This window comes from Cydia strobilella, chromosome 1 (assembly GCF_947568885.1).
Source record: "Cydia strobilella chromosome 1, ilCydStro3.1, whole genome shotgun sequence".
NCBI classification, from domain to species: domain Eukaryota; kingdom Metazoa; phylum Arthropoda; class Insecta; order Lepidoptera; family Tortricidae; genus Cydia; species Cydia strobilella.
The window spans coordinates 7,925,723-8,042,278 of NC_086041.1; the positions used below are offsets into that span (position 1 = coordinate 7,925,723).

Genomic DNA, 116,556 nt, shown 5'->3' on the forward strand with positions numbered 1-116,556 from the left:
TTATGTTCAACGTGGTCAAACGCCTTCGTCATATCCATATAAATTGCACAAATACGTTTTCGCTTGTCCATAGATTCGATTACAGGCTTTACTAAATCAAAGATGGCCATGTTAATTGTTTTTTGCTTTCGGAATCCTTTTTGTTCTTTAACCAGTAAATTATATTTTTCAAAGTATGAGCAAAAGTGCTTTAGATATTACATTTTCAAAGACCTTCGAAAAAATTGAAACAAGAGCAATTGGCCTGTAATTTTTGGCGTCATCTCTGTCTCCTTGCTTATAGACTGGTTTTACAATTACTAGTTTAAGTTGGGCAGGATAAATTCCAGTTGAAATACTGACATTAATTATATGGCTAAGGGGATGAGCAATAGTGTAAGAAACATGTTTGATCACTTTGGTACATATATTATCATATCCAACACTGTTTTTATTTTGAAGTGATTTTATTATATTAATTACATCTAGGGCGACGGTCGGTGGCATAAATATAGAATGTGGACAATTTACTTTTGTATCAAATGTTTGCGTAGATTTTTGGTTGTTTCTTTGTATTTGGTCTATAAAATGGTCATTAAATGCATTCGCTATATCGCTTGGGTCGTTTATCATTTGTTTATTTAATTTAAGTTTTCTTATTGGTTCCTTAGGGAAGTTTTGTTTAACACTGTTGATTATTTCCCAAGTCGCTTTGGATTTATTGGCTGAAGATTTAATATGATGATTATTTTGTGATCGTCGGGTAAGCGTAATGATTTTTTTATATCTAGCATTATAATTCAGATAGATGTTTTTATTATTGATATTAGGGTTTAACCTATACTCCCAAAGAAGTTGTCTCCTCGTTTTGCTACAAAGTTTTATGCCTCGAGATATCCACTTAGCTTTTTTGTTAGTTTTTAATTTAATGGTATTCATGGGGAAACACAAGTCATAAAAGCATTTAAAGATAAACTATCGAGGCACTTTTTAAAGCGACTTAGATTTTCAGTGCTGTAGTCTCGGCGTTTTATTTTCCATGATTTTAGTGCGCAAGTTTTTTTCACCGGACACTGTAATAATTGAGCCGTGTGATCCGATAGTGCTAAATCAATAACGGTGCCCTTACAGCCTTTGATATTATGGGCAAAATTATCAATTATCAATGTACGTATTACTTACTATTCTGGTCAGTTCCTTAATCTCTAGAAGTAGGTTATGACTGCAATAGGTGTTCGAATTCTAGTGAGTTGTTATTTCTATTTAATAAATTGATATTAAAATCTCCGCATAAGATGATTTTCTTTTGTGAGTGGTTACAAACTTTACATAACTAATTTAGATTATTAGATGACTAATTTAGCGAAAAATATTTTAAGATTAGATTGCGGAGTTCTGTAAATACAAATTATAATTATATGATGCTGTAGCAGTTCAATAGCGCAGCATTCAATAGAGCATTTAATAGAAAATTGCTTAGGTACTCAAGTCAAGCAAACCTCAAACGATATGGTACTAATGACAGTGTTAATGCATGATCATTATTACAGATTGTACAGTCACCTACTTGTAGCAACAGTTATCATCAGATGATCGGGGCGTGTGCCGCGACCAGACATGACTAGTGAAAGTGTCCCTAACCAACCAGCAACGGTACTTTAGGTACCGGAGAAACGGAGGCCATGATTTAAGAATATTCGAGACTGGAACAGCATCGACAGTGTACTCGAACAAAAGCTACACGTGAAAAAGGATGTGTATCGTTAGTGAGACAATGGGAAGTGTACCGATTTCAAGTGTCGAATGTAGATGTGACTTGAATAGTGTGTCGCGTCGATGAATGTATAATTCATGGTCACCGCGAGCTTTCCTCTTGTCAACTCGTCACACCACTCGAGCTACTAGCGGTGTGGTGTGGGCAAACAGCTTTCCACAACGTAGGTACTAAGGCCCTTCCTCGCAACTCCACAACACTTTCAATCGGATGAAAAGCAAATTGCGTGCATACAAACGATTAGTTTTACATCCGAGTTTGAATCGTAAAAGGAGCCGGTTATACAGTTTACTATGGAGACAATTCAGTGAACGAATAATTTAACCTAATGTAAAATAACAATAACACGTAGGGTGTGTTACACAATGGAATATCCAAAAAATATTAATTTACCAAATAAATACCAAAGAACTGTAGTACCCGACTACCCGTACCACGACTACCACGAGTCACTGACAGTGTCAATACTACTGACATATATACGCTAACGTCTACGTAATTTGTAAAGTTAACTTATTGTGCATCCTATTCTGGTTTAATTTAAGTTAATGTAGTTAGTAATTCCCATGGACCGCAATGAGAACAAATGAGTCCATTCTGAGAGAACTAAAAATCACCAAACGACTCTCAACAATCTGCCAGGAGAGGACTCTCAGATTCTTTGGGCACGTAATGCGATCGCCGCACCACAGCCTCGAACGTGACATCTTACTGGGGCAAGTTGAAGGCAAGCGCGCTAGAGGAAGAGCCCCGGCAAGATGGTCGGATTCCATTAGACAAGCATGTGGTTCCATGCAGAGGGCAGCCCACATAGCCCTTGATCGCGTTAAATGGAGGGATATAGTTCTTGGTCACGATCCTCAGTCATGAGGGAACGACGAAGAAGAAGAAGAAGAAGTTAGTAATTAATTAATTTAAGGTAGTCTTATGTAATACAAATTTAATGTATTATAAGGACCCATTTGCATGCTGCCAAAAACAGCTAAAAAGGCTAGACCATGTAACTTTTATAATATCTATGTAAAACCCTTTTTATGTGCAAACAAATGATTATGATTATTTACTTTCTTTACATCGCGCTCGCACTAATATGCCAATTGCCAGTACGAGCGAAATGCACAGAAAGTAAGTAACGTTTACGCTATAACGCGAAAGTAAGTAACGTTTATGTCAGTTCAGTGCCAAACTGCATGGTCGTACCTACATATGTGTAATGTTTTCGCCGGATTAAAATATAGGTATATGATTAATTGACCGAAGCGTTAGCGAAGGTCTCCGTTTTGACTCGGGCAAACTGCTTTCGTATGTCCGGATGCTCTCCTCTACAGGTCCTGTTCAAAATACTATCTATGTATGCAGAATGCAGATTTGTCCCCTTCCCCCTCCCCCGCCAAACACCCCGCCCGCGCGGCCCTCTAATTAGTTGACACGACCTATGACAGACGTAAAATAGACATGCACCTGGCCGCCGGTGTGGTGCTCCTTGTGAACCTCGTGAATTCGGATACCTACCTGAAGAATTGTGCCCTGCCCGAGTCCTGTCTGCGGATCCCATCTCCCGGAAAGGTTAGTGGTGCTGTCTTGACGATCTGACAAATATTTTCCAAAATTACCTACTTGCCCCTTTCTTAAACAGGTCCCAATTCTCGACCGATTCTCGTGAAATTTTGTGAGCAAATTCAGTAATTAAATAGCCACGAAAAGTGCTACTTTTCGTGGCTGTTTAGCGTGCGGAAAGTTGGTTTTCTTGAACTAGTGCTTTTTACTAGACTTATATTGACCGGGATATAGACCGTGATTACCTTTTGTATTATTTGTGAGCTCCCGATATTTCGACGCAGTTACATGCATCATGTTCACGGGTGACTGAAGATAGCGGGTGGGTGTCAAAGTTGTGTAGACAGCGCTCTGTCTACCCTCATTCTTGCGCGTCGGCTGCGTTCACTTTCAACGTTACCAACGGTCGCATTCACACCTGTTGGTCCGGTCGCGTTCACACTCGTTGGTCTGTCCAAACACACTACACTCACGGTGTCACTACGCGTGTTTGATTCGGATCCACCCACCACCAACCAACCCACCCTCTAGTGCTTTTTACTTTTCCAATTTTTTTAAATGTTTACTTGTTCCAATTCATGACTACTTTTTGATGAGTGTTAATATTAGTTTCCTTTAAACGTCGTAATCAACATCAAAACCTACTGTTAATGTAAGAATACGAAAAATATGCATATTTAATATTTTATTACTTACCTCTTCATCATTATAAGTCACGTTTATTTTTTAATGTTGAAAAACCGTTCTTAATAAGTTGTCTGAATGGAACGGAACGCCTATCAAAGAAGAGGCGTATTTTCTTACTGCAAGAATGTTTTAAGTTTTCAAAGGCAACATTCGATATTGTTTATATAAATATACGATACACAAATAATCGTAAATAACGATATTTAGGTAATAATAGTACAATGTTTTAATATTTACAATTGTTTCTGTCTTATAGAACATGCATTTGAAAAAAAACTTTAATTGAAGTGGGTTCAATAATAATAACAAAATCTATTCTAGTCGAATAAAAGCTAGAAAAACACCTCTTCATAATGTCAATGTCAATGATGTCACAGAATGAATAATATAAAAGTTTCGAGTTCCATTCCTTGCTTGCTTTTGTTGCTTTTCTTTTTTTTTCGCAACTGTATTAAAAAACGTCGTTCGATACACGTGCGGATATGTCATTCTTTACTCGTCCCGAGTCTTGCCACTCGCCTACGGTGCCTACGGCTCGTGGCAAGATATCTCGGTACTCGTGAAGTAATGACATACTTTCCGCACTAGCATCGAAATGTACTATTTTCTGTCGTTTCGTTTTCGGGAAAATGTTTAAAATGATACAAATTGGCATAAAGGACTTAAGTGCCATTAGGGTGATAGGGTCTAATGGCACAGACCATTATTAGTACGCTGTGATAATAACGAAATTAGTATTTTTTTGTTTTTACATTTTTAAGCTTAAATATTAAAGTTATTTTATCGCGAGGTCTACAGCTCACAGAGCTACTGGTAGTTATTTGTTTCACAAACTTGTTGTCTAACTCCACGTGCTAATATTGACACCCGAGCAAGCGAAAGATTACAAAATTTAACCACGAGCGTAGCGAGTACTTACCAAGGCGAGGAAAATACTAACTGTAAACATTACAAATTAAATCCAAATAGACTGTAGTAAATAATTATCATTCAATCATAATCACTTAAAAGTCAATTCCAACACCCAACCCAGAATCCTGGGAACCACTTAATATTTTCGTCAAATTTACCTTGCCACTCTTGTGGATAAATGCAACAATCTCATCATTTTTTAAAGTAGAGAGACAGTAGGTACAAATAGTAATTAGACGTGTACCTACCGTAAAATGGTCCTACTTTGCTCCTTGGTGGGTAACTGTAAAAAAGGACAACGTCTAATATATTCAAATATAATATTTCTGTATTATTTTTTATATACTCAGATAAATAAATATCAGGGGATATCTTACACAGATCAACCTAGCCCCAAACTAAGCAAAGCTTACACTATGACTGCTAGGCGACTATATACATACTTATATGGATAAATACATAGTTATATACCTACATAGAAAACACCCACGACTCTGGAACAAATATTTGTGTTCATGATACAAATAAATGCCCTTACCGGGATTCGAACCCAAGACCATCGGCTTCACAGGCAGGGTCACTACCCACTAGGCCAGACCGGTCGTCCCATAAACGAAATTGTATACCTATATATTTTGAATTGCTACGTTAGTCATAGAATTAATCTCTTTTGGCGTGGCCTATTTTTTTGGCGCACAGTGGGGTAACTTTGCACCCCTAAGTAAACTATAGGTAGGAGCAAAAATATCCCAATTAGTGGTTGTCTTGTGTTCCTCATTCATAGCTTCGTTTTATATAAAACAACATTTCATAAAGTTGATTTACCGATAAAATATGTTACTTAGACATAAGAGGTTCTTCTTAATATTCAATCCGTCTGAACAGTTTAAAAAATTATTCAACTCCCTTAAAGTGGAGCAAATATGGGAGCAAAGTAGGACAATATTACGGTAATAATAAGTAGTATAGTAAACATATTTCAAGTGCTCCACACACAAGAAGGCCGAAGGGGATGAATTTGATAAGACTGTTACGCGGTCCCATTACGTACATATCTTATCCCTGTCAGCGGTAATCCAGACTGCGAGGGGATTCGCCGAGTCGCAGCACTCGCAGCGCGGTCAATGCCCGGAAGGGCAATTTGGCATTCTGGAGACTATTATTTCGTTACATGTAAATTGGCTTACTTTTGCCATTTCCCTTTATTCCAATTATTCATTCACCTGTTACACCCTGTTACTAGAACTAAGTATTTCTAACTTGCTTATTTAATGTCTCTTTATTCAATATCTCACTTGTAATACATATATTACGTCAATGAGGTACTTTCGTGAAATTACGTTAAATAGCAGGAATAGTGGGCAGAGTTGGCTAGATCCAACATGAACTAAAATTGAAGTGTCTTTGTGAGTCTTGCCTTTTTTTTTTACCGACTTCAAGATTTCAAAGGAGGTTCTCAATTCGGTTGTTTTTTTTTTATTATGTTTGTTACTCCATAACTCCGTCATTTCTGGACCGATTTTGAAAATTATTTTTTTGATTGTAAGTATATACATACAGATTGGTCCCGTTTTTGTCAAAAAGCAGTTCTGATGATGGGGTCCATGAGGAATCGAGGGAACTCCTCAAATGTTAAAGGCATGTGATTTTAGTATTTTCATCAACAAATCAAGCGCTTACATTTAAAAAAGTGCCATTTGATGAAGTGGAACTGCTAATGATGATCAGAACGGAACTCTTTAATGACACATAGTTCACGTTTGGCGATTTATCCTCATCGTTATGTTTGTTAAGCAAGTTAGGTTTTCAAGAAACATTTTTGTCAAGCTCGAGTTCTGATGATGGGATCCATGAGGAATCGAGGGAACTCCTCAAATGTGAAAGGCATACATATAGTGATTTTTGTATTTTTATAAACAAATCCAGCACTTCCATTTTAAAAAGTGACATTTGATGAAGTGGTACTGCTGATGATGATCAGAACGGAACTCTTCAATGACGCATAGTTCACGTTTGGCGATTTGTCCTCTTCGTTATGTTTGTTAAGCAAGTTAGGTTTTCAAGAAACATTTTTGTCAAGCTCGAATTCTGATGATGGGATCCATGAGGAATCGACGGAACTCCTCAAATTTAAAAGGCATACATATAGTGATTTTAGTATTTTCATCAACAAATCAAGCGCTTACATTTAAAAAAGTGACATTTGATGAAGTGGAACTGCTGATGATGATCAGAACGGAACTCTTCAATGACGCATAGTTCACGTTTGGCGATTTGTCCTCTTCGTTATGTTTGTTAAGCAAGTTAGGTTTTCAAGAAACATTTTTGTCAAGCTCGAGTTCTGATGATGGGATGATGGGATCCATGAGGAATCGAGGGAACTCCTCAAATGTGAAAGGCATACATATAGTGATTTTTGTATTTTTATAAACAAATCCAGCACTTCCATTTTAAAAAGTGACATTTAATGAAGTGGTACTGCTGATGATGATCAGAACGGAACTCTTCAATGACGCATAGTTCACGTTTGGCGATTTGTCCTCTTCGTTATGTTTGTTAAGCAAGTTAGGTTTTCAAGAAACATTTTTGTCAAGCTCGAGGTCTGATGATGGGATCTATGAGGAATCGACGGAACTCCTCAAATGTGAAAGGCATACATATAGTGATTTTTGTATTTTTATAAACAAATCCAGCACTTCCATTTTGAAAAGTGACATTTGATGAAGTGGAACTGCTGATGATGATCAGAACGGAACTCTTCAATGACGCATAGTTCACGTTTGGCGATTTGTCCTCTTCGTTATGTTTGTTAAGCAAGTTAGGTTTTCAAGAAACATTTTTGTCAAGCTCGAGTTCTGATGATGGGATCCATGAGGAATCGAGGAACCTCAGATATGAAAGGCATACATATAGTGATTTTTGTATTTTTATAAACAAATCCAGCACTTCCATTTTAAAAAGTGACATTTGATGAAGTGGAACTGCTGATGATGATCAGAATAGAACTCTTCAATGACACATAGTTCACGTTTGGTGATTTGTTCTCTTCCTTATGGACCCAGACCTAAACTTGGACCCGGACTCGGACCCGGACCCGGGTCTGAACATGGACCCCAACTCGGACCCGGACCGAACTCTGACCGATCCTTGGACCCGGACAGCCGGACACGGACCCAGACTCTGATCCGGACCCAGACTCGGACCCGGAAATGCTACTAGAAAAGTGGGTTAGGTGGGTGGTTGGGTTTTGAACTGCGATTCTCACAGAACAGAACTCCTATCAGAAAAGTAGGTTAGGTTAGAGCTGTGACCCTTACAGAAACGAAATGCTATCAGAAAAGTAGGTTAGGTTAGGTTAGAACTGCGACCCTTACAGAAACGAAATGCTACTAGAAAAGTGGGTGGTTTTACCTCCTTTTCTACATGATTAGGCAAAAGATGCTGTCTTTTTCATTTCATTGTCTGGAATCTAAGAGTGCACCATCAACAATAAGGGAACTTTCAGCGGCATCCCCCATTGAAGTCGTTTTTTTTTCTTAAAAATTATAACATATGACATTGCATTTTAACTTTCTTAGCAACGCCGTTACTATTTATACTCGTATAGTTGGGAACGCAATTCACACATGATTTGCTTGGGTAGTTATGTTGAAAAGGGTTCTCGTCACATTTTTAAGCAGTCTCAATTTACACTGGCAAAACATTCCCAGATTCAGTATTCGGAGCTTTACTCGGAACCGGTATGTATACAAGTAACAAACGCTTTAAATACCTACTAAAGAAGCCAACAATATAATTCGGGTATCATTTATACATCACGTAAGCACTGAATAAAATATTGACCCAGTTCCTGATACTTTCACGCTAAATAAAAACCCCAGGAAGTTAAATATTAATCAACAGCCTATTAACGTTCGTTCCTTAATACAACGTCCATGGCCCCGAGGCGTCAGACTCGTGTTAGCACGAATCAATGAACATTCAAAAGCGCAGAAATTGCATAATGAACCGTAGCAATAACTAGGTCATCTAACAACGTGACAATAATTATTACACTTACCAGTCACTCCGGGAACGAATTTGCGTCGCACTTTGTTTATCTCCGAACAAACCCCGTTCTCAATAAATTCACGGAATTTCTTTTAGACATAAACTAACTAAAGATATAAATGTTGGTTTGTTTAGTAAATTAACAGTTTTCCGGGGTTGAAATGTTTTTCCAGCTTGGAAATGTATCGATTGAGCGGCGCGCGGCCGCGCGTCTAGCGAGCGAGTGTGAGCGGCAGGGGGCGACGCCATGCCTCGCTGCCTCACCCTCTACACTACTACCCTTGCGCGCGTTTTCCACGTTTTCCCGCCACCGGTATCGCACCGCGGGTAGTTCACAGTACACTGGGCAGCCCACCTCCACCGCTGGTAGCCCGCTAGACAGTAGACCGCCCGGTTGTCTCGTTTGTTGCTAGCTAAACACTGCTTGTTGCGTTTGTTAAGGCCGGTTATTGTGTGTGCACAAAGGTGCCGTACAATGCACAGCGACACGATATGCTCTGGCAATTGTATGTAATCAACAGAGGAGTCAATAATAAAAAAATATAGTAGGTGCCCAAGTGCTGTTTACGTTGAAGGTAATATGTATGTAGGTACAAAAGATCAATGCACTTTCCGTACCTAATTAGATACGTAAAGTATTTTTTTAAATTAAAGCTAACAATAATACCTACCACCTACCAAGTGGTTCTGTGAGCCATAGACCTCGCGAACCGTTATGGCTCCGCCATTGTGAAAACTTTCCAAAAACTTGATCGAAATAAGTACCTACATATAAATAAATTATTTCACAACATGCACGAAACTTAGACAGCAATTACTTTTTGACACCATTTCTATTTACCTATATACCTAAGTAATAAACCCAACACATCACTTTATCAGTTTCCATATAAATTCCGTAGTGGCATATCGTTTTGACAGTTCGAAAAAAGGAACTGAGTAAACTAGTAGGAAAATATCCTATTATCGAACATGGTTACACAATTTCTCGAGAATCATTTTAATTAGTTGAGAAATGCGGCCTGCAGGGGAAAATAGCCGGACAGACATACAAAAGCACATTCGCACAAATTGAAACTTGGCATACAGATTACAGATAGTATTTACCCTGGAAAAGGAGTTGGGAGACAGTTATATTATGCCGAAAATATTACCTAATAAATAATAAGACTTTACCTACTTTCCTAGTTATCTTCACTAATTTCTCAGATTGATTCATCGGGTAGGTATAGGTATTATTAGGTACCCAGTTGATGTAAGTGAATAATCTAATATTATTAATAAAATCTATTTAAAACAATAAACTAAAAGCGCACAAGAAAGTCAGTCCTGAAAGTTACGTCGACAGATACTAGACTTACTAGAGTAGGTATCACTAAAACACAAGAGTATCACAGAACCGAGAGCCGCCTACAACATCCGATCCTCGCTACAAATTAAAACCACAGCCGCATATATATATATTACAGCTATAAACTGCATAGCTATCGGCTAGATAATAAACAGGGGTTGAGGCGCTGAGGGTTGGGGTGGGTTCGGGACACAAACACTTCACAGGGAGTAGTCTAGTGCTTTCACAATCATTACGTACTTGCATCCCTACCGCAAATTGTCTTTCCTTTTTATATAATTACTTACTCGGAAAATTGCATGCCTATTATAGTATGAATCTTCTCAAATGAGACCCTAATCTGTTAAACAAAAGCCATTGTTTATTTTGTGTGAGCGGTCGGCCATTGTTGCCATTGTATCTAAGCGCGTACGACGGCGCGTGCCATTGTGGCTCACAATGGCCGACCGATCACACAAAAGAAACAATGGCTTTTGTTTAACAGATTAGGGCCTTAGACGTAAAAATAAATTGAGAAGATTCATAATACACTACCTGAAGTGATGATGAATTCATGATCTTCCTAGCGTGGACCCAGCTTTTCGCCGCGGCTCATGGGACTCAGCAACTAATGCTAAGATTTGGCGTAGGGTCAAATTTTTACGAAACTATCTGCCATCTGACGTCCCAACCCACAGGGCAAACTAGGCGTTGGTTTGGCACCGCCTTCAAAAACATTAGTCATTACCCGGATGGTTATTAATTTGCTTATTATTAGGTATTAAATACTTTTTGGCAGAAATTTGCTTTACGACGGGATAGGGACTGGACAAGCATAGCGGGTGGGGTATATAAAAAATATTTTGTGCTTTTCAGTGGGTTGGTTTTTTTAAGGCGGTTCCCTTTTTAAAAAAAGAATTTAAATTAAATTATTACACCTTTTACTTATTTTTTGGTTTTTATTTTGTTTTTTCTTTTAATATTTTTTTTTTTTAATTTTTTTAATTATTTTTATTTATTAAATTTAATTTTTTACTTTTTAGTGATACTTAGAAGTTTTTTGTTTCAATTTTTTATCATTTTTTATTATTTATTCATTTTATTTTACTTTTTAGCGATTTATTTTAGATTTTTAGATTTTGGGCTAAAATATTAGTTTGTTTAAAGTTAGGTTCCCCGTTTAGTTTTGGGCTAGTTGGTACTCTAGTGTAGGCGATTTCACGTTTCGGTGCTAAACGATTTGTAAATGTACTTGTAGTTAGGTATAGGTATTATGTTTCGTCCTATTGTAAGTAAGATTTAGTTTACCGAGACACTCCCACTCCCACATATACACAAACATACGGGTCAAACTGAGAACCTCCTTTTTCAAGGCCGTTAAAAAAAGTTGATCGATCCATCTGCAACACGACGACGAGTCGGTTAACCAAAACAGTAGATGCCTATGTTTCCCCAAACCTGAGTTCCACACAGGTACAGTCAGGGTCAGCTCTCCCAAGTGCTCATCAAGACGTGTCGGAAGACCAAAACAGCATGTGCCTATGTTGCACGAAACCTGAGTTCCACTAGGTACAGCCAGGGTTCAGCATCAGCTTTATCTTGGGTACTGCTCTCCTAATTGCTCATCAAGACGTATCGGAAGACCAAAACAGCGTGTGCCTATGTTGCACCAAACCTGCGCTCCACTAGGTACAGCCAGGGTTCATCATCAGCTCCATCTTGGGTACTGCTCTGTACCAACCAATCCCCGCAGCTATTTCCCATATTGATCTGCGCTGTTATCCCACTGCTGCTTGTTAGCATGTTATGAATATATAGTTTAGTAAGTGAATTTATTTCAATCTGAACTATTCTACAAAGTTTCTTTTACATAGATCTAGTATATTTTCTATAGATGCGGCCTACCGCGTGCGCCCGTAAGGGATAGACATAGATGACGTCATAACCGTTGGGATACCATATTAGTAAAAATTACCCCAATATTTGATATCACGTTGGGGCGATTACCCTGGAGGCAAAGTTAGCTTGTTTGACGGTATAAAAATTGTTGAATAAAATGTCAATGGGCCGTTCTTATTAGGCGTATGAACAATGAAATACCTCCTATAATTCGCGCAGGTGGTACAAAACTAAACAAGTTTAGTAAATAAAACGTAAAATAAAATGTATTATGAGTTATTACATTATTCACACCAATATTTGATATCACGTTGGGGCGATTACCCTGGAGGCAAAGTTAGCTTGTTTGACGGTACACCACATTTAATCTTCACAACATTTGTTTTTTTTTTTGGAATTAGAAGTACGAAAAAACTTCGAGGTCAAAATTACCCATAAAATTATGATCTGGGGGCACGGCCGTGCCCCCGCCAAGACGAAACAAATGGCAAAAGGCAGTGCATATCTTTTCTCGGCACGTTTCGCCGTATTTTCGAACTCTCGTAGCTTCGTCTTGGACAATGCTAGAGAGCTGTAATTTTTTGTATACCATGTACTCAGTAGACTTATCAAAAACACCAAGTCTGATAGCTTTTGAGTGTAAAAGCTTTATGCGCCTAGTCTTGGCAACACTTTACATGAAATGTTTTTGGTGGGATATTTTCATCTGGTATCCTTACTATCCCTAACATGATTGTTATGCAGCTAAATTAAGAAGAAGTTTAAAAATGGCTGACCTCAGACTCGTCCGAGTAGCTGACAGACCACAAACAACCTACGTAATTTGGGCGGATAATTTTACAAATAATGTTTTGTTAATTTGCGTAAATAATTGTGATATTTTTATTGAAATCGTTTGATTCTACATTGCTTTGAGTGTAAAGTAATTTTATGATGATTCTCACATATTGCGTTAAGAGGAAGGTGTAAAATACCGTACTTACGTGTGAAAGGTGATGTTCTCATATTTTTGCTCAGAGCGGCTATTACAGCCGATTACAGAACAATTCACCATTATTTTATCAAAGTTCAAGCATTCAAAACGCTAACCATCACTATATTTATTTATAAATGAAATGAAATGAAATATTTCATAAGAGAAAGCACAATTTCATACAAAACAACAATAATTAAACAAGCAACGAACAAGCATGATATGTCACGTACTTATTTGTTTGCCACAACCTCGATTGTGGCAGCGGTGGAAAAGTGAAACTATGACAAAGACAAAAAGTAATATATTGCTCTCTGTCACTACTACTGAAAGATACATAAGACTATCCCGTTCGGTCATTTCCCCCCACTCCTCATTACCGATCCATGTTATACTCTCACTAGATTCATGTTCTTTTATATCTGAACTTTACCCAAGTAAATAAACCAAAACCCGATTATGTGACATTGAAATCTGACGAAACGTCAACGTCAATCTAAAACTACTAATAAGCCCGAAGGTCCCTCCAGACTATGTGCGTGAATCACGGCGCGACTTCGCGGAGAGAACATGTAGCGACGTTGACGTATGACTCCACACTCGCAAACTTCACGGCGATTTCGCAGTTTGGTTCTCGCCAAAATGGCAGAAAAGCATCAGCTGATCGAGTGTCGCGAACCGAGTCGCGATAACAGTAATTAAGTAGATAAGACGGCAATACTAATTACGTTTCATAATGTTAGCCGAGTTCTGAACGCATCCTTACTGACAGTGACTGCGCCATAGAGATAGAACAGCGCAGCTGTCATCGGCGCGAATTGTCAAGCGCGTTTTGCCCGCCAAGAATATCGTCAGTTAGAAACCAGTAAACTTTGTTGTTATAAATAAGTGGGTAGAAACATACTTTAGTACGTCCGGCGCGAGCAAGGGCTCTGTCATTTTGCCATCAGCAGCCTTAGTGATCAGTAGTGTTAACAAGTATGTTTCGTGAACGGCCACGTGTTATAGGAAGCGAAGACAAGTACGACGGGAGCTCGTATCTTGCAAGTTAAGTAACTTTAGTCTTGATATGTATTCTTTGTAATTGTGTATTCTCCTATGATGTGCTTTGTTCTATATCATGCCCATGTAATCCGAACTCGTAACGTAACTGATCCATCTTGCCACTTGTTTCATGACCTGATGCTAGATACCCTCTGTACGAAACGCATATCGGAACTGGTTTACCCAATGTCCCGGTAGATGGCGCTGTCACCTCCGTCAAACTAGCGAACGCTAGTTCAACGTAGTTGCCTAAGGTGTCAACCTGTTTTGTACTTTTTTGAAGATTGTGTGGAGATATTTGGCTAGAATAAACATACGTCAGTTTCTTTAAAGAACTCGGTGTTTAATTCTTGCTCCTTTTCGAGACCCTAGAGTACAAAGTTGTACATGGTCCTTCGAACCGGATAGCCTTTTTGAAGCCAAATTGGAGTGGCGTTTTTGGGAGACGGTGCGGACTACACTTCGCGTCCCGTGCTTAGCAGTGGTTCGCTGCTTCAAAGGCCGGGAAAGGGTTGCAGCTAACTGAGGTTGCCAACGCCATCTAGCGTTGGATAGCTGGCGGTTTCCTGTTTGGAGCATTGAAAGGCGCAAGTGGCGCCATCTAGCGACGAGTAGCTGGAATCATCCAAAGGAGCAGATACAGGAAACGAGCAAGTAGCGCCATCAGGGATTTGCAGAGTTCAACGAAGTGTGACGTCACGTATCAATGGAGTGAGTGAGAAGTGCAAAATCGTGAGTACTTTTAAATTTATATTTCACGCGAGTTTCAACTTTATAAACAACGAACAAATTAGTGAATGTATTGCGGAATTTGAACTTTATTTGCAAGAGCACGTTTACTTTGAAGAATCGGTTTGTGTAAATGGACTTAGAAAATTTCAGCATCGATTTATATGGACTTTCAACTTAGAATAATTGCCCTAAGAGATTGTATAGGATATTAACATAGAATAATTTGTAGCTAGTATTAACTTAGATTTTTAAGCGAAATCCTGTTGGAACGGGGAACCTATGCCCGATTTGGCCTAAGTGTGACAAAGTTTCAAACACTTGTAAAATTTTAGGAGTTTGTATTATAATTTATTCTAAGTGCATTCGGTGTTACCACAGATTATCTTAAATTGCAAGTAGCTATTTTGTGTACATAATGGACGCTTTACTGAACTATCAGGACGACTTATGCAGTCGTATCTGTAAGGCAAGAGTTAATTTTAAAAAATCGCCTAAGGAGCGCATAACCAAAAATTATTTGGAGAGTCGATTAGAGGGGTTAGAACAGCTTTGGTCTGAGTTTAGAGCGGGTCACAAGGATTTATTGCGAACATGCGATCATGCCGTTTTGAAGGCTAAGTCGTATATTACGGGTGATACTTATGACAAAACCGAAGAAGAGTATACCAATTATAGATGTGAATTAAAAGATGGTTTAGATAAGTATACTATTGCTTCGGGTAATCAGTCAAGGAGCAATGATGAGGCTAACTCTTCATTTAGATCAAATGTAGTTAAACTTCCAAAGTTATGTATTCCTAGTTTCTCGGGGAAGTATCAGGAGTGGACGACGTTCAGAGATTTATTTGTTTCCATGATACATAACAATGACTCGCTAGACAGTGTTCAGAAGTTGCAGTATTTAAAAAGTTACCTAACCGGGGAAGCTGAGCAGTTGCTTCGCAACATACCCGTTTCAGACACAAATTACGCTAGGTGCTGGAATCAATTAGAGCAACGATACAATAATAAAAAATATTTATCGCATTGTATACTTAAACAATTATTAAGTCAAAAGAGTGCAACGACTGAGTCCCCAGGTTTTCTTAAGGATCTAATGGATACGTCGACCGATTGTTTAAGTGCACTGTCAAACCTAGGTATTGACGTGTCTACGTGGGATATCATTGTTATTTATCTTCTGTCGTTAAAGTTAGACCCCGAATCGCGCAGGCACTGGGAACTTAACGTGGCGACTAACTCGGCTTCAGACGCCTTACCTACGTTTAGCCAATTTAAAGAGTTTTTAACAAGTCGATACAGAGCACTAGAATTTCTTGAACCGAGAAGCGCCAATAAGACCCCAAGTGCTTACGGGAAGTCGTCCAATAGTAGTAATAGTAGTCACAACAAACCAAATGTACTCCATGTCGCAACCGCAGCATCACTCGCGTGTGAATTTTGTACCGAGCCTCACAAGCTTTGTTTCTGCAAAAAGTTTGCGGGTGAGGATTATGCCAAAAGACATGACTTTGTCACCAAAAATAACATCTGTTATAATTGTCTAGGTGGTAACCACAATGTAAGATTTTGCCAAAAAGCCACTAGTTGTAGAATTTGTAAGAGAAGGCATCACTCCTTGCTTCACCCTAAGGATGTATCCACTTCAACTGCCAATCCGGAGAGCGTAGTTCAGGCAGCTGAAACTGGGTCTGGGGAAGCCACACATATCGCGACAGAGAACACACAAAATGAGTCCACACCGATAGTCAACTGTTTTGCGACAGGGATAGTGCAAGATGAAGTGTTATTAGCCACAGCCCTCGTAAAGGCTGAGTCCAAAACAGGCGAGTATCAGGTGATTCGTGCATTCATAGATCCAGGCGCACAGTCTTCATTTGTCACTGAAGCTGTGGTACAAGCCTTGGGGTTAAAGAAAGTTCCCATCAAAAGTTCAATTACGGGGTTAGGAGGCGAGCCGACTTCTGCTGTGCCTAAATACGCAGTAGACTTAAAGATTCAATCGCTCGCAGATCCAACATTTAATATTGTAGTTAAGACATACGTATTAAACAAAGTCACCAATTACCTTCCTGGTAAACAAGTGACATTTCCAGAATGGCTGAAACAGAAACAGCTTACGTTAGCTGATCCGACTTATAATACACCCAATAAAATCGATGTACTACTCGGAGGCGAAGTCTACTGCAAGATAATTACAGATGGAGTACTCAAAGGTCCAATGGGGTTTCCTCTATTACAGTGCACCACTCTCGGGTGGATTTTGTCTGGCACAGACGGTTCAACGAGTGTACATGACACTGTGACGGTGCTACATACGCAGGTGAATGAAGATGATCAGTTAAAAAGATTCTGGGAAATAGAAGCAGAACCAAACGTTCACTCGAAACTATTCACCAAAGAAGAACAAAGGTGCGAAGATCTATTCGCATCTACAACAGTGAGAACACAAGAGGGCAGATATGTCGTAAAATTGCCGTTTCGCGACGATCATACCTGCAAGGGAAATTCAAGGGAGATTGCAGTTAAAAGATTACGTAGTTTGGAGAGGAAATTGGAAAAAGATAAAACTCTCAAGGCTAGATATACAGAAGTAATACAAGAGTATGAGCAACTAGGCCATATGATACTTGTGACAGAACCTGATCATAAAAAGAGAGAAGCAATCTACTTACCTCACCATGCCGTGATCCGCGAGGATAAAAGCACCACGAAGGTCAGAGTCGTGTTTGACGCTTCCTGTAAATATGATGAGGGGATATCACTGAATGATCAGCTTATGACAGGACCTACCTTGCAGCCAGAACTTCGTCACCTCATTATGCGTTGGAGGCGGTACCCCGTTTGTCTAGTGGCGGATATAGTAAAAATGTACAGAATGGTAAGAGTAGCCAACGAGGACACCGACTTTCAGCGCATAGTGTGGCGCGAAAATGCTGAAGATGAAATCAAGGATTACAAGTTGCTGACCGTCACTTTCGGAACTGCTTCAGCGCCCTACTTGGCAGTAAAGGCACTCAATCAGGTAGCCTGCGACCACAGAGAGCAGTATCCTATAGCTGCACCACGAGTCCATCAAGAGTTCTACATGGACGATTTGATGACCGGATGCCAGACAGAAGAAGAAGGTCTACAACTGTACCGTGAAATGAAAGGCTTATTGAATGAGGGAGGGTTCGTGCTACAGAAATGGGCTAGCAACAAAAAAGAGTTGTCAAAGCAGATCAATAAAAGAGAAGGAGAGAACCTAGGAAACGAAGAAGAAAAAAGCAATCTGGAAATAAAGACAGATAATATAACTAAAATACTCGGACTTACCTGGAACCGGGATGACGATGAATTTCAGTACTCGGTGAAACTGCCGCCGCTATCGCCACCTGCAACAAAAAGAAAAATAATTTCTGATGTTTCACGTTTGTTCGACCCATTGGGATGGTTAGCACCGTGTGTCATTGCAGCAAAAATGTTTATCCAGCGTCTATGGTTGGCAGGGATCGGATGGGATGAGGAGCCACCATCTGACATATTACAGGACTGGTTAACTTACCGTAAACAGCTAGCTCACCTTATAGACTTCAGGATTCCAAGATGGCTTCACACGCACGCGGATGATACACTGCATGAATTACACGGTTTTTGCGACGCATCCAACGCCGCTTACGCTGCTGTCGTTTATCTTCGAGTAGTTGACTCAACTGGGAACATACATGTAGCTTTAGTGACAGCCAAAACGAGAGTATCACCGGTCAAACAAGTCAGCATTCCCAGATTAGAGCTTTGTGGGGCTGTACTTGTGACTAAGTTGCTGGCCGAAGTTGCAGAAGTCATGGAAATCCCCAAACCAAACATAAAAGCGTGGACGGATTCCACAGTAGTTCTTGCGTGGCTCAACAAGCACCCAAGCAGCTGGAAAACATTTTTGCTGCAATGACACACGGTGCTAACCATCCCAATGGGTCGAACAAACGTGAAACATCAGAAATTATTTTTCTTTTTGTTGCAGGTGGCGATAGCGGCGGCAGTTTCACCGAGTACTGAAATTCATCGTCATCCCGGTTCCAGGTAAGTCCGAGTATTTTAGTTATATTATCTGTCTTTATTTCCAGATTGCTTTTTTCTTCTTCGTTTCCTAGGTTCTCTCCTTCTCTTTTATTGATCTGCTTTGACAACTCTTTTTTGTTGCTAGCCCATTTCTGTAGCACGAACCCTCCCTCATTCAATAAGCCTTTCATTTCACGGTACAGTTGTAGACCTTCTTCTTCTGTCTGGCATCCGGTCATCAAATCGTCCATGTAGAACTCTTGATGGACTCGTGGTGCAGCTATAGGATACTGCTCTCTGTGGTCGCAGGCTACCTGATTGAGTGCCTTTACTGCCAAGTAGGGCGCTGAAGCAGTTCCGAAAGTGACGGTCAGCAACTTGTAATCCTTGATTTCATCTTCAGCATTTTCGCGCCACACTATGCGCTGAAAGTCGGTGTCCTCGTTGGCTACTCTTACCATTCTGTACATTTTTACTATCAAAGCGCTGAGCGCTGAGTTCAAGAACGAAATTGAGGAAATCAACAAAAGCGGGTTTATTAGTTCAAAAACGTCCAAGATTCGTTCTTTAACGCCGTTTCTTGAAAACGGTATTTTGCGAGTGGGCGGCCGATTGGAGAACGCTTCGGACTTAGAAATAGCAAAACATCCTATTATCTTGCCCTACGACTCGCATCTGACCAAACTGATTGTGGCAGATGCCCATGAACGTACTCTTCATGGCGACCAGCGAGCTATGCTGAACTATTTAAAGTCAGCTTACTGGATAGTACGAGCGAAGGACTTAGTGAAACAGCACATTCACAAATGTGTGCGCTGCATTCGTCACAAAGCCAAGATCCAAACGCAATTGATGGGAGCCTTACCGCCTGCTAGAGTTACTCCAGGTAGAGCGTTTATCCGCAGCGGAGTTGATTATGCCGGACCCATCAATTTAAGAACTTCAAAAGGCCGAGGACATCACTCATACAAGGGGTATGTGTGCTTGTTTATCTGTATGGTTACCAAAGCCATACACCTAGAGGTAGTGAGTGAACTTACCTCTCGTGGATTTCTTGAGGCTTTCAAGAGATTCACATCCAGACGCGGCCGCTGCTTAGAAATCTACAGCGACAACGGCACAAACTTCGTTGGAGCTGCTAAAGAATTAAAGGACCTTTTTAATGCACAGAAGTCAGCTATAATCCAAGAAGTAGCGGAAAGTCTGGCTTTAAATGGTACCACGTGGCACTTCATTCCTCCTAGGAGCCCGAACTTCGGTGGATTATGGGAAGCAGGGATTAAGTCTACCAAATACCACATCAAAAGGGTTATTGGAGAGTCGACACTTACGTTTGAGGAAATGGCGACTCTACTCAGCCAGATCGAGGCCTGCTTGAATTCACGGCCTATCTCAGTTGTACCCAACGACCCAAATGAGCCAAACCCTTTAACTCCGGGTCACTTTCTGATAGGAGAACCTCTAGTTACGGTTCCAGAAAGGAACTATGAATGCTCGAATATTAGCACCCTTAAGCGATGGCAACTGACCCAGCGTATGCTACAAAACTTTTGGCGTCGTTGGTCTAACGAATACTTAACCCATTATTTACAGCGGTACAAGTGGGCACATCAAGTTCCCGAACCTAACGTTGGGGACGTTGTTTTGGTGAAGGAGGATGATCTCCCTCCGTCTAAGTGGCTTTTCGGCAGAATCATGCAGAAACACCCTGGCTCAGATCAACTGACCAGAGTGGTAACTATCAAGTGTAAGAATACTTTGATAAAGCGACCAACGTCTAAACTTTGTGTCCTGCCGGTAGCTAATTAGTTTTTAATTTTAGTGTATTTTTTTTAAGATCATTATGTCATTAGTATAAGAAATCATCCCCCACCAGTTTCTTTTTCAGTTTTTCAAAGGTAGCTTTGTATACATTCAAACTAATAATTCAGACACTTCACGGTGGGCGGTCATGATGAAGGACATGTTGTCCTTGGTGGGCGGCATGTACGAAACGCATATCGGAACTGGTTTACCCAATGTCCCGGTAGATGGCGCTGTCACCTCCGTCAAACTAGCGAACGCTAGTTCAACGTAGTTGCCTAAGGTGTCAACCTGTTTTGTACTTTTTTGAAGATTGTGTGGAGATATTTGGCTAGAATAAACATACGTCAGTTTCTTTAAAGAACTCGGTGTTTAATTCTTGCTCCTTTTCGAGACCCTAGAGTACAAAGTTGTACACCCTCCATGGTAAAGATAATGATTGTCCCTATGATCAAGCAGTACAGGTATCTCCCCCAGAGGTTAGGTGGAGATGAGACAAGTGTTGAAGGCCCGTGCGGCTTTGGCCCTAAGGGGGTCCAGTGTATCGGCAGCCCGTGCGGCGTTAATGCCTCGATGACTCGACATACTGAAGGGATCTCTGTGAGGAGGGAGGGATGATCTCTGTGACCTCACTCACTTACCGACCATGTGACTAAGCAGTCCCCAAGACGTTGATGACGTTACAGACAGACCTTAACTAATGACCATATGTATCTACCCATATCGGGCCTAAATGTACTTAATGACTGTGTAGTCATTAATCTATTTCACCCCCAGATGACGGACGGTGGTGCCGTGGTAACGGCGACACATTAATTAGCGAAGCAGAGAGAGTGACAGCGATCACCATCATCGATACGGTAAGGAGTTGAGTATCATATCGAACCTTGGCTAGGTGCTTGTGTAATATCGCGTAACCCCTTAGTTGCAAGCACGTTATCAGTCCTATTAAGGATATATAAAGTAGCATGTGTCCACAGACACACAAGGGGGGGTTCGCGACATCGAGCTTAACTGCTAGTTATCTATGGCATCATACGTGATTTAGCTATTTTTCCATTTTGTTTTGTTGTAGAACCGTAAAATATAGCCGCTTTATATAATATAATTATTATTTATCTTGCCACATATGAGTCAAAAGTGTGTTATGTGGAGTCTTGCCAGTTCGCGCTTCGCGCTTCCTTAAGACTCCAGACTACGCGGCGCGAAGCCGCGAACGTGAATGTGTAGTCGATTTCGCTGATTAGCGAACTAGACTCCACATTCGCGTTCGCGGCTTCGCGCCGCGATTCGCGCACGAGTGTGGAGGGCCCTTTTGACGCGGGCTAATAAACCGACAAAAAACGGGGAACTAGGCGCGAAGGCGTGAATAATCTGAGAAATCGACGCCACACTTACGTTCGCGGCTTCGCGCCGTGATTCGCGCATGAGTGTGGAGGGCCCTCGACGCGAAGCCGCGAACGCGGGAGACGATCTCACTGATTAGCGAACTATAGTTGGTCAAGCAAATCTTGTCAGTAAATAAGAACAAAAAACTACACTCATCCCCTTCTTCTGGGCGCCAGCACCAGTGCAAGACAAAGACAGTATGATAACTCTCCGTCTACGCCCGAAATGAGACAGTCCCTTGACAAACTATAGACTCCACACTCGCGTTCGCGATTCGCGCACGAGTGTGGAGGGCCCTATAGACGTACGCACCAAACAATAATATTGGTCGCATAGATTGCGGGCATCTTTCTCACTCACTCTAAACCCTTGCCCTAGCCGCACACGTACGGAATTTTCATTTGGTTTCCGTACGGAATGACGTGTGCAAGCGTGACAGCGCTATGCATTTGTAGAGCGACGTCCCTTCTCACTTGTCATTCCGTACGGAAACCAAATGAAAATTCCGTACGTGTGCGGCTTTTTAATTAGTTTACGCTACCCCAAGGTTCTGCTACCACAATCTCATAGCGTCCACACGTACACAATTTAATCACCAATTTTCTGTTGAGGCCTGTTCAGACGGGAATATTTTTTCTCTAATCTGATTAAATTATTCGATCAAATCAGGTGGTGCGGACGCAAACGCCAATTTGGCCACTTTCACCAATTTTAAATTAATCTGATACTTGAGCGCTCTAATTTAAAAAAAATGCCCTCTTAAGGGCCCTCCATACTCTTGCGCGAATCACGGCGCGAAGCCGCGAACACAAGTGTGGAGTCTAGTTCGCTAATCAGCGAAATCGACTCCACACTCGCGTTCGCGCCTTCGTGCCGCGTAGTCTGGAGCTAAAGGACTGTCTGATTTCAAACATAGACAGAGAGAATCATACTATCTTTGTCTTGCACTAGTACTAGCACCCAAAAGAAAAGGATGAGTATTGTTTTTTATGTTCTTATTTACTGACAATTTGGTTTGACCAACTATACATTTTAAACTCGCTTCAGACTACGCGACGCGAAGCCGCGAACGCGGGAGACGATTTCACTGATTAGCGAACTAAACTGATTTATAATTAAATCTAACCTTACTTTTTCTCTTTTCCGTATGTTTTAAGAAACTAAACAAAGCTAGAAAAGGATACATCTATATTTATTTTAAATGCTAGAGTATGCAAAAGGGAAATTTGAGTTTACTTCTTTACATATTTTCCATTATTACGAAAGAAAAAGGATTTGAGTGAGGTTAATTTTTTGGAATTTAATTACAAATCATCGCGTTCGCGGCTTCGCGCCGCGATTCGCGCACGAGTGTGGAGGACCCTTAAAACGGAGGCAATTAAAAAGTTTAGGCCTCATTTTCACGAGCGTTTATACAACGCGCGTTAAAAAAGCGTTTGAATGACACAAATGGAAACATGTGTAATTATTCACACGATGGTAGCGCTTTTTATCAAGCGTTGTTGGATTCCGCCATGGTCTTTAAATCGAGTTTAGCGTGCGGGCAGATTTAAGCGCTTTTTTAACGCGCGTTGAAGAAGCGCTCATGATGATGAGGCCTTAGGGGACATTAATGTTGCTTGTAGTGTGAAACAAGGAAAAATATGGGTAAAATTACATAACCCTGGCCACATTTAATCCATAGACAAAACCTCGCTGTCATGTCAAATGTCAAACATTTCAAATTTAAACTGTGATTGAGAGTAACGGCGTCAGCGCAAACAAAAATAGAGGGATAAGAAGGAAGTAATTATAATAGTTTTTTTTAATTTTCGAAAATAAAATGGCAGTGGAAGCCGTAAAAACTGAATTGCTTGATCTGGAAAATAAGATAACTAACCATCTTGCCTATGGAACTTCGTAAGTACAATTATGTGAATAAATATCACGCCAAATAGGCGCAATATTATAACGTCGAGTTGCGAGAATCTATAACCTATATGTGAATAAATATAATCCTGCCTTTTAATTAATTTTCAGATACACTTGGTCGCCCAGAGATTTTGAATTGGGTTCAGCCCTTGGCCGTGGAAAGTTTGGACATGTACACATAGCCAGAGAGAAGAAAACAGGCTTCCTTGTTGCTATTAAAACTATGTTCAAGTCTCAAATAATGAAATCGCATTGTGAGAAACAAATACTACGTGAAATTGAGATTCAATCTCATTTGAAGTAAGTACTTAGTTTTGCTACCTATCTTCTTTCTGGCCATTTCAAGCACTGGATACAAATGTGTTGAGTTTGATTAACCTCTCAACTTCCAGGGGTCTATATTTTGCTATAATTAACAACTTTGCTGACCTGATATCGTATTAGGTATTTGGAAGCAAGAAGTTAAGCTATAATTCTCATATTTTTCAATGTTTATAGACATCCAAACATTCTCCGTTTGCTGACATGGTTCCATGATGAGAGGCGCATTTACCTGGTGGTGGAGTTTGCAGCAGGCGGTGAGCTATACAAATACCTCACTGATGCACCTAAGAAGCGTTTTCCAGAAGCCAAAGCTGCCAAGTATATTTATCAGGTAATATAACTTTCTTCATTAATACTTAAATGTGTACATTCTTTAAATTTTTATTAATTCAGTGCTGTTATAGTTATTGAACAACTACCTACGTTTTTGCCTAGGCAAAGACATGACTGTATATATCGTAGCATTACCCAAATTACGGGTCGCGACCCCGTGGTGCTTGGTCCCGAGAGAAATTGTTCAGTTGGGCTGCAGCCCAGTAAACTTTGGGAACCCCTGGTATATCCTGAGTCCCAATAAAAAACAAGACCGAAGTGATCCCATAAGTGTTCCGTTTGTCAAAACAAAGTTTTGCACGGAACACTAAAAATATGTTGGCATAAAAGCATATTTATAAATAAATAAGCAAGTTGATTTTATACTCTATGGAGAATATTTAAAGCTTGTTTTTAATTAAAACTTATTAATTAATTTATTTTAAACTTTATTGCACAATTAAAAAACAAGTACAAATGGCAGACTTAATGCCTCAAGGCATTCTCTACCAGTCAACCATAATAGGGCAAAACAGAAATTCTCGAATGTGGGTGCAGTGTGAAAAATAATAATTAAATAATTATAGTTAAAAATAATCTTTTATAAAGGATTCTGAGTATGAGTATTCAACACAATTAGAAAAAAGAATATTAGGTAAAACATATTAATACTTGGTTATAGGTGGCAGATGCTGTGGAGTACTGTCACCGGAACCATGTGATACACAGAGACATCAAGCCTGAAAACATTCTAGTTTCCTTCAGTGGGGACCTCAAGCTAGCAGACTTTGGCTGGTCAGTGCATGCACCATCTCAAAGGTAAGCTTTTTTGTTTTTTATTTCCTTACAGATTAATCTCAGGGTGCAATGTCTATCAGTTAAGAAACAAAAGAGAAACATTATTTAATCAAGCAACAATTAGGGTCTGTTTCACAATGTCCAAGTAAAGTCCTGAATAAGCTACTTGCCACTTATCTGACAAATAAAGTCATCATTGGCGTTTTGCAATATTTAAATAAGCCTAACCTTTACAACTGAAGGTAGTTTTATCTGGCAGTTAATTTATTTGTTAATTAGCTATCCAATACTTTACTAGTATTATCTTGTCATTTGGAAAAAGGTACCTTCATATACAAGGGATCTTTGACAATGATGCCCTAACACTAATACAATGCCTTGCATCATGACATCTACTGCAACGCCCCTTCTCTCTGATAGTGACATTATGTTAGTACTCACTAGATACTAGCATTAGTACTATTAGTAGTACTAATAGCTGTCAGTTCTTGAACAATATTAGACTGATCTTTTGAGTGTGATTTGTGGGCTAATAATATTAGTCTTAATACCATTTGAAAAGTCCTTTCTGAAAAATAATATGATGTTATCTCTACAGGCGTAAAACAATGTGTGGTACTCTTGACTACCTTCCACCAGAAATGATCAAGCGGGAAGTGTATGATGTGTCGGTTGACCACTGGTGCATTGGAGTGCTGCTGTATGAGTTTCTAGTGGGCAAGCCTCCATTCGAAAGCCAGACTCAGGATCAGACTTATGCGAGAATCCTGTCTCTGGACATTAAATATCCAGATCATGTGCCTGAAGGAGCTAAAGATCTTATATCAAAGGTAAGCATTTTACTTGCATTATAATAAAATTTGACTAATCAACCAGTGGTGTAGCTAGATGTAGCATGGATGAAGTGGGCCCTCGCCCACGGCCTGACACTCAAGGGAATTAAAAAATCCCTTTTTTAGGGGGTGTTTTAATTGTTGATTTGATAACAATGATAAGCTATTTTAGAATGTACCTATATAAACATTTTTTATGATCATATTGAATGATGGTTATGAGGAACAAAGTAATCTACTTATATTTTATTATACCTAGTTTTATAATCCTAAATGAAGTGTTTGTGTAGAAAATTAAAAATTTTATATTTTAAAATAAATTCTTAAGTTGAAATAAAACAAGTCTAGTTTTCACAATCAATATGTTATTGTTTCAGCTGCTACGGCATTCAAACAAGGACAGATTGTCTCTAAATGCAGTGAAAAAACACCCTTGGGTGCAGAAGTTCAGGACCGAGGCATCATCAACATCATAGTATTTGCCTGTTAGTACCTATTCTTTATTTGTGTTGATTCTCGTTTTAAAATAATGATAGCTAAACATAATGAAATGATAACAACTTTTTCCAACATTTTCTTCCATGATTTACAAGTGTGTAAGTAATTATTAAAAACAAACAAATATTTTATATGATATAATTGAAATAATTTTTAACACTAAATCACAGAGTGTAGCCAAAGTTCTGTATCCACTTGAGACCAGCCTTGCTGCCGGCAGCAGGCTTGTACTCCAAGCCAATCCAGTCATTATACCCACATTGCTCCAAATGTTGTAAGACATATGGATAGTTCACCTCTCCAGCAGTATCTGGTTCGTTACGATTCGGTACTTGTGCTATCTGTGTAGAGAAAACATTTTAGGTTTAGAATATGATAATAAGGTGTGTAGTTATTTGACATTTAGTTAGTCAACATTATCATTTAATTTGTAGTAAGAGCTATTTAAATGTTATGACTATACCATTGAAGTTGTATTGAAGGCGTAAAATAAGTTTTTAATAACTTTGAGAACAAATCAATTTATTTATATAAATATTTTGAATTGTGTTTTTAAGTAGTCGCACTACTATATATAACTATTATATGTGTTAATCTTTTTCTTTAATATATGACATTTTTTATTGACTATTTCAGTTTATAATTTATAGTCTGTATCTTTAGGTAGTTAAATAAATGTAAACAATGTGTTTTTACATTTTCGAGTACTTGAAACATTTATCAGTTAACCAACCAAATAGAAACGTGCCTGGATCTGTTCCTCGTTGTTTTCATCTACCCTCAAATGGCTAAATATTCGATCTCGTTTTGCGTTCTTTACTAGGGCGAAGTAATAGCGTGTATTACAAAACTAAATTACTATTGATTAATCAAATCATTCCGATATATTCCTATTATCAAAATAGCACGATTATAGCAGCTTCGTTGTTACGTTGAGTAAGTAATATATCGTAGTAAAACTTCCGTATGTTTTGGGTTTTAACTCAAAATGAGTTAAATTAATTTACTTGTAGAATAAAATTGTCTTTCCCAATAAAATACCAAATTTGGTTTGTTTACATTCTTTTAAATACCTAGATACAGACTATATATATATATATATAGTAGTATGAGTAACTCACTACTTAAATTCACAAATTAAAGTAGTTGATATAAATAATTTAATTTGGTATCAAAGTTGGCAGCACCAATCTCTCGTAATCCTGTAAAGGATTCAGGTTCAAGCACGTACTGCTCGCCCTTAGAGTTGGTCAAAGACGCCTAGTCTTTCTAAGATGGCATATAGTCGAGAAATTGGGACCGGTTTCGCCGTGGCCTAGTGGTTGATGGCGTTAGCCGCATTAGCTAACTACGCAGGTTCGAATGTGGCCTTCACCACTGGAGGGATTCGTAACTTTTTCATTAATTCATTAATATATGACATCTATTTTAATTTATGTGACATAAATGATACATATTATTTAATCGTTTTTATAAACAGAAATTGATTACCTGTACATGACCTACATAAGGCATAAGATTTTTTATGTTGTGAGATAAGTCACCACATATATGCTGAAGGTGGAAGATATCCAGTTGTAGCTTTATATGTGGGCTATTAATGCGTTTTATGATGTCCACAGCTGAAAAACAGTACAGCAGGATATATTTATAGTAAAAATCATAATATACATTTTTAAAACAAATATGTTTTCATTATATGTAGCTATATAAACCATAACCAACCTTTGCCATAGTCACTCAAAAAGTATTTTGGGACAGAATGTTGATTGATCGGCTCAATCACACCTAAAATATTGTCTTCCTTCAGCAACTCAGCTGCATACTTCAAGTTATTCTCATAAGTGGTCCAATTCTCTGAAGTCACTGTATCTAGTCTACCTGCCATGATATGTATTTTCTTTGCACCAACAGCTTTTGCATATTCTATTGTTACTTTGAGATTGTCTTTGAATTCATTCTCTTTTCCCGGCACTGCAGTAACTCCTAGCTCGCCCTTTGTAACATCTCCTATAACAGAAAAATAGGAATCCATAAAATAATTCAAGGTAGTAATCATAAACATTTTTAATCCTAAGACATCAGTAACTACGATATTTTAAAATTCTTAAGGGGATCCCATGCCCCAGTGACCTTTGATTTGAATCCCTTAGTTTTCTAATGTTTTTTATAGCTTATCATATTAACAGCAACGGATTTTAGCAATATAGTATCCCATATTTACTTCAAACTTCATTGTTTTCGAAATATTTGGCATCAAACTTGAACAATTTTAGGCCAAAAAATTGGTTTTCTGACCATAACTTTTGTGTTAATTAGTGGACAAATTTTTAGAGACGTCTAAGACGAACCTAAATATGTAGGTTTCGTATAAGTAAGATCTTTCACAGCAATCGAGATACGAAAAAAGTGTTTTTTTAGACAATGTTTAAAACAATCATAAATAAATAAGTATTTATTTTTTTTTCACAATCCGGTAGACAAAAATGGAGATAAAAGATTGAAGAACCGATAGCCGCTTGTCTTATAATTCTATATGTAGTGCAAAAGTAGGCGATACGATTCAAAACTTGTCAAAAATCGATGAAAACCTCAGGTAGCCCCTTAAAGCTAAATTATACTATGAAAACTCATAAAAATACTTCTAAATAACTTTTTTATAGCCTATATTGTGTCCCACTGCTGTGCAAAGGCCTCCCCTGTCTTCCGCCGGTATATTATGATCTTCTAAAATATGTTTGTCCACAATATTATGCTTGTACATAAGCATACCAGACTAATATTAAATAAAAACTTTTATAAAAAAAAGATAAACCGACTTCAAAAAGGATGAAATAAAATATTATCCTTTTTAGGGTTCCGTGTTTAAGTATATGCGTTACCAACTGATATGTTTGAAGTCGGTGCCAAGCCAAATTTTAAACCATATTTTCATAGTGATTTTGGTGCAATTCGATAAAGATGCGGCTATATAAGTTTGTACGTTGGATTACCTAACGCAGCGTACTACGTAGGCCAACAACACGCGAATGCGAAGCGGCGCGGCACGGCGCCTTAATTAATCCTTTGATACCTATATAGAAGTGTCCTACGTGGGCGATCTCGTTGCGAACGCGAACGCCTTGAGCCGGCCGCGCCGTGCCGCGTCGCGTTCGCGAGTGTTCGCCTATGTACTCGTAAGACGCAGCGTTACACGACGACAATAAACGAACTTTCTGTACACCTCAGAACAGAACACACGGTTGAACCTTCTTGGCGCAGTTCGTACCATGCTTGTCGGCACGTTAGTGTAAATCTAATACGTTTTGTCGTCGTATTTTTTTTAAAGAGCATTTCTTACTAATTGTTGAACAGTCATAACACGCAAGTGTGGGATTGGGACTGAGTTATTTTCTGTCGCTTATCCAGAGGACTACATTACAAAATATAAAACAATTCAAGGAACCTTCATGCAAAATTTCAGCTAAAGCGGTTCAGTTATTTAGCCATGAAACGGTAGCAAAGAGGCAGACATAATTGCTTTCACGTTTATAATATTGGTACAGTTGTAATGGGATTTATAGACATAAAGCTGATTATTTTTGACTGGTATTGTTACTACTTGTAGTACTTGGCTTGGCACCGACTTCAAACATATCAGTTGGTAACGCATATACTTAAACACGGAACCCTAAAAAGGATAACATTTTATTTCATCCTTTTTGAAGTCGGCTTTTTCTTTATAAAAGTTTTTATTTTTCCATTTTTAGTTTTAAGACATTGTTAAGAGCGTGACGCATGAATGAAAAACATAATCATGTTTAACTGTAAATTCGTAAACTTTATTAAATAATCAGAATTTTCCTCAAGTCCATCTGGGAAATCATTTCTGTCACTAAATCCATTCTCCGCCCCGCCACTGACCCAATCCCTCAAACCCCCCGATCACTCAACCTCACAGCACATCAACCCCTGATCACTGAACCCCTCGACCCTAAACCACCAACCCTTCAACCGCCATTCCCCGACCCCTAACCCCAGACCCCTTAACTCCTAACCCCCAATCCCTTAACTCCCAACCCCTCAGTCCCCGACCCATCAACTCACCTCCCCTCAACCCCCCAAACACTAATACCCTCTACCTTCACCTCTCAGTCTCTTTGGTTGTTTCCAACACTACCTACATCAAAAATCATAATACACATACGAGGGAAGTTATCAGTAGCCTTACCACGAGTTTGATATTGATATATTCGCTATTGTGTGCGTAACTTACTGTTTATGCATCTCGCTCGTACCGGCATATTAGAATACAAAGTAAGTTACGAAGAATATTTAGTGTCAAACTCGTGGTTAGGCTACGGTTGCACTACATAAAATTGGTGGTTTTGGGGAGGAAATGCTTGAGTTACTTTAGAAAACACCGAAATTACCATACACATGCCTTTAAAAATTGAGGAGTTCCCTCAATTCCTCACGGATTCCATCATCAGATCAAAACCAAAAATATTACGAAAACACCTTGGAGAGGTAACTTCTTTCAAACAGAAAAAGAATAACTCAAATCGGATCATGGGTGCCGGAGTAATCGCTGAAATCATTATCATCAAAACAATCATCATCATCAGCTCTACTTCATCAAATTGGTGGTTTTCGAGAAAAAAATTTCAAGTTGCTTAAGAAAACGACCAAATCACCATACATGTGCCTTTAAAAATTGAGGGGTTCCCTCAATTCCTCATGGATTCCATCATCAGAACAGCACCAGATTAATGTGGGACCACCTTGGAGGTAGTTCCTTTCAAACAAAAAAAGAATTGTTCAAGTCGGACCATGGGTCTCGGAGTAATTGCTGAAAATACTACATTAAAAAAAATCATCATCACTATCTTCAAAACAATCATCATCATCAGGTCCACTTCATCAAATTGGTCGTTTTCGAGAGAAAATGCTCAAGTTGCTTATGAAAACACCCAAATCACCATACATGTGCCTTTAAAAATTGAGTTCCCTCAATTCCTCAGGGATCCCATCATCAGATAGAACCAGATTAATATGGGACCAACTTGGAAGTAGCTCCTTTCGAACAAAAAAAGAATTACTCAAATCGGACCACGGGTCTCGGAATAATCGGTGAACATACATTAAAAAAAAAATAGCCACAACCGAATACAGAACCTCCTCCTTCTATGAAATTGAAGTCGGTTAAAAAACATAAGTATACTAGCATCAGCATCCACCCCCGACTTCGTCTGCGTGAAATAATGGTGATTGGTAAAAACTACGTGTCCTATGTCCACCCCAGGCCTAAAATTATCTCTGCATATAAAGTTTCATCCACTTAAATTAGTTCAGCAGTTTAAGGGTAAAGAGCTATCAGACAGATTACTTTCTCATGTTTAGGTATAATTAGTAGGGAACTCACTAACCTGTTTTAAGGTTGATCAAAACTTGTTCCACTCCCGCCTTTTCTTTGGCCTGTTTCAATTGATCCACCGTGTGCCCCAAAGGAAACCCAGTCTCGACCGCCTTAAACCCTGCATCTTTGGCCATCGCGTACCTTTCTAAAACACTCGACGCCTCGGTGAACATAAACGCAAGATTGGAACAAAACTTCATGGTTTTAATTTTCCTGAAACAACTAATACATACCTAACCTCTAGCTTGTGTTATTTATAAATGATTGTTATCACGTACTGCACTTCAATTATCTCACCGCAATGTGGCTAAAGGCCACAATGTACTATCGCTTGTTTTTATCTTTGTTGTTTGAACGTGATTTTGCTTAAATTTACCTACATTATTTGCCGATCGGCTACTTGTTTGACAATGTCACAATTGTCACATGTCACTACACTAGTTACACTATCACCAACTGTCACTGTCAAGTGACGTTTGAATCAGCTGATAAATTTTATTATTATAGTTTGTCAAAGGACTGTCTTATTTCAAACATAGACAGAGAGAATCATACTATCTTTGTCTTACACTAGTAGAAAAGGATGAGTATAGGTTTTTTTAATTCTTATTTACTGACAATTTGGTTTTACCAACTATAAAAAAAAACAAAAAACCCGCGCAGCAAGATGTTGATACAATTCCTCGCCAGTCTGCCTGTGACCACGAACGTAACGTCACGTTCGAAACGTCAGGCCATAAATAAACGTAAGTTTGTACGCGATTAAGTCCCGTGTTAGTTAAAAATTATTTGTAATGGATTCAAACTTCAACCCCTTTTTAACCCTTTTAGGGGATGAATATTTAAAAACACTAATTATTTTCCTTGTATTCTAATAACATGCCTTTATACAAAGATTCAAGTCCCGCACTCAAAAAAATGTTTGATCTCCATACAAACTCTCAACCCCTTTTTTACGACTTTAGGGGATGAATTTCCAAAAACGTTGAAATTACTTTTTTGGAATCGGCTATTATGCCTTTCTAAGAACTTTCAAAGCATTTGTATATAGGGGATCCATTTTTAAAAACGCTGAAATTACTTTTCAAGTCCCGCGCTCGAAAACATTTTTGATCTCTATAAAAACATTTTAATAATATATATTTTTACGAAGTTTCTAGCTTAAAAGAATTTTTTTAATATACATAAATGACCTACCCAACGTAATAAATCACCCCACCACTTTATTCGCGGATGATATATCTCTTGCTATATCGTGTAAAGATGATCATGACTTGAAAAATCAATTGGACTCTGTGCTAACGGACATAACAACTTGTTTAGCCGACCACAATCTACAAGTCAACATTACAAAAACAAAACTGTTAGAATTTAAGCCACATCAACGAAGTGCAATAAACATAAATTACTCGTTTGAAGGCACCCAACTAGAGTTTGTGGATACATTCCCTCTTTTGGGCATTACTATAGACACCACAATTAACTGGAGAGAATACATTAACAAAATAATGACAAAACTAAATAGATTTATATACGCACTACGTAAACTAAAAATATGTACAAATACAAAAACTGCCACGTGCGCCTACTATGCTTACGCACATGCTTGGTTGTCGTACGGTATAGTGCTGTGGGGAAATAGCTCAGATTCTATTCATCTATTTAGGTTACAAAAGCGGTGCGTTAGAATAATTTGTAATATAGGCATGGGAGATAGCTGTAAGGAATGTTTTATGGAGCTAGGAATTTTTACTCTGCCATCAATTTATATCTTAGAGGCAAGCATGTTCGTTAAAGGAAATATGAATTTATTTCCGCAACATTCGCGACCAGAAAACTTACGTCCACGAAGTAAATTGGAAAGACCAACCTCAAAGTTACAAATGGTACATAACGGACCGTTTGCAGTTTACAATAATTTGCCAGCTGACCTAAAGAATGAAAATAGCCTACCCAAATTTAAAACCCAATTAAAAAAAAATCTACTACAGAAAATACTTTTATTCTACTAAAGAGTTTTTTTCGGAAAACTAATAATTAGGGATGTACCGACTAGTCGCCGACTAGTCGGGAAAGCCGACTATCCGGCCACATTTGTAGTCGGCGACTAGTCAGCAAAATTAGCCGAATAGTCGGCACTATTTAATCTTCAGGAAAGATAAGATTTTTATTTCAACTCTTTCGATTCTACTCTAACAAAAACAGTCTTTGATATTCTGTTGACGTTGAGAATCTCAACATTGAGAATACTTTGAGAATACAACGTTGAGAATAACAACTTGAGATTGGCTGGCCGCTGGAGCCGATATAGCCGCCGGTGTCGGTGATGGTGTCGGCGGTAGTTGCGGCAGAGAAATGGAACGAGGTGATGAATCGCTAGATTTAATTGCAGCGGCCAGCTGAGGCATTTGGTGTTTGTGTTTATATTTGATATGATTTAGTAACGAGCACTGGGTGCACCTCACTTTATTTGCATCGCCTTCAGCATCTTCAAAAAAAGTCTACACTCGCGATTTCCTTTTCGACATTTTTCGTATTTATTAAGAGCACTATATGTATTATTTATTTAAGCAGTTATTACAATTTCTTGTTTTCGCTATGAAACACGAAAGGGCGACTAATAAATCACGAAAACTTAGGTAGACAAAACTAGTCATACGTAAACATGAACGCAAGACTTGTGCTGCCAGAGGGCCTACCGCGAACCACGTTCGACGTGTTGCATCCCTGTCACACTTACGTAGTAATTTACAAGTGCGACAAAGAGGCAACACATCGAACGTGGTTCGCGGTAGGCCCTCAGGAACGAGGCGACCGAAACGGTTCCGATTGCATCCAAACTCTGCCGAAACCAATGATCGGCCAAGCCGACTAGTCGGCCATCTGAGCGCCGACTAGTCGGCTAGTCGGCCAAATCACTAGTCGGTACATCACTACTAATAATACATTTTTACCTGCCTGTATCTTTACTCTCATATCTAATATAATTAACACTAAAATTTTAAAGTATAATTCTAATTAATTTAAATTCTTCATGAACAATAAAGATTGTAAGCCAATATTTTGACGCATATTTAATTATTTAATATTTAATAATTCGATTTTTATTCAATTTATGTATTAATGATATTATTTTAATTAAGTACATATTATGATTAGTACTAGAAATGTAAAAATACACCTAGATTTAAGAATGTTGCAGTGCCCTACCAGGGTGTCATGTACCTAAAAATGTATTTATTGTAACACCTGTATTATGATGAACATGATAGCAATAAAGATATGAAATGAAAAACTTGAACCCCATACAAACTTTCATCCCCTTTTTAACCCCCTAAGCGGTTGTATTTCTCAAAGTCGCTTACACGTCTTATCTCTGGTACAAATTATAAATATAACCTGGTGTGCAAATTTGAACTTTTTAAACCGTTAACCCAGTGTCAAATTCTACTGGTAACCATGGCAACTGCAAGTTTAACCGGTTAACCCCCGGTTAGTGCAATGATGCAAGTGGCCCTAAGTGGGGAGTTAATATCGTTAGGTTTATTGTAAAACAAAAACATTAGATAAATCCTTTATTAGGCACATTTTATTACATTATTAAAATAGCTTTATGACTACATATTTCATATAAAAGTAGCGAAATTTTAATAGACAACTTACTTAATATATCTGCATAATTAAGACTTATTTACACATTATTTTAACATCTGCGTTACAAAATAAAGCCTGTAAATCAAACCCTGTAAACATTTTGAAATCTAAAATTAGCTTCAACCAATCTTTTATTAATTTTGATCTGTATAACCCGACAAGTTCCTTTTCGACTTGCCATATTGCGGATGATTTTCTTTACTAGGGGTACTAATTTCTTTTAAGAATTCCTCTCACGTTGCAACAAATCGCATGCGATTTTCGATACATTTGATTCATTGCACCTACTTAGGGTCAGGGGTCAGGCGCACCAAACCGTATGTCACCGTAAAGTGTCCGCTAAATTGTAATTTGTATTGTATGGGAAGTTTCATAGTTCACTGCTAAGTGACGTTGATCAGATGATCAGTCCGTCAAGTGTGGTTGGTACAACTGGCCTGTAGTCGGCAATGTATCGTAAGGCGCCCCCCGAGTCCAGCTGCCGCTACACGGTATAAAAAATATATTTGGATATTTTACATACGTGACACCGTTAACTGTAATTGTGCGTTCCGTTTTTAGATAACACATAGCTTTACCAATAGATTTTAGCGCTACATATTATTATGTTTGAGCAGTGTGTAAATATCGTTGTCGAATTAAAATATCTTATGTCAACTTACTTATAACTTTATATTCTCATTGGACCTTAAGTCACCCTGTATATAACATTAATCATAATCACTCAGACTTAAAGAGTGAATAGGCGCCTCATATAGGTTACTTTTTTTGTAGCTTTAGGTACAAATACCTATCTATGCCATTGCTACCTATTATGAGACCAACACTAATCAAACGATCAAAAAAGTTGTAATTACTATACAAGTGCGAAAAGTAGGAAATTCGCAACGAGTGGCGTTCCTTCGGTCGTGTTTTAAATCGACACGAGTTGCGAATGACCTTTTCGCACGTGTATTGTACAACGTTTTACAGTACATATGGCCCTTAAAATTTTCGACATACCCGACATTACCGCCCTAGGGCGGTAATTAGTAATATTTACCTACCAGGCGATACGATAAAAATTGTAGTAGAAGTGCCAAGTGGTTACAATTCTGCCTACCATGCTATCAGTATGTCAAATACCTTTAGAATTCATTAAATAAATAACCAGCTTCACCTATTCACTCGAATCGCAAGACTATAAATCTTAAAATTATCCACGGTATAAACTAAAAGTTCATAAATGCTAACAAATGCATGTGCTTGAAGTGCGCAGTCTTATTTAACAAGAGGTATTGCGGTTCACAACGTTCATAAAATACGCCTTTTTGATATTAACACAGCCATCATTCGCTATATATAGTCTGTCAAGCCATTTCCATCAGTAGAAAAAAGCGGCAAATAAAAAAAAAATTGGTACCAAAAGTTATTGTCCCATTGAAAATTCGTATTTCGCGCCTTTTTCTACTGACAAAGTTGTTTGACCGGGTATAGTATTGCCCATCGCCACATAAAACAGGTTTAGTTCAGTATGCAGCCTAATGATGAAACGTCAGTACGCGCCACTTGCATCATCTCATTAACCCGGGGTTAATCTGTTAAACCGTTAACCCAGTGTAAAATGGTACTGGTAACCATGGTAACTGGTTTAACCGGTTAACCCGGGTTAGTGGGATGGTGCAAGTGACCCTAATGTCATTAGAAACGTCTCTCACGTACAGCCAGATGCAAAATTGCATGGACACATTATGAATGGAATTCATTAATAAAGTGGCCATGCAATTTTGCAGCTAGTGTATCTACATGTGACATCTGAGTAATGTGCTAAGTGAAAAATAAAGATAATAACCAACGACATTTATCATCCGAATAACGTTTCAAGAAAAAGCTGCAGTTTACTTTCACGAAAAGCAAATGTAAACGTAGGTACTAGCAAGATATTTTTTATGCATTTTTCATAGAGTGAGTGTCTTCGAGAATAAAGACGTCGGTTTTTCGAGAAAGCGTTTATACTGAACTTAAACGAAATAAACACCTAATACAGAAAATTGCATACAACGCTCGAATAGTGTGCGTAGTGACGCATGGCATAATTTGGCATAATAACCTAACTCAGTGCCTTATACCTAGGTAGGTTCGTTTCCTATCGACACATTGATTGTCGTGAGAAACCACAAGGCTTTTACTACCTAATTTAAAATTCTAGGATTTTTTTATTTAGTATATGTTTCTCCAATATCTCCAGTGAAGCTAATCATTATGAAGCTGCTGATCCCGTCATCTATTACAAAATTAGACTATTATCAAAATAAAGGTACTGAGTTAATGCCTTTATTTCTTCCATGCAATACAAGCTGCTTGTAAGTATATTTGCCAAAACGCATAAACATGCTAACACGACATCGCCGCTTATTATAAAGCAGACCTCATTTCGTATTTCCACTAAACCATATAAATAATAAGGATAGTAAGATTTAATAATACATTCATGATAAAACAAAATTGTATAGGAATCACAAGCAGGAATGTGTATGGTTTAATTAATTATAAATAAACATTTCTGACAGCCTGAAAACCATAAACAATTAAAAGATTAATTCAAATCTTAAAAAATCAAGTCTTCAAATCTCATATTTAACTGTCATGGCAACAAGCTTCAATCATACATTAAAGAGTCCTTAGCAAGCTCGGCCGGATTTCACCTTCCCATACAAACGGAGTTATGTTCTCATTTTAAAACTACGTATTGGATTGTAATAAAACCTTGCACATACAATGACATGAGGTATATCTAGTCCTGTAATTAGTTTATATAGCGATCGAATGGGCATCACATATCACCCGAGGCAGAGGCAGGCCAAAAAGGAGATGGCGAGACGACCTGGACTCTTTTTGTGGCAACAGGCGGGAGCATGCACAAAGCCGTGACGAGTGGCGCAAGACAAGGGAGGCTTTTGCCCAGCAGTGGGACACAATATAGGCTATTAAACTCCAGTTTGTAAAGCAAACGAAATAGAGCACAATCAAGTTTTGTATGACAAAACTTAAATTCGCTGTATTTTTTCAAATATAGTATTTGCAGCTAAATAAACTAATTACAGGACTAGATCTATCTTATCCTATTGGAAGTACAAAGTTTCAGAGCAATCTGTCTAGTCGTTTTAAAATGAGAGCATAACTACGTTTTTAATACAGTTGCTTAAAAAGTGCTACTTTTCGTGGCTGTTTAGCGTGCGGAAAGTTTGTTTTCGCTAACTAGTGCTTTTTACTTTTCCATTTTTTTTAAATTTTTACTTGTTCCAATTCATGACTACTTATTGATGAGTATTAATATTAGTTTCTTTTAAACGTCGTAATTAACATAAAAACCTACTGTTAATGTAAGAATACAAAAAAATGCATATTTCATATTTTATTACTTACCTCTTCATCATTATAAGTAATATAACACGTTTATTTTTTAATGTTGAAAAACCGTTCTTAATAAGTTGTCTGAATGGAACGGAACGCCTGTCAAAGAAGAGGCGTATTTTCTCACTGCAAGAATGTTGTAAGCATGGAGACTGTATAAAGGAGCCAAATTTCTATGTATGAAAAGTGTCCATCAAAAAACAGTAATTAGGCGGCGCCACCATACACCGAAATACTACCAAAAACAACCTACGTAATTTGGTCGGGTTATTTGTTGCCTTATATGGTTCATGTTATACTCATGTCCCAGAGCCTAACTAGCGCCACCGGAGAGATTAGGAACTACTATTTAAAGCTTAACGCGGTCACTTTTACAACAATTCTGCCATAAGAGATTGCGATCCATAGTTGTAAGTTTCCAAAGGCAACATTCGATATTGTTTTTATAAATATACGATACACAAATAATCGTAAATAACGATATTTAGGTAATATTAGTACAATGTTTTAATATTTACAATTGTTTCTGTCTTATAGAACATACATTTGAAAAAAAAACTTTAATTGAAGTGGGTTCAATAATAATAACAAAATCTATTCTAGTCGAATAAAAGCTAGAAAAACACCTCTTCATAATGTCAATGTCAATGATGTCACAGAATGAATAATATAAAAGTTTCGAGTTCCATTCCTTGCTTGCTTTTGTTGCTTTTCTTATTTTTTCGCAACTGTATTAAAAAACGTCGTTCGATACACGTGCGGAAATGTCATTCTTCACTCGTCCCGAGTCTTGCCACTACTGGCACTACATGTACTATTGTAAGAAGAACCGCGCGAGTTTGCTGAGGACTCTTTAAGACCTAAGTATACACTTTACTCACACGAGAATAATGCTTGTTCTATTGGCAAAGACCAACCTATATATAAATAAGTCGGATGTTTGTAATCCCTTTTTAAACATTATTTCATGTTAAAACTACACGAGGAAGTCCATCTACGGGATCTAACCAAAAAAATCGACGACATTTATACAATAAATTCTTATATTGGCAGCCCGCAACATATCCTTAGATTGCTATCGGACACTGACTCAACTGAGATACTAAATATTTAAATAACTAGGTCGTTGGGTACAAAGGATTATTATAAACAGTATATTGCCCTCCAAGCGACAGAAACTGTATAAAGCAAAACAAAGTGGCACACAAATACATACAATACGTAGGTATACGTACTTACTACAATGGGTAGGTACATACTAAGTAATATGTAATGTAAAGTAAATCACAGATTCTCTTTTTCAAGAAGATCGTCAATGTAGTGCAGAGATGCATTAAGTAGGTAGATTATTGTAAGGTAAACGCTGGCCTACCACTCCACAAGGCGCAAGGACACCGGTGCCTTCGGGGCCAGTAGGAAATCAAACTGCACGTCTAGTTCTCCGTCGAACTCCACTCGCCACCGCTGAAGGATCTGTCAACCAAGACATATCATACTTCAGTTCAAGTTCAAGGCAGCTTGAGTCTTTTACCTATAGCACAGATTATATAATAGTTCTTACGAACAGATACTTATCTTTCAAAGAAAACGCGAAAATACAATGGACTGACCTTCAACGCGCCGCACCGCGCGCGCCGACAATGCTAGGGTTGCCGACGCTTCTTTCAAATACCTAAGTAGATATATTGGTAGACACCTAAGTAGGTGTCTTAGGTAGATATCTAACTATAAATGTGTCGTAAAAACATTACCTAGATCTTTAAAACAATTTAATAGTACCTACGTAGTTTGTAACTATCGTAAAAATATTAACAGTAGGTGTTAGTACCTTATGCCTATTGAGAATGTCTGCGTACTTTTCCTCGTCTGTCGAAGGAGGAAAAAAACCGGCCAAGTGCGAGTCGGACTCGCGCACGAAGGGTTCCGTACCATTCCGAAAAAAAAAACAGCAAAAATATCACGTTTGTTGTATGGGAGCCCCATTTAAATATTTATATTATTCTGTTTTTAGTATTTGTTGTTATAGCGGCAACAGAAATACATCATCTGTGAAAATTTCAACTGTCTATCTATCACGGTTCATGAGATACAGCCTGGACAGAGACAGACGGACAGCGGAGTCTTAGTAATAGGGTCGCGTTTTTACCCTTTGGGTACGGAACCCTAAAAACGATATTTTGGTGGACGGACCACACTACAAGCTTGTTATTTGTTCGTGACGAAGACATTTCTTTGGCATAGCGCGCGCGGTGATCGACGTGCGTGCGTGAGCGCGTGTGGCACCAACTAGCTGGCTTTTGTACCGCCGGCGGGACGAGAGTCGTATAAATCCGAGCTCGCGCGGAGAGGTCTATAGTCCATAGGCCTGATAGATAGTCAGCCACCGCTCAAGGACAGTCAAGGACCTTACCTATTCGACAGAAGAGTGCAATTAAAGAGTGCTAAATGTCTGGAGAAGGTACTTTGCCTGAGCAATTATTTACCTTCGCTAGAAGCAAGTTGATCTCGAGTTCGACGAATCTCTTCCCGGGGCACATTCGGCGGCCACGGCCGAACGGCGCCACGAGCGCGGCGGCATGCGGCTCGCGCACGGTCAACCACCGCTCGGGGAGGTACTCGGTTGCTCGCCAGAAGTTCTCTTCTCGACGGCAGGCCGCGCCAGTGTGTGCTAGCACGAATGTCTGGAAAATAGAGCACGCATTCCTTATCGTTAATGAGTTATGAGTACCTAAATCATTCATGAGCAAAGTATTTGCGGTGAGCAGCATTGATAACTCCCCGCAGTGAAACGAGCTGGTGCGAGAGCCAGTCGGTACGACAACTAACAGATTACTTCTACTCATCTCATCACCAAAAAGACATCTATAAATAACAGGGTATATGTAAAACCTCACCCCAGCAGGTAACGTGTGTCCATCTATGGTCATAGGCGCGTCAAGAAGCCTGGCCAGGAAAGGCGCGGTTGGCAGCAGCCTGAAGCCCTCGTTGACGGCCGCTCTCACGGAGGGCGCCGCCGACAACTGCTCCACGTGGAGGTCTCCGCAAGAAGGCAGCTCCGACCGGATCTTTTGCTGCCAGTCCGGACGGCTGCTTAGCAGGTACAACAGGAAGACTAGACTGTTTGCCAACTGCAAATAATTATATAAAAATATGAAATGCCAAATCGCATGACGGCGAATGGCAATATAAAATTGGAAAGATTATAAATATTGCTTTTATGAAAACGAGATGGAATAAATACATATTTAACTAGCGACCGACCCCAGCTTCGCACGGGTTACACAAAACCGTAACAAATTACACACTTAAACCTTCCTTAAGAATCACTCTATTGATAGATGAAAATCCATTCTGTTAATTTTTGAGTTTATCGCGAATATACATACAAACAGACAGACGCGGCGGGGGACTTTGTTGTGTAAGGTGTGCAAGATTTATTTAAGAGTTAGTTGCGTGTAAAGGTAAATCGTAAGAACTCTAAAGTGAAAACAAACATGGAACTAATAAAAGCGACTCCTTGTGCTAGGGTTGCCACCCATACTATAATATATAGTATCGCACTATATTTTAGTCAATTGTACTATATACTATACAAAAACAATATAGTACGAAAAATACTATATTTTCATAACTCAAGGAAGAGTTTTACAAATGTCACCGATATCACATCGTATGCGAATTCGATTTTTAATTCACCTCAAATCGGCCTTATTTATTTTTTTATTTTTCCCAGTAAATACTACATTTTTTCAATATTTTGACAAAAATACTGTGTGTAAAGAAAAAAGGTGGCAACCCTACCTTGTGCTAAACTTGATTTGTTACATAAATCCTTACTAATATTATACATGTTAAGTCAGTCTGTTCGTTATGTCTCTTCACGATTAAACAGCTAAACCGATTCAGATGAAATTTGGTATGGAGATACCTTGACACCCGGGAAGGACATAAGGACAGTTTCTATCTACCATCACTATCATCAGATAGAATTGAATTGAAAGATCTTCTGCATGCCGTTGTTAATTGCGAGGAGTCACCTGCGCTGCTTCGTCGCTTCTTCCATCAGCTCTGACAATATTCAGCCAGATCAGAGGTCATTTTATGAATGACTTACGGTCTCAATCCCAGCGGTGATGAAATCTATGACGGCGGCCTTCTTGTCGCGCATGTCAAGCGCGGGGTTGGACAGTATCTTGAGGAAGATCTCCTGCATGCCGTTATCCTGCGCGGAGGCTCGCGTGCGCTGCTTCGCCTCCTCCATCAGCTCTGACACTATCCTGCCAGATCAAAGTTCACTGTTTATTAAATCTAATGAAAACTAGTCAATGGTATACTCGTATATCCACGTCATCATGACCTCCGGTAAGCTAAATCGCCATAGTTTCCATATTTTTTGGTTTAAAGTATGGACTATGGACGTGCGCACTTTAATTTTCGTCCGTCCCATGCAGTTTTGTTTCTTTTAAAAATAAAAGAATGTTTCCTTTAAGTAAAATGAGCTCTAATTAAGCGTTTAAGGCACTTATCCTCCTGGGCCCACAATTATTTTCTACACTGCATAAAAAGGTTAAAGGTTAATATAATAATTCGTTTGAAAGAGATCGCTCTTTAGCGACAACACCGCGTTGTCTGCCTCTATGTTCAATCAATTGTGTTTTCTAGAACTTCTATTGGGGTGTCCAATACAGAGTATTCCGCATATTCTATTCTATTATTTATAAATGTATATAATTTCTAATACAACCGTTGACTCACATGTGTATGGTTTCCTCGCTCCTAACGAAGGTCCTGTAGAGACTGGTAGGTGCGAACTTCCATAGCGGCGCCCCGTAGTACGAGTCCCTCTGAGCGCGGAAGTGAGCTTTCACCGCGGAAGCCAGCGCGGATGCGCGGCCAGACATACAGCGCTCCAGGAAACCGAGCCGGGTACCCAGCATTAGACCGCAAACGGCTGGAAAATATTAGACACTTACTTAGGTATTTTGTTAATTATGGAGGCAGGATTATGGCATTGCGAAAGAACTGCCCCGTGTATTACGCACTGATGACTCGTGGCCTCTCGTATGTCCCGCCCCTGTTCGTCCTATCTGAATTTAAATGTTGCCAAACTTAGAACTACCTATAGAATGATTTAGACGATAGGCGTACTTTCTAGGGATATTTTCTAAAAGAAACTAGTAAAGTTTAAAAGATATTCTTTGCAATGAGTGCTCAACTTACATAAATTTCTATGACTACGAGTACATCGCATTCCTAGTCTACTGCAAATGCAATATACAACTATGCGGGTGCACGTTAAACAATGCCATTCCTGTGCTATCTGACCCACTTCGCGGTCCTTATCTTGAGAAACGTCATATTATGCCCGTCATTACAATGCAGCGCCTTCTACGCTGGGCCATTAGGTCTGGACTGACAACGTCATTGTCCGATAAAGACAATGGGTTTCACTTTACTACGAAAGAAAATTGGAACAGAAGATTGCATCATTCATGCTGAAAGCCCGGAAGTTTCATTGAATAATTCAGAATTTTCAGATTAAATATTATCCTAGTTACCATAGCAGTATGTATAATTTTAGTATAAAATAGGTAGTGATATTGCCGACTATCTGACAGGCAAAATTTTAAACAGAAGCATACTTGCAGAGTTCTTAAGGTAAAACGTTAAGGTGCCATATGCCATAGATTCAGAGAGCGGAGTTTTTTTTTAAATCGTACCGCTTTTTTAGATCATAATACGGTTACCAAAAATTTAATTAGCAATCTTGAGGATTTTCTCTAGTGACTTCATCGAATCGAATCCTGATTGTTTGACTTTCGCTCGATAGAAAAAATCACGAACATAGGTCTAAAACGCACTTTAAAAATTTGTAACAAGTTATGCACAAAAGCTAAAAATATGAAAATTACTTTTAAAAATTCGCAATTTTATTTTTGAGGGAACTCATCGATTACTTTTTAGGGTTTCGTACCCAAAGGGTAAAAACGGGACCCTATTACTAAGACTCCACTGTCCGTCTGTCTGTTCGTCACCAGGCTGTATCTCATGAACCGTGATAGCTAGACAGTTAAAATTTTCGCAGATGACGTATTTCTGTTGCCGCTATAACCACAGAATAAGCAATATAGGCCAAGCTATAAGAAGGTATAGAGGGAAATGCAAGGAACACAATTTTTAACTTCGTAGCTTTGTTTGGACTAGTTAGGAGATGAACATATCAAAAGTCCCCGGCCGTAACCCTGGTGCTGGGGGCGAGAGGGGGGTTTGAAGGTTCCATTTCTCGGTTTTTCGATTATATCTCGGAAACTATGCGTCTGAGCGACTTGGCCACTTATACAAAATGAAAAGAGATTTTTCCCCTCACTAGCTCGGAAAGCCGTCTTTTATCCTTTAAAACAAGCGTGGAAAAACGCATTTTATTCACTAGTGGGGAAAGTAATTTGACCTTGGATGGAGCGTGTTTATGTAGGTTGACAGATAACAAAACGTAAAACGCTCATAATAATGGTTCGTTCGATATTAATTATCATTAAATAAATGGTTTGAGAATCTAATAAAGAATACCAGATTTAGCTTTATTTAATGATTTTAAGTCATAAACCTTAAAATTCCATAATAAACTGTTTTTTAATAATTATGTTAAATATAATTCTGAACGCACAAGTTAACTCGATGCAATTTCAAAATGCATAATTGACATTTCATACGTCAGAAATGTCAACAACGACAACAAAAATTTTACTTTAAAACTTCTCACGTAAAAGTATGTACAGAATTTCGAGTTTTTTGTTATAATATCGTAAAAAAATGAGTGATTCCAGTTGATGAAGATGATCTAACGCCTGTGGATGTTGCACTTTCCTCGCTATAGTGAGGGGAAAAGTTTTGTGTTACACACGGGTGCAAATGTATTTTACTTCTCGTGTATTAAAACACTCGCGGGTAAAATACAACTTTGCACCCTTGTATAACAAATAACTATAATTTGTTACAAGTTTTATTCAGTCAAGTTTTTCGATATCTTGTATAGTTTTTGAGATATCCGCTCTTGAATGTTTATTTAGGGCTCTCATTTTTATCTTGATTATCTACATCAGTAAAGCTGCTAGGCCGGGTTTAATAACGTTTTCGTATAAATCGGGGGTGCTGAATTCATTTATGGTATCAACAATACACCTTTCCGAAGTAAAAACATATAAACTTTAAACAAATAACTTTTTTTTAAACTCCTCTTCACGCTTAAACCGCTGAACCGATTTAGTTGAAATTTGGTAAATTGGTGTTTTAAGTCCCGAGACAGGATATAATATAGTTTTTATCTCAAAAATCATACTTTGAAGGTGTGAAATTCGGTGTGAGGGCAATTCAGCTTCTTCGCCGAAGTTGAATTCCCATCCCAAATATTATTTAAATAGGTTCAGCGGTTATTGATTCCCCATACAAATTTTGATTTTGGTTATAAAAACTATCCTATGTACTGTCCCGGGACTCAAACCATCTCTGTACTTACCAAATTTCAACTAAATCGGTTCGGCGGTTTAAGCGTAAAGAGGAGTTTTATAAAAAAACATTTTTTTAAATTTTGTTTTTACTTAGGAATGGTGTCAATGTTGATACCATAAATGAATTCAGCACCCCCGATTTATACGAAAACGATCCCAAACCCGGCCTAGCAGCTTCACCGATGTAGATAATCAAGATAAAAATGAGAGCCCTAAATAAACCTTGAAGAGCGGATATCTCAAAAACTATACAAGATATCGAAAAACTTGACTGAATAAAACTTGTAACAAATTAAATCTCTTTTCATTTTGTATGAGTGGCCAAGTCGCTCAGACGCATAGTTTCCGAGATATAGTCGAAAAACCGAAAAATGGAACCTTCAAACCCCCCTCTCCCCCCCAGCACCAGGGTCATGGTCGGGGACTTTTGATATGTTCATCTAACTAGTCCAAACAAAGCTACGAAGTTAAAAATTGTGTTCCTTGCATTTCCCTCTATACCTTTTTTTGGGCATTTATTTCCTGGCCTAATAGTACTATTAAGCAATAGTACTACAGAAAGGACACTTCCTACAAACCCGAGGTTTGACAGCGATTCTGGGTCGAATCATGCTGTCTCTTTCTAATGTATGGAACTATCCCTTTCAGCTATTTAGGGTTGTCAAAATTCAAGTCAATATCTAATTTGTGGACTGGTCGTGCACGCAAAGGGACGTCAAGCTGAGCCGAACGGAGCCGAGTTTGCCCGAAAGGAGGAGTGTCCCCCCACTGCTATAACAACAAATACAAGTACGGAACCCTCGGTGGGCGAGTCCGACTCGCACTTGTCCGGTTTTTTTGTTAACCGCGGTCCCGGGCACGCACAGCCGTCTCGCTCACGCTCAGTGAGAGTGAAAGGAGAGCCTTATCGTAAGCCTCGTAACACAACGCACCACGATCAAAATGAGTTTTGTTCAGATTTTCCGCTATTTCTATTGGAGTTATTGTAAAAAAAAAATCTATCTTGAAACAGAGCGGTTTAGATATTCTTCACTTTTACGTTAAAAATCGAATGATACTTGAAGTGTAATTGCGTTAAAAAAAATTGCAAATTCCATATCGTAAAATTTCAAGCGTTAGGTAACTCATTACTAAACTCTCGTTTGTCTGCATTTGTAGACTGCAATTAAAATCTCATAACGTATTCGTTACCGAACTAGACAGTGTGATTAATGATAATGCGGTCACAACCGACATGAAGATATCTAAATTGAAAGTAGGTATGTGGGTAGCTTTGGGTAAACTTCAATTATGCCCTTTTTTAGGGTTCCGTACCCAAAGGGTAAAAACGGGACTCTATTACTAAAACTCCACTGTCCGTCTGTCTGTCACCAGGCTGTCTCTCATGAACCGTGATAGCTAGACAGCTGAAATTTTCACAGATGATGTATTTCTGTTGCCGCTATAACAACAAATACTAAATAAGTACTTAACCCTCGGTGGGCGAGTACGACTCGCACTTGTCCGGTTTTTTTTTATTGGCTTACCTTATGTTACGATTTATAAATCTGCAATCTATAATAGTAGCGATTATTTATTGTTCTTTTAATATGTAGAAAAGTAGCATTTATACTCTTTACTGCTCTATCATCATCATCATCATCACATCAGCCATCAGCCTTTTATCGCCCACTACTGAACATGGAATGGAACACTGCCACTCGGATTTTATGCACAGCCTCCTTAGTGAGCGTCCACGTCCATGTCTCGGCACCGAAGGGAATGGTGGGATACATTGGTTAAAGAGGCGAGTTTTCAGGAATTGAATGTTAACGGGTTTGAGGATGTCCGCTAGTTTATTGAATGCTGCCCAACCCAGCTGGATTCTCCTGGAGATCTCCTTCTGCTGGTGTGTTTTGTCAAATGATAGAATATGTCTAAGATACACGTATTGTTCGACCACCTCCAGTTTTTCGTTCCCAATCATAATGGTTGGAATCGATTTACCAGAGATGTTCGTCATAACTTTAGTCTTGGACATATTCATCTTAAGACCTATCTTCAAAAAAACATTGCAAAGGCAAGGCAACCATGCCTTGAAGATTTTTCAGGGTCTCGGCAAACAATACGATGTCATCGGCAAATCTCAGGTGCGAAAAGAAGACACCATATGTAGATATTGATACCAGTTATGTCCCATCCAAGCGTTTTTATGACGTCTTCTAGTACCGCCGTAAAAAGCTTGGGTGAAATGGTATCCCCTTACGCCGCACCCCTTTGGATGCTGGATATTGGGTTACTGAGTTTGTGAAGCCGAACACTATCGAAGGCTTTTTCGTTATCTACGAAGGCCATGCACAGGGTCCGGTTGCTTACTGCTGTATACCTATATATTTTATTATCCCATAAATTTATGTTTTTTGCCCGAGATTAATATATGAGACGTAATTAATTGTTTAGATACTGATCTTGAAAAAAAACATTAATTTTACTGCAAAATTAGTGATACTGTAGACGGGCCATTTTTTCAGTGCAATATCTGGCCGGCAACTATTGGTGTCTTTTTCTAACATGTGAATAAGAGAGGGACACCAATACTTGCCGGCCACATATTGCAGTGAATCTACAGGCCCCATTAGAATTTACATATGCTAAATCGGGTAAATCCTATTGATTTAAATATACAATTATTGGTAAAACATATAAGTATGTAAATTATACTACCATTATAATAAAGTTTTTAAATTTAAAATAATAACAAAACCCGGCGGATAGCCGTCCAAAGTACAATACTAAAAATCATCAACTTATGGCTTTTTAATTTTCCGCAATTTCATCTAACAAATGTATAATCGGATTAGTTTTACTAAATAAATAATATACAGGAACAAATATAATAAAATTAGATGTTTTTGTTATGTAGACTGTATTTATGGGTTAAAGTAAGGTACGTAATAATTAGCAATTAGGTTTACTTCGTCGTCCCATAGAAATATTACCTCAAAAACTTACCTATTTAGATTAGTATGATTACCACAGCAATGGGTCTTGAATCTTGATCAAGTGTATTCACAACCTAGACCTTGAATTCTGAATCAGGTAATCAGAACTTGTAGGTATTATAATGTTCTAATTCGGCGCCGGCGTCGCGACCAAGGTCGCTGCGTAAGACCTTGTAAGGACGCAGGTAGAATCGCGAAAAGTATTATTTCTAATCCCTAAATAAAATAAAATAATCAACTATTCTGCCCATATAAACCACGCCAATTCTGATTCTAACCTAACCGACTAAATTGAATCGTTCACTACTTATATTAACACACACATACTACTACATATACCTTCACAATAACATGAAAGTATCGCTAGCATCCGAAAAGACCGAAATGAACCTTCTGAAAGAGTGTAAAATAAACTGTAGCAGTTTATTTTACACTCTTCTCACTCTATTAGATACTCACATTCCAAGCCCATCCTGTTGGTGAGCTGGTCGAAGCCATTGACCGTGCCGTCGGCGTGCCTGCAAGCCTTCAGTAGCTCGAGGAACTCGTCGCAGATGTGGTTTAGCTCCGGGATGAACCCCTGCATGGTGTGCGGGCTCGTCAGCTCCGCGGTCAGGTGACGCCGCAGGTGGTACCACTTCTCTCCTTGCCTGAAATACGGTTATTTCGCTACTAAAGGCATACTTTCAATTTTTACTACTAACGAGAAGTTATATAGCCATGTTAGAACATGCTGCGCGATAGTAAATTATTGTAATGACGGCTTTTTTTGGAAATGCTTTAGCAGCGTTAATATTTTTTCCCCTCACTAGCTCGGAAAGCCGTCTTTTATCGTTTAAAACAAGCGGGGAAAAACGCATTTTATCCACTAGTGGGGAAAGTAATTTCACCTTGGATGGAGCGCGTTTAAGTAGCTTTTGACGGATAACAAAACGTAAAACGCTCATAATAATGGTTCGTTCGATATTAATTATCATTAAATAAATGGTTTGAGAATTTAATAAAAAATTACAAATTTAGCTTTATTTAATGATCTTAAGTCATAAACCTTAAATTCCATAAAAAACTTTTTTTTTTAAATTATGTTGAATGTAATACTGAACGCACAAGTTGAGTCGATGCAATTTCAAAACGCATCGTCAGAAATGTCAACATTGTCAACAAAAATTTTCTCACCGACTCCGACACGTAAAAATACACAACTTCCAGAGTTTTCTCTTATAATATCGTATTATCGTAAAAAAATGAGTGATTCCAGTGATGAAGATGATCTAACGCCTGTGAATGTTGCACTTTCCTCGCTATAGTGAGGGGAAAAGTTTTGTGTTACACGGGTGCAAATGTATTTTGCTTCTCGTGTATAACAAATAACTATTGTAAGGTACCTTCCTAAGTAACGATTAAACCAAAAGGAGGTACCACAACAGGGCACAACCAATATTGTGATTTTTTTCTTCTTTTCTGTTATTAAAGTTATTCTAGTTATGCTGTTGATCGACTGTATATAAAAAAATCACAATTTCGCACAAATTGTATTATTTCATCAAACCTTACTTAATAATTTTTAATTTAATAGTTATTATTTATTGTTTTCATAACAATTTCGTACGATATACTCTTAAATATTCTATTATTCTTATTATTCATCTTACGATATATTTCTTACGATATGCTTGTGACCTGTAGAAAATTTTATGTAGAAACTGTTGCTCGAAGTAATTATATTGCTATTCGTCAGATATTCGAGATACGAGCAAAAATCAGAAACAATATACCTTCAACATAAGTATATTACTATTTTAATTTGATATACCGCGGTGTTGCATCCTAAACCCCGATCACAGGTTTTCATACAATATATTATTAACAAATATTGTAAAAGTTGTGAAAAAACCTTTATCAAAGAGTTCCTACCACCAAGTACATAAATACTTTACAAGAGACAGAAAACAGTGTCTGCAATGTTAATAAAAATATGTAGGTACTCGGCATGCCAAACTTTTAACACGCTATTCGCTCGTAGGCAAGTAGATACGTGACCGGCTCTACAAAGGAGACGTCTAGACATTTGACGAGGAGCAAAATCGTTTTCCTTGTTACTTGGACATGGCCGTTACTTTCAAGGTTTAAGGTACAGTCAGCAACTCAGCGGCAAAAGTGGCTAAGTGCTCTGATTTCACCAGGTGTCCAAAATAATCTGAACTCTTACTCATGCTCTTATTCTCTTGGCAATAAAATTGGCAATTTTGAACACCTCACCCGCTTAGCTACATACTCCTTTTTACTGCTGGTATATATATATATATATCTATATACTATATGAGTAGAATTATATACTTTTTATTACGTTCGCGTTACACAATTTTTAGCAATTTTTTTTTTTAATGTGAAACTTGTTTAAAAAAAATCCGAAGCGGTCGGATCAAAAACTAAATAATTAAGTCCGACTCACGCTTTGCTGCACATTTCTAATAGGTTTTCCTGTGATCTATAGGTAAAGAACTGTATTGTGTATTTTATTTTTTCAAAATTTTAGACCCATTCGTTTCGGAGATAAAGCCATTTCTTAAATAACTTCTAAACTATTTATTTTAAAATTACACAAAAATTTGAGATTCTCACAACGAGCTCTTTCATTTAATATGTAACACGATATGCAAGCACCCCTGGCAGTGAATGCGTTAAAAAACTTTATTTTTTAATTTTCTCATTTACCCCCCAAAAGTGGCCTCCATGTTTAAAATTCATTTATTTCGGAGAAAATAGGCTGTGCTGTGACAGACAGACAGACACACGAGTGATCCTATAAGGGTTCCGTTTTTTCCTTTTGAGGTACGGGGTACGGTACCCTAAAAATAAAAACCCTTAAAACCTACCTATTAAGCCTAGGCCCCTCGGCAAGCAGGCCTCCTTCACTCGCTCAAAGCCACGCGCTATATGCCTACCGCTCGGCGTATCGTCGACGATATAATCGACAGAGGGCCGCCGAACGCCCGCCTGAGCGCTCGCACCGCACGTTTCCCGCGCTTACGCTTCGAAATGCCGAAACCATGTAATTATTGTGCAGTAGATGGGTGTAAAAGTCAAAAAATAAAAGAAAATTTGTCGTTTTTTTTAGGGTTCCTTACCCAAAGGGTAAAAACGGCACCCTATTACTAAGACTCCGCTGCCGCTGTCCGTCTGTCACCAGGCTGTATCTCATGAACCGTTATAGCTAGACAGTTGAAATTTTCACAGATGATGTATTTCTGTTGCCGCTATAACAACAAATACTAAAAAGTACGGAACCCTCGGTGGGCGAGTCCGACTCGCACTTGGCCGGTTTTTTCATTTCCGAGAGACGAAGAAAGGTGAGTAGTATTTTAAATCTATCTTTATGAATTTTGTCACTATTTATTTCTTTGAACATAAGTAGATAAATCGTAAATTAAGGAGTTTTTTGAGTCAGGTATTATAAGTGTTGTTTTTAAATATTTGATTGACTAATATAAAATATGGTTGATTCGCAACATTCGTTTTATTACAATAATAACATAAGTAACAGTACAACCCCAGCGCATTCTTACGATGACGCGTTGGCACGTGGCTCGCGCGGCGAGCAAGGCAGTCTCGACTCTTTGTGCGCATACTTATGGTACATTTCTTCTCGTCCTGAGCAGCAGGTATTATTATTAAGATTTTGTAGGCTATTATAGCGTAGGTATTTTCGCTTTTGTATGGGAATGATGTATCTGTTACGTAGTAACTACTTATTAATCTGTAGGTGCCCATCACGTGCAGGCAGCGTTTGGCTAGATTCACACGTTGACCACGGCATCTATACGGGAAAGCCGTCTAGGCGTGTGAACGATTTTGAACGTTGCCATACAAATTTTGCTGTCACTACGGTATTCGATAAATTCCCGTATACGGTATACGGGAAAAATTAACGCCGTGTTACTGTTAACCTAGCCTTCCCGCGCTGAATAGCGATAGCAATCCTTTGAGCGAGAAAGCTGCTGGCGCGAGAGTCCCCTGTTGCCTCCCTTAACCGCTTTCCAAGCTCCTTAAGGACTTTAATGAGCCCACGTGCTCCTCTACCCCACGGCCCGAGTGTCTCGACGCCAAAAGCTACGAACTGAATGTTTTTTTTTTCGAGACTAAATTACTTAGTGTGCTATTAACAGTATTAAGACGATTCTCGCTGATTTGGCCTTGAGCGTCTGGGCAAATGTACCCGCTTCACCCCGCACTCCGCTCACTGCGATCGTACTTGAATTTTGACTCGCGGCACGGCAACGAGGTTCAATAGCTATTTATGCAACAAGTGCGGAAAGTGTATGATTCTCGAAGAGTGGATTTTATTCACGAGCGAGCAAAGCGAGCGAGTATATAAAGGAATACGAGTCGGAAATCATCTTTACGCACGTGTATCATACAATGTTTTACTATGCATTGTGCGAGTAAATAAAAAAACATATCATGGCAAATAAGTTTAATTATTAAAAGGAGTGTTTTAAATCGACGAGTTGCAAATTACCTATTCGCACGTGTATCGTACAACGTTTTAGAGTACATATGGCCCTTTAAACTTTCGACATATGCACGAAAAGTGCTCTTTTCCGCACTTGTGCGAGAAAGTAGCACCATATGTACTGTAAAAAAAAATTGAAAACAAAAAGCACTAGTGCGGAAAAGTAGTACTTTCCGCATGATATGGCTCCATAGGAAACGCACTTTTCGAGCACATGCATTGTAAAGAATATAATAAGACAGGCCAGAGGCGCGCCGATGGGGCTATACTCGTATTTGTGTATCTTTTGACTGCAAAGACTGCTTTGCAGCTATTTTGTCCTTTGAGTATGAGTAGATTATGCATTTAGTGGAGGTCGAAAATTATAAGAAAAATAATATATTAATTAATAGTGCGTTTATAGTTTTTTTATCTCTTTAATAAATTAATAAATATAAATAATGCCATTAATAGTTAACTTGTAAACTAAGACATTTTTAGAATCGTTACCTTACTATTAAACTATTGTTTTTTTCGAGTAGTTGGTTGATAAATAAAATAGGTAATCAATTTGAAACTATTAGCATAGAGTAACTTATACTAGAGCGGTACTGTCATAGTAAATTTTGTAACCCCAGTAAATTCACTGCCATCTGTCGACACACTTTAAAACTAAAAATGAAGATTTATAAAAATACGATAAAATGTATTTAAATATGGATAAATGTTTTTTTTATTTGCATTAATTATTTTTATGATTTTGACCCACGTTCTTTCACTGATATGCGTTAAAATTGTTAAATAACAAACGAAACCGTCAACGCCATCTATACGACAGTATGCCAAAGCTAGTAGCGCCCTCTGAACGAGAATCAAATTTTCTTGATTTTCGAGGCACGTCTTTTCCTTAGACTGTATCCATCTATTACGGAGTTATATCTATCTTAGCTATTAGTTATAGTCGGAACTATTTTTTTCCTGTGACTTATAGTTTTTTCGTAAAAAACACTACTACATTCCGTTTTGCCACTAGGTATTTTTGCCTATTCCTACTAAACGGCAATTCGATTAAAATTATCTTTAAACTAAAAAATGTTTTAACAGTTCTGCAAATACAATGTTTTAATACCCCCTGGCACTGACTAAAATACCGACTTGGTTTCACATTACATCTCAAAACTTTTTTGTAGTTGAAGAATTGCGTTGCGAGACTTGCATCTTTTACATGTAATGTTTTTGATGGGATCTCATCTCTTTTTGTAGGCAGTCCTTGTTTTCGGGTACTACTTCTTGTACGCCAGCTACCACTTTTCTCAAAGCTCATACCCATCCCACACTATAGGTACTTAGGTACTCGTACTCATACAATACTCATGGCCATACCAAACTATAACTCGTACAATACTCATACCCTTACCCATCCCACACCATACCCGCACTCATACCTATACCATATTCATATCCTTACCATACTCATAGCCATACGATACTCATACTATACACATTTTATAACTATACACAATATTTGTAGGAACTGCAAAAGTAACTTTGTAGTAGCATATATTTATATGGGATTACAAAGTAACTTATGCATTTCTCAAATCTTTAAAACGTGACTGATCTTGCAATATTTTTAGGTTTTTTATGGCTTGAGAAGCTAAAAACTACTTACTATGATTAAAATTTACATCTTGTGGGTCTTATCTTATCTTATCTTATAGTTTCGGGGGCCCTTACGGATACACTTCGACCCATAGGGATCTTTTGTGCAGTTACCCCCTAGGAAAGATCCGTCCGCTACTCAAGAGCCTTCCCCACCATCTCCATATGCCGGATGATGGACCTTATGGGTAGCTTTTTGAATTCCTTTGGTACCAGGTAGCCTGTTCCAGAGTCCTTCATCCTTTGTCTGGCGAGGGCGTGACATTCACACATAAGGTGTTCTATTGTCTCTTCCTCTTCGCCACACATACGACAATCGATGTTGTCAGCGTGCCCCATCTTGGCCAGGATTACCTTGACCCCGTAATGGCCAGAAAACACCCCCGTTATTATTTGGAGTTGCCGCTTGCTAAGTTTCCAAAGCATTTTGCTCCAACCAGAGTCTACCTCTTGTATAAAGAGCTTTGAGTGCTTTAGACCCGTCAGACTGTCCCATTCTTTCTGGTGTTTGGTCTTAGTAAGGTCTTTGATAGCCGTTGTGATGGTTCCCTGTGAGAGCCCCACGAATGGTTCCGGACCTATAAGGTTGTTTGCAGATCCGGCTCTGGCAAGTTCATCTGCATTTTCATTGCCCATGAATCCCTCGTGCCCTCGGATCCACACCAGTTGCACTTTGTTTTGCCTTCCAAGCTTGTTCAGAGCTTGGATGCCATTGTATACCAGTCTAGAGTCCACTCTAGGCGCCTTAAGCGCTTTGAGTGCAGCTTGACTGTCGCTGAGAATATAGATATTCTTCCCTTGGGTTTGCCTAACTATATTCTCATGTGCACAGGCAATTATAGCGTATGTCTCGGCTTGGAAGACAGTGGCGTAATTGCCCATGCTTATGCTACTACTAAAGTCATTTGCATAAATGCCTGCCCCAGTACCAGAATCTGTCTTGGACCCGTCTGTGTACCATATGATGTCATTTTCATCAGACATTGGTGCTTCAAGACCTTCGGTCCATTCAGCCCTTGTTGGAACTTCAACATTAAAATTCTTACGGAACACAAACTTGGGTTGCATCTTATCGCAGCCCATATTCGTAATCCTTTTCATGAAATTGTCACATTCCATGTTTGTGTGTTTAGTCTTTGGCTTGCTATCGCTCCAGAGGCCTGTCAAAGCCAGCCTGTGTAACGATTTCCGCGCCTCAGATTGTATCACTAGGTGCAGCGGCGGGAGGTCTAGTAGTACCTCCATCGCCGCTGTTGGCGTCGTTCTAAACGCGCCAGTAATAGCCATGCACGCCGTTCTTTGTATTTTCGTAAGGGCATCCCTGCATGTGCTCTTTAGTGTCCTTGGCCACCATGCCAGGCATCCGTACAGAATGATAGGTCTTACCATCATGGTATAGATCCATCTCAGTACCTTTGGGTTTAAACCCCACGTTTTGCCATATGCCGTTCTACACATTCCAAACACCCTCAGTGCCTTGGTTATGGTAGTTTCGACATGCTTTTTCCAGTTCAGTTCTTTATCTAGATTTAAACCTAGATATTTCACTTCATCGGACATTTCCAGTACCCTTCCATAAAGCTTCAGCTGTTTCATGCCGTTAAGGGTCTTTTTCCTGGTAAACAGTACTACTACTGTTTTGCCAGGATTGATGGAGAGTTGATGATGGTTGCACCACCTCTCCACTTGCTTCAGTGCTGTATTCATGATTTCCGATACCGTTCCCGGGAATTTCCCGTTTACAAGAATCACTAAATCATCTGCACCGTGTATATTGGGCCTTTGTTTAGTTCTTCCAGCAGTGAGTTCACTACCAGGCTCGAGAGAGTCGGTGAAAGAACCCCCCCCTGTGGGCAACCCTTCGTGGCCGTGGCTAATATTTCATCTCCCATGAGGGTGGACTTTATTAGTCGGCTATTTAGCATAGTACCAATCCATCTACAGATTGTCGGTTCTATGCCATGTTTAGATGCTGATTGCCTGATACGTGATGCGGTCAAATGCCCCGAAAAGTGGCTAGGCATAGTTCCTTGTTCTCTATCGCCTGCTCTGCTCTGGTTGTCACCATCTTGTGGGTCTGCTAGAAGTACCTTAGAATTATGATGATTGGTGAGTGAGTGAGTGCGTCAGTGATCAAAGTAAGCAACTTTGACGTGCAATAATTCTTATACTACAAGTGAATGTTCTTGGGGATATATCTAAGCCATATTATGCCATATGTGTCACTAAATTCAGGGTTCTAGCTTTAGCCAACACAAAATTACAGGACGTTGAAAATGGCCTGAGTGGCTTTGAGAAAAGGATGGTACGGCCGTGCCTCTTTGTTTTAGCTCGACTTGGCGCTTTACACGCGCGACAGATTATCGCTCCGTCTGTGACGAGCTTAATAGTAAGTTTTTCCATAAATAAAAATACGATAGGCCGTTTTGCTAGTTCTTAATCAATTAAAATTATTTTTAAACAACAAAAAAACAATTTTTTTAACAGATACTATACATACAACGTAATAGGTAATAGGTAGCTTATGTTAAATCAATTATTTATTGTTTCGAGATGGAATGGAACATTATTCAAAGCGTAAAACTTGAATGACATTATAATATGTCGGTTAGAAAACATTTATTTATTTCAAATGAAATTTTCTCAAACATACGTATATTATAGTATAATATATACGGATATTATCATTACATTCATTGTAATAGACCGCAAAATACCGTGTTGCGCTCGCTAATGCGCGTCGCAACCAAATCAGCGCTCTGCAGTTATTTATTCTTTGGCCACAATGACTCCGATATTATAGCACTTTGCTTGTGCATAAGCGAACATAGTGCAAGGAAGGCACGGAGCGACGAGCGACACAGCCTCCTCGTCTCAAAGCTGGCACACGACTGCCGGCCACGCCGTTTTCAGGCTGCATACGCATGAAATGTGGAAAACGTTCGATTTCTTAAGAAAATATTTTTTGATTAACAAAAGCTATGTTGATTTGTAGAACCTGTTAAAACATTTTTGTTAGTTTAAAAATAATTTTAATCGAATAAGCCGTTCAGTAGGAATAAGCAAAACGGCCTGTCGTGTTATTTTTTTTCGGTGAAACTACAAATTTCAGGAAAAAAGTCAAATGTTACAATTGTTGTGCATAGAGTCAAGATGCATATTTTTTTTTTCATAATTTTTTGTTGACTCATTTAGAAGTTATAACCTCTAAAAAGTAACAGTTTTTGGCCAAAAACTGCGCGAAGCGCCTTAACTTGCGCGAACTCCAGTGGCCTTCAACCGTTTGCGGAAATGGATTAGCGAATATGACAATAAAAAACAACATCATGTCTTGCGTATCAAAGTCTATCGCAATAAAAGCCGATCCATTATGACATCACTTTTATGATCCAAAACTACAAATGTTTCGTTACAAAACAGGTCTTGTGTCTTGTATTATTGTTCGGTGCAAGAAGTGGACGAATTTTTATCTATTGGATACATGAAATAGCCACCATAAGATTGCACTAGTTTGCACAGAATCACTAGTTATTTTTATTAAATACCTTTTTTCTAATACACATGACTGTTTGTAGAGAGGGTCAATTAAAAAGTATTTTGAGAGCTATTAATAATACCGAATAAAAATATCAGATTTGAGAACGGGCCCATTTCTCGAACGGTATTAGACTAATATTATAATTATAAGCCCACGAACTGTCAAGTTGTATGGGTTACCATGGCAACACACTAATAATATTAGTCTAGGTTCCGTACATTACACAATTTTTAATAATGTACCTATTTTTTTATGTGAAACGTGAGATGTCTTTAAAAAATCCGTAGGGGTCGGATCAAAAACTAAGTAATTAAGTCCGACTCACGCTTGACTGCACATTTCTAATAGGTTTTTCTGTAATCTAAGGTAAAGAGCTACTTTGTATAATTTTTTCACAATTTTAGACACAGTAGTTTCGGATAAAAAATTTCTTAAATAACTTCTTAACTATATATTTTAAAATTCCAAAAAATATATATTTGAGATTCTCATAACGAGCTGTTTATGAGAATCTCAAATATATTACACGACATAGTTTTAATAACTTTATTTTTTAATTTTCTCATTTACCCCCCAGAAGTGGCCCCCATGTCTAAAATTCATTTGTTTACATTAAATGTCCGTCTTTGGGTCACAAACTTACGTATGTGTACCAAATTTCTACTTAATTGGTCCAATAGTTTCGGAGAAAACGGGCTGTGACAGACGGACACAGACAGACGCACGAGTGATCCTATAAGGGTTCCGTTTTTCCTTTTGAGGTACGGAACCCTAAATATACTTACGAAGTAGGTATTGTTGCTATTATTATACCTATATTTAATAGTACATATATACATTGTAATGTTATATTGATAAATTTTGTGTCAGAAATTGCATTTCCGATACAAGCTTTTATTATAGACTTTACTTTAGAACGCCATCTAGTTAAGTATGCTCTTATCTATCAAGACTAAAATGTTTTGCATTGTGTTATTTGTTACAGAAAAATAATATCTGAACCATTAATTTTTATTCGATGGGTACGGATCTACGGATAGTAGGTACATTGTGTTAAATATTATATGATGCAATAGCAATTAAAACTTCATCGTGAATGTAAATAGGTTCCGAAATTCAGTATTCACGGACATGCCTATGATGCCCGCCTGCAACAATAGATTTCAATTCACATGGTCAGTATGATTTTGCCAATGTCTAGGTACATTACGTACTAGGTTCAAACTTCAAATTAGTTTAGTTACTTTTTCTTACGATACATTATTACCAATTACCAATATGTACAGTTAGTAGCATAACTGAACCAATGTTTACTATTTTGTGATGTATCTCTAATTTACATGAAATTGGTAAGAAATTATGTTTGCAATCAATTCTTTTCCGTTATCATACATATTGAGGATACCGTAGCATTTAGTCATTTTAAAATAGGATATAGCATTTTATTTTTAAAACGTCTTTAACATTGACTCTATTTTGCACCACCCTCTATGATTGGCGGGTAGTCTAATTCATAGTTTTCATAACATAAAATTCTTCTGAGATCTTCATATCTCTTGATACACGTTAAGTTCGAATAAATACAAATAAACTAATAATAGACAATGTGTACATTTTTTTATGATTAAGTCGGAGTTAAAGATCATGACGTATATTACCTAAACTCCCTTTGAACCAATAGGTATAAATCCGATATTTTGGTTTTACTTCAATTAAAAAAATTATGGGAATGTGAAATGTGCTACAATTATAAAACGAATTACGCGTCTTTACAATAAACAGCAACTCTCTTAAACCAGAAATATATTCTAGTAATTATTGCCGAAATAAATATCAGGTGCAAAATTGAATCAATTGTTGGCTCCATACATTATTGCAATGATTCAGTCTGGCACCACACACTTTGTTTACAAAATTTTCTGCGAAATTTTATTTGAGCCAATATGTTATTTACTTATGTACAGGTACTCATTCCCTGATTTAAGAATTTTAGTTATTGCCTTTCATACACAGGTTTGGTAATTATATCAGGGATACAAAAGTTTGAATTTTACTGTTTAGCCTTTTGAGTTAGTAAAAAACCATAAATGATAGATAGATCATTTGTGAACTGATTGATAGAGCATTTCATAATCTATAAGTTGTATTTAAAGTAATTAAGTCAATATGTCTGTATATTACTAAGGTACTACTATTGACTCACTTTTGCTCCTAACTGTATCTACATTTTTTTTTTTCGAAGATTACAAAAGCTCGAGTGAGATTAAAAGGTAGCTATAGGTAGCTATAGGTCCTATAGCAAATAGTAACCGACGGCCTAGTGAGCGAGTTGTCTGGCACCTGAACAACAAGCGCCCACTAGGCGGGTTCCTGGCAGACTGGCAGTAGATGTGTTAATAGCAACCACCCACCTAGTGAGTGAGTTGTCTGGCACCTGAACAAGAAGCGCCCACTAGGCGGGTTCCTGGCAGACTGGCAGTAGATGTGTTAATAGCAACCACCCGCCTAGTGAGCGAGTTGTCTGGCACCTGAACAACAAGCGCCCACTAGGCGGGATCCTGGCAGACTGGCAGTAGATGTGTTAATAGCAACCACCCGCCTAGTGAGTAAGTTGTCTGGCACTTGAACAACAAGCGCCCACTAGGCGGGTTCCTGGCAGACTGGCAGTAGATGTGTTAATAGCAACCACCCGCCTAGTGAGTGAGTTGTCTGGCACCTAAACAACAAGCGCCCACTAGGCGGGTTCCTGGCAGACTGGCAGTAGATGTGTTAATAGCAACCACCCGCCTAGTGAGTGAATTGTCTGGCACCTGAACAACAAGCGCCCACTAGGCGGGTTCCTGGCAGACTGGCAGTAGATGTGTTAATAGCAACCACCCGCCTAGTGAGTGAGTTGTCTGGCACCTGAACAACAAGCGCCCACTAGGCGGGATCCTGGCAGACTGGCAGTAGATGTTCTAATAGCAACCACCTGCCTAGTGAGCGAGTTGTCTGGCACCTGAACAACCAGCGCCCACTAAGCGGGTTCCTGGCAGACTGGAAATAGATGTGTTAATTTTGAGTTATTCGGAAAACATTAAATTCCCATTTTGGAGCAAACCAATCACGTAAAAATAATTATGCTAATGCTACTTCCCACGATACAAAAGCTTGTTTTGCTGCTGCTTGTTGCACTATTGATTACCTACTAAGGCTACTAAAGACGGAAAGAAAACTTACTCATTAACCAGTCCAGTGGAGGCGTATCTGTCAGGCCGGCTCCTGCGGTAGACCTGGACGATCTCCGTCGGGGGCCGGTAGGGGCGGCGTGCGGGGGTCCGCAGCACAGCCTCCAGCGCCGACCGCTCGGCGATGGACACGAGGGCGGCGCCCCCGGGTGTGGTCTCCACGAACACCGGCCCGTAGCGCCTGAACATGTCTGCGTGCAAATATCTCTCACTGTGACAGCGAGGGGGCCTTGACAAAACTTAATTAACGGTGAAATCTATATTATACAAGAAAGGAGGTACCAGTAGTACCGGTTCAATGTGTCTTTACTTATAGCTGGGGAGGGGGCGATGCTAAATGTTTAGTTATTCGGATGGATTACGGTCTACCAAAATCGACCAACGGGTTCAAGAGATATCACAGTTTGAAGATATCTGAATAAATGTTGTTTAACATCGAATTTTCTTAAGCTCGAGTTGGTTCAAATTTAGCATCTTGGGCTCCCCTATTATTAACAATACTTTAATTCTTTCGTTACCAAACCTATAGACATGTTAACAGCTGTTGGATCTCCGAATAATAATAAATAAATAAATAAAAGCGTATTATTAAAATAATGGCAACGGGGGCCAATATGAGGACTGTGTGAGAGAGAAAGAAAGATAAAAAAATTACAATAACGAAAAATATAAATAACAATTAATTTTTACACCCTTAACTTAGATAATACTATAGATATCTATAAGTGAGCTTAATTTACAAATAAGAGTCAGAGATAGCGAAAAAGTGAAAGGGAAAAGAGCTGGGCGCATTAAACTTCATAAGAATCATAAGAAATCGGCAGTTTTTTTTTATTTCGTTATTTTTGCATTATTCCCTTCAAAATAAAATAAAAATCGAACGCGCAAGAGTAAGTCAAGGTCGCGTTTTTTTTTGCAATTGTGACTCTGCCACTCGCTTACGGATCGCTAAAATCGTCAGATTATTGAAATGGGCACTATTTAATAATTAATCCACCATATCTTAATCTGACCCGCTCGAGTATTTCAAAGTGGCGATTATTATTTTTTTACTATTTTGACGGGCTGTCCTGGACTCCCGGCTCGGTATCAAGGATGCATACTTGGTAGAGGTATTCAACAGGATGCGAGGTATCCCCCCTATCTTAATCTGACGCGCTCGAGTAACTCCAAAAATCCCCTCTTGGGCTCCCCACCTGTTAGTCAATTCTTGAGTCCCCGGCATACAAACGTAGTTCCGCTCTCATTTAAAAACTACGTGTTTGATTGTAATGAAACTTTGCACATACAATGCCATGAGGTATATCTAGGTCTGTAATTAGTTTATATAGCTCCAGTTTATAAAACAAACGAAATAGAGCAAAAACAAGTTTTGTATGAAAAACTTAAATTCACTGTATTTTTTTAACTTTGGTATCTGAAGCTACATAAACTAATTACAGACATGGATTTATACCTTATCCTATTGTAAGTACAAAATTTCAGAGCAATCTAGCTAGTCATTTTAAAATGTGAGCGGAACTGCGTTTGTATGGAGAACCGAGCTTGCCGGGGACCCTTAATATCGAGCAAAAAAACTTATACAATATAAGATATAGTCTTGCAACTTCCTCGTCAGTGCCCTTGAACTTGTAGAAGGTATACTTTGGCAGGTGTTTTTGTAATTAAGAGTAGGTACTTACATACTTTATTACTACCTACCTAGGTAGGTAAGGTACTAATAAAGTATGTAGTAGTAATTTAGTTGTCAGAAAGTAGGAATTGTATACATTAAGTAAAAACTCCAAAAGAGCGCTATTGTTTGTTTACTTAATCATCAAATTTAACAAATTCGTTTGCAAATTAATTTTACGGATTGAATGTATACATAAGACTGATTGTCCAACGTCGTTATGTATTATCTGCCACTAATATTCCTTTAATTGAGATGGGTTAAATACAGGGCTCTTTTGTTTGTTAGTAAAATAACTTTTTTCACACAACAATAACAATTAAACTAACCTTCGTAAGCTTCATGTAATTTATTCATCTTGTACCGGCTCCAGTAGAGCCAGCGCGTGCCGATCAGCGGCAGCGCCGGCGGGCCCGGCAGCCGCGGCCGGCCCTCGCGCGTGGCCAGCGCCGTCGCGGCCACCACCAGCGCGATCACCGCCAGCACCAGCGTCGGCACCCCGGACCAATCCAACAGTGGCGGGGAGGTGCTCTGCGGAATAATATTTCCTTTATTCGATGCGCTACAGGCGTGCTATTTTCAAATAGCATCTCATAGGATAGGACAGGGTGTTACTCCACACTTTTTATATATTCAGCTATTGGGTTGCTCGGAGCACCCCACCTTAAGTGGTATCACTGCTTTGCCCCACAGTGGGTCCACGGGTATTTTTTTTACCCGTTGTCCTACCGTTCTAAACAGCGTTCGCCAGTGGGTCTACGTCTACGGGTAATTTATTTTTACCATGGTCGTTTTATTACACGTTTAAATCTAAGTCGCTTTTTCTCCCAAAGTGTAATGTTTTCACGGTAGTCACACTAAATCAATAGGTAGGTTTGTAGGTTCCTTATAGGAAGCTTCAGATGCCCAAAGGCAAACCGCCCAGAAATAGGAGTTCGCGGGGCTCCGTCTAGTTAAAATGTGAAGGAAATGTTCTTTGAAAAGAAACCGTGCGGTGGGACCATAGTAAAAATAAATTACCCGTAGACCCACTGGCGAACAGTGTTTAGAACGGTAGGACAACGGGAAAAAAAAATACCCGTGGACCCACTGTGGGTCAAAGCAGTGGGACCACAGTTAAATCGCGAATTTTCGCACTTGCCCTGTGTGCCGCATGATCACGTACGTGATTTGTGACACCAGTTTAACACAACACTGCTTATTTATAATACTTATATATTTGATAGTAAGCACAAGCCTCCTTGGGCTTACCGTGGGTCTTAGTCAATCTGTGTAAGAATGTCCTATAATATCTATTTATTTATTTATAGCATACCGTTTCAATTTAATTGTTTTCATGCAATCGAGTCAATATTAAGTACCTACTACCTACATAGGTATTCGTGGTTTGTTTTTGTTCGGTTATAGAAGAAGAAGAAAGAAGAAGAAAATAACTTTATTTTGCATGAAATATGGTACAAAAGGTGGTCAGACAATATTATACATAAGTAACACATATTTCACCAGCATCTGGCATGCAAAAAACTAAACTTACAACTAAAGCTAAGTTTAAACAATCATAGTCAAGGCCTATATTATAATTATCATGCACCTACCTCACTCAAAAGATGTCATGTATTCCTCAACGGAATAGAAGGCTTTTTGTACGAGCCATGCTTTTAGTTTTACTTTAAACATTTTCAAAGGCAACTGCTTGATGTCATTATCCAGTCTATTATAAAAGTGTTTCTGCTATACAAAGCTGTTCGTTTGCAAGTTATTGCTAGCCTATCAGGCCCAAGGGTACCTTGTATTAAAATAACATACATTTTGAAACGTCTTGAAAAGTTCTGGGTTCATTTTAACAAACATACATATTTCGTATATGTACATACAAGGTACTGTCATTAGCTCAAGATCTTTGTACAATGGTCTGCAAGATGTCATAATATCAACATCGCAAATTGCTCTGATGCATTGCTTTTGAGCTATCAGCGCTCGATTTGCATGGCACGAGTTTCCCCATAGGATGATGGCTTGATGGCATATCTAAGTAGGGAGCAAACATAGCCATGGTACGCTTGTATGGCTGCCTTCTTGCTACAAGTTTTTACCAGTCTCCACAAAGCATATACAAAAGAGTTTATCTTGCCACACACTTTATCGGTGTGACTTACCCAAGAGCACTTGTCGTCTAAAATAATGCCCAGAAATATTGTTTGACATGCTTCTTCTATAGGTTCATTATCTAAAGATACCCTAAGTGGCAGTTTTTTAGCATTGTGATTTATGAATTGTAAGTATGTTGTTTTCCTTATATTTACATTTAAGTTGTTATTGTGCATCCATGTTAAAATTGTAGAGATAGTGTGGTTAATGTCATTATTATATTTATTTTTGTCAGAGAATGGGATAACAATTGATACATCGTCAGCAAAAAGTATGCAGTCATATTCAGTTATATCAGGAAGATCATTTATGTACAATAAAAAGAGCAGGGGTCCTAAAACACTTCCCTGTGGTACCCCAACTCTGTTTACTTTGGTGGTCACAGTATTTGTATAATTGACATTTGATACTTGTACAAACTGTGTCCTGTCACTTAAATAACTTTTTAGCCACTCTAAATAAAATAAAAACTGTCGAACATTCTAAATAAAATAAAAACTGTCGAATGTGAGCGGGTTCAGATCCCGGGTTAAACATTTACTATCAGCGGTCAGCGACCCTCAGCGCGGACCGCTGTCGCAAGCGCAGCGCTTTTGACATTGGATGTGCGTAACGCGTTACGTAACGCCACAGAATAAGTAATAGTATTATCATACACAGAACGGCCTCGCACCGCCCCGCCCCGACTCGAATTACCTCGCCCCGCGACAGCAGATTGACGGCCGTTTGCCGGCCGCTCAGTACTATTTTTAAGCAACATACTCACACTATGACGCATGACGCGTGTGCAGACGTGCCGTTCACACCTATGTGTCAAAAATCACTTGCGTTTCTATAAACGCAAGTGATTTTTGATGTATAGCGTGTCCGCCCTGTGCTTCTGACGCGCACACGATCTATGCGTAGATTTTTAAGAGAACCTTTAATACGTCATGACGAAGGTGTATACGAGTTTCCAGCTTATTATCTCTCATTCCGAGGTTAACCCCCTTTTTTAGGCTTAAAATGACTGGCCCATATATGTATAATTTGTTATGGTTTTGTGTAAATTAATTGAACTACCCGTGCGAAGCCGGGGCGGATCGCTAGTGGTTAATAAAAATATAGTTGAATTACTTACCGGTCTATACCTAATATAAACCCACGTACCTGTTCATGTTGAATGCTAATAAAATCGCATTCACATCTTCACAATCGCATCGAATCTTGTTCTCACTGATGGTATATATACCATTTCCGTTTCCCTGCCAGGGCCTGGTCACAGGGCGGACACGCTATACATCAAAAATCACTTGCGTTTCTATGTGTGAACGGCACGTCTGTACACGCGTCATGCGTCATAGTGTGAGTGTTGCTTAAAAATAGTACTGAGCGGCCAGAAAACGGCCGTCAATCTGCTGTCGCGGGGCGAGGTAATTCGGGTTGGGGCAGGGCGGTGCGTGGCCGTTCTGTATGATAATACTATTACTTATTCTGTGGCCTGGTATTATGAATTCGCGAACATTGAGGGCGATGCACTTTATATCGCTGTTAGCTGTATACCGTTAGCCATGTACATTTTTGACACAAGTACATTCCATGTTTTCGATGAATAACGGGATTTTACGTTACCTCAAAACAATCGTACATATCATAAATGATCCACGCGTATCGACATTTTTTAAGTTTATTAAATTAAAAAAAGCAATGAAGAACAGCAAAATGTTAAATAGATCTAAGTCTCTCTTCGTGAACTCTACTTACATTTACTGAGCTTCACCGAAGCATTAATAGGCCTCCAAACGAAGGAAATACAAGGGAAATAATTCGTGTATAAGCAAATTTTTGCATAGTTGTAGGGAATGGTGTATAACAAGGTAGTGTAGTATTTAGGGTCCCGTTTTATAGTTTTTCGTAAATAACTCAGGGCCAAAATGGTTACCGAGTGGGACCCACGGAACACCATAGATGGTGCTGGCCGGGGTGCAGGCAGGCCGAAAAGGAGATGGCGGGACGACTTGGACGCATTTTATCCGGATTGGCGGGACACTACATACGACAGGGTCGAATGGAGGAAACGAGGGGAGGCCTTTGCCCAGCAGTGGGACACTAAATTAGGCTAGTAAAAAAAAAAAACTTAAAAGGTAGCCCGTAGCAAAAAATGTCCTATTGCATAAGTAATCTACATAAAATTTTCTACAAAAAAGATTTGGTACACCTATTCGCTAGGATCAATATTTCAAAATATATTAGTGGGAAAGTTACTTATAATTTGTTGTCGTTTTTTTTTTAGTTTTTCGTAAATAACTCGTAAAGTAGCCCATAGCAAAAAATAGTCTTTAACGTAAATAATATGTATAAAATTTCCTACAAACAAAATAGATACACGGTATCCCAAAAATATCACGTCAAACTGACACTGGACTTGGAGGTATGACACCCTAGTAGTAGAAATTAAACGAAAAAACAGCCTGCATACCTCGTGAATCCTACTCTCAAATTTGCTTTGAGGGCTTTCCAAGTGAATACTGGCACCGTCACTCAACGATCAGTGATGAAAAAAAGCAAAATTAATAAACACCTAAATCGGTTATTATACTTCGAAAACCGTGCAACTTTTACTGAGGTCATATTAAGCTGGTTTGGATGATCATTTTAGGTTATCTATCTCCAGTGTCAGTTTGACGTGCTATTTTTGGGACACCCTGTATATCTATTTCGTAGGAAATTTTATACAGATTATTTACGTATCAGACTATTTTTTGCTATGGGCCACCGTTTACGAGTTATTTACGAAAAACTATAAAAAGGGATCTTTAAACACAATCTCTCTTTCTCTCTTAATAAAAACAATAATAGTTGTAGCTAACCGCTCGCCAATCTGCAGGCAATTTATTTTCTTAATTGGAATACAGCAATTATTCTCTGGCCTAAGTGGCCTATATATTAGTAGGTCTAGGATTTAGATACAGAACATTTATAAACAAGCCTTGGCTGGGTCTTGTAACGACTAGCGAGACATAGGTAGGTATGTTGGACACAATTTCAGTTTTACTTATATCGCCTTTTAGACTCCTAGTTAATTACTAAAGAACGAATGTTAGTAATGTAGGCCGGTCAGCACAGTTCAAAATGTATGAGAAATCTACATTAATTCTCACATTAGAGATTTTTTGAGATGTGATTACCTATGTTACAAATAATATATTTAAAAAAAAATCTCCACAAAATATGTCAATTTGTTTTTATAAATCCAAATTATTACTAAAATAGAGAAATATACCAAAACATCAATCCCCACACTAGAGATTTTCTAATATGCTGTTCTCAGGCATATACTCATTAAGTATTTATATTTTCTTCCAGCTTGGCACAGAAACCTGCCCTCTTTATTGCCTAGCCTGCTTTCTATATGAAAAATTTTTTTTACATAAAAATAACAACTAATGTGTACATAAAAATTACATGTTAATTAAGCTCTTTATATTTACTATATTCTACAAAAAAATCTCTAACGTAAATGAATCCGTTTAATTACTATTAACCATTTTTGTTTCGAATTTTTTTTTGTTGCTTATAGAAAATGGACACTCGACTTTTGTTTCACCTTCATAAATCTCTTACTCATGTTAGTGTAATAACAAAAAAAATCTCACGTATATGTAATATTGTATGGAATACAACCATAAATATTACGACGTCCAAGCTATTTAAATTACCCACGCAGGCACTAACTGACGGGTACTGATTCACTGTAGAGAACGTTTGATCGACTTCCATATCTCCGTCTCACTTTAATGTTCGCGGTAGACGATCGGTCCTCTTGAACTGCCGAGAGTTCGCGATGCGGTCGACCGTTAATTCTCCCATGACTAACTTACCCAGTTTCATCGGTACGCGTAACGATTGTTTACGCATGTTTAATTTTGATTGCGCGCTTACTTAACACACCTCAGGCAAAGCTCCGATAAAACGCGCAATGCATACATTGCGGCATATATCTCACGTATGAGGCTATGACATAGCAATGACAGACAGTGGCAGTTAGTGCCAAATTAGAATACAGACTTTTCTACCAACCATAAAGTTTAGTGCAAAGAGAATTTTAAACTCCTTAGTGAAAACCTCACGGTTTGTGCGAAATTGAGCGTTAAGCTATGCTATGCTAATAAAGATGATGGTGTGATTTACGGAAATTAATAATAGATATAATTTATTTTATAATACATTCCCGTTTCATTTACACCCAATATTATATCTTTTTCCGTAATCAAATGCGTTTATAATTACTGTAACCGTCTGTGTAGTGTACCATAATATACACGATGGTTTGTCCTCCGGGCCCAAAATCGATGATCCCCTTTGATTATTTATTTTAAATGAACGTCAAAATACAGACAGGAAATTTGATTTTGACATTTACGGCTACTGCCGTAGCAGTCGACAGCAATGTCGCGCTTCAATATTGCTGCAGTCGACTGCATTGCTGCAGAAAACGTGAAAAAGGTCATTCAATTCAATGGGTAGTAGGGTTATGAGATGAAATGACGCAATAATGAAACTTTAGTTAATTAACAATATTATATTAAATCATTATTACATACTATTTTACTCGCAAAAAGGTTTACTACCAACATACTTCTTGGTGCCCAAATGAAATAAATAGTACATTTCGATGCTACTGCGGAAAGTATGTCATTACTTCACGAGTACCGAGATAGGTATCTTGGCAAGACTCGGGACGAGTGAAGAATGACATTTCCGCACGTGTATCGAACGACGTTTTTTAACACAGTTGCGAAAAAATAATAAAAACAACAAGTGAGGAATAAAAACAACAAGTAAGGAATAAAAACTTGGAAACTTAAAACGCCGCTTAGTAAGAAAAAACGCCTCTTTTTTGACAGGCGTTTCGGCAGCTATTCCTTTAAAGTGATATTTTCCAGAATGAACAATAAGTGGGCTACATTGTCCATTTTTTTATTTAGTGCAAATCACCACACTGTAATTGTAACAGGGAAAATTGTCACAAAAAATTACATAACATTTAAATTTTTTGTAAACAACTCATTTTTTTTTTGTATGGAAAGGTCTAATAATTTTTTCAAAAATGAATTCCTCGTTCCTAAATTATACGAAAATGATATATAAGTTGCCCTAGTTGCTAAGAACAGGAAGAAATATAGCATAGATTGGACTTGGGGAGCCGACCCTTTCACCCCCCTTTTGGGGGGCGTTACGATCTCGTGGCTACCGGGCTGAATCAGTTTTATTTGCCCTAAGGAACAATCAATCGTGCCAAGCGGCATCGCCTGAGACAAAAGTGCATACTCAATGCGCTTACTTACCACTATAATTTAATAATCAAATTAATGGGCCCTGGAGGGAAATTCTCTGAAAACCTTAAGTTAGCTCATTTTACTTAAAGGAGACATTCTTTTATTTTTTTAAAGAAACTAAATTGCATTCAAAGGTTTTTAATTTTTTTTTTCAATTTTGCTTGTCTAAAAATATTCTTGAGTACTAAATATTCGATTTTATGGAAATTTTGTACGACAGACGAGTGTAAGACCTAATGTTTCTTGAAGAAATGTTATCATTAACATTAACTGTATCGACGTGGTATCGACTAGTAGAATAAAATAGGGAGTGTTTATTGTTTGGAATTTTTAGTCGGTTCGATTCCCAGGCGAGACAAGCGAATTTCAAAAAACCTTTGAATGCAGTTTTGTTTCTTTTTAAAAATAAAATGAGCTAACTTAAGGTTTTAAGGCACTTTCCCTTCAGGGCCCATAAAAAATTTCCACACTGTATATTCAGAGCACGTCTTATTCTCAACTGTTAGACCTTAGATTAATATAACTTGATCCCAAGTTTCCTTACAATTATACGTAATCGAGGGCCAGGTTCATACTGGTTTCATGTCGCTATGCGCTCGCTGACAAATACCAAGCGGTAAGAACTGCTGACATTTGCGTCTTTTCACTCTCACAGCTCCCGCTACTAAAAGCATCGGATGACAGGATCGTTGAAAAGGGACAAACATATCGTTTGACGTTACGTTACTCTTCTCGTGAATTGTCAAAATTTAAAATTCGAAATTAGCTTTATAATTTGTCCGGGCGGCTATTCGAAGTATAACTAAGTGGACGGTCCTTACTAACCAGTAAGATTCAGATCAAGCATAATAGATAGTTGTAAGACTTCAAGGGTCTATTTATATCTGACACAGCATCCAGTATTCTAAACGTTTTGTGAATAGATATAAAAATTTGACAGCTATCGTTTTTCATTTAAAGACAGACACTTAATGCATTGAACTATTGAACCTTAACGCAATGCCATAAGCCATAAGGTATACTTTCCTAATATACCTTGAGGCTAATTCGAACTTTGTTATTAAAGATGTCATTTTTTTAATTTGCGTGTGCGTTTCGCTCGTACTAGTTAAAATATGTTTTGGAGCGAGCGAGACGGTCGGGCGAATGATAACAAAATGATATATTATTGACATCTTAAATGAAGTTCGAATTGGCCTCTGTGAATGCCTGGAAATACCACATACTTTTTAATTTTTTTATGCTGGAAATTGATTTAATTATCGAGAGAAAAATGAATACGTTATTCTTCCATAACTTGTGCAGTTACTGGCAAAAAACTAGAAATGTCCATTAATTGTGCAGAACATTATTTGCTGTTTGTTTCCAAAATCTTGCTGCTATTCTACAAATATAGTAGTGACTCGGGAGATTTTTAAACATGATCGATACAACTACTTCATAACCACCATAGTAAACTTTTCTCTCGGTGTGGGAGTTCCTCGGTCATGAAAAACTTACAAAATAATAATTTGTTTCAATAAATCTATAATTTACATTATTGTCGAGAGATATTCTGACCGTGTAGTCGTATAAGCTTCATAACCCATTCTACGAAAAATATCTTATGTGGGAATTATTGTTTACGTAGTATAAAAGATTTTAAAAAAAGATTTATTTCTCAAAAACGGGAACTGATATCAAGTTGTTACTTTACAGACGAGTATTCAATATGATATAGAATTCACCCATGTAGAAAAATTTGAGTGTGCATTTAATGTAACTTAAACTTTATATTGACTCCACTAATGGAACATTTCTAGAGACTGACCTGAAAGCATAGTTTGATCTAAGTGATCTACAATTGAGTTATTATAATCGTAAAGCTGGATTAAAGAGTAAAACAAAATCATTAAAATAAAATACATATTTTTATACCAGTGGCAACCCTACAAAGTTATTTACAATTTAAGTTGACACATGTCATGTCATGTCATACATCGGATCTACTTGCTAGTATGGATAGTATAGAAAGGATGCCAATCTCTTATGGCAGAATTGTTGCAAAATGACCGCTTTCAGCTTTAAATAATAGTTCCTAATCTCTCCGGTGGCGCTAGTTAGGCTCTGGAACATGAGTATAATATGAACCAACAAATAACCCGACCAAATTACGTAGGTTGTTTTTGGTAGTATTTCGGTGTATGGTGGCGCCGCCTAATTACTGTTTTTTGATGGACACTTTTCATACATAGCAAAGATAGATATAACTCCGTAATAGATGGATACAGTCTAAGGAAAAAACGTGCCTCGAAAATAAAGAAAATTTGATTCTCGTTCAGAGGGCGCTACTAGCTTTGGCTTACTGTCGTATAGATGGCGTTGACGGTTTCGTTTGTTATTTAACAATTTTAACGCATATCAGTGAAAGAACATGGGTCAAAATCATAAAAATAATTAATGCAAATAAATAAATCATTTATCCATATTTAAATACATTTTATCGTATTTTTAACCGACTTCAATTTCATAGAAGGAGGAGGTTCTGTATTCGGTTGTGGCTATTTTTTTTTTTTTTTTTTTTATGTATGCACCGATTATTCCGAGACCCGTGGTCCGATTTGAGTAATTCTTTTTCTGTTCGAAAGGAGCTACTTCCAAGTTGGTCCCATATTAATCTGGTTCTGATCTGATGATGGGATCCCTGAGGAATTGAGGGAGCTCCTCAATTTTTAAAGGCACATGTATGGTGATTTGGGTGTTTTCATAAGCAACTTGAGCATTTTCTCTCGAAAACGACCAATTTGATGAAGTGCACCTGATGATGATGATTGTTTTGAAGATAGTGATGATGATTTTTTTAATGTAGGATGTTCAGCGATTACTCCGAGACCCGTGGTCCGACTTGAACAATTCTTTTTTTGTTTGAAAGGAACTACCTCCAAGGTGGTCCCACATTAATCTGGTGCTGTTCTGATGATGGAATCCATGAGGAATTGAGGGAACTCCTCAATTTTTAAAGGCACATGTATGGTGATTTGGTCGTTTTCTTAAGCAACTTGAAATTTTTTTCTCGAAAACCACCAATTTGATGAAGTAGAGCTGATGATGATGATTGTTTTGATGATAATGATTTCAGCGATTACTCCGGCACCCATGATCCGATTTGAGTTATTCTTTTTCTGTTTGAAAGAAGTTACCTCTCCAAGGTGTTTTCGTAATATTTTTGGTTTTGATCTGATGATGGAATCCGTGAGGAATTGAGGGAACTCCTCAATTTTTAAAGGCACGTGTATGGTAATTTCGGTGTTTTCTAAAGTAACTCAAGCATTTCCTCACCAAAACCACCAATTTGATGTAGTACAACTGTAGCCTAACCACGAGTTTGGCACTAAATATTCTTCGTAACTTACTTTGTACACTAATACGCCAGTACGAGCGAGATGCATAAACAGTAAGTTGCGCACACGATAGCGAATATATCAATGTCAAACTCGTGGTAAGGCTACTGATAACTTCCCTCGTATGTGTATTATGATTTTTGATGTAGGTAGTGTTGGAAACAACCAAAGAGACTGAGAGGTGAAGGTAGAGGGCATTAGTGTTTGGGGGGTTTGAGGTTGGGGGTTAAGGGGAGGTGAGTTGATGGGTCGGGGACTGAGGGGTTGGGAGTTAAAGGATTGGGGGTTAGGGTTAGGAGTTAAGGGGTCTGGGGTTAGGGGTCGGGGAATGGCGGTTGAAGGGTTGGTGGTTTAGGGTCGAGGGGTTCAGTGATCAGGGGTTGATGTGCTGTGAGGTTGAGTGATCGGGGGGTTTGAGGGATTGGGTCAGTGGCGGGGCGGAGAATGGATTTAGTGACAGGAATGATTTCCCAGACGGACTCGAGGAAAATTCTGATTATTTAATTAAGTTTACGAATTTACAGATAAACATGATTATGTTTTTTATTCATGCGTCACGCTCTTAACAATGTCTTAAAACTAAAAATGGAAAAATAAAAACTTTTATAAAAAAAAAGATAAACCGACTTCAAAAAGGATGAAATAAAATATTATTCTTTTTAGGGTTCCGTGTTTAAGTATATGCGTTACCAACTGATATGTCTGAAGTCGGTGCCAAGCCAAGTACTCCAAGTAGTAACAATACTAGTCAAAAATAATCAGCTTTATGTCTATAAATCCCATTACAACTGTACAAATATTATAAACGTGAAAGCAATTATGTCTGCCTCTTTGCTACCTTTTCATGGCTAAAGAACTGAACCGCTTTAGCTGAAATTTTGCATGAAGGTTCCTTGAATTGTTATATATTTTGAAATGTAGTCCTCTGGATAAGCGACAGAAAATAACTCAGTCCCAATCCCACACTTGCGTGCTATGACTGTTCAAGAATTAGTAAGAAATGCTCTTTAAAAAAATACGACGACAAAACGTATTAGATTTACACTAACGTGCCGACAAGCATGGTACGAACTGCGCCAAGAAGGTTCAACCGTGTGTTCTGTTCTAAGGTGTGTTCTTAAATACCTACAGAAAGTTCGTTTATTGTCGTCGTGTAACGCTGCGTCTTACATAGGCGAACACTCGCGAACGCGAAGCGAAGCGACGCGGCACGGCGCGGCCGGCCCAAGGCGTTCGCGTTCGCAACGAGATCGCCCACGTAGGACACTTCTATATAGGTATCAAAGGATTAATTAAGGCGCCGTGCCGCACCGTTTCGCATTCGCGTGTTGTTCGCCTACGTAGTACGCTGCGTTACGTAATCCAACGTACTTATACGTTATATAGCCGCATCCTTATCGAATTGCACCAAAATCACTATGAATATATGGTTTAAAATTTGGCTTGGCACCGACTTCAAACATATCAGTTGGTAACGCATATACTTAAACACGGAACCCTAAAAAGGATAATATTTTATTTCATCCTTTTTGAAGTCAGTTTATTATAAATATTTATTTTTAGTTTTAAAGTGTGTCGACAGATAGCAGTGAATTTACTGGGGTTACAAAATTTACTATGACAGTACCGCTCTAGTATAAGTTACTCTATGATACATAGAGATTTGGCTCCTTTATATAGTCTCCATGCTTGCTAGGGTTAAAACATACAGGGGACTTTCGGTTCGAACGCCATCTTGATAGTAGCCTCGTGATTAATTCCTTTGTTTTTTGCTCATTAATATTGTTTAAAGTGTAATATCGATAGCTTTATTATACAGTAATCTAATTTGGTAGTATGCAGTGAATGGAGAATTAATCTCAAAGCGTGTTTAACCACCATTTTGGATTCAACGGCCGGTAGTCCACGTGCTTCTCGTAAAATCCAGCTATCGGTTTTACGAGACAACAACAATAACTACCGAACAACGTCGTACTCTAAGAGCATTTGGTATTTCTACCTCTAACCGTGTCTGGCTAGAGCCCTAGAGGCCCATCATTTTATTTACCGTACACTGGCTGAAGAAAATCAAGAAATATTAATTCGATCCCACGTGGATCCCACTTTGACGTTGGCGAAATCATCGACAGTATCGATTGATTGATTAAAACATACAGATTTTTGCACTAATGTTTAACAAATTGTATCTCAATAACGTTTAGAAATATTAACGTGATTAATTAGTGTAAAATAAATTATGTAACCTAAACAATGTCCCGTTTGCATAAAAGTCCCTCATTCTGTTCCACCCGATATAACCCGATATATGAAATAGTCCCGATGCCTACATCAGAGACAACATGATGATGATGCTCTCCTGACCGATTTCGGCCACAGCGACTGTGTGCTCTGGAGTAGGCAATTTTTAATTCGCGTTATTAGCGTGTAGTGAGACAACATGACTAAAGCGTTGAAAATAGGACCTTGAACTTTGAAACATAATAATTCCTTCAAATGTTGTAGAGCTCGCGGGTAGGGTAGATCGATATTGACAATATGCTATAAACCTCACAGGTCCTAAAACATGCCTCACAGGAACTTAGGGTTACGGTTGAACTCCAACAAATAGTCGGAGACGCAACACGTGCGTAAAAGATAAGATCTGTAGTAATCAAACATCTCCAGCGTCTATCTCGGTGCTCCAGTTTCAGTAAATGGTTCCTCAAGGACGCGCGACCCTATCATACGAATTAATGCATCCAATTGAATGCACTCCGACCGCTGATAAACGCGTTAAACAAAGCAATAAGTTATGCTTCGAGCTTATTCATACGAGGGGAGGTACAAGTATTCGCGGAATGAAGTAGAAGGAGGTAAAATGGTACAAAACCTCGTTGCTTATCTGGTATAAGAACTCAAAAAAAAAGACAATTCAAAACCGTCATTTGTTTTAAAGATATCGTGCGACTATGGAGCAAATTGAATATCGTGTCGTGATAAAATTTCTATCAAAGCAAGGAAAACCTCCGCAATAGGGGATATTACTGCAATGTTCTGCCACCTGCCACCCTCTGGTGCAAGACTAGCCTTTTTAGTAAACCATAGAGTAACTTATACATACTGTACCTTTAACAGGTTTTTAGCAAGTTTACAGTGATAATAAAATATAACATTGATGCATTAAGGCGGTTTGTTTACAGAGGACCTACCGGGAAACGCGAATCCGAAATTTCGCTATCTGCATCTTTATCGCTCGAATATGCATGAGTGACAGAGATGTTAGATAACGAAATTTAGATTTTCTTGTTTCACGATAGACCCTCAGATTGTGGTGGTGGCGCCCCCTACGCAGAGTTTCGCGTAATATTCCCTATTAATGAAATGAAAGCCGTCTACGGGGACCAGTGCCCTGCTAAAAGCATGATTTACAAGTGGCAAGGCCTCTTCAAACATGGCAGAGAGTCAATTGAAGACGACCCTCGCCCAGGACGGCCGATTGAAGTCACATCGTCGGATGTCGTTCAAAAAGTTGAAAACCTCGTACTAGAAGATGCTCGTCTTAAAAAGAAACAATTAGCTGCATTAGCTGGTGTATCAGATACAACAATTTTGAGGATCCTACATGACCATTTTTGAATCTGTGCGGTGACCAATTCTACCCCCATATTGGAAGGAATTGTGACTGGATATCAGATGATGACCATTTTGAACCTGAGTCGAAACAAGAGTCTATGCAGTGGCATAAGAAGGGTGCACCACCTCCAAAAGTTCAGGGTATCAGAATCGGCCGGAAAGGTGATAGCTACGATTTTTTGGGATTCAAAAGGAATTCTCATGATCGACTACAAGGACAAGGGTGTTACCATAACTGGAACATATTATGCAATGCTATCAGAAAGACTAAGGCGGGGAAAACTGTCGGTGTGTTGCTGTTGCACGACAATGCACCGGTTCACAAGAGCCATGTTGCGCCTGCTGCTGCAAAAAATGACACCCCCCCCCCCATTTATCTTTTACTTTGACTTTTACTTAGGAATGGTGTCAATGTTGATACCATAAATGAATTCAGCACCCCCGATTTATACGAAAACGATCCCAAACCCGGCCTAGCAGCTTCACCTATGTAGATAATCAAGATAAAAATGAGAGCCCTAAATAAACCTTGAAGAGCGGATATCTCAACAACTATACAAGATATCGAAAAACTTGACGGAATATATAAAACTTGTAACAAATTAAAACTCTTTTCATTTTGTATAAGTGGCCAAGTCGCTCAGACGCATAGTTTCCGAGATATAATCGAAAAACCGAAAAATGGAACCTTCAAACCCCCCTCCCCCCAGCACCAGGGCTATGGCCGGGGACTTTTGATATGTTCATCTCCTAACTAGTCCAAACAAAGCTACGAAGTTAAAAATTGTGTTCCTTGCATTTCCCTCTATACCTTTTTTTGGGCATTTATTTCCTGGCCTAGTTGCCATACGATGTGTATCTATAACTGTAAAAATTTGGAGAAGTTTTGCCTGTTTAACTCCAAACGCGTTAACCCTATTTTGTGATTATACGTTTCGGTTAGGACAGGGTTATCTTTCGTGAACATACTACGTCCTATTATATTATACTGATAGCGATAATATTTATGGACATTTTTATCGGGTTCCTGTTTGAACGTCGTAGCTAGTGGTCTAGGTCAAAAACCTCGTAAAAAATCGGTCAAGTGCGAGTTCGCTTAACTCGCGCACCGAGGGTTCCGTACAAAATTTTCTCATGTAAATATAATCACGAGACTTGACCAGAAGTAAACTAAGCGTAATTGTGTACCGCGCCATCTATCAGCAAATTGGCTACCTAACTAATTTGCGCGACCTGTATGTATGTTGATTTTTAATTATAAAATGTTTTTTGATAATAAAAAAAAAGTTTTTAAGATAGAGGTGTGATTATATTTTTCTTCATAAGTCAATTATTCTTTCACTATGAAAAACAAATAAGAAATTGTTTTGTAATGTTCAATTCGAGCTCTTTCAAATGATATCCCACTCGACCTAGTAACTAGACTTTCACTTTTTGCCCCCTCTTTATATTGGGCATTTTTCATAATTAATAAAAAATAAATAAATAAATTATACTTCCAATATGTTAAGGTTAGCGCTGTTCATAACTATTCCAAATTTCAAATCGATAGCTTCAGTAGTTCTCGTGATATTTAGCAACTATGTGACAGACAGACAGACGGACAGAGTCGCACCATAAGGGTTCCTTTTGTACCTTTTTGGTACGGAACCCTAAAAACAAGAGTCACGTCAACTGCTCGGTTGAGACGTTCATATAAATTCAACGTATTAATTGATAAAATATATCTCCACATACTAATTACAGAAAAGAAACATGACTGAAGAAAACAGTGTAATTTAGATAAGTAATGTTCTAGGGATGATACCACAGACGGAAAAATAAATGTTTGAATTGTTAGCAGTTAGGAATTAAAATTTAAACAATTTTACAGGATTATACCCCGTTTTTTTTAAGATTAGAATTTTCGTAACCTCAAAAGTAGCGATAGTTAGTGTATACGACACTATAATTCAGTGCATAGTTACCTACTCAGATTTAATTTTGAAGGAAAAAAGTTACCTTTGAGGGCTATGAGAACAAGACCAAATTCATTGATGCTGAAAGGGGTCAAAGATGCCTTCTTAAAGTTATATACTCCAGTGTATGTTCGTGTGTGTAACCAATAAACGCTTTTTCATTTTCATTTTTTCATTTGAGGGCTTTGAGTAAGTTACTTTTGAGGTTATAAAATTTCTAATCTAAAAAAACAGACTGTAGTCTGAATAATAAACCTTTGTATATAACCATTTTGCTACTGAGGTAATCAACGTTTTGAAGTAAAGTTGTCATTTTGTCGGCAACACGGGAGGTAAAACGGAAACATTTTTGTGTACAAAAATCACACAGACTCGCTTAGCCATCAATCATTGGTGTAGTTTCTTTTTAAACAGTATTTTAGGAATTCCCTAGGTATTTTTTGTATATTTTTAGAGGGAGATTATTTATTTTGCATTCAAGTACACTTACATTGCATAAGTAAGAATATTTAGACATATGGATCCTGGTAGGGTGTCGCAAAAAATTGTTAGTGCTAATACAACTTAACTACTCGTATAGGACGTAACTGGACAACTTTTTCGCAGGATTTTTAAGAACATAATACTTACAGATTTATTTAATACATAGCCTTACACTATCCATTTTTCCAGTCGAGTTACTCGTCAATGAATAGGGACTTCTAAATATTTAGTATGCTGCACATTTTGTATGCTTCTGATACCTATTGAGACTGAAAATAGTAAGAGTAACGTAGGAAACATTACCAGAGCAGAATTCGTTAACTGTAGGTATTCTCATACGAAAGTTACCCCTACATATGTATTATTCCAGGTTAAAAAATATGTCGGTGATCAGTCGTTTTTGCGTGAAAATGTAACAAAAGTAAAGTAAGTACCTACACTGATAAATGCTCACAATTTTTTACGCTTATTATATTTATTAGTGGGAATTGAATTTGTTGACTCTCCTGCCCTTTGACTCTACCGTGTTACATAACTCGTATTTATATCACTTATTTTTTACGTCCGAGATTGTTTAATAAAACACTTATGATGTTATAAAGGTGGGTGGGTGAAGATAGATGTAAATTAACATGTTTGTTTACCATCAAGTGCAAAGTACTCTATATTGTCACTAATCTCTAGAGTCGTTAAATACGAGTATGAAGGTGCCACCAAGATTTCGTCACGGTTTATTTACTGTCTGGGTAATGTTTTTGTAGTTAATTTTTATAAGTGTTTTATTTAAACTTCGATAAATAACAACCTCTGCAAACATATGATTTCGGATCAAAACTTGTTGTTAGAGACGTGTTTTCTTTGTTTCATGTATACTACATTACGGGGATGTTGCAAATATTCGCATCCGCATCCGCAACCGCGGAACTTCCGCATTATTTTCAACATCAGCATCCTCATAAAATCGATGCGGAGCTTAATGCGGATGCGGGTGTGGAACAGGTAGGTACCGGAACTTCTTAGCGGCGGCGTAAGTGCTAGATAATTTTGTCATTAGCCACTCGTTTCGTTTTTGTGATTCGTCGATCGAGCATGACGGACAGCGACAAGAAGTGAAAAGTTTGTTTTATTTGGACTTTAGTTTTAGTATACTAATGCGATTGTAGGGCACCTATATTCTTGTTCAAATACTAAGTTTCGTTTTTTTTTTTTCAAATAAAAATTACTAGTGTAATATTTGACGTTTTTTATGTGCCTAATCTCGTGAGCCTTTAAAAATCCGCATCCGCGGATGTCAAAAAATCGGCATCCGCAACATCCCTGCTACATTACCTATACATTACCTGCTTGCTGCATACCTAATTGCAATTAGTAAGAAGCAGAAGTGACTAAAGCAGGTTATTCCGCAGGTATTTTAGGCAGTAGATACCTAGAAACTGACCAGGCCCCTATTTCACCACGCCGACATTTGTCTGTGACATATGTCCAGTGACAATTGTCAAGTGACAGGTGACAACTGACAATTTCGTAAACTGTTTTTGTATAGAAGTGCTTATAAACATAACAGGCATTTTGTTACAATTGTCCATCTTTCATTTAATGACAATGATTTGGTGAAACAAAAGTAATCTTTACAAGTCGATATTTGTCAATTTGTCGGTAATTCTTGACATGAGATTGGAGCTGTGTCAGGCTTGGGTGACAATTGTAGTGTTTTACTTGTTAGCAAATCCCATTATCTATGTTGCAGTTCATTGAAAATTAACGTTGGCAAAACTTCGTACCCCTAAATTTGCCTTTAGGGTACAAATAAAAATCGCTTTAAATCGCTTATAAATTCTCCTTAACTATAATTAAATTATAATTCTGCTATAAATTGTAACATAGGCGTTTAGTAATTCAACATTTAGGATTTGGAATAAGTATAGTTATCATATTAAAAATAATGATAATGCGAAGAAGAGGACGGGTAGCATATGTTTAAGTAGATATTGTTGTTTTAATAATTTACTTGGACGAAGTTGGTTAGAAAATGAATCTGCGAAAGCAATAGTAATGTTATACAAGGAAATATATAAAGTACGAATAGATTTATACATTAACGTCACTTTGCATTTGAAGAAAAAAAAACTTAAAAGTAAGTAACAAAATAATAATGCTTTGACGCCTTGTCAATAAATATGTAGGTAGAGTTAGACCATGATAAGTCTGCAACAACTTTGATAACACACGCAGTGCAAGTGTTATTTTAGACGTCAAGCTCCTTTGAAATTACGACGTATAAATAACACTAGCACTGCGTATGCTATTAAAATCGTTGCAGACTTATCTTGGTCTAACTCTATACGCTGTATTAGATTAGATAGTGATGACAACACGGCACATCGAAAGCAACGATCTATTGTCAAGATTTGACAAATATGTCGAATTTTAAAAATTACTCTTGTTTCACAAAACTATTGTCATCATATTTAAGATTGACAATTGTACCAAAATGCCTGTCATGTTTATATGCACTTTTATACAAAGCAATCTACGAAATTGTCATTTGTCACCTGTCACTTGACAATTGGTACTCGACATATGTCGCTGACAAATGTCGGCGTGGTGAAGCAGGTCTGTAATTTTTTAACCGACTTCAAGATTTCAAAGGAGGAGGTTCTCAATTCGGTTGTGTTTTTTTTTTTTTTTTTTTTAATGTTTGTTACTCCATAACTCCGTCATTTCTGGACCGATTTTGAAAATTCTTTTTTTGATTGTAAGTATATACATACAGATTGGTCCCGTTTTTGTCAAAAAGCAGTTCTGATGATGGGATCCATGAGGAATCGAGGGAACTCCTCAAATGTTAAAGGCATACATATAGTGATTTTAGTATTTTCATCAACAAATCAAGCACTTACATTTAAAAAAGTGACATTTGATGAAGTGGAACTGCTGATGATGATCAGAACGGAACTCTTCAATGACGCATAGTTCACGTTTGGCGATTTGTCCTCTTCGTTATGTTTGTTAAGCAAGTTAGGTTTTCAAGAAACATTTTTGTCAAGCTCGAGTTCTGATGATGGGATCCATGAGGAATCGAGGGAACTCCTCAAATGTGAAAGGCATACATATAGCGATTTTTGTATTTTTATCAACAAATCCAGCATTTCCATTTTAAAAAGTGACATTTGATGAAGTGGAACTGCTAATGATGGTCAGAATGGAACTCTTTAATGACGCATAGTTCACGTTTGGCGATTTGTCCTCTTCGTTATGTTTGTTAAGCAAGTTAGGTTTTCAAGAAACATTTTTGTCAAGCTCGAGTTCTGATGATGGGATCCATGAGGAATCGAGGGAACTCCTCAAATGTGAAAGGCATACATATAGCGATTTTTGTATTTTTATCAACAAATCCAGCATTTCCATTTTAAAAAGTGACTTTTGATAAAGTGGAACTGCTGATGATGATCAGAATGGAACTATTCAATGACACATAGTTCACGTTTGGCGATTTGTTCTCTTCCTTATGGACCCAAACCCGAACCCGGACCGAACTCTGACCCAAACTTGGACCCGGACAGCCGGACAAGGACCCGGACTCGGATCCGGACCCAGACCCGGACCCGGAAATGCTACTAGAAAAGTGGGTTAGGTGGGTGGGTGGGTCTTGAACTGCAATTCTCACAGAACAGAACTGCTATCAGAAAAGTAGGTTAGGTTAGGTTCGAGCTGTGACCCTTACAGAAACGAAATGCTACCAGAAAAGTAGGTTAGGTTAGAACTGCGACCCTTACAAAAACGAAATGCTACTAGAAAAGTGGGTCGGTTTACCTCCTTTTCTACATAATTAGGCAAAAGATGCTGTTTTTTTCATTTCATTGTCTGGAATCTAAGAATGCTTTCAGCGGCATCCCCCATTGAAGTCGGTTTTTTTTTCTTAAAAATTATTTTGACAATTGTCGCACCTGTCAGCTTGGTGAAATAGGGGCCAGGTGACATGTCAAAATAGTACATTGTGTTACAAGTGTGCTAAGTTGGTAAATACACACGAGGCGATATTGTGCGCGCGAGCTGTAAGCAAGCGCGCAACAAAGAGGATATAATAAGATAGAGCGGTACTGCCATAGTAAATTTTGTAACCCCAGTAAATTCACTGCCATCTATCGACACACCTTAAAACTAAAAATGAAGATTTATAAAAATACGATAAAATGTATTTAAATATGGATAAATGATTTTTTTTATTTGCATTAATTATTTTTATGATTTTGACTCATGTTCTTTCACTGATATGCGTTAAAATTGTTAAATAACAAACAAAACCGTCAACGCCATCTATACGACAGTAGGCCAAAGCTAGTAGCGCCCTCTGATCGAGAATCAAATTTTCTTGATTTTCGAGGCACGTTTTTTCCTTAGACTGTATCCATCTATTACGGAGTTATATCTATCTTTGCGCGCAATAAGAAAACCGATGTGTGTAATGAATAACCGTAAGAATTAATAATATAAAAGTTTCGAATTCCTTACTTGTTGTTTTTCTTATTTTTTCGCAACTGTATTAAAAAACGTCGTTCGATACACGTGCGGAAATGTCATTCTTCGCTCGCCTACTGCTCGTGGCAAGATATCTCGGTACTCGTGAAGTAATGACATACTTTCCGCACTAGCATCGAAATGTACTATTATTATACAAGGGTGCAAAGTTGTTGTAATTTACCCGCGAGTGTGGAATTGAAACACGAGCAAACGAAAGGATTCTATAGTTGAACCACGAGCGAAGCGAGTGGTTCTAAAATAGAATCCTGAGCGTAGCGAGTGTTTCAACACACGAGAAGTAAAATACATTTGCACCCGTGTGTAACACAAAACTTTTCCCCTCAATATAGCGGGGAAAGTGCAACATCCACAGTTCATCTTCATCACTGGAATCACTCATTTTTTTACGATAATACGATATTATAACAGAAAACTCTGGAAGTTGTGTAATTTTTCGGTGAGAATTTTTTTTTGACAATGTTGACATTTCTGACGATGCATTTTGAAATTGCATCGACTCAACTTGTGCGTTCAGAATTACATTCAACATCTATTAAATCACATTTACAAACGGGTCTATCGCGAATTTATTTTGTTACCTTTATTTACCGACGTTTCGACACAGGTTTCATTGGTTTGTAAATGTGATTTAATATGTGTTCAAACCGCAAAAGTTTTAAATGTTATACATTCAACATCATTTAAAAAATCAAATGTTTCTTATGGAATTTATAGTTTATTACTTAAATTAATTAAGCTAAATTTGGTATTTTTGGTATTTTTTATTAAATTCTCAAACCATTTATTTATGATAATTTATATGGAACAAACCATTATTATGAGCGTTTTACGTTTTGTGATCTGTCAAAAGCTACTTAAACACGCTCCATCCAAGGTCAAACTACTTTCCCCACTAGTGGATAAAATGCGTTTTTCCCCGCTTGTTTTAAAGGATTAAAGACGGCTTTCCGAGCTAGTAAGGGGAAAAGGTTGTTATAGTTCATTTCAATGCAAGTGTGGAATGTGTTATTATTTACGACGAGTCCCGAGATGTACACGGAACAAGTAAATAATAACACTTTCACACGTACATTGAACGAGGTTTTTTAATACATTTTCGAAAAAATTACAATAAAACAAAAATTGGTTACATTTACATTACACTTACAGTTACGAATTTTCCCTTGAATTTTAATGATATCGTCATTATTTCATAGAGGTATTATGACGTTTAAAATAACAATTGCACAGTCTAGGCTATCAAAATCGCTGCCAACTTAGGTAGGTTAGGTTAGGTACTTAAGTTAGTCTAACTCTAACTGTATACATACACCCGAAATAAGTTCAGGGTGGACCAATTTTTGCCTCTTCAAAGCGTATGAAAGTTAATTTTAGCCACTTCCCCACACATCACGAGGCCCCCAGACGTAACGCGATATTGATCGTTCTTTTGCACACCTTGGGCAAAATAAATTAAGTCACACCTGCTCAGCGACCAAGTAGGGCGCAGCGGCATAAGAAAGAAGACAAAAAGATGTTTTTATTAAAGATTTGACCTTCGTGACACGCCAGTACACGGGAAGTGGTAAAGGATGTCCCGCGAACACGCGACATGTGGTCCGCCACTTAATTCGGTTAGGGTTCTGTCCTTTCATTCGTACGGTTTACCTACTTCATTTCTTTATTTACATACAAATAAGCATAATCCATGCCTATATACCAATTTCAGATTACGGACCCATATTGGGGGTTTTCTAAATTTTTAGGGTTCCGTAGTCAACTGGGAACCCTTATAGTTTCGCCATGTCCGTCTGTCAGTTTGTCTGTCCAAGGCCTTGCTCCGTGATCATTAGTTTATTATTTCATTGCATGTTTGAGAGTTTGAGCACTATACATACCTCGGCGTGAAAAGGGGTTGCCGGCCTCATAACTATCCGGCCTCACTAGATCAAGTAGTGAGGCCGGATAGTTATGAGGCCGGCAACCCCTTTTCACGCCGAGGTATGTACATGCAATGAATTAATAATACAAACATGATGATGATGATGATGATTGTTTCATGTCGTAATGTGATAGGTTATTCAGTGCGTGGACTGTGGAGTATCGTGCTTTTCATTGTGCTTTTAGTATATTACTTTGGGGTTTCATAAAGGGGAACAAAAATTTTATTATTTTTTCGCTACGACGCACGGTTTAGGATATACAGTACAGCCCTATACAGATTTTATTTGTTTTTTTTTTTTTCTTTTTTGATTTTCATTGTTTTTTTTGTACATTACTTTGCGATTTTGTAAAGGGGAAAGAAAATTTTATTATTTTTGCGCTTCGACGCATGTTTAGGAGATACAGCCCTATAAAGATTTTTTTCTGTATTTTTTTTGTTTTTTGCATTTTTTTAAATATTAATCAAGGATTTCTTAAAAGGTAACAAAAATTTGATTATTCTACGATGCACGGTTTAGAACATACAGCCCTATAAAGATTTTTTTTCTTCTTTTTTCATTGTGCTTTTTGTATATTACTTTGAGGCTTCATAAAGGGTTGCTTGCTTACGGGGGAACGAAAGTTTGAATATTTTTGCGCTACGACTGAAAGAAAAAAACTGCTGATTGGCCTGTTCGCATGAATACAGACGCCATGTTTACATTAAAATTAAAAAAAAATTACTTCCCGGCCGGCCTTCAGTTTCGCATGAAATTCCTTTGCAGTCCTCTCGAGTTGCTCCGCCCGAAACGTGATACTTTGAAGCCTGTTATGACGCACATAAGGACGATATTTCATTGCATGTTTGAGAAAACGTAGTTCCGCTCTCATTTTAAAACTACGTGTTAGATTGTAATAAAACTTTGCGCAAACAATGACGTGAATGAATATCTAGGTCTGAAATTAGTTTATATAGCTCTACTTTTGTATGGAGAACCGAGCTTGCCGGAGACCCTTAAGACTTATAGTTTTCAAATTACGCTTAATTTCTCCTTATAATATTTGCATCCGACTTGTGGGATGTGGGATGTGGGGCAAGTAAGTGCAGTAAGTATGCAGTTTTGTCTCAGGCGATGCCGCTTGGCACGATTGTTCCGCAGGTCAAACAAAGCTGATTTAGCCCGGTAGCCACGAGATCGTGCGTGACTACGCCCCAAAAAGAGGGTGGGATAGGGTCGGTTCCCCTGGTCCAATCTAAGCTATATTTCTTCTTGTTTTTAGCAACTAATAGATCATTTTCGTATAATTTAGGGACGAGGATTTTTTCTTAATAATCGTTATACCTTTTCATAGAAAAAAACTGTTTTTTGAACATACAATGAAAATTATATGTAACTTTTGGTGACAATTTGACCTTTAGGGTGGCAATTTGCACTAAATTAAAAATGGGGACATTTTAGCCCATTTATTCCTTATTCTTAAATGTATTACTTCAAAGTAGGCAATCATACATTTTTTTGTGAAAAAATAATAATTTGTAGCACGTAGCATACAAGTCAAATGACAAGTGTCTTTTCAAAAGGGCTTGTAGGAGATACGTTAATACGTTATACATATATATGGTCGACCTTCACCGATACGTCTGACGAATGAAACTATAAGTTCATTATATGAAAGAAAATATGTTCCTGAACATAAATAAACTGGGTTGCCTAAATATGGTCAAGGCTATTTTTAATTAATTTTTTAACAAAAAAAAAATTTCTTTAAATTTCACCGACTTGTCTGACGAACGAAATAAGTTCCAATGGAAAGTAGGTATAAAACTTTTACAACATGAATCAATTAGGATGTCTATCTTTTTCCGCCGGTCACTATTATGTGGTTGCCGTGTTTAAACAGGTGAGTTTTTATCGAAAATTGCACTCATCTGTCTGACGCTTGAATTACACATATATCAAACTGATTGTATTTTATTGCGAATTGGCCTTGGTTGCCTGCGAAAATCCGGGGATTGCCAGGCTTTTAAATAAAATAAGAAGAGAAGACTTAGCGATAACTCATAAACGGCGCGTAACTGATCCAGTTTGTTTTAATTTTATTTGAATGTGTTTATTAAGCACTATTTTTAAGATTTTTTTATATTTTTTAGGGTTCCGTACCTCAAAAGGAAAAAAACGCAACCCTTATTGGATCACTCGTGCGTCTGCCTGTCTGTCTGTCCGTCTGTCACAGCCTATTTTCTCCGAAACTACTGGACCAATTAAGTTGAAATTTGGTACACATATGTAAGTTTGTAACCCAAAGATAGGCATGTAACGTAAATAAATGAATTTTAAAAATGGGAGCCACTTTTGGGGGTAAACGAAAAACTTAAAGAATAAGGTTTTTCAAACTATATCGTGTTACATATCAAATGAAAGAGTTTATTGTGAGTATCTCAAGTATATATTTTTTTATAATTTTAGGATAAATAGTTTAGAAGTTATTCAGGAAAATGACCACTCCCCCCCCTTAATCACCGAAACTACTGTGTCTAAAATTTTGAAAAAATACACAAAATAGTTATTTACCTATAGATGACAAGAAAACCTATTAGAAATGTGCAGTCAAGCGTGAGTCGGACTTAATTACAAGGTTTTAAAGACAATTCACTCACGTTTCACATAAAAAATGCATTGTTAGAAATCGTGTAAAGTACGGAACCCTTGAAACGCGAGTCCGACTCGCACTTGGCCGGTTTTTGGATCGATGGTTCAAAAGTTATTAGGAAAATCCCTTTTTATTCTTTCTAAGTGATTATTTCCGAAATGATTCACCTTATTAAAAAATGTTGTTCAAAGACCCCTATTTATTTTGAAAGACCTATCCAATGACACCCCACACTATAGGGATGGAACGAAAAAAATAATACATACATTTTGTTTCTTTCGAGACGATTATTTCCGAAAATATTGGCGATTATTTCCGAAAATATTGAAAAACATTCCCCATACATAGTAGCTACCCCCCTACCTACCTATAGGGTACCCTAAAAAAAATTGTTTTATAGTTTTAATTATACCGTTCTATCGCAATGCATGATCTCTGTATCCATGCCAAATTGTAGCTTTCTAGCACTAACAATCACGGAGCAAAGCTGCGGACGGACAGACAGACGGACATGGCAAAACTATATATAGTTGCCTACGGAACCCTAGAAATTTAGCTTTGGGGGTGTATGTTCGCGATAAACTCACAAACTACTGAACGGATTTTCATGCGGTTTTCACCTATCAATAGAATGATCCCTGAGGAAGGTTTAGGTGTATAATTTGTTAAGGTTTCGTGTAAATTGGTTGAAATATGATGATGTTTGCTAATGGTGTCGGAAAATCCTTACTACCCGTGCGAAGCCGGGGCGGCTCGCTAGTTATAGTATAAAATCGTGTAAAATAAACCTTGGTTGTGCTGATCAAATCGTAGCATTTTATAAGTAAGATTGCACCTATGTGTGGTGACCTCGTGCTCTTTGTAAACGCTTCATATTTGCGGTGTCTGTGTTGGATTCAGTGCACAATACCATTTAGGTACCTACGTTGGCTACGTTTAATGCTGAAGGGCAGGATTCATGATTCTATGACAAATATGTTCTAGATAAGAGACTGCTCACGTCGGAGTTCTTTCTTCATATGCGACTTTATCTTTAAAAAATACCTCTAGGTCAGACCTGAGAGTATCCAGAGATAACTGATAAAATATGATAAACATTGCAAAATTTAAGAACCTCTAGAATCTATATCCGACGACCGGTCTGCCTAGTGGGTAGTGAACCCTGCCTGTGAAGCCGATGGTCCTGGGTTTGAATCCCGGTAAGGGCATTTATTTGTGTGATGAACACAGATATTTGTTCCTGATTCATGGGTGTTTTCTATGTATTTAAGTATTTATATATTATATATATCGTTGTCTGAGTACCTTATGGCCTCCTTGGACTTACCGTGGGATTTAGTCGATCTGTGTAAGTAAGTAAAGAATGTCCTATAATATTTATTTATTTAGATCATTAAGGTACTGAACTTCTGTCATCTTCATACTCCATACTCGTATAAAATAATTATATGTATATTATAGGCTTATTTGTCGAGCCCATTTGCTTGAAGTAATACGTATTTTCTTAAAAGTTTATCACTTACACATTTTATGACCATCAGATACATATTTCTTAGTCGATATAATATTTGCCATACGAAACAGAAAACACCGACCAAGCGCGAGTCGGACTCGCGCACAAAGGATTCCGTACGTTATTACGCAAAAAACGGCAAACAAATCACGTTTATAGTATGGGAGCCCCACTTAAAGATTTATTTTATTCTGTTTTTAATATTTGTTGTTATAGCGGCAACAGAAATACATCATCTGTGAAAATTTCAACTCTAGTTATATAGCCTACAGTGGTGACAGACGGACGGACGGACAGCGGAGTCTAAAAACCTATTATATTCAGAGTATGACTATCATTACTGCTTCTTCATAAAGCGCTCTTAAATTTAGGGCGCTGTGACACTCTCGCGAGAACAATTTATTCTAACACGAAGCATGACATTGCTAGAAGTATAGAAAAGCTTGCGCAAACAACATGATCCTGTAGTGTAGTGTATCTCTTCCGCGTGTATCTGGGCCAGTTCACTCGGTTCACGCGATTCTAATTGATTGCACTCCTCATCGTTCGGACAGGATGGCAGGCTGGCAGCCCGCTGAAGAATTTGATATTTATGTGTGTTAGCAACATAGCAACTTAGTATACCAGTAGCAGCGAAAGTGTTTCTCAAAATTACGTAAATCGAAAATTTAACTTGGTGTAGGACGATTCTGTCATTTTAAAGTAACCAGTGTCACCACTTTACGTATTCCATTTTAAACCTATTACGAACGAAAACTTGGCACCGTGGTTCGTGCGAAGTGCATGGTGGGGGTAAGTAAAGCGATCGCAGCGCACGAGGTGGTAAAAATAGGCACCAACGGGAGTTAGCGTCTTTAACATTTCGTTTCATACAAGTTATATGGCTTGAAATGGAACTTTAATTTAACGATTAATTAACGATTACTCCTGAGATATTCATTTAAATTGTATGGTGTAAGGGACCATTGTAATATGTATGAAATGCTTAATATAACTAACGTATTTAATTTTATAATTATTAATACTGTATCGGTGTAAATAGCTTTGCAAATACACCATATAATGAAATATTTTTTGTAGAAGATAAGAATTGATACAGTAAGTTATCCTTAAAAGATAGACATACACCATCCCGGACTTTTTTGTAGACCAATGAAAGAGAGACAATTCCACGGATATATCTCACATATATCTCAAACGGATTGGGCAGCGTTTTCGATTAAAGCTCTTAGCCAGCGTTATTTTTTTGACTTCATTAGAATGTAAAGTAATGAAATTAGAATTAGAAATATCATCATATTTCAACCAATTTACACAAAACCTTTACAAAATATACGCCTTAACCTTCCTCAAGAATCACTCTATTCATAGGTCAAAATAAAAATAATAATAAAAATACTGAATAAATACGGGCCTATAGTTGTAACCGCTATACTATTACTTATTCTGTGCCGCTGTCGTTGTGCACGGTCCCAATCCCAATAGATAGGAAATTACTCAAACCGTATCCAATAGAAGTATATAAACCTATATAAAAAATCTAAACAGGTTATTCGGGTAAGGAAGGACAAATATTTGATTATGGGTGCATTTCATTACTTGTTTATTTTAGACTGAGGTCATTCACATTTCTTTACACTGGAATGAGGGGGCCATTAAAAAAAACCGGCCAAGTGCGAGTCGGACTCGCGTTCCAAGGGTTTTGTACAATACACAATTTTTAACAATGCTTTTTTTTATGTGAAACGTGAGTGAATTGTCTTTAAAAAGACCCGTAGGGGGTCGGATCAAAAACTATGTAATTAAGTCCGACTCACGCTTGACTGCACATTTCTAAAAGGTTTTCCTGTCATCTATAGGTAAAGGACTATTTTGTGTATTTTTTTCAAAATTTTAGACCCAGTAATTTCGGAGATAAAGGGGGGATGGTAATTTTTTGCCTTTTCCTTGAATAACTTTTAAACTGTTTATTCTAAAATTATAACAAAAATATATTTGAGATACTCACAATAAACTCTTTCATTTGATGTGTAACACGATATAGTTTGAAAAACCTTATTCTTTAATTTTTTCGTTTACCCCCAAAAGTGGCTCCCATGTTTAAAATTAATTTGTTTACGTTACATGTCCATCTTTGGGTCACAAACTTACATATGTGTACCAAATTTCAACTTAATTGGTTCAGTAGTTTCGGAGAAAATAGGCTGTGACAGACGGACAGACAGACAGACTCACGAGTGATCTATAAATAAGGGTTCCGTTTTTTTCCTTTTGAGGTACGGAACCCTAAAAAGTTTAAAACTATTGTATATATGGAAAATTTGATGTAATTTCTACTCAAAATCACGAGCTCTTTCGATTCTTGTAAGAGAAAAAGTGTCACTATTTCATTACCTTTAGGTACCATAGCTATGTACATATAGTGCATCTACGATGTGAAGATTTTAACTGACAGCAGCACAGAATAATTGTAAACGAAAGTCGGACCACTTCTAAATTCGGAATATTATAAAGCGATATCCACCAGAGTGAAATTGTGGATGGCGACATTGGCGACAAAAAATAGGATATCCAGTTTTTGTAGTAAAAAAAATACTCTTCGCCAGGTTCTTTAAAACTATTGTAGTTAATATTTGTCTGAACCTTTAATCTTTCTGGTTCATATATGTATGTATAATTATTGTAAAAGTTTAAAAACGTGTTTTTAGATCAGATCTTCAATTGGTTAGCCACGGTAAGTCAAAAGCATTTATAACGGTGTCGCTTTTCAAACGGCGCGACTCATGAGCAAGGTAGAAAACACGTCCAGCGTTTCGTGTATTTATTACATACTAGCTTTTACCCGCGACTTAGTCTGCGCGGAGTTAGTATTTTGGGTAGCTTATTTCCGGGACTAAAACTCTCTATTACCAAATTTCAACTAAATCGGTTCAGCGGTTTAAACGTGAAGAGGTAACAGACCACGATAACAGACAGACAGGAACACTTTCGCATTTATAATATTAGTATGGATATGAATCAGGCCTTATAGGCATCTATTTGTTTTATAGTACAAGCTAGAAAGTAGCTCGAAGCTCCCCTGCAGACTCGAAGCGAGGGCGGATTCGTTTTGCTTCCCGAAGGTCGCCCGGTCCGTCGTCTGGCGCATCAGATATGTGTCACTATAACACTACGCATACGGCCATACGTCTGCTAGCTTTCGCAACGTCTTACAAATAGAAATAGTTTAATACTCTGCAGCACGATACGACAATGATAAAATAAAAAATATGTAGTAGATAGCATATTAGCCCCACAAATAATTATTGCTTAAATAGGTACCTACAGAAACATTAGTCAGATATAACCTTTAAGCGTTTGCAAATCTTATTTACCTACCAGATACGTGACACGAAAAAGCATAATACCTATAAGTAATAATTATACACGTATTAATAATCATCCAATAAAAAAAGAAATCTTGTCTAAAAACAAGGATAATTACAAGATAAGTATGTTATACATAGTTTAAATAACAATATTAGCATCTTTAACCCTCGAGCAACTAAGTATAACAACGTCCTTCAGACACGTCGCCCTCGCAGAACAAAATAACCTGCCGAAATAAAAAGACCGGCGACTCCAAATTGATATTAACTATAGGGATGTACCGACTAGTCGCCGACCGCCGGCAAAAATGGCCGATTAGTCGGCGCTTTACAAGTGGCAGAAAAACAGGGCAAAAAGAAATAAATAGCAAATACATATTTACCATAAGCTTTTCACCTATTTTACCCCAAGTCCTATTTAGGGCGCTTATACGAAAACTTTTGTTCGAATTGATCGTGTGGTCGCTTTCTTATGTCCGATTGTCCTGTTGTCGTATATGAAGTATTGTATTTTTTGGTGTGTATTTTTAATTTATTTTATTACTAGCTTTTACCCGCGACTTCGTCTGCGTGGAATTCGTAATTTGGGTACTTTTATTTAAAAATTTGCTATTATATCCATCCTTTTTTTCACCCCCAAATTGGTCCATTCTATAAATTTCCACCCCAGTTTTTACACCCTTAAGGGATGATTTCGGGGATAAAAATTATTCTATATCCTTACCCACAGCTCAAACTATCCCCATACCAAGTTTCATCTAAATCGTTTTATTGATTCCCCATACAAATTTCCACCACCCTTTTCAACCCCTTGAGGTGTAAGTTCTGGGATAAAAAGTATTCTATGTCCTTCCCCGGGACTCAAACTATCTATATACCAAATTTCAACTAAATCTGTTCAGCGGTTTAAGCTTGAAGAGGTAACAGACAGATACACTTTCGCATTTATAATATTACTAGCTATTGCCCGCGACTTCGTCTGCGTGGACTTAGTAACAGCAGCTAAAGTAAGTATAGCGCTTGGAAAAATTCTCATAGCAATCATTTAATTTGAGCACATTATGCACACAAATTAGCAGGCACTTCATTAATAATATCAATTCCACCCCGCTTTTTACTTTCTTAAGGGATGATTTTAGGGATAAAAACTATCCTATGTCCTTCTCAGGGACTCAACCTATCTCTATGCTAAATTTCATCTAAATCTATTCAGCGGTTTAAGCCTGAAGAGGGAACACACAGACAGAAAGACAGACAGACAGACAGACTTGCGCATTTATAATATTAGTATGGACTAGTATGGATATTTTTTGCGTTACTATAATATGATGAATTGCGCGACGAAAGGGGTAAGTTTTTAGGGTTCCGTACCTCAAAAGGAAAAAAACGGAACCCTTATAGGATCACTCGTGCGTCTGTCTGTCTGTCTGTCTGACTGTCTGTCTGTCTGTCTGTCTGTCCGTCTGTCACAGCATATTTTCTCCGAAACTACTGGACCAATTAAGTTGAAATTTGGTACACATATGGAAGTTTGTAACCCAAAGATGGACATGTAACGTAAACATATTAATTTTAAACACGGGGGCCACTTTTGGGGGGTAAAGGAGAAAATTAAAAAATAAAGTTTGTTAAACTATATCGTGTTACATATCAAATGAAAGAGCTCATTGTGAGAATCTCAAATATATTTTTTTATAATTTTAAGATAAATAGTTTAGAAGTTATTCAAGAAAATAGGCAAAAAATTACCATTCCCCCCCTTTATCTCCGAAACTACTGGGTCAAAAATTTTGAAAAAAAATACTCAAAATAGATCTTTACCTATAGATCACCGGAAAACCTATTAGAAATGTGCAGTCAAGCGTGATTCGGACTTACTTTGTTTTTGATCCGACCCCGACCCGACCCAATTTGGTTTTTTAAAGACATTTCACATAAAAAATACATTGTTTAAATTGTGTAATGTACGGAACCCTTGGAACGCGAGTCCGACTCGCACTTGGCCGGTATTTTAACTGCATCTAAACCAAACTTTGACGAAACTAATGATCTGGCCGACTAGTCGGCCAAATCAATAGTCGATTAACTTGAGCCATTTTACTTAGCGGCAGTGGTAAGACGAAGGTCGCAACCCGGTTTGGCGATCCATTATCATACAAATGGCTTTAACTCGCAGCTATAGGGTTATCTTATCAAAGACTCGAAAACAAGATGGAATCATAATTTCCGTTGAGATTCGATGACAGACTTTGTATTAGGCTTGAGGAAATATTTCAGTTTGATTCCATATTTTTAATAAAAGATCTATATAATATTGTCTTCGGTTACCGCGATAGTTACTCATGAAATAAAACTATGAAAACGGATTATATCGCGTATATTGAATTTATAATACATCCCTCTCTCTCTCTGGGATGTATTATAAATTCAATATACGCGATATAATCCGTTTTCATAGTTTTATTTCAAAAGATCTATAGTTACACGGTACTGGGTACCTACAACACACGTCTCTAAGTAAGTTCCATAAATATTAAAATAACTAGCTGTCACCGTCAAATTCCCGTAATAAATATTATGCGAATAATCTGAAGTTGGATAGGGCATACAGATTGTAGATTAAGTACACGGAGTGAAGCTAAGTAAAACGTATCGTATTTATGTAATAGGTATATGAAGGTCTAGTCTAAATCTAGAATGGTGACGTTGAATATTTCGGTTTAATAAGTATCTTAAAGTTAATAAATAACGCTAAGCTCTAGTACCTACTCGTAAACCGTCACTAATTGTAGAGCAGTTATTTATCTACTTAATAGGTACCAAGTTCACCATACATGTACAACGTGTTCATGTTTTATCAAACAGCGATGCCAATAGTTCATCGTTACCTGCTAAAAATACTCATCATTACATAAAAGAAGTAGGTATCTCCACTTTTCAGGGTTCCGTACCTCAAAAGGAAAAAACCGGCCAAGTGCGAGTCGGACTCGCGCACTGAGGGTTCCGTACATTACATAATTTTAACAATGTATTTTTTATGTAAAACGTGAGTGAAAGGTAAATTGCGGTTTACGATTTATGACGTATTAAAAAAAACTACTTAACTAGATCTCGTTCAAACCAATTTTCGGTGGAAGTAATGTACATCATATATTTTTTTCAGTTTTATCATTCTCTTGTTTTAGAAGTAACAGGGGGGGGGGACGACACACATTTTACCACTTTGGAAGTGTCTCTCGCGCAAGCTATTCAGTTTAGAAAAAATATATATTAGAAACCTCAATATCATTTTTGAAGACCTATCCATAGATACCCCACACGTATGGGTTTGATAAAAAACATTTTTTCGAGTTTCAGTTCCAAGTATGGGAAACCCCCAAAATTATTATTTTTTTCTATTTTTGTGTGAAAATCTTAATGCGGTTCACAGAATACATCTACTTACCAAGTTTCAACAGTATAGTTCTTATAGTTTCAGAGAAAAGTGGCTGTGACATACGTACGGACAGACAGACAAACAGACAGACAGACATGACAAATCTATAAGGGTTTCGTTTTTTGCCATTTGGCTACGGAACCGTAAAAACGGAACCCTTATAGGATCACTCGTGCGTCTGGCTGTCCGTCTGTCACAGCCCATTTGCTCCGAAAGTACTGGACCAATTAATTTGAAATTTGGTACACAAGACGGGCATGTAACGTCAACAAATGAATTTTAAACATTGAGGCCACTTTTGGGGGGTGAATGTTATTTAGCTAAAGATGACAGGAAAACCTATTAGAACTCCACAGTCAAGCGTGAGTCGGATTTAAGAACAAAAATGCGGTTAGGCTGTTTTTAGGACACAGACGCAATGGTTTACGTGAAACGTGGTGTAGCCCAAGGACAAAGATCCGCGTAGGGCCGAAGGCCCGAAATGTCCCGAAGAGGCGTCTGAGGCCGAAGGTCGAGCATTGAGAGGTTAGTGCTTAGACAAAGAACAATATTATAAAGGTCTTAATTCGATGACTGAAGGCCGAGCCCCGCGGAGCTGAAGGCCCAGAGCATCCGACCTTTGCTTCCGTCCTAAAACTCCAAAAGTATCTTAAATGTGAAGGCCGAAGGCCAGTTAGAAGCGTCCAGGAGAGACACGCCTACACGCTAGCTGCGGAGTACTTAAACACAGAATAATGGTCAAAATGAGCATCGCGTAGGGCCGAATGAATGAAAGAATGAATGATTTTTTTATTTGCTAGAGACATGGTTATATACAGGTGTTAACATAGTTTACAATAAGTAGAGGTGCGCTCATATCTCGCCAACACTGGCATGCAAACAATATTACTTAATACTAAACTAATTATATGTACATAACAAATTAAAATTTACAACATGCAAGTTATATTAAACAAAATCGAAATATGAAACACTATTTAAATTAAAACTACAAATTGATATATCAATTGTTAAAATATTCAAGCCAGAAGCTCCCGAGAGAGTCGCGCCTTTATGCCCATCACAGACGGAGCGATAATATGTCGGCAGATACTGACAGAAACGATATCTGCCGATATCTTTTACGTACTATTTGGCAGAGTCCACACACGAAGCTGTAATATATATTTTGGTATCTACCGATATCTTATCGCAACGCATCTGCAGATGCCTTAAGATGCCTTGCGATGTATCGGTCGCTATATTTCGTATCTCTCTCAATGTGGGATCTAGACAGAGAGCGATATCGTTATTTTGGTATCGTTTCGTGTGTGGTGCTTAAATCTGGCCATACACACAGGGCACGCCTGCGCAGTTTTACCTGTGCAGTTCAACTGCAAAGGTAAAGCTGGTTAGAAAACTGCGCAGTCGAATGCCACACACGCTACGTTTTACCTGCAGGCATGCCCTACTGTGTATGGCCAGCTTTAAGCCAAGCGCCGGACAAAGAATGAAGGACTTTGGAACAGGCTATCTGGAACCAAAGGAATTCAAAACGCTACCCATAGGGTCCATCATCCGGCATATGGAAATGGTGGGGAAAGCTCTTGAGTAGCGGACGGATCTTTCCTAGGGGGTAACTGCACAAAAGATCCCTATGGGTCGAAGTGTATCCGTAAGGGCCCCCGAAATTATAAGATAAGATAAGATGGCCAGCTTTAAGATACTCGCAGATATCTGTCGGTATCTGCCGATCTGCCGATCGCTCCGTCTGTGACGAGCTTTACCCGTATTAGGTTCGAGCGTGAGTTGGTCTGAAGGAAAAATATGCAACTAAGCTGTATCTGGCACACAGCCGCAATGGTACTTGTACTATAGGGTATTTGACAACATTTAAAATATATAACGAATTGCTGTCATCCTGAAAGATAATAAACTAATAAAGTATATTTCTCTATATTAGAATGTAAATTCTGTTTAGTTTTTGGAATATAAACGAAAGAAAATTTAATATTTTTTGAAATCTCATCAGGGACGTGAACGCTCTGTGATTGGTCAACGCTCGGATGACGTCACACGCGGGTAAACATTCGTGATTGCCTTGAGTGTTTTAACTGTTTTATTTGTATTTAATTAATTTTAGTTATTGTTCCACAGTTTTCTGATATATTCCGATTTATCCGTATATCTGGTAGCACAATATTCATAAGAATCTCAAAATGGAGCCGAATTATGTGAAAGCTGATAGCAGCAATCTACCAGACATAGACGGGGGCAATGTCTGATGTGTATGGGTTGGGGTGCGGGGTGAGGCAGGGGGGCCTGACTTCCCCCGCACTGTTCAACCTTTACATGAACGACCTGATCGAGGCGCTCAGCAAGCAGCATGTCGGATGTCAGGTTGGCGGAGTTTGCGTGAATAATCTTAGTTACGCAGACGACATGGTGTTGCTGAGCGCGTCAGTCTGTGGTCTCAGGCGTTTGCTAAAAATATGTGAGGGGTACGCCGTGAGTCACGGTTTAACGTACAATGTTACGAAGAGCCAATACATGGTCTTTGAGGCCCGCAATAACAAATTATCGAATGTGCCACCTGTCATGCTGAACGGAGCTCTCTTAGATAGAGTGCAGAGTTTTAAGTATTTAGGGCATATTGTTACTGCGGACCTCAAGGATGATGTGGACATGGAGCGGGAGCGGAGGGCGTTGTGCGTAAGGGCGAACATGTTGGCTCGCAGGTTTGCTCGTTGTAGTAGCGACGTGAAGATAACCCTTTTCAAAGCGTACTGCACGTCGCTGTACACGTGCAGCCTGTGGGCGGACTACACGCAGAGAGCGTACAACGCGCTCCGCGTCCAGTACAATAACGCATTCAGGGCGGTGTTGGGGCTGCCTCGCTACTGCAGCGCGTCCGGCATGTTCGCGGGGGCCCACACGGCCTGTTTCCACGCCACCATGCGCGTGCGCGCCGCCGCGCTTGTGCGGCGCGTGCGGGCCAGCGCCAACACTGTCCTGGTGATGATCGCAGATCGTTTTGACTGTCCTTACATCACGCATTGTTGCAACAGGCATGTAAGGACAGGCGTGGGCTAGTTAGTAAGTAATTTATTTATTTCATCTGATTGTATTGTTATTATCTTAATGTGGTATTTATTATTTTAATGTAAATTGTATTATTATTATTATTATTTTAAATTGTAATGTTAATTGTATTTTTAAATTGTAATTGTAATTGTATGAGCTAAATAGCTTGAAATAAATGAATTTTATTTTATTTATTTTTTATAGACGCATTAATGGTTGCACTTTTCTTTAAAGATAATCCGGATTACTATGCTGCGGAACTTAGAAATGTAAAAACAGCTGTGCGAGTATACGTAGAAATTGTTTATTTACGAACATTTCGATTTCGATGATACGAATACGACGACGATATATATATAGAATACGATGACGAGAATAGTTTCTCCATACTGCACTTTAGTTTGAAAGAAAAAGTATGCTACTAACTACTGTTAGGTTCCGACATCGCGTTCGCGGTTAATTTTAGTTTTATGTTTTATCTTTATATCAAATTGTATGTAAATGTGAACGCGCCTTATTAGTGGGAGACCTTTAAAAAAAACTTACGCGCGATGCGCGGGAATAATGTGACAGATGTCAGAACTGAAGAGGTCATGAAAAAAACGGAGGACGTAGACGACGCTGTGATATTTACCTAATTAAAAAGAGATTTGTGATTTATCTTATGCCGGCATTAGCTGTAAAATATATATGGATGGATATTGTGTGAAGCGGAATTGATAATGTAAAACCAATAAACCAAGGATCCTAAAGAGAGTATATAATTTGAACCCGAGCTTTCCCTATAGTTCAGAAGTGGGATCGTAAGGCTACTCTCATGTAAATCGCCTAAATCACGTCCACATCCCGGAGAATAGCAGGTAAACGGTATTTATTTTGGGATACTTTGTAATGGAGTGTAACGATTCAGCATGATAATGATTCTCAGATATTGGATATTGGGAACAACTAATGGAAAGAAAAGTGATTATAAGACAGACTACTGATTGTTTTGAGTGCTTTTATCAATATAACAGATTGAGGTGCAGGCTTGTACTAGTGTTTTAGTCTGTTAATTGCAAGAAATAGTTTTTTTTCCTTACTGCATTTTCTTACATTCCAATCATGCATTATAACTTGTACCTGTCATTGGGACTGTGGAAAAATTGGAAACTAAAATTGTACTTGTTTTGTGTGTTATTTCATTCATTTTGTAGAATTAATAAGTTTTATTTCATCTCAACAATTTCCACACATGACATGCCTGCATGCATAACATTGTCTTATAAAAGATGAAGATAATTTATTTTGGGACAAAGAGTCTTGTTGTCTAACTTGATCAGTTACAGCAAAAGCAGTTTTGGCTACACATTTCAATCAGAGGTAAACATATCACAAGGTGCTTTGGTGTTCCCATATTTTAGCAAAAACCAAAGGAAAGTAAATTATTGTAACTTCATGATTGACATTATATGTTGTTATTGCTTAATTAAAACGTGCAATGACTCAGGTACAAGTTACCCACCCATGTTACAATCTATTTGAGGTACTACCTAGTCTAGCTGATTAAATTTCATACCGTCCAGGCGTCCAACATCCAGGTTCCCACAGTTGAGATTCTTCTGTTCCATAAAAGATACTTAATATATTATGATAACATATGTACAATGTATGTGTGTGTGTGTGTGTGTTACAGATTATTTCTGGTAATGGTACATTACTACAAATTTGTTCTAACACTTCTAACATTGCCAGTTTAAAATCAGTTGTCTGGTGTTGGATTGAGTCTTTAATTGCCATATTTATTTAAAATTTGATGATGCTGCATTGGCAAGAAAGATGCCATTGAAAATGAATTAAACAAAAGAATAGTCAAGGAAAAGGGTTTGTAATAAAAAAAAACATAGTAAGTGACAGCCCCTGACTGAAGAAGTTTGTATGTTGGTGTTCATGTGAACACTAGTGACTCGCCTGATTGAAGAAGCGATATTTGTATGTTGCTGTTCATGTGAACACTAGTGATTATTATTTGTTTTTTTGTTTATATCTGTCAAAAGGTATTAGTCTTTTGTTTGAGATGTATATGAGTAATATGTTATAGGAATTGTATATAATGGTTGTATGTATTTATGTAAAAAGAGTAAAAGACTAGAAAGTGCAAATACAAAATACTAGAGATTAACATATGATTGGAAGTTTCAGGATGGATGACGGAACTGACCAAGGAGGAGGGTCAGTACGTCAAGGATTGGATATTGATGGACTTAGTCGAGGGGAAGGGCTAAGACATCAGTGAGGCCAAGGACTAGGCCATGAACATTCAATCCGGAGTGCATTGGGTTCAAGGATGGAGAATCCGGCACTAATGGATATGGATAAGGATGGACTTAGTCGAGGGGAAGGGCTAAGACATCAGGGAGGCCAAGGACTAGGCCATGAACATTTAATCCGGAGTGCATTGGGTTCAAGGATGGAGAACCCGGCACTAATGGATTTGGATAAGGATGGACTTAGTCGAAGGGAAGGGCTAAGACATCAGGGAGGCCAAGGTCTTGGCCATGGATCTAATTTTCAGATAATGCGGAGTCCAACGGGTTCGAGGATGGAGAACCCAGTACTGATGGATATGGATGAGGATTCAAGGAGTAGTCAGTCACTGCAGTGCCATCAGAGCAACTCAAGTAACAAGGTTCAGGGACTATTGAAGATTATCATGAGGATCTGAAGGAGGATCATCACTACCTAAGAGAATACATTGAGGAATAAGTTAACAATTAGAGACTTGTGCTGTATTAGATTATAAGTATTCTTAACAAAGTCAGGGATGCGGATAAATATAAGTTACCATATTATACCAATGTGATTTCAGAGTTTGATCCGATGACAAAAATACAAACGTGTGTGGTGTTTTCTCGAGATTTAGAATCGGATGCATCATGCATCAAATCATAGCACTACTAAAAGCGAGTAAGCATGTTTGCACATGAAGATAGGTTATTAGCAAAAATACGTTTGTATTGTAGAATCTACTAACTACTATTAATAATACATGTTTGTAACATTTGCAAGATATCATAGACTGTATGTCTTATATGTTATTTTCTATTGTATTTACCTGTTATATAATCGTCGTTATGATTATCGTCTGAAATAGACATCGCTTCTGTTCAATTATTAATTTATATTTTTGTTTTCATTTGTTATAACTTATAAATTGTATGTTGATGTTATGTTGTCATTAGCCGCAAAGTTTCATGTTTATAGTATAGTGAATTTGTTTTCATTGATTTCATTATAGGTAGTTTTAGAAAAAGCAATCTAAGCGAAGGGACTCGCTTAAAGAGGATGGCCGATGTGTTTACTGTACTACCTGTCGTATAATCCAATGATTATCGTCTGAAACAGACGTCATTTTTTTGTTCATTGATAATTTATACTTTTGTTTCAGTTGTTTTAACTTATATTGATATTGTTGTCATTACAAGCAAAGTTCAATGATTATACCTATATTGAATGTGTCATCGTTGATCTCTAAATATAGTATTATAGATAGTATTGCGTTGTACCAGCAATCTAAGCGAAGGGACTCGCTTAAAGAGGATGGCCGAAGCTGTTAGGTTCCGACATCGCGTTCGCGGTTAATTTTAGTTTTATGTTTTATCTTTATATCAAATTGTATGTAAATGTGAACGCGCCTTATTAGTGGGAGACCTTTAAAAAAAAACTTACGCACGATGCGCGGGAAAAATGTGACAGATGTCAGAACTGAAGAGGTCATGAAAAAAACGGAGGACGTAGACGACGCTGTGATATTTACCTAATTAAAAAGAGATTTGTGATTTATCTTATGCCGGCATTAAATAGCTGTAAACTAGATATGGATGAATATTGTGTGAAGCGGAATTGATAATGTAAAACCAATAAACCAAGGATCCTAAAGAGAGTATATAATTTGAACCCGAACTTTCCCTATACTACCTACTAATGCTGAAAGAGCTATGTTATGAGGTTATGTAACATTAAATACCTAGATCTTGTTTCGTTAAATACAACAAAATCCGCTGCTTTAACTACCATATTTATTTACAGTTAAATATTACTTACATCGAAGTGGTCTTCACACATGAAAACATTTGTACGCGCTAAAATTCTCTTAATTTAGGTCTCTTCGCGCTAGTTTTAACCACATTTTTCTTTTTTTGGGATTCGTTGGAACGGAAACAAACAATTTATCTCGATTTTTTATAGTCGTACTTGAACATTGCGGCACTATACACCATTTATATACCATTTTACAGTGAAATAATCAATTCAATGCACATAAACCATAAGATTTACTAAGGTCATTGACCGAGTTTACTCGCGTGTGACGTCACACGTGTCACGTGATTAGCCCCTTTGCAAAAACAGTGTTTAAGGCGCGTTCAAAATAAATAAACTTTAACATTGTTTTTTTATATTTAATACAGGAAATTTCACGGAAATATCAATGTAGTGTAATTATTAAGTCATAAACAAATCTAGCGCCATCTCTGTCAGCGGTACATTCAATTCCAAGTAATGGCTTCTTTCCTAAACACTGATATAAAAACTATGCATATAGCTATTATAGTTGCAGAGATATAAACCACCGCGTCATAATAATACATACTTTCCGTTGCATCTGGTTTTTGATCTCACCTATTCGGGTTTTTCAAGAAGTTTCACTCACGTTTCACGTACAAAAATAAAACATTGTTAAAACTTGTGTCAAGTACGGAACCCTTGAAACGCAAGTCCGACTCGCTTTTGACCGGTTTTTAGTTTTAAATTGAAGGGCAGTGATCGTGTAAGTAATCGTTAGCAATCGTTCCTATTTAATTACGTATATGGAACAAAAAATTAACCTTGAATCAGGTGGAGTTAGCGACCGTTTGCATTTTAATAAATCGCGAAGTGAAGAGATGCTGAATATTCATCGACGCGGTCAGCTAGTCGCACGCACAGCATTGCATGACATCCACGACGTGAGATGCGTTGGGCAATGCTGCAAGCAAGCTTAGCAGCACTGGCGCCGAGCCGCGATTACTCCACGGCAAACCACCACCACCACGGCAGTACTGTACCATGCAGTAGGTACTCCCGGCGTGGACTACTTTAACAGTATGTGTTCGATCACAAACAACAACTACTTACTCAGCCATTTGCCCTCACTATATCGAAACCACTCAACTTAGCCCTGCCTTTATTCCATCATGAAACGAACATGTTTCACCTTATTAAATATAGGCTAATCCAGCTTTTTCTAATCAGGTATTCAGTTTTTGTAAAGGTCAGAGCTAATAAAACGCACGCGCAGGAAGTAGTAAACTTTAAGTAAACACATCGACCGTAACACTCTGTTTCGGTTGAATAGCCAAGTTTACTTAATTGTACGAATCAACATGAAAATTGCTACGGTTTCAATACCACGGAATCATCATTTTTATTTCTGCCCGGCCAGCAAACCAGTTCATTCATAGTCCATATACATACTATACGCCATCGAATCTATTTCGAATGTCAATACTTAATGTTTTATAAAACGCAGACGTATTCGTACTTACTGGCATAATTAAATTATCAATTAGTTTGAATGTATTTTTAAGGGATATCTATGTAACTTCCACAGTATAATAATTGTAAATGATTACTACAAAAACTTTATTTTATACTTTTTATTTCATATTTTCCCAAAACACGCAAGTTGATGTATTTCCACGATGCCTATAAGAAAGACTTCTGAATAATGTATATTCCCCACTTATATATTGCCATATTTCTTTACAGTACAATAGGTTCCTGACTTTAATTGGGTCTGTAAACACTGGGTTAATGATTTTATGAACGAACTTTTATAAAGAATAAAGCTCAAGGTCCCTCATAATATATTTATTTAAATTTGGATAAAAGTTTTCTTTGCGGTTGAACTTTTAATTTAGTTTCAAGATTATATATATAGGTACTGAAATTTTTCTGCTGAAAGCCTTCTATAAATAAAGCTCAACTGTCAACTTCAAGTACCTAATAGTCATGTATGTAACTTATAGACTACTATTTTTCAATTAGCCGATTAAAACATAGGGTAGATATGTAACAAATACACTTACCCAAAAGCTTTCCACATATTGAGAGAAAAAGTAACCTCCCGGAAGAGACATGGTGCCGGATAGGAGTTCACCGCAAGACTGACAGGAGGAACACGGCACAGTTTTTATTTCTACACTTTTTGTTTACTAACATCACACAGGAATTCCTTTATCGTAAGCTCACGTGCGCGGTGCGGGGCTGCGGAGCCCTGGCGCGCACACTGCTTCCTCGCTACTCGCTACCGACTGACACACGGCCAACACGTTGTGCCTCTATATACTTACTTCTTGCTTTGCCTGAACGCTTGATTTCACGCTCTATATCCACGAATTAATAACTATGGATCTTGGATGGTCGATACGATACCATCAAGTCTACCAGTATTCTAGTACGAAACGTGTGAATGTTATAATCACTTGGCCTGACTTTCTTCCTAGGCGGATACTGAAACAGGCCCAATGACATGACCCACTTCACCCATTTAAAGGAACTATCGGTTGCGTATCGTCACATTTATTGCATGAATTGAAATGTATTTAAAAAGTCTATATAAATGAATTATTTAACGACTATTAACACTAGTTCATGCCAAGCGGGGTGGCAGCTACAAGGGTGAATAAAACTTAATAAAAGAGAGCGCCCCGGGGAAACGCGACGCACCGTCTAGACTCGTCATCATTAAAATACTAAATCTACTATTATATTAACATCCATTTATCGAACCACTAATTTGTTGATGACCTATGTAATTTTCTGTTGCATCATATTTCAAATTAGGTACCTATTCCACAATACCTATCTAACTTCCTAATACCTACCTGCGATTATCATCCATATATGTATTTATATTATGATTTACCGAATAGGTACTGTCCGAAGAAAAACCAACAACGTATTTCATGTACTCTAAAAACTGTCATTTGTCAAATTTATACAAGGGCCTTTTATAGGCCAAGCAATAAGAAGGTATAGAGGGAAATGCTAGGACCACAATTTTTGACTCCGTAACTTTGTTTGGACTATTTAGGAGGTGAACATAACCCTGGCTGGTGACGGGGGGGAGAGGGGGGTTCAAAGGTTACATTTTTCGGTTTTTCACATATCTTGGAAACTTTGCGTCTTAGCGACATGACTACTTAAACAAAATGAAAGCTGATTAAATTTGCTACACGTCAAACTCAGTCAAATTTTTCGATATTTTGAATAGTTTTCGAGATAATCTCTATTGAAAGTTTATTTGCGGCTCTCCATTATATCTTGATATAATATACATCAATGAAGCTATTAGGCCATGTTTGGTATCGTTTTCGTATAAATCGGGAATGCCAAATTCATTTATGGTATCACATTAACACCATTCCGAAGTAAAAACATAAACTTTAAACAAATGTATTTTTTTTATTATTCCTCTTCATCTTCACGCTTAAACCGCTGAACCGATTTAGTTGAAATTTGATATAGAGATGTTTTAAGTCCCGAGACAGGACATAAGTTTTTATCTTAAAAATCATACTTTGAAGGTGTGAAATTTGGTGTGAGGGCAGTGTGAGGGGAATTCAGCTTCTTCGCGCAAGTTAAAATCCTGAGGTTAATACTGTTTAATTTTAGGTTTGAAGTCATGTTTGGTATCTTTTTCAACTACTTATATGAAACATGTAGACCATCCCAAATAGGTATTATTTAAATCGGTTCAGCGGTCATTGATTCCCCATACAAACTTCCACCCCACTTTTAACACCCTCCAGAGTTGATTTTGGTTATAAAAACTATCCTAAGTATGTACCCAGGACTCAAACCATCTCTATACCAAATTTCAACGAAATCGGTTCAGCGGTTAAAGCGTGAAGAGAATTTAAAAAAAAACATTTTTTTTTGTTTTTACTTAGGAATGGTGTCAATGTTTATACCATAAATGAATTCAGCACCCCCAATTTATACGATAACGATACCAAACCCGGCCTAGCAGCTTCACTCATGTAGATAATCAAGATAAATATGAGAGCCCTAAATAAACCTTCAAGAGCGGATATCTCAAAAACTACAAGATATCGAAAAAAATGACTGAATAAAACTTGTAACAAATTAAATCACTTTTCATTTTGTATAAGTATCCATGTCGCTCAGACACATAGTTACCAAGATATATTCGAAAAACAAAATGGAACCTTCAAACCCCGCTCTCCCCCCGGCACCAGGGCTATGGGCGGGGACTTATGATATGTTCACCTAACTAGTCCAAACAAAGCTAAGAAAGTCAAAAATTGGGTTCCAAGCATTTCCCTCTATGAATTTTTTGAGCATTCATTTCCTGGCAAATTAGCAAATCAGCGCGAAGCAAATCTTTGATAGGGGCCACTTCCCTGCACTACGTTGCAGAACGTTGCACTTGGAGATGGCCGTCTTCAGCCGTGGTTCCGGATCTTCAGCACGGGAACCTTCCGGAACGTAGAGGAGCATGCGCATTGGCATTGTGCATCCAGGTTGGTGGGTGCTGGGTGCCGATTTCAACCCCAGACTTGGTCACTAAACAAATCACTAGTCTGAAAGGAGGGGTCCTGCCTGCCTACACCGCCCTCACCAAAGCAATTCAATTCCAATGGTCATACTTACTACGTGTCCTGAAAAACGCCCACGAATTTTTTTTAACCACTAGCACATGCTCTACGCACGATCTTCCTCCCAACGCTCTTTGGAAGTGACGTCTCCCCAATTGAAGCCGACCTATTCTCCCTACCTATAAATAAAGGCGGATTGGCTATTTGCGACACTTTTATTGCCACTAATTTAAATTATGACATTTCGAACAAATGCTGCACAGCCCTCACGGAAGCCCTTATATTTAAAAAACAGGATTGTCCTATCAGATCACTATACATTCATAAAAGATCTCGCAAAGATGGCAGCTAAGAAAAAGAAGCCCTTGAGTCCCTTGACAATAAACTACTAGAAACTACCCTAGCAAAATTTACACCTAACAAAAAACGAGCAATCGAGAGATCCATCGCAACCAAGATGTAAACGAAGTCCTCAAATTGGCTCTCGGTCATTCCAACAAAAAAAGCACTCTCTATCTATCCCCATTAAAATTCAGAGATGTGCTAATGGTCCAGTTAAATTAAAGGTTTCACCTCGGAATGAGAGATAATAAGCTGGAAACTCGTATACAAGGTGTGACGTATTAAAGGTTCTCTTACAAATCTACGCATAGATCGTGTGCGCGTCAAAAGTTATTCAAGGTCAAATGTCATACAAATCAGTTGTTCTCGGATATCAAAATTTTTATAGCTCCGATGTTATTTACATGTAGGGAAGAGTTACAGAGCATAAAATTTTCGGCAATTAGGTAACAAAAATGTTTCCATGTGATTAGTCGTTTTCAAAATATACGGCATAGAAGGCGCAGCGGCCAGCCAAACGCACTATGATGCAAGGTTAGCTGGTAATCTCTGTGAATACTACATTCTATAAAGTTATTAAATCATTAAAATGACACTTGTAGATAGATTTTAAACCAAAAGTTGCCCCTCCTGTGGACATTAGTTAACAGCTTGTGTGCATTTATGTAATGATTTTATGACATAGTTTAAATAAGAAGGGTACCCCTTTACACAGGTTTAATCAGGAAATTAAGCTTTATAGCCTATAACTTTAGGTATTTCTACAGTAAAGAAGTACATTTTAAGTAATAGTAATACAAAAAAATGTTTTCACAAGCTTTTCTCCCGATTATCGTATCTAACTATGAAACTTGGCTATAAAATTTGTTCACCATTTCTCAGCTACTTAATGGTTTCAGATTGAGCTAAAATTTGGCATACATTACCTATTAAAGACCGATGACAATGTAATAATATCGAGCTGATCTGTTGATGGGAACCTTAGATGGCCATAGGAACTCAGAGTACGATCGATTTCAATATTAACCTGTATAGACTGGAGGAAACCGGCCTGTATGGAGAAAAGTCGTCGACATCTCTTTCAAATACCTAAAACTGGTATGGATGTGTTCCTCGTGGTCTCTAGAATACGAATTGACCGGTTTTAGTTTATGGAGGGGGGGACGGGTCGAGAAAAAGGGGGGCAAAGATGGCGGCCTACCATCATTGATATTTGTTCACATCTTGAGTCCTATGGGACCGATCGGTTCGTGTGAGGTGTCGTTTGAAAGAATATTAAACGTACTATTATTGTTTCTAAATAACCATAGTCATAACTGTATTCGTTTACAAAATATTTTAAAATATATGATTTTTTACCGTGCATGGATGGCATAAGTACTGATAAACATGCTTCTAACTCAATAAATTATAAATTTACCGCAATTAATGTCATTACAAAATATACGAGATATTTCATGAGCTTTCCAAAAATATAAGTTTTATTGGTGTATGATTTTATATAACCAATTTAAGACGAATTCTGTTCAGCATGGGTCACCACGCACGGACACATAAATGGCGGGGGACCGACGTCAACTTTTCATTATTTCTCGGGTTCAATTTTACTGATTAATTGGTGTTAGATACCATTTGAAAGAATATTAAACGTGCTATAATTATGTTTCAATAACCGTAGTCGTAACTGTAGTCATTTACAAAATATTTTAAAATATATGATTTTTTACCGTGCATGGACATAAGTACCTACTGCTAAAATATGCTACTAACTCAATAAATTATAACTTTACCGCAATAAATGTTATTTCAAAATATACGGGAAAATTTATGAGCTATCCAAGAATATAAGTTTTATTATTGTATGATATTACACAACCAAGTGATTATAAATTTTGTTCAGGGTGGGTCACTGCGCACCGTCATATAAATTCCAACAAACAATTAGGCGATACTTAGCACCTATTTTATTATTACTTAAAGACATAGACTGGCTCTAGAATAGCTATACATATTTAGTCTTAGCCTACAGGCTCTGGTGACATAAAAGTGTAAGAGGTTTATCTAAAGCTTTAAAGTTTAAGGTCTACAGTAGCTCAAGTAGCTGTTTTCGCCGCTATAATGCATTGTTATATAAAATCATACACCAATAAAACTTATATTTTTGAAAAGCTAATGAAATATCTCGTATATTTTGTAATGACATTAATTGCGGTAAATTTATAATTTATTGAGTTAGAAGCATGTTTTATCAGTACTTATGCCATGCATGCACGGTATAAAATTATATATTTTAAAATATTTTGTAAACGACTACAGACTATGGTTATTTAGAAACAATTATAGCACGTTTAATATTCTTTCAAACGATACCTCACACGAACCGATTGGTCCCATAGGACGTAAGATGTGAACAAATATCAATGATGGTAGGCCGCCATCTTTGCCCCCCTTTTTCTCGACCCGTCCCCCCCCCCTCCATAAACTAAAACCGGTCAATTCGTATTCTGGAGACCACGAAGAACACATCCATACCAGTTTTAGGTATTTAGAAGAGATGTCTACGAAAATCGTGAAGGAGACGACTTTTGTTTAATTTGCCTCTAGTCTAGTAAGTACGCCGTACTTATACTTACCTGGACACAAGCGGTTACTTATTTTCTACAGGACAGACAACTTTTAAAAGCCGTATATGATCAATAAGAGATTATTAAATAACTTTATAGAAGGTATTATAAGGTATTATTCGCCGATATTCACGATTGACTTTGCCTCATAGTACGCATGTCTGATCACTACGGTTTCTGTGCCCTATACCTTGAAAACGTCTCATCTCATGAAAAAATATTTGATACCTAACTTGTCGTAAATTTTATGCTCTACAACTCTTTCCTACATGTAAATAACATCGGAGCTATAGAAATTTTGATATCCGCGAAAAACCGATTTGTATGACATTTGACCTTGAATAACTTCTGACGCGCACACGATCTATGCGTAGATTTTTAAGAGAACCTTTAATACGTCATAAGGAAGGTGTATACGAGTTTCCAGCTTATTATCTCTCATTCCGAGGTTGACCCCCTTTTGAGGTTTAAAATGACTGGCCCATAACAATACCCTACCATAGAATACCAAACGCCATGCCGCAGTCATGCGACGACTGTGGCAACGGCAGCTTCAACATTGACCATGCGCTCTGCTGTAAAACCGGAGGTCTAATCACAAGGCGACATAATGAGATTAGAGACTTACTCAACTACTACTCTGTGAACAACAACAACTATTCTGTGAACTTTGCCAATACGCGTGAGGCAACGTAACAAACTAACCAATAATTTCGGAAAATTACTGCGGCCTACGTGCAGTTCTATCCTGTCGTGGCGTTTGGGATGCGCAGAGAGGGAGGCGTTGTTTGATATCCGTGTCGTCGACACTGACGCTCCTTCTTACCTCTCAAGGCCCGTCACATCTGTACTAAAATCAGCCGAAAACGAAAAGCAGAGAAAATATTTCAAGGCCTGCGAAATGTGACATGCAACATTCACCCCACTTGTAACATCTGTTGGCAGCGTCTATGCGCCCCAACTGTGCTCCTTTATCAAACATATGGCAGAAACTATATCTCAACGTTGGAACCGCTCACTAAGCACCATACCGGGCTAGCTGAGATGTAGGATGTAGGATATACCTAGCCGTTATACGCGCCACCAGCATGTGCATCCGATTCGAGGCACACGCCACCGTTTTAAGTCCGCTGCCAGGTGGCTTGGGTTTGACGACGGTACCGCTCTTCCACATGTGGATTGAAACTTAAAACCCCTTTTCTACCTACCCTAAAATTTTCAATTTGTGTTGTTAATTATGTTAATATATTTTTTTTAATACTACGTTAGTGGCAAACAAGCATACGGCCCGCCTGATGTTAAGCAGTCTCCGTAGCCTATGTACGCCTGCAACTCCAGAGGAGTTACATGCGCGTTGCCGACCCTAACACTCCTCTCCCTCGAGCTCTGGCAACCTTACTCACCGGCAGGAACACAACACTATTAGTAGGGTCTAGTGTTATTTGGCTGCGGTTTTCTGTAAGGTGGAGGTACCTCCCCAGTTGGGCTCTGCTCTAGATCTGGAATGACATCCGCTGTCCTGTGAAAATGCTTTGATACCCTTAATAAAAATGGATGTCAATTATCTAATAAAAAGAAATCACACGTTAGCATCTTCTTAAAATTAGAACTGGGTTTGATATATAAATACAACTATCAACGTTATATTTAGGTTTCCTACCTACAAAACCAAATCAGCCACTTATTCTTTATTATCAGTTTAATTACTTACGACTAAAAGGACGAGACGCTTTGTCTGTGATGCAGACTCATTCATCGATCCGACTCGCTAACACTGTGTTAGCGAGTCGGATCGATGTGTTAGTAACACACGAATATTGTGAACGCCTCTTCATTCGCTCGCACTGTGTTGATAATAATATTAATGTCATAAGGGCCCTCCACACTCATGCGCGAATCATTGCGCGAAGCCGCGAACGCGAGTGTGGATTCTAGTTCGCTAATCAGCGAAATCGACTCCACACTCACGTTCGCGGCTTCGCGCCGCGTAGTCTGGAGCGCGCTTAAAGTAATAAGTGTTAGCCTTAGTGTTATGAAATTTGAGCCGGTAACTTTTAAAGCGAAACTTTTATTCTATCGCCTCAAGTTTTTTGGTCTGTCTAGCATGTCGCATTGCAGAATTACAGCATTAGTAAAATTCTACTTTATTTCTAGTACTTAGAGGTCATAGTCTTTAAAATTAAAATATAAGCTTCATTATCGGACTAAGGTTACCTACAATACTTAATTGTAATTCCAAATATTAAGAAACAGCAAAATTATCTCGCTGTTTAAATCAGGAACGAGAGATCCCACGAACTTTAGGCCAATTTCAATACTACCGGCATTAAGCAAAGTGTTTGAGAAACTTAATATGAATCAACTATTGTCACATTTCAACAGAAATAAACTGCTTGATAGCAATCAATTTGGTTTTACCAGAGGTTCGAGAGCATTAATGACGCTCTATCTACCATAGTAAACTGATTTACGGCAAACAATTTGCTTTTGAACGTCAAGAAACTCAAATGCATCAAGTTTACGCTACCTAACGTCAAGCAGGTATTTAAATAACAGCAAGATTAAAATAAAAGGTGATACGCTGGAATTTGAAGACCGAACTGTTTTCCTGGGAGTCACTTTGGAGTCACTTTAGACTCAAAACTGCAATGGCATGCACATATATCCACTCTTGTCGGCATACTTAGTTCAGCAACCTATGCGGTGAGGAGAATCAGACAGCTAACAAACGTATATAGAGACGACCAGGCTGGTATACTTTAGTTACTTCCATAGTGTTATTAACACTAATAACGACATAATATGTCGTATGGAATTCTGTTGTAGGGAAAAGCGGCAGACAGTCGCCAGTCGCCCAAATTATTGACCACAGTTAATACGTTCTTAACAGTTAAGAAACTAGGGCTCGAAGCACAGAATAACTAATAGTTGCTCGAAGGTCGGGGTTCGGGGTCACGTAACGATATTTCTCTATCTGAACTTCCGAGAACGTTCGATAAACTTGAACTTCAATCTTCTTTCAGAACGTTCAGGGCAAAAGTTTTTGAGGATTACCGCCAATGAATTAACCGCTAGCCAGGGCGCTGCTGTAGCACGGGTCAGACTTTATACCAAAGAATATAATGCTCAGGCTTTATACATTTTGAGAATTGAGCAAGATTCGAATACTTACATACGATCGCCGGTTTAGGGTGCTCTTGACCTG

General features: G+C 38.1%; 3 protein-coding genes and 1 long non-coding RNA gene across 4 annotated transcripts; 1 reads left to right on the forward strand and 3 right to left on the reverse strand.

Moving 5' to 3' along the window:
* Window positions 1-23,910: 23,910 nt before the first annotated feature.
* Window positions 23,911-26,864, forward strand: LOC134755981 (aurora kinase B-like). Its single transcript, XM_063692721.1, has 6 exons — window positions 23,911-24,069; window positions 24,190-24,381; window positions 24,580-24,736; window positions 25,400-25,536; window positions 26,114-26,345; window positions 26,726-26,864. The coding sequence occupies exons 1-6, from the start codon at window positions 23,993-23,995 to the stop codon at window positions 26,822-26,824; spliced, it is 894 nt and encodes a 297-aa protein (XP_063548791.1). The 5' UTR covers window positions 23,911-23,992; the 3' UTR covers window positions 26,825-26,864.
* A 146-nt stretch (window positions 26,865-27,010) lies between these two features.
* On the reverse strand, window positions 27,011-32,645 carry LOC134755986 (putative hydroxypyruvate isomerase). The gene is made up of 4 exons (XM_063692736.1): window positions 32,255-32,645; window positions 28,572-28,856; window positions 28,338-28,468; window positions 27,011-27,187 (listed from the first exon to the last, which is right to left on the reverse strand). The coding sequence occupies exons 1-4, from the start codon at window positions 32,442-32,444 to the stop codon at window positions 27,011-27,013; spliced, it is 783 nt and encodes a 260-aa protein (XP_063548806.1). The 5' UTR covers window positions 32,445-32,645.
* Window positions 32,646-37,655: 5,010 nt separating this feature from the next.
* Window positions 37,656-108,287, reverse strand: LOC134756096 (ecdysone 20-monooxygenase). The gene is made up of 9 exons (XM_063692910.1): window positions 107,851-108,287; window positions 64,698-64,899; window positions 62,689-62,887; window positions 50,237-50,427; window positions 44,047-44,242; window positions 43,406-43,568; window positions 42,186-42,419; window positions 41,775-41,972; window positions 37,656-40,764 (listed from the first exon to the last, which is right to left on the reverse strand). The coding sequence occupies exons 1-9, from the start codon at window positions 107,899-107,901 to the stop codon at window positions 40,660-40,662; spliced, it is 1,539 nt and encodes a 512-aa protein (XP_063548980.1). The 5' UTR covers window positions 107,902-108,287; the 3' UTR covers window positions 37,656-40,659.
* Window positions 108,288-111,959: 3,672 nt separating this feature from the next.
* Window positions 111,960-112,458, reverse strand: LOC134746881 (uncharacterized). The gene is made up of 2 exons (XR_010128273.1): window positions 112,087-112,458; window positions 111,960-112,043 (listed from the first exon to the last, which is right to left on the reverse strand). It is a non-coding gene; the product is annotated as an uncharacterized LOC134746881 (long non-coding RNA).
* Between the last annotated feature and the right edge of the window lie 4,098 nt (window positions 112,459-116,556).

What these genes read in the sequence shown, in the direction of transcription:
- LOC134755981 (XM_063692721.1), top strand. Translation starts at nt 23,993, where the DNA reads ATGGCAGTGGAAGCCGTAAAAACTGAATTGCTTGATCTGGAAAATAAG. An exon ending in CATCTTGCCTATGGAACTTC is followed by an intron (nt 24,070 to 24,189) that starts GTAAGTACAATT and finishes ATTAATTTTCAG; the next exon opens with ATACACTTGGTCGCCCAGAG. An exon ending in CTAAAGATCTTATATCAAAG is followed by an intron (nt 26,346 to 26,725) that starts GTAAGCATTTTA and finishes TTATTGTTTCAG; the next exon opens with CTGCTACGGCATTCAAACAA.
- LOC134755986 (XM_063692736.1), bottom strand. Translation starts at nt 32,444, where the DNA reads ATGAAGTTTTGTTCCAATCTTGCGTTTATGTTCACCGAGGCGTCGAGT. An exon ending in TTTGAGTGACTATGGCAAAG is followed by an intron (nt 28,469 to 28,571) that starts GTTGGTTATGGT and finishes ACTGTTTTTCAG; the next exon opens with CTGTGGACATCATAAAACGC. An exon ending in CTTATGTAGGTCATGTACAG is followed by an intron (nt 27,188 to 28,337) that starts GTAATCAATTTC and finishes TTCTCTACACAG; the next exon opens with ATAGCACAAGTACCGAATCG.
- LOC134756096 (XM_063692910.1), bottom strand. Translation starts at nt 107,901, where the DNA reads ATGTCTCTTCCGGGAGGTTACTTTTTCTCTCAATATGTGGAAAGCTTT. An exon ending in ATTACATGAAGCTTACGAAG is followed by an intron (nt 62,888 to 64,697) that starts GTTAGTTTAATT and finishes ATTTGCACGCAG; the next exon opens with ACATGTTCAGGCGCTACGGG. An exon ending in AGCGAGGAAACCATACACAT is followed by an intron (nt 43,569 to 44,046) that starts GTGAGTCAACGG and finishes TTGATCTGGCAG; the next exon opens with GATAGTGTCAGAGCTGATGG.